The sequence below is a fragment of the Fringilla coelebs genome (genome assembly GCF_963513975.1).
Source record: "Fringilla coelebs genome assembly, chromosome: 21".
Lineage (NCBI taxonomy): Eukaryota > Metazoa > Chordata > Aves > Passeriformes > Fringillidae > Fringilla > Fringilla coelebs.
In genome coordinates, this window is record NC_140047.1 from 9918565 (window position 1) to 10036299 (window position 117735).

At 49.8% G+C, this 117735-nt stretch overlaps 4 protein-coding genes across 5 annotated transcripts; 3 read left to right on the plus strand and 1 right to left on the minus strand.

The window, feature by feature from the left end:
• Positions 1–264: 264 nt before the first annotated feature.
• CARD9 (caspase recruitment domain family member 9) lies at positions 265–6322 on the plus strand. Its single transcript, XM_084219959.1, has 12 exons — positions 265–723; positions 1077–1214; positions 1558–1883; positions 2282–2461; positions 2630–2779; positions 3054–3179; positions 3270–3461; positions 3990–4031; positions 4463–4508; positions 5157–5227; positions 5725–5801; positions 6082–6322. The coding sequence occupies exons 1-12, from the start codon at positions 540–542 to the stop codon at positions 6176–6178; spliced, it is 1629 nt and encodes a 542-aa protein (XP_084076085.1). The 5' UTR covers positions 265–539; the 3' UTR covers positions 6179–6322.
• Positions 6323–6532: 210 nt separating this feature from the next.
• On the plus strand, positions 6533–8244 carry DNLZ (DNL-type zinc finger; the record flags this gene model as incomplete). Its single annotated transcript, XM_084219725.1, has 3 exons — positions 6533–6769; positions 7179–7318; positions 7910–8244. The coding sequence occupies 3 exons, from the start codon at positions 6533–6535 to the stop codon at positions 8079–8081; spliced, it is 549 nt and encodes a 182-aa protein (XP_084075851.1). The 3' UTR covers positions 8082–8244.
• A 3175-nt stretch (positions 8245–11419) lies between these two features.
• Positions 11420–74624, minus strand: GPSM1 (G protein signaling modulator 1). 2 transcript variants are annotated; one of them, XM_084219528.1, is made up of 14 exons: positions 74518–74624; positions 53996–54217; positions 53418–53553; positions 52975–53117; positions 51759–51882; positions 50575–50690; positions 50234–50389; positions 48526–48634; positions 45991–46117; positions 34443–34513; positions 32264–32428; positions 15719–15878; positions 13387–13595; positions 11420–13293 (listed from the first exon to the last, which is right to left on the minus strand). In XM_084219528.1, exons 1-14 carry the CDS (start codon positions 74574–74576, stop codon positions 13105–13107), a joined length of 1986 nt encoding a protein of 661 aa, XP_084075654.1. In that variant the 5' UTR covers positions 74577–74624; the 3' UTR covers positions 11420–13104. The 2 variants fall into 2 exon arrangements, with proteins under 2 accessions (XP_084075654.1, XP_084075653.1); XM_084219527.1 differs by having other exon boundaries at positions 32264–32434.
• CCDC187 (coiled-coil domain containing 187) lies at positions 74575–116596 on the plus strand (the record flags this gene model as incomplete). The annotated part of the gene is made up of 28 exons (XM_084219857.1): positions 74575–74900; positions 76286–76364; positions 86271–86451; positions 87080–87149; positions 87678–88180; positions 89952–90050; positions 92498–92626; positions 93217–93626; positions 93961–94052; positions 94139–94818; positions 95243–95342; positions 95516–95700; positions 96196–96489; positions 105368–105465; positions 105816–105959; positions 106225–106337; positions 106831–106991; positions 107447–107571; positions 107694–107881; positions 108560–108647; positions 109387–109601; positions 110743–110926; positions 111107–111269; positions 111998–114342; positions 114724–115065; positions 115426–115569; positions 116002–116127; positions 116411–116596. 28 exons carry the CDS (start codon positions 74575–74577, stop codon positions 116594–116596), a joined length of 7770 nt encoding a protein of 2589 aa, XP_084075983.1.
• Positions 116597–117735: the final 1139 nt, after the last annotated feature.

A 117735-nucleotide genomic window follows, 5' to 3' on the forward strand; every position in this document is an offset into this window, starting at 1 on the left:
TGCTTTTTTTATTTATCTCTCTTTTTCTTTTCCTTCCCTTTCCTGTCTCAGGGTATAGCTGAGTAGTTTCCCCTTTTTTCTCAAACCAGTTTTGTTCCTGGAGTTATCTTTTCTCTAGTCAGAATACAGAGGGAGGCTGCATCCAAGACAGGTTTTCTCAGAGCCAGGACACAGGAGGAGAATCAAGGAAGCTTTTGTGACTGCAGAGGTGAAGGTTGGTGATACAGAATGGCTGATATTAACAGGAAATAAAAGTTTATTTCACAGCTCTGAGGTAAAGTGTCAGCTCCTGTGGGTGTTAGATTTGGTGTCTGTGTGGTCAGACAAAACACAGGGATCTGACATGCTGGGGGGTGGAGAAGGGAGAGTGAGCTGCTCGTACAGCTAATTAGGACACTTCTGCATTCTCAGTCTTGACGTCCTTGGTTTCACCACCACTGCCACACTGCTCCGAGAGCCTCAGGGGCTGCTTGTTTGGTTTTTTGGTGTTTTATTTCCAGACAGGACAACGCTGCTCTGTGATTCCCCTCACTGCTGCCATGCTGGAAGAGGATAAGGATGAGATCTGTTGGAATAACCTGGAGAACTTCCGCGTGAAGCTGATCTCAGTGATTGAGCCCTCCCGGATCACCCCGTACCTGCGGCAGTGCAAGGTGCTCAGCCCTGATGATGAGGAGCAGGTGCTCAACGACCCCAGCCTGGTCATGCGCAAGCGGAAGGCAGGTGGGAGCACTCCCAATCCTTCTGGGGAGTTTCCAGGACATTGGTTTGGGATTGTCTGGGGAATCAGACACTGTAGGGGCTGCCCAGGGAGGTGCTGGTGTCACGCACCTTGGAGGTATTTAAACAAAGCCTGGATGTGGCACTTGGTGCCATGGTCTGGCTGACAAGGTGGTTCAGTCATAGGATGGACTTAATGATCCCAGAGGTCTTTTCCAACCTCATTTATTCTGTGATTGGATCCCAGGGACTTTTGTATGTGGAGAAAGAGAAGTTTTCGTTTTGTTTTTTTTTAATGTTACAAACAGGTAAAGAGAGAAATAATGGAATAGAATATCCTGTTGCCATGATTTCAGGTGTTCTCCTGGACATTCTTCAGCGAACGGGGCACAAGGGCTTTGAGGCATTTATGGAGAGTCTTGAGCTTTATTATCCCCAGCTGTATAAGAAAATAACTGGCAAAGAGCCCAGCAGGGTTTTCTCCATGATTATAGGTAATGTTTGTGTTCTCAACAACAGCTCTTCCTTTGGTGCTGCTGAGCAGAGTCAGGGGCATTCCCTGCCTTGCTCCACGTGTGCTGTGGAAGGGTTCTGGGAAGAACAGCCCTGGTGTCATGGGCTGGACTGGGGAGGAGGAAGCAGAATGATGACTTCTTCCTTCTGCCTGTTGTGTCAGTGACTCTGTGGTGCAGGAAGGCACAGAGCAGAGAGGCACAGTGGGGATAATTTGGTCACACACCGTCAGGGCTGGCTGCAGTGACGCGGAGGGGAAGCTGAGCTCTGTGTGTGCCTTGGCAGCAGCCAGGAGAGCAGAGAGTGACCCCTGCCCCCCCACAGACACGGCTGGCGAGTCTGGCCTGAGCCAGGTGCTGATGAACGAGATCATGAAGCTGCAGAGCGCGGTGCAGGAGGAGCGGCGCAAGGCGCAGGAGCTGGCGGTGTGGCTGCACTCCAAGGAGGACACGCTCAGGGAGATGTGGGTCAGGGACAGCCTGCTCCGCAAGCACCAGGAGCGCGCCCAGAGGATGAAGGAGGAGAGGGACAGCCTGAGCAAGGAGCTGCGCAAGTGCAAGGACGAGAACTACAGCCTGGCCCTGAGCTACGCCAAGCAGAGCGAGGAGAAGAGCGCGGCCCTCATGAAGAACAGGGACCTGCTGCTAGAGGTCAGGCACAGTTTCCCCTTCTTTCCTGGCTCTGGAAGGCTGGACTGAGCACCTTGTCTTTGCCAAGGCTGCTCCAGTCCAGCATGAAGCACTGACCATCTTCTCTAGAACATGTCTTTGTGGTCCCCAGCTCAGCCCCCTAGGCCCAAATTTCACAAGTTGTGCTGTGAATGATGACCAATCTTGCCCTCACTCAAGGCTGCTCTCATAAAGGCAGCACAGGAACATGTGCCCGTTAGCACACAGGCAGGACTCTGGCCCTAGGGCACAAAACTTTGAGGAAAACAGCTGGGGAGAAACTTGCTTTGTATTCAACTGGGGAACAGAGAACTGGTTTTGCAGGCCAGAGCTGTCTCCTTTCTCCTGCTGAGCTCTGAACCCTCTCTGAACCCTCGTAGATCGATCAGCTGAAGCACAGCCTCATGAAGGCTGAGGATGACTGCAAGCTGGAGAGGAAGCACACCTTGAAGCTGAAACACGCCATAGAGCAGCGCCCCAGCCACGAGGTGGTGTGGGAGATCCAGCAGGAGAAGGAGCTGCTCTTGGCCAAGAACCAGGAGCTGGAAAACACTCTCCAGGTTGGTGGGGTGGTTGAGTATGGACTCAAGGGATTATTTGTAGCAGCCAGGGCAGCACTGCTGCAGTGAAGATTGTGGGGATCAGCTGTTGCCCAAGAGCCCTGAGGGGAGAGAACTTAACAGGGATTTAGATAGTGGCCCTGTCTCACGCCTTCCTTTGTCCTGCAGGTTGCCAGGGAGCAGAGCCTGGAGAAGAGCCTCTCCAAGGAAACTCTGGAGAATGACTGCAGCCAGACTGTGGAAGAACGCCGGGAGCTGGTGAACACCATTTACAGCCTGCGCAAGGAGCTGCACCGAGCCAAGGTGCTCCAGGACAAAGTAGGTGCTGCTGTTCCAGTCCCTGCTGAGGCTCTGGGTCAGACAGGCAGGTGAGGCACCTGCAGAGTCCTGCCTGTGGAGCAGAGCAGCGCTCAGGAGCAATCCCTGCTGCTCCTGCTGTAGTACCTGTATTTCAGCACTCCGTGTGTGGCAGGTGACAGCTCAGACACCCCACGGAGCTCTGTCCAGAGCGATCTGTGGCACAGAGCAGGAGTGGGGGCAGTCTGGCTCAGCCTCTGCCCACAGGCAGGTGCTTTTGGCCTTGTCTCAGCAGTTTGCAGAGGAGAAAGAGGTGCTGGAGCTACAGTGCACATCTCTGAGGAAGGACTCCCAGATGTACAAAAAACGGATTGAGGCTGTCCTCCAGCAGATGGAGGAAGTGGCTTCGGAGAGAGACCAGGTGATAAAATATTCCTCACTGCTTTTTGGGCAGACAGTGCCAGCCTGTGTGTGCTGTTGTGTGACTGCCCCGTGTTGTCCCCTCGCACAGGCTCTCCTGACCCGAGAGCAGTTCCACATGCAGTACTGCAAGAACCTGGTGGAGAGAGACGCCTACCGCAAGCAGATCCGGGAGCTGGGGGAGAGATGTGACGAGATGCAGCTGCAGCTCTTCCAGAAGGAGAGCCAGCTCCTGGCCACAGAGGCCAAGCTGAAAAGGCTGCAGCTGGAGCTGCCCACTCTGGTATAGCTCTCCTCTCCTGGATGGATTGGGAAGCTGAGGATGGGGACAGACTGTGGCTGTTCCCAGGCCTTGGTGCCCGAGCAGCTCCAGCTCATCGGGCAGTGAACACCTGCCTGAGCCACCACCAAAACTAATCAAAACCATTGCCATGCAACTGCTGAGTGTAGAAAATGAAAGATGTGATGGTGTCTATCACCCCACCCTGGTTTCAGGCATGGAAAAGCTGGACAGATGCAAGCTCAGGCCACCTGTGTTTGTGTTTGGAGCATTTCCAAAGGTGGTGAGGGGTTCCTCAACCACCAAAGAGTGACTCTATTTAGAGACTGGGCATGAGCCATTTGGATGAAATGGGGAGCCAAGTTTTCTGGAACTAAATTAGATGTATTTTAATTAATATGGCATCTTGTGTACTTTCTTGAGTGGCCAGACAGGAGTGTAGGAGTTCTGTGTTTTCTGGAGCTCTAAGTCTCCAGTATGTTCCCTCCCTTGCTTATGAGGAATGATCAATCTATTCTGGTTTTCTTACAGACCTCTGACCTGGATGACTCCTCCTCCAGAGATTCCCAGGAAGTGAGTAAGGTTCCTTGTTTACCTTTCCCTTTCTTCTGGGATGGTTTCATGTTCCTCACCTGTGCTCAGCTCCCCAAGTATGAGCAGTTTTCAATGGCTCAGGCTCATTTCAGTCAAAAAGTCCAGAGGCAGCAAGACAGTGACAGAATCTCCCCCATGTCTTGAAGTTCTAAGTGTAGGACACAGTTATGGCATTAGTCAGCAAGACTTGCTGAGTCTAAGCAAATCAAGGGAATTTAACATTGTCTGGAGGCCAAAAGGAAGCTGGATCTATTCATGGAGGAGAAATCCATGAGTAAACCTGTAACTCCTGGCTGTCTGCTGTTTGCTGGGAGCAACAGGGAGAGTGAGGTTGGTTCTAGCATGTCCTGGGGTTTATATTCCTTTATCTAGGGACAGTTCTGATGTTCTTGCTGTTTTCTGCCCCACAGCTTGTTCTTCACAGTCAGCTGGATGAAGACACACAGACAGCTAAAAGTAAGGGCAAAACACTGAGTAGAGCTCTGGAGAGGATAGTCCATTCTGTTTTGCTCTCCTGGAAGATCTAAATTATCCTTTCATTCATTGAGATGGGAGAATTTTCACTAAAACTAAACAACACTCATCAAAAAAGGCTTTTATTATTATTCTACCTTGCTCAGTTCAAACATATATATTGTAACACCTGGTGACTACAGAAAGTTTCACCAAAATAGGGTCTGGTGTGAAGTGCCATGATATTCCCAACTTGGGGAGCAGGGACAAATGATGGATAAAATAAAGATTAACACGTTTCTCACAGTGGCCTCTGACACAAATATTATTTTTATGCAATGAGCAGAGTTGCTGCTCGACAAAGGTTTGTTTTGCTCCTGCTGAAGCTGGAAGTGGAAAGCTCTGTCTCTTTCTGAGGGTGGTGGGGAACCCCGCCATCCTGGGCAAGATTCAGGACTCAGTTAAAATGAGAAGTGACTTGTGATTGATGACAGGATGGAGTTCTGAGTGCTTTGGGCTTGGTTGCAGTTCTGCTGTGCACTCTGGGCAGTTACATCACAGCCCTTCAGTTGGAAGAACTCCTGGAGGGAGAAGTTACTTTGCAATGGCAAGATACTCTGACAAAAGCTGTGATTTTTTCCTATCTTTCAGAAGATTGCCTGGAAGTACAAAACCAGGAACTCAGCCCTCAAGAGAGCCATCTGCCCCCAAAATCGCCAAGTGTAAGAGAATCTTTGTGGACTCTTCTTTGCTATGACTGGGGTTTGTGGTCTTTAACATTCTCATTAATGATGGATTTACCAGCTTGGAGAAGCATGTCAGCAGCTCCTGCTTTTCCAAACTCTGAGCACCTAGTGCAGAAGCCACCCTCCAAAAAGGGTGAGCTCTGAACAGCAAAACATTTACAACAGACATTTCTCCATCTGTGTATAAAAACTTTTTCTAATTACTTTCTGCCCTTCATCTCTGGGTGGGGATGTTTTCCAGTGTAATTGTCTGCAGAATTATTGTTGGTGCAGAGACTCCCAGAATTACAGATGTTGAAGGAATTGATGTAGTAAAACTGTGTGAAACAGCAGCATTACCATCCTGCACACACAGTAGAGAACCTGCTGGTACTTGACTCTGCAGATGCAAGAAGCAACCTGGTGTTAACACTGATCTGATCAAGAATAAATTCGTATGTTTTTAGTTTTTTTTTATTTTTTTCCATTTCAAGGAGTGTGGCTTGGCCAACGAGGAACTGGCAGAAAAGGAGAGGAGGAGGATGAAGGACTGCTTTGAGCGTTACCGAAGGTCTGGGCTGCAGTAAATATCCATTATATTTGTATATCCATGTATTTATATTTGTATTTCCCCTTTCCTGCCCCCAAGCTCGATCCATGGAGGGCATAAAATTAACCACAAAGGGGGCTGATACATACTAACAGGATGAAATGCTGCTTGTTTGCAGAAAATACCTTCTCAAAGTTGTATGTGTGGTGCTGTTTGCAGAAAACACCTTCTGAAAGTTGTATGTGTGGTGCTGTTTGCAAAAAACACCTTCTGAAAGTTGTATGTGTGGTGTTTTTTGCAGAAAAAGAGCAATGAGAAGGGCACCCAAAGGCCGGCACCATGAGGCGGACTGGGAGAACACCTCTGGCAGCGACAACACCGACACCGAGGGCTCCTGAGAGAGGGACGGCTCCAAAATCCCTTGGAAAGGGACACAGGGCCACCACAGGCTCCTCAGGAGCCAGTCTCTGAGGGAAACACCAGCTTCTGCAGGGTGCCTGTGCCTCTCACTTTCACTCACAACCGACTGTTTAGATTCTAAAACCATCCAAACACCCATTGATGAAAAGTGCTGCAGTGGCACTGCTGTGTGGCTCTGACGGCCCCTCGGTCAATAAACAGGTTTCACTGCCTGCGTGTGGCACAGGGCCGGGCTGGGCTGGTTCATTACGGGTTAATTATTGCCCGACACCACCATGGCGGCTGCCCGCACCCAACATGGCCGCCGGGCCCTCAGGGCGCGCCCCGCGCGCATGCGCGGTACCATGCAGCGCGCGCTGAGGGCGCTGCTCCGGGAGGCGCCGTCATGGCGGCCCCGCCGCCCCCCGCCCGGCCTGAGGGGCCCGGCCCGCACCGCCCCGGGGCTTCTCTGCGGGCCTGCCCGCCTGCTCTGCACCGCCCCGGGACAGCGCTGGGGCCCGGCCCGCCCGCTCTGCACCGCCCCCGGGCCGCCGGCGGCCACGCACTATCGCCTGGTGTACACCTGCAAGGTGGGCGTGGGGCCGGGGCGCTCTGGGGGCACCGTCCCTGGGGTTGGCGGTGTAGCTGTTTTCTTTGTTTTAAACTTGCAAAGACTAATTCAGAGTGGAAGAGCCCTCTGGAGGTTTCCAGTCCAAGCTCCGTGTTGGAGGAGGATGTTTGGGGTCTTGTGAGTATCTCTGAGGGTGGAGATCCCGCAGCCTCTTTGGATCCTCCTCATTAGGGAGCCACAGAAAGCAGTGAAACCTCTCTCAGCCTTTGTGTCCCGGGCTGAACTCACGACATCCTAACATGATGGAGCTGACTTGGGGATAGTTAGAGGTGAGGGAGGGAGGACTCTTTTAATGTCAAAAGCATTTTTGTCTGAAAAGTCCCAGGAGCTGTAGTTACAGTACTCATAAAACTCACTTTGTTTTTCAGGTTTGCCAGACCCGCTCAGCCAAATCCATCTCTAAGGCCGCCTACCACCGAGGGGTGGTGATCGTGACCTGTCCCGGCTGCGGGAACCACCACATCATCGCCGACAACCTGGGCTGGTTCTCCGACCTGCAGGGAAAAAGGTGAGTGTGCCAGCAGCATCCTCCTCACACCCTGCTCCCAGGGGTGCCAGCAGCATCCTCCTCACACCCTGCTCCTGCCTGCAGCTTCCTGAGATGATGCCTTGTTTCAGTGATTTTTTTTTTCAAATGTGGCTCATACTAAAAACAAAGTTTTATGCAGTTCATTAAAACACACAGACTGTTTTCAGTCATTATAATTTGACTGTTGCTGTCTAAGATCCAAATAAATTGGTGTGAAGCTGCAGTAGACACTTCACAGGCCTCCTTAATGGTGCCAGCGGGTGATTTGCTGTTCCCCTCAGGCTTTATCACTTCACTGCTGGGTTTTCTTGGATGTTTCAAGTGTGTAGATTGATCTGCTGTGGAACTCCAGTGATTTCTAATTTCCCAATATACCTTTAAAAGCTTCTCTTTAGCTCTAATTGCTAAATCATTGATTCCAGTGGATGAGAGTATTCCCAGAAGGTTTGGTGTGGTTAATTTTGGGTGGTTTTCCTGCTGATGTGATTCCCTGCATGGTGTCAGTGCTGAGGGCAGAGTGCAGTGGGCCTTTGCTGTGGTGTCACTGCTGGTTCTCAAATCCCTGTCCAGGAATATCGAGGAGATCCTGGCAGCCAGAGGGGAGGAGGTGAGACGTGTGGCTGGGGCGGAAGCGCTGGAGCTGCTGCTGGAGAGCCCAGCAGAGCCTGAGCCCCAAGGTCAGCTGGCACAGGGGGACAACGGGGAAGCCCCCCCAGATCCTGGCAGCAAGGGACACACCTGACACGAGGGATTGTGGCCTGTGGGACAGATGTGACAGGTGAGATTGTGGCCTGTTGGACAGACCTGCCATGTGGGATTTGGGACATTCTGCTTGTGGCAAGAGACTCTTCACCTTCATTCCCTGATTTCATCGGTTTCTAAAATAAACTCGGTGTTGGGTTTTCTCTGTTGTGTGTCTTTACCTTGTGTAGTTTTGCCTTTGATCAAGCTGATGTCTTTAGAGATATGTTGGTATCTTTCCTGGTACTTATTTTGATGACTTTCAGGCAATTTTCAGTGCCTCAGCAACATCCCATGCTCAGCTTTGTTCCCTGCTCAGAAATTCTCTATCTATGTGTGTTTGACCTAGCTAGGTGCAGCTGGAGTTGGAGGTTTTAGGAATGCTCAGGTGTGGCAAATCAGGAGTAAGGGCAATTGATACCACCTGAGGAGATGGGTCCCAGAATTCTAAAGCCAAAATAACCCTGCAGGAGGGTCAGATCACCTGCTCTTAATGCAGTCAAGTGCTGCTTTTATCTGCTCTTTTGACCTCTTCCAGAGTTTTTTTTCTGTGCCCCTCACGTCAGGACTGAAAGTTTTGTATTTTGATCCCACTTGAGCTCCAGCATGGGGGTTTTACCACTCCTTGTTAGTGAGGGGGAGTGTGGGTGTGAAGGCAAAATTAATAGTGGTGGAGCATGGTGGAGAGAAGAAGAGTACACAGAAAGTTGTCTTGGCAGATATTGAAGGGCTTATTAGTGCTACTGCAGTAGGTTAAGATTAGTTAGAAATTTAAAAAGAAATAAATGACAGATGTGGGAGTTTGTCAGCATGCAGCTCTGGGGTAGTGGTGGATCAGGCACTGAGATGATGATGTTGTGCTTTGTTAGGGCTTGTTCCCTCTGCACAGTGGAATACCTGCTTTCTTAGGGTTTTGAGCTTGCAATCAAAGACTAATTGAGTCTGGAAGAGCCTTCTGGAGGATTCCAGTCCAGTCTGCTTGTCAGAGGAGGATATTCAGGATCTTGAATCACAACTTCTATGGATCCCCCTCATCATTGAGCCACAGAAATCAGTAAAACCTCTCTCAGCCTTTGTGTCTTGAGCTGAGCAAACCCAGTTCTCTCAGCCAGGCATCTCCAGCTGCTGGTGGTGCTTCATCAGCCACGGATTCCATGAGGGTATTGCAGGCATTCATGGGTTTCCTTCATCTGGAGTGTTCATAACAATTTTATTTGTTGCATTGTAAGCTTTGGGTCAGAGTACCAGGAAAGTTGTCGTGTTCCTGTGGGTGTGTCAGTGCAGAGTGATGAAACAGGGGCAGGAACTTCATCAGCCAGCTTGTGTGTGCTCAGGGTCTGGTGAGATGCAGCTCTCCCTGACACAGCCAGCTGCTGGAGTGACCCAGGACTGACAAACAGGAATTTGCATCTCAGAGCACTGCTGTGTTCTCCCCCTGAGCTGGGCTGCTGGCACCTATTAACACTGCTGGAAAAGTATTTGTTTTATTAGCTTTAATCTGAAAATCAGCATTCTGCTTCCATGGTGCTGATGCCTTTGATGGGGTGGAACAGAGCAGCTGTTGCAGGATCTGTGTTGCCTTGGAAACAACTCATTTACAATCTGGCTTTTTTATACTCTTTTCCTTACCTTTCTTACCTGTTACTAGGTTCCAGCTACAGGAAGATGGTACAAATTTTTGCTGTGTTATAGTAAAAAATGTAGCAAAATCTGTGTTGGCTGCTCCTAGATTTTAGTGTTTCCTTGTTCCAGTGCACTCTGTCACCAGGTGCTCTTTGGGGGCAGGACAGAGACAGAGGCCCTCTGAGCATGGTGGGTGGCAGTTCTTGCTGCTGGTCTGAACATTCAGGCCAACATAAGGGGAGGGAATTTACACATATTACAAAAAGATTTGCTGCTAAGAGATTGCAACTAAAAACCCGATTTTTTTTCTCCCTTTTGAAGCTGTTTTTCTGAAAAATGTTGTGTCATGGGGCAGTGGGTTTGCTCTGGAAAGGGGACACAGGTAAGCACATGGGCTTGCTCTAGCCAAAGGCAGGGAGTGAGGAGAAGCAGTTTTTCTCCTGAGTGCCTTTCTCCAGGCCTGACATCAGCCCTGTCCTGCGAGTGCCTCTGGTGCTTGTGTACAGCTGGGTAGGAGAGGGCAGGAGCTCCTGTTTCTGCTGGATTTTTAGGGTTCTTCATGAAGAGGACTTGCCCTGCACTGGGGACAGCCCTGCTCCCAGCAGCTCACACTGCACAGCTGCAGCAGCTGCTCACGGGCCGGCAGTCCCGCGCCTCTCCAGAGGATGTCAGCATCAGAGAGCTCTTCCCGACGTGGGAACGAGCCTGGCAGCGTGGGAGAGAGGAGGATTCAGCACAGCAGCCACGGCTGCAGGCTGCTCTGGAGACTCAATGGTAGCCAGTGCCCTCTGCTCACAGGAGCTCAGAAGGAGCCTGTGCTGCTCAGGATGCGGAGACAGCAGGTGAGACACCATCACTCTCTCCCAGGGATCACCTCCTCCTAGGAACCTGAGCCTCTGCACATCTGAGGGCACAGTTCTGGCCCCAGGTCACATGCAGAGCTGCTGTGCCCAGGCACCCAGAGGTGTGAGAACACCTGATGAGAACAAGCTGGTGGCTCTTTATTAATCTTTGATCAGGGCTGGCAGTGGCCAGCACAAATGAGCCAGGCATGGGAAGCCCAGCTGTGACTTGGCTTTATCCTCACAGGGCTCAGGATCCAACTGCTGCTCCCAGGCTGCCTTCCAGCCCAGTCCAACAGCCTGCTGTGCTGGAAGGAGCTGGTGCTGCTGCTTTGTGCCTACTCCAAGGGCCGGTGCCAGGGCTGTGCCCAGCACTCCCTGCCCTTGTCCCCTGGCTTTGGGGAACAACCCAGCTTTGGGCCAGGCGCCGGGATGGCACCGAGACCGGGCAGGGCCTGAAAAGAACAGCTCAGCCTCTCCTCGCCCTTTTCCAGTGGTCTTTTCTCAGCCATGCAGGGCTGCTCTGTCTGCCCTGTCGTCCTGGAAACTTCTGGGCAGGGAAGTCTCAGGGCTTTGTGCCTTCCCTCCACAGCCACATCCATGGTGGCAGGCAGGCAGAGCTGAGAGGGTGGTGGCTGCCACGAGACCTGTGTGCTCACAGTGCAAAGCGATGTGGAGGTGGGTGCACAACGCTTTCCTTAGCACATGTGTTGGTGTCTGTTACTACAGACCCCCTCCATTCATCCCCATCTCTATTCCAGAGGGCCAGGATTAGCCCTGCTCTCAGCCAGGAAATAATGGAAATGCGTATTTGCACTGAAGCTTAGACACAAATATTTATTAAGCACAATTCCCCCCCACCCCTTCCCCTTGAGCTGTATTCATTTCTAATATATTAATCCATTTGGCAGATTATTTTTTAGAAAAAAAAACAAGTACCTGTGGGTTGGAAATTCCCCATTAAAATGACATTAGCAAATGCACATGTAAAAAATAAATAAGCTCATACATTCAAGTATATGGCAAATAATACCTCAATAATACCTCTGAAAGCTTAATGGTCAGGTTCCAGTTCACAACCTGGCTGAGAGCTGCACAGGCCTGAGCCTGCAGCTGGTCAGGTCATCATCATCATCAATGTTTTTCTCTTTTACAAATGCCAGCTTGGCTGGTAGGTTGGGGGTGGGCAGCTCCTCCTCTCCAGAGCTCAGCCCAGCCCCAGGAAGGAGGCCCAGCCTTGGCCAAGCAGCAGGTGAGTGCTCCCAGGTAGCAGGTAAACTGCAGCTACCACTCCACATGGTCAGTGCAGGCAGGCTCAATGCCCCATGAGCAGCATCACTGGTCTAAAAATACCTCCCTGCTGGCTGGGAATGTTTCGAATCCAAAGTGCTGATTTAGTCTCTGCAGGAGCGGCGCTGGAGCTGCTGAAGGCCAGCATCGTCTCTGGTCAAGCACAGGAAAAATACTGCACCTCCTCAAGTCAGGTCCCTGCTCCCCTCCTCCAGCTTTTCCAGCTGGTCCAAAAGGGACAAATCCCAGTTAATGTGAGTTCCCAGCCAACCCCCCAGGCTGGGGCTCTCCTGAGGCTCCAGGGGCTGGAGACAGGTAGATAGAACCGGAGAGCCTCACTGGGAGCACATCAGTGCTGGTTTGGGGAGAAACAAGAGGAGGGAAGGGCCATTGGCCTGAGCTGCTGTTGGACACAGAAGAAAGGAGGGATGAGCCATGGGCAGAAAGCTTTGCTGGCTGTTGAAGCAGGGCCCTGTCATACACAGGTTCTGTCTTGGATGCCCCCACATTGGCTCAGTGGCACCAGGAGCTGTCCCTGTTTGCCATGGGCTGAGCACCTGGGCAGAGACCTCTTTCCTCCTTCCCTCTGCCCAGGAACAGCCCCTACCATGGGGCTGCAGAGGGCTCCAGAGGTAACAAATCCCACTAAAGCTTAGGGTCAGCAAGGCTTTTCCCCTGCTCAGGAGGTCCTGCAGGGCTGCAGCTGGAAGCAGAGAATGTCCAGGGCTCTCCAGAGAGTCCTCAGCAAACCTAAAATACACTCAGGTGTGTGGGACCACGATGCAGCTGGGGTGGATAAGGTTTAAAGGACTTGGGCTTTCTTTCTCCTGTAGAAGAACAAAGCTGAACAAGATGTTCCAGAGAAGAATCCAGAACCATTTGTGTCAGGGAAGACGGGAGGACTTCAAAATGGAAAAGGTGTTCTTTCCTTTCCCTGTTTAAATAAAAGTGTTGTGGAAATAAAAGAAATCAAGGATGGAGTTAGCTACTCCCCGTGGGCTCCTCCAAGTTCCTGGGGTTTTAGGTGATCAGCAAGGGGCTGCTAAAGTCTTCTAGGTGCTGTGCCCAGAGTTACAGTGGCCGAGTGTCCTAAAAAAAACCCCTTATTTAAAAACTGTCCCCCATCCGTTGGGCTCTCCCATAGGAACACCATGGAGGTGTAAGACTGGGAGCACAGGAGCACTCGGGCTTTAAACCACCTACTCTTGTTCTTCCTTTTTAAAAAACAAAATAAAGCTGAAACAACCCCCCCAGACCAAAGCCCAGTTCTTAGCTGGAACCAGGCCTCTGCTGCTCCTCCTCGGCCTCCTCCTGGGCTGAGGCCAAATCCACACGCTGCTCGTCCATGCGTTTGGCCTGGACACGCTGGATGAGGCTGAAAAAGTCTTCATCAGGCATGGTGGGGCCGCGGGGGATGGAGTCTGGGGGGGCACAGCGCTGGTCATCGATCCTGGAGGACTGCAGGGGACAGAGGGGCCTCAGCATTAGCACAGGGCGGGGAGGAAGGGGCTGCAGCAGAGGTGTCAGAGCTCCCCAGCCCTGTGCCCGTACCTGACACTTCATGAGCATGTTGAAGAACTCGTCCCCGGGCTCCTGGGCGTCCCCCTCCACGCGCAGGTGGCCCAGGTTGTTGTGGGTTATCCGCAGGCCGGGCAGGTTGCCCACGTTGGCACGTTGGTCATCCAGGCGCCGGCTCTGGGAGCTGGCAATGAGGTCGAAGAACTCCTCTGTCTGCGGAGATGCCATCAGGGTGGACTGTGCTGGGGGAGAGGAGTACAGGGCAGGGTCACCGCTCTGCCTGCCCTGCCTGAGCTCCAGAGCCCAAATCCCCTCCCCAAACTCCTCTCCAACCCCCATAAACGCAGCAGGCAGCAGCAGGAGCATCAGGTGCCTTGATAAAGCAGAACCTCACACACCCACCTTGCACGGCCGGGTCCCCTGCGGGGCTCCCTGCCTGTGCTTAGCCAGCTCCTGGAGACCACCAAAGGTGCCACCTCAGCCCAGGAGATCCAGTGCTCCCGGGCTGAGCCACGGCCTGCCTGTGATCCCTGCAGTTTCCAGCACTGCCGCTTCCACTCTGGCTTCCACCTGGACCACAAGGCACAGGCAGAGCTGGGCAATGCAGGTGAGCACAGAGTTCCTGGTGGCCACTGTAGCTGTGACAGGCACCCACACAGTCCCAACAGCTGGGAATAATTGCCAACAGGCCATCAGCAAAGCCCAGGCCTGGCTGAGCCTCTCACCTAGCAGCACCTTCCCAGGCCCCCAGAAATCCGGGCTGTTTGCCCAAGGAGAGGCACTGCCGAGGTGAGTCCGGCTGTCGTGGGCTGCAGGACCTGCGTCAGCCCCAGCAAAACGCTCCTGGGCTCTGCTGCTTCTCATCCCACAGAGCAGAGCCTGGGCTGTGCTGGTGCTGGGGGTCCCAGTACATTCATCTATCTACTACTGACCCTTTGGAAACACCTCTGGGCCGTGCTCCCTGGAAAAAGCCTGTTGGCTCCTGCAGCTGCTGGGTAGGAAGAGGCTCCCAAACAACAGACCAGCAAGGGAAAACAGAAATCAAGCCCAAGTGGTGTTACTTTCCCTGAGCAGAAAGCACTGGAGCAGAGCTCCAAGCCTCCCGACACAAGTCCTTAGAGCCCCAGCTCATGGAGCTGCAGAAACACAAGAAAATCTCAGTGCTGACGCAGGGATGAGTTTCCTCCCCTTTGGCTCACAAAGAATCCTCAAAAATAACACGTCCAAAAGGCTCAGAGCCCAAAAGAGCCGAACAGAACGTGGGGCCGCTCGTGCATTCTTTATAAAGCTCCATATTTTCAACCCCATCTCCTAAATTACACAGCTGTTACAGCCAAATGCACTTGTGTGTCAGAAATGCATCTCTTGACAAAACAATGCTCATTTCCACCTTATTTTTAGACAATAAATACCCCGTCACCTCCGAGCCAACCTGCCTTCCTACCACAGCCTGACCTCTGCTTCAGCCCCTGCCCTGGCACACACTCCTTGTGCTGCGGCTCTGGGAGCAGTGTCAGGGGGCTCCTCTCCTATTTGCATTTCATACTCATTTGAAAACTGATGATGAACAAATCCATCAGGTTAAATAACTGGTTTGAGCCCTCTGTGCTGGTGATTAAGCATGTGAGGGTGATCCGTGCATTTTAGAGCTTCTCCCCAGCTTGGGTTAAACAAAGGCCCTGTACACTGAAAAAGCCACAAAACCCAAGTGCAAACACAGCCCTGCCTTTCCTGCCCTATTTGTCAGGCAGGAATTTATCCCTGTCCTTCCTAGGGCTGAGCAGCTTCTCACTGTTTATCCATCCTCCTGGCTCCTCTGTCCTCACACAGCACCTATCACCACCGTATCCAAGAACAGTACAAAATCCAGAAGTTTTTCCTCCATGGCAACGCTATTACAAAAACTGGCAATGTTTTAACTTGCCTGAGAAAGCCTGACCTGGCCCCTGCACGTCCCAGACCCCAGGTTCTCACAAAGCTCCCTCAGCAATGACCATCATCATCTTCCTCCTGGAGGTGCTGGAAGTGGCACAAGTCCTTGTGCCAACATCCTTGTTCAGAATCCAAGACCTAAAGACCCACACTGAAAAAATCCAAGCGCATTCTGCATTTCTCGCACTAATTTACTCCCCAAACCTTAGCTCACATTCTCCAGCCTTTCCCTCGGCAACCATTTACATGAGAATGTTTTTTCCTTAAATAATGACAGAGATTGCCAAGGAACTGCTAAAGTTCAGAGAGCTGAGCGAGGCTCGGGGAAAACATCACGGGATGCGCGGCAAACCACAACAGCTGGGCACGCCGCGGGAGCAGCGACACTCCCACAGGAGCAGGAGCAGGGATTTGGGAACGCTTGGGTGCTCACACAGCCGCTCTCCCAGGGCAGGGACCCGCGTGGCCGCTGCCTCCGCAGCCTCGGCTGGGCACTCCTCCAGCGGGCAGCGCTGATCATCCATCCGGTTGCTCTGGAACTTGCTCAACAGGTCAAAGAAGCATTCCTCGTCCGAAGGGGTCCGGTTGATTTTCTGCGAAGAGAGAGAAGAGTCAGAGTCAGGAGAGTCTCGGGAACAGCCGTGCCCTCTCCTGGTCTGTGCAGGGGCTGGCTCCTGGCTGTGCCCCGGGCGTGCCAAGCCCCACAGTCTGGAGCCTGCTGGGGTCTCTGCTCCTCGCTCCCTCTGATCCCAGAGGCCCCAGGCACTGCCACAGCCCAGACCCGTGCACGGATGAGCCTCGTGCAGCCGCTGTCACTGCACAACAGCCAGAGGAACCCGGAGGCTGAATGGGAAAGAGGGAAAAGGAGACAGAATTTACCCTGGCACTGCTCCAAGGGGAGCTTCTGGGCTGGACAGGGCTGGGCTCAGAGCAGGATGAGGGGAGCCGTGCAGCCACCCTGGCTGAAGTGCTGCTCTGTGCCCAGCCAGGGCTCAGCCCAAGCTCAAGGTTTGCTTTTTCCACCAGCTAAATCCAACCTTTCCAGGCCACTGCCCCTCACACCCCAACACTTCCCCTCGGCGCCTGTCTCCTCAGCACAGCACTCGTAGCAGCTACCCAGCTGAAAATGCCACAAAATTACAGATTTTCAGGACAACAGCTCTTGCACAAGAGCCCCAAATGAGCACCTTGCACTAGACAGGGATATATTTAAGTTGTGTTGCAGGAGGCTCGCGTTGGAGGCAGCCTCTCCAAGCCACTTCCAGCAGGGAGAGGGGCTGTGTGTCCTGATCTGGAACAGATAGAACAGCAGGATCCTGCCAAGAGTCACTTGGAATGGGAAATTACATTAGCCAGTGATAAGAGGGGCATCTGCCAGGCTTGGGGATACTCCCCTACACACCGAGCTGGTCCCACCAGTTGCTGGGAAAAAAGCCACAACAGAAAGCAACCAAAACCTCTTAGAACCGGGTCTATCTGAGCTATTTTCTAGCCAGAGGCCAATCAGAAAATGGGCACTGGGTCCCTCCTGAGGGGCTGCACATTCCATCAGAGAGAGGGCACAGCCAGACTTTACAGCAGAGCCAGGGATTCCCTGGGCTGCTGGTGAATCCAAGTCCCTCTCCCAGCTCGGCTGGTGGCCACTCTGGGCAGCCTGGGAGCTCTCCCAATCCCACCACAAATGGTGCCACTCCCACCAGAGCTCTTCCCCTCGGCAGGGGCAAGCAAAGCCCTTCAGGGGAGCTCTGCAGTGGGGAGAGACTTGTGCTGACAGGGTTAAAGCCACAAGTTGGATTGGGTAGATGAAGGAAAACAATTTTCCTGTATGCTAAGCGAAGCAGATGAGATGCACTCAGCTTCTATTTAGGGCAGCGTCAAAATTAGCAGCAGGCCAGAGAGGAACATTGGCAATGTGGGAGCTGATCAGGGAGGGGAAAAACCCCTCTCACCTCCTGCCTGCCATGTGCTGATCCACTAATGGAGCCACAGCCCCAGCGGACCCTCTGAACCACCAACAGTTGCACCTCAGAAATCAAAGCTGGCTCGGGCTTGAACTGAGGGTGAACTTCATCTCTCACAGCTCTGCTATGCTGGGTTGTGTGACCCAAATTTCAGGGTAGAGGAGGAAACCGGTTCATTCACACCGAGCCTCCCTCCCGCTGTTCCACGACTGCATGGAGTAAAGCAGAGCAGTCCTGATCCGGGGGGAAGCTCCAGCTTGCAGGAGCAGCCTGGCAGTGCATGCCAGAGCCCCCAGCTCAGAGCTCCCCTCCACAGATCCCCCCCACAGCGCATCCTGCAGAGACCCTGCAGTTTGGGGCGACAGACAGGGCTGTGCCAGCCCATGGGCAGCCCCAGGGCAGCACCTGCGGGCACCAGGCTCCCTCCAGCCAAACCCTGCCCCAGGCCTGAACCTCTCTAATTAAAATGCCCAAATATGACAAGGCAGGGAGCTCTCAGCTCCTTCCCTGCCAGGCTGATCCCAGCCCTGAGGCAGGAGCTTCGAGGGCAGATGGAGGTGTGATCATTCCCTGGGGCTCTCCATCTGCTCCGAGCTGTGCTCACCCGGGGCTTGGCACAGCCAGGGTCAGGAGGCTTCCCGAGAGCCAGGGCATCCCCTCGTGGGGCTGAGCAATGCCCTGCCACAGCACAGACACACAGCCACATCTCCAAACGGCTCCTGGGCACCAGCTTCAGTGTCCAGCCCTGAGACCACTTCTCACCTCATGGCCAGTGTCCCTGCCTGGCCTCATCCCCCATCCTCTGCCTCCAGCACTGCAACTGCCCAAATTCTGCCAACCGTCACCTTCCTGTGGCAGCCAGACGCTGTCACAAGGAGTAAAACCAACGGGGCAGAGGGACCCGGGGGCTGCTGGCACTGCAGAGATCACCCCAGGGCAGATTTGGCTGCAAACACACTTGTCCTTGGCACGGGCACAGAGACACTCCCACCTCTGCCCACACAGGGACAAGGACAAGTGTGGAACCTCTGCTCCTGCTCCCTGACCTTGGGCAGGACAGGGATGGCACCATCCCAAGCAGGTGGAGGTCCCACTCATGGGGGTCAGAGCTTTGTTCACATTTTGTGAGAGTGGCAGGGAGCAGGACTCCCTCTCCTCACACAGGCCACTGGAAAGCATCCAGGCTTTTGCACACATTCCCTTGCTGGAGGAACAGGCTGTTTAACCTACCTGGGTGGATTCAGGATGTGTAAAACCACAGCCGAGGTGTTGGAAAGGCAGCAAAAAGCAGCTGCATAGTGTGACAGGCGCCTGCTCTGCCACTGTCCCCTCTCCCTGCAGACTGGGACCACCAGCTCCCTCAGGAGCCCCAAGCCAAGGTCATTACACCCCATGGAGAAGCACAAATCCCCCATTTTCCTCTCCGATAAATTCTCACATCAAATAAAACCTGCCACAGTTTTGGGATGAGAGAGTCCTGGGCAGCCCAGCTCTGCCCCAGGGGTGCAGGACACGGAGCAGCATCTCCTGTGGAAATCCCTCACTCTGACCCCTCCAGATGTGCAGGTGGGGCCAAGGCTGGAGCGATCCCAGGCGAGGCACAACAAAGAACTGACTCCTGAGCCTCACCTCCCTTGGCCACTTTCACTGGGATCAGGAAAGCCAGTAAACAAAGGCAGAAAGCCTCACTGCAAGAATTAAACCACCTCCCAGCTCCCAACACCTGAAGGCACAGCCCACAAATGCCCTGCAGGGCTTCCACCTTGGACCCACTGCCCACCTGGGGCTCTGCAGAGAACATTCCCACTGCCAAGCCCCGTTCTGGGATCAGCACCCTCTCTCAATCTCTCTGTGGTGTCTGAGGAACCCAGACCCCCAGCCAGCCCCAGCTGTGCCCCCACTACACCAACATCTGCTGCCAGAGATCCCTCAGAGGTGGCTTCTCCCACAGCTTCCCGCTGCCCCCACAGCAGCTCGGGATGCAGCTCTTCCCACAGCGCTGCTCAGCCCCACCAAAGCCTGTCAGATCTGCTCTGGGACAGCGGCCCAGAGGTCCCTGAGGACCACAGAAGTATTTCTGTGCTGGCCAAGTCATGGCACATCCCTCAGGGATTCCATGGTCACCCAAACATGGGGGGGACATCCCCTTCAAAGGGAGCTTCGCCCACCGAACCAAACCACGGGCACCCAAGAGCCACCCAAAGGGCCAAACCTTGTCGCTCTCTCAGACCAGTTTCTCTCACAGCTGGTGTCCCCAGGGCACTGACCTGCCTTTGGTTCCCCTCCTCTCCTCCAGGCTCAGCTTCTTGCAGCCCCGACCCAAAGCAGGATGGAGCTGTCAGGTTCAAGGGCTGCTCGCTCCGGCTTTGTCCAGCCCTCCCAGGGACAGCTGGTTGGGACCTGTGGGCAGCACCCAGGGGTGGATGGACCCTGGTGGGTCTGGTACAGCAGATCCAGCTCAGGAGCTGCTGCCTGAAGGTGCCTGGTGAGTGCCCAGGTCAGGGACGAGCGAGGAGGGTGGCGGGTTCCGCATTTGTCACTGTCACATCCTCAGAGCGCGCTGCCTCGGCATTCAAACGCGTCCACCACAATTCCACCTTATTTCAGGAAGGACACAACCTGGATATGAAGCGACCCGACCACATCCCACAGTAACAGAGCCAGCAGCAGTCCCCAGGACCAAGTTCTCCCCTGTGGACAGTCCTTGGAGATCCGTGCCCTTGCCCAAGCAGGCACTTACCTGCCCTGGCAGTTATCCATTCCCACACCTCAGTGCCCACGTGCCCTGCCCTATCTGCCTCTCCCCTGTGAGCCACACATGTCACCGCTCCTTACCTCTGCTCTTTTCAAGGCAGCCGACCTCAAAATCTCCAGGCAGGAGCAGGGCTGGTGCTGCTGGTGACCACCAGTGCCAGGAGCACCTCATCCAGGGCTGTCTGTCAGTCCCCTGCACTCCCCAGCTTTTCTTTATCCTGCACCACCCCACACCTCACCCTGGAGAATTCACCGTGGGGGCTGCACCAATGGCACAGCCACAACCTCAAACCCCAAAACCATCAGGCACTGAACTTCCCAGCCTCACCTGGAGAAAGGCTCTGAGGGGGAGGTTTGCAGAGAGGCGAGCGGGGGCTGGAGGAGAGGAGTGGAAGGAAATCCCTGGCTGAAATCCACAGCCTGTTTTACCAGGAGCTGAAATGCCTAGAGAAGCATCCCTGTGCTCTGGAGCGGGGCTGCTCCTGTCCCCAGCCACCAGCTCCTGGGCTGGAGTCCCCACTCCTCTCAGCTTCAGAGGCAGCAGAGCTGTAAAACGCTCCCGGTCTTTGCTCAGGACAGCGCTTCCCTTTCCGTGCCAATCCCCCCGCGGGCGACAGACTGACAGACACCCCGTGCCCCCCCGAGCACGGCCGGGCTCAGGGACCCACCGCCCCCCCTGTGCTGTGACACGCAGCCCACCGAGCAGCCCGAGCCCCGCCGCAGCAATATTAACAATAAAAAGTTCACACCGGAGCTACCTGAAAACTTTAAACCCCCGAGCGCACACACGGCACATCCCGGCCTGAGCGAATCCCCCGTGTCTCCGTATCCACCTCTTCCTCCCCACGCTCTCATTTCAGAGGAAGAAGGACACACGGACGGACAAACCCCCGTTTCGCTCACTGACCTCAGCAGGCGGCTCCGGCTCTCACATGTCCGCGGGCACAGCGCTGGATGCTCCGGCCGCCCGAGGCTCCGCCGGCCCCGCCGGGCGCGGTTTGTGCCGAGCGATGTGAATGAAGAACGCCGCCGGCTCCGGTGACCCGCTGGGTGCGAGCCGAGGTTTAAAGCGACAGCCCCGCTGCCACCTCCTCCCGGAGCCGCTCCGTGCCCCGGCACGATGGGGGGGCTCCAGAGAACGCTCCTGTCTCCCTCACCTCGCTGCCACGATCCTCCCGTTATTAGATGATGCTCTTAAACACACAGTGCAGCTACGTGAATATTTAGCTTCCCTTCCACCTCCTCACCTCCCACCCGCCACACTCACTTCACCTTAAAAATAGATTGGGATCGATTCTCCCAAACTACATCTGCAAACACGCTCGGCTCGCAGGCACAGGCAGCACACGCTCTGTGCACACACAGACACACTCTGATCGCTTGGATTTAAAGCACCAAAATACTGAAGGACCATTTTTAGCTCCTGATAGTCCTCCTGCTCCTCATATTATTAGATATGTGTGGTTTTTTTGTCTTATTGCAAGAGCCTAGGCTGCTCAGCCATAAGCATCTCTTGATTTAAATGTAACGCTGCTCGACAGAGGGAAATTTCTAATTGCAACAGGGTTTTAAAGAGGGAAAGATGGAAATGCCACGCAGCAGCCAAAGAGCTGCTCTTACCTCACGTTTGTGAGATGGGAATTACTGACAGTGAAACGGGGCACTGGGAAGAAAAGCACTTTTCCAAAGGGGCAAAAGGGGGGCAGAGCCCCACTGGCACTCTCGGCTCTCTGTCCACACTTGTCCTTCATTCTCATTTTTCACTGCAAAAGTAGGAAATCACTTTAACCTGAACGGCTTTGGGGAACTGCCCATGCTGTTCCACACCAGTAAATTCATTTCCAGGAGCCACCCAGTATTTTCCAGAGAAAGATGGAAACTGTGTGGGACCTGAGATCAGGACTCTCAGCTCAGTACCTGGCCCTGACTGAGGAGGAAGAAAAGGGTTGAGGGAGGTCAGGGCACAGCCACAGCTCCTGTGAGCTCAGTGCTGGTGCTGCAGCCCCATTCCCACTGGGGCTGAAATCAGGGATCCATGGACAGAGAGGGCAACAGGGAAATGAACCAGACAGGGACTCTGCCCTGATCTGAAGAGCTGAGCTGCCTTTGGAGAGCTGTGAAAGGGGGAATCTGCAGCTGGAACAGGGGGAAAGGCAGAAAAGGGGTATAACGGAGGGGGAGAGGTGCTTGGAACAACATGAGGAAATGACATTTTCCCTCTGAGTTTAGGATGCAGCAAAGAATAACGAGCGAGACATCTGTGATCTGCAGAGACACCACCTACCACGTCAGGCTGGAGCTCAGGGAGCTGAGCGTGCCCTGGGCACACGTGTGCCCTGCACTGTGCCCAGCCCCTGGCACAGCCCATCCACACCCTGCCCAGGCCCAGGACGTGCACACGCTTCCCTTGGAGCATGAAATTATCACCCTCACTTGGACACTTTTCAAAGATTTTTTTCCCTTTAAACAACTCGCCCACTCATCCCTATAAACGCCGGTGCTAAAAGCTGGTTCTGTTGTTAAGATTTCAAATAACTCGGGTTTTATTGTTCCAAACAAAATCAAAATAACTCACCCACGCTCCCTCCTTCCGAAATGCAGTCAGTGCTGACCTGTTGGGACCGTGCCCTGCTGCCACACAGGGCTCAAGCACGGGGCTGTGCCTCACAGCAGGGCACAATATCATTGCTGACTGCATTTGGAGGGAGCCCTGGGGTGTCTGCCTCAGGTGTTACTGACACCTCTGCTGCTTGCAGGGCTGCTCTGGCTGTCTGGAAGCCGCTGCCACCGTGACCAGATCAGGCCACTTTGTGCCACAGCCACATTAACACGGGATTTACCCTTTTTCCTCAGCTACACAACAACCTGTCCTGAGATCGCAGGTCAGTCCAGCCCTCACTGCTGAGAGCAGGGGGAATTACTCCTGGTTTCTATTCTGTGTATTCACACAATCCTCTGCAGTTAATGTAGCAACTTTTCCACGTAGATTTTGACAGCATTTACCATGCCAGGCTGGGTTTCCTTGGCACAATTTAACAGAAACACACCAGCCTGGATTTAGTACCTGGAGCTTGTTTTACTAACCAAGGACACAAGGTAGGAGCATTCTCACTCCAGGTCAGTCTCTGGAGAAGATGAGTGGCTACAGAGGTCAGAAAGGCCCATCAAAAACCTGGGGGATCCCTTAAACACCAAAACTGGGAGTGAACCTGAGCTACTGCTTGGAACAGCTCAGGCTGGAGGTGGATGACAACAAGCAATGAGTTTTTGGGGTGTAGCTCTCACCCAGGGCTGTGGTACCTGGCTGTGCACACCAGCACACACCCACAGCAGTAAAACACAGAGTTTTGGCTACAGCTCACTGCAGGGACTGACCCTGCACTTGGAGAGGGGGGAACCAGGACCATGCTCAGCCGTGGAGTCTCAGCTGAGCAGCACTAATTTGCTAAACTGAAATAACTCCGTTGCTTGAAAGGGTATAACCCATATTCCTGGTTAATTAGCACAAGGTTAATATATAGAGCACTTTCTCTATCCACCTCCCCACTCCAAGCCCCACGGAGCAGGGCAGGGGAGCTCCTCTTCGGTGATGGAGACAATCCAATGCTCCAGCTGCAGAGGTGCCCTGCTCTCCCCATCCCTTGCATTCCCTGCACCTCACATTGGAACCTCCTGACAGTTTGCTTTGAAAATGCTTTGCAAAAAAATCCTGCTTGTCTCTGGATTGCCAAAACTGTGCTGCTTCCTTGAATCAGACTTATTTAGACACCTACTTGCTCTGAGCACAGCGAGGTTTTAAGAAGGAGCTGAGCAGATGCAGCACCTTCCTCAGGGGTGGTGGGGATGGGGGAAGTGGAGCTGTGCACACCCATCCACATCAGCACCCATAACACATCCAGCCTGCACATAAACACCCCCTGCTCAGCACACACCCAGATCTTAATTATTATTTACTCCCAGCCCAGAAATGCCTGAAGGCTGCGCTCCAGATCAAGGCTTTGTTGTGCAAGGCACCCCACAAAACACGAAATCCTGGCCCTGCTGGGGCTGCTACCTGTGGGCTTGCCACTGCAGCCATGGTCTGTCTGACCTGCTCAGGAGAGTTGAAACAGGCAAGACAAAAATCACATGCAAAGGCAGGAGCAGCTTCTCCTATCATCCAAAAGCATCTCCTGCTCTGGTACCTGCTGCTGCAAAGGGCAGGATGGAACTACACCCAGTTTGGGGTTTGCTCCACGTGACAGTGCCCACAGAACACTGGGATTCAAGTGGCTTTAGACACAGGCAAAAAATCCTGCTGGGACTTCCCTGCAGGTCCCAGGGAGGGGCACATCCTGCACCCAGGCACACAGAGTGCCTGGCTCTGCTGGCTCCAGGACAGGGCTGCATTGACTGCCCTGCAATGAGCACTGCAGGGAGCTGGAACTTCCCCTGTGGCACAAACAGCACGATCCAGGCTGGAAAAGTTGGATCCATGGGATGGTTTGGGGCCCTGCTCTCATTGCACTTCTCCCCAGGGGAGCCTCTCCAGCCAGCCCTGCACTCAGAGCCCTCACTGGGCTCAGCTCTGCCAGGGCTTCTGGGGCCACACGGGGAAGGGGAAGGAGCCAGGGGCTCTGAAAAAACATTATTTGGGCTTTTTTGGATTAATTGGTGTTAACTGCCTAGGGAGGCTTAAAAATAGCACAGCTAATGGAACATGTGGATGCTGAAGGTGAGCTGTGAGCAGAGGCCACGTTAACCTGACACAGGCTGTGCCCAGCCTGCAGCCTGTGCCCAAACCAGGGACACCTTCTGTCCACCTGTCCAGGGACACCTTCTGTCCACCTGTCCAGGGACACCTTCTGTCCACCTGGGAATTGCTGCCTGCACTTCTAATTCTGCCCTTCTCAGCTGCCTTCACGCCCATCTGGGGACAGGGGAACCTCCCTGCTGCCAGGGCAGGTTTTATCAGGAGAGCTCCAAGAAACAGCCCCTAAACCCTCCTGGGATTCATGGATTCCCATCCTTCTCCCTCAGCCAGCTCCCAGGCAGCCTCAGTCCCTGCACCCTGCCCAAGTACAGAGGCAAGGACAGCTCAGAGACCCCAAAGCCTCTGCTCAGCCCAAGGCCACCCTAAATCCAGAGGAGAGGACTGCATTGATGGGACAGTGTTTATCCTAAAGCAGTGACTTAAGGAACAGCCTGTCCCCTGAGGAGGTCACTGCCTCCTCGAGCCCTCCTCCCTGCCCACACCCTGCAGGGATGGAGCTGCCTGGGGCCACTGAAGGCAGCAGGGTGGCCTCTGGGCAGGATGCCCCAGGGGCTGCTCTCTGGGGGTGATCTGGCCTCCCCAAAACTGGGCAATAACAGACAAAACCCAAACCTGCCCCAAGGCTGTGCTGTGTTTGTGTCCTCTGGGGGAGCCTCCACAGCTCAGCAGCTGAAAACAGCCACAATCAAAGATAGGGTTCAGACAGGGCTGGTCTGGTTGTACAGCTCTGTCCTTCAGTGAAACCCAGAAAACATCACAGCAGCAGCATTCCCTGGGTTCCAACAGAATTTACAGAAAGAGAAACACAAGCTATTGGTACAGAAAGGATTCTTTAGGTAGCCCCAGCAAGCACAGCCAGACCATGAGCCCTTCCCAGCACAGGGACTTGCTGGATGCATCCATGCCAGAGCCCACCAGCCACAGCTGGGAGCTCAGGGATGGTTGTGCAAGGAAATCAAACACAGCCCCGAGTCACCAGAGGCCCCCTTCTCATCTGGTGTCACCCCAGCTCCAGGGATTTAAGCCCAATTAGGCTGATTTACATCCAAAGAGAACCTGGGCTATGATATTTTTTAAGCTCTTCTGCCATGTAAAGTTTAATAAATGCCAGAGGCCAGAACTGTGAAGGTACAAGATGCCCCAGGCACAGCAGAGACCCAAGAAAGGAATTAAAGGTTCCAGATTTTGAGAGAAATCAAACATTTGGAGGCTTATCACTCTGGGTTTGGCTTCAATTCATCCTTTTTGTTTCTGTGCTGTTCCCTTTAAAGTGACAGTTTCTAGAAAATGGTGAGTGTAACATCTCTTTTACTGTCTCATCCCACTTGATGGCTGACAGTTTGCCGGGAGAAAAGGTTGTGCAGGGAGGAAAGCAGACCTCAATTAGGGTTTCAAAGTGCCAATAACTGCAAACTCAGTTACAGTGAGTCAAGAATGGATGTGGGGAGCTTGGTTTGTCACCTCCAGCCTGGCTCATCGACCTCCAGACCTCCAACACGAGTCTGCTGGGTGGCCTTGGACAATCAGCTCAGCTTTTTCCTCCCTCCTGGAGCAGACTCCTCTGGTAAGAGGCTTTTCCTCCCCGTTTTCTAGCCCCAGAGCTGGTCTCCACATGGAGCCAGTTGAGGATGGACTATGAAGCCCCTGATCCTCAACCAGAGAAGCACCCAGACCCTGGGTGTCCTTGGTGTCACCTCTGCAGATGCCAGGGCTTGGACACCCTCCTGCACGTGGCACAGCCCTGGGCTCTGTGCCCTGTGTGTGGCTGAGGCACAGGCACAGGCTTGTGCAAATCCTGCCTCCCATCTCCCTCCACGAGGCTCAGCTCTGATCCACAGCCTGGGAGGAGGGAAAACACAGAAAGAGGGTGTGCAAGCAACAGAAATATCCCAAAGACAGGGGGAGCAGGGACACTGATCCCTGCAGCCCAGACAGACACTGCCCTGCCAACACCAGCCCTGAGCCAGGGAGCACGTGGAAGTTTCCTGCCTTCTCAGGAAGGGCCATTGCCAAGTTCAATCCCTTGGATCTGCCCCTCAGGAAGGGCCATTCCCAAGTTCAATCCCTTGGATCTGCCCCTCAGGAAGGGCCATTCCCAAGTTCAATCCCCAGGCACGACACTCGCCTGCAGCAGAGCCAGCTCTGCCCTGCCTCCCTCTCACTCACACAGGCTCATTGGATAATTACAGAGAAAACTAAGGCAAATCCCAATTTTAATGCCATTATAAAACAGAGAGGGGGAATTCATTACCTGGCAGCTGTTCATATTCAAGGAAGAAACTGATAATTTGCCTCTGAGGCAACAAATGCAGCAGAGGCAGCACAAGCCAGAAAATGCTGCTGCCTCCCCCCACCTTCTCCTGCAGCCACTTTTTGCAGAGCTTTTCTATCCCCACGTTTATTTCCCTGCCTCCCATGACCAAAGTCCCACAGAAGAATTACTGTCAGGGCTCTGCAGAGCTCCTGAGAGCCTTGGCTCTGCTGCACCTCCAGCTTTGGGGGAGCAGTTCTTACACCTCTGCTGGCTTGTGCAGCGTCTGTGCAAGGAGCCCACCTGAGCCAGAGAACAGGAGATGAGAGAACCCTACAGCTTAACAGAGAGACTCAGAGAGAAAGACAGGTCAGACAATCTAAGATGACTCTGGGGAGACGCCCCTGACTGCTTCTCCCAAGAGCCCAAATCCCTGGCAGAGCCTCCCCATACCTGTCAGGCTGGAGCTCTCCAGGTTTTCCTGCCTCCAGCCAGGAACCAGCACAGCTTCCCTGCCCCGAGCACTTTGGAAGGTCCCACCAGCTGAACAGGGAGACAAAGCACTCCAAGAGCAAGGCTCTGTGTTTACCTGCTCACTTCCAAGAGGACTGACACCACCACAGCAGCCTCCAGGTGTCATAGGAACAGTCTTAAATTTAGCAGCAGCTGCCTTTCCTCTCTCCCTGGCTCTGGCTTCTCCCTTCCTCTCAGAGCACGTTCACAGAGAAAGTCTGACCAGCACTAATGGCATAATTACAGCCCTGCAGCTGAGCAAACTGAGGCTGTGGGATGAGGGAGGGTGTGATCTGCACTGCCCCTCTGTTGTGGCATTCTCACACAGGGAGGTGAAGCAGGGACCAAGCTGATGTTCAAACAGGGAAGGTGCACAGGCACCACAGAGCAGCAAAGGCTGCCTGGTGTGAGCCCCACACCCCAGCTCCAGAGGGAATTGGGGAAGTGCCAATCTCCCCTCAAACAACACAAGACAACCAGGGAAAGGAGGCTGTGGGGCCAGCAGCCCCCAAGGCTGACACATCCCTGCACCCCAACACCCATCCTGCAGCTCCCAGGGAGGTCACAGGGGAGGGATGGGGACACCTGCCAGCCAAGAGCTGCCTGGACAAGCCCTGATTCAGCAGGGACAGGCTGGATCCTCCAGATCTGCTCCCTGACACTGCCCCCAGGGCTGACCCTCAGCGGGTCAACCACGAGCATCCTACAACCAACAATCCCCCAATAAATCCTGAGACAGAAAACCACCACAACAACTCTGGCAGCCTGCCTCTGGGGTGGGGATGTATGACCTACAAAAAATTCCTTTCTTTTATGGCTGCTTCTCACTGTCATCATAAAAAAGGCCTTATAAAAACATTTGTCCCAGGGAATGTTTGGTGATGCAGAGTGCTTGAAAATCGTTCAGTGTCTAAATACATCAGCAAGCCATCCCTGCAAGTCATCACAGCAGTCACACACAGCTCCTCTTCCCCTTGCCTATAAATGGGCCTGGCTGAGGACAGGCTGGGGGACAGCTCTGCAGAGTGAGGAGTCACTCCTGGGACGGGGAGAGTCCTGAGGAGCAGGACATTTCCAGAGCACAGATCCAGAGAGAGATGGGTTTGATCCTTACCTTGCTCCATGGGTTTTGCTCCAGCTCTTGGACCTTGACACAATAAATTGGTTTAGCCCTTGAGCTCTGGCTGATGCTCAGTCCCATTGACCTCAAACACAGGCCCAGAAGTGGGGCAGGTCCCCAGGAAGTCTTTTCCAGAATACACAGCCCCTTTCCCCCATGGGCCCTCTCCTTCTGCACAGAGCAGGGTGAGGGACACAAGCTCTGATATTTCTGAAATGTTAGAAAAATCCCATCCTTCCTGTAACCTTCTAATAACCCCCTCAAACACATCTGCTACCAAGTCAAACCCAAGCTGGAGCATTCTGACCTTCAGCACGGTGGAGAGAGGGGTTAAATTTATGAGCAAGTCTTTGATGTCTGCAAGTTTCATGTAGTACAAAACCCCTGCTTTGATGTTCCTTTTAAAAGAGAGGAAACTCAGAAAGGTGTGCACTGCACGAGTCCCAGGGAGGGATTTGGAGGGACTTGGATCTGGCTGCCCACGGCTGCAGGCACAGGGACAGAGCTTTAATGCAGCCACTCTTGCTCAGGGCTCTGACCAAAAGCACCTCACCTTCATCAGCTTCCCCCACACCAAATCGTCTCAGGGCACTCACAGCCCTGAGCACCCCCAGGGAGCTGCACACCTGGGCTCCCAGGTGAACAGGACCTGTCCTGCTCATCCCCACACCCTGCCAGGGCTGCTCCTTCTCCTCCATGGCTGGGAAATCTCCCTCTTCAGGGGGCCCTGGGAAGGGTAAGGAAGCCCCTGTCAGCCCCAGCAGGGTCAGGAGCCTCCTGCATGAGCAGCACATCCAGCAGCAGCCTCTTGCAGAGCAGTGGCAGGCAGGTGTGAGCACGGGGCCCTGCCACGCTCTCCTACCTTCTGCAGCAGCTGGGCCATGGCTGCTCCCATCCATGCCAGCATCCCCACGGCTTCTCCTGCAGGCTGAGCCCTCCTCTCAGGGCCCACAGAGCTGCCAGGAGGGACAGGCTCCTCTCCATCCCCTGCTCCCTTCCTCCGCCTCCTCCCAAGGGGAGTTTCCCAGCAGCTCGGTAATTAGCAGCATCATCACCAGCGCTAATGACAACCACCAGGGCTGCTGCCATGCCAAGCTCCAACAACTTCACAGCCATCATCACGCCCCTGGAACCTCCCCGGGGGAGGCAGGAGAGCAGCATTACCCCAGCACACCAGGGGAGGAGGGAGGAAAACAGGCAGGGGATGGGTGGGGGGTGAGTGCAGGAGCTCTGAGTCAGGCACCTCGCCCCCAGCACCTCCCCAGGCTGGATGTGCCCCTGGGATGGAGCTCAGGGCAGGGCTGGCAGCAGGGCTGACCCAGAGGTCACACTGCTGGACCTGGGATGATTTTTTTCCCTGCTCACACTCTGCCATGGACAGCAGGGATTGTGGCACCCCAGAAAAGCACCTCGGATCAACCTTCAGAGATCATCTCTAAGTAAGGGCTCACAGTTTACCAACAGATTAAAGAGAATTTTTGCTTTTTTCCTTGCAAAATAAGGAATCTGAGGGAGTTGTTGTCTGCCCAGGAAAAGTTTCTCTCCCACTGGGGTGGGGTTTGCTCCCTTTGACTGCAAAGGCTCTCCTGGATGGAACTGCAGCTTTCCAACTCCCCAGTGACAGCAGAACACAGAGGGGTTGCTTTGCTCATGGCAAAACCCACAGGACAACACTGACTTTGAACATCCTGAGGTCTGGCCCGTGCTGCAGAGTCAGCCTGGCCAAGCTGGGAGCTCCAACACAGCAAAGCTGCCCTGAAGTGACCCCCAGAGCCACCCCAGAGCCCCCTCCCCAAACTCCACATGTGCTGCCAAGGGGTCACCAGTGGCTGGCCAAGCCCCACAGGGCCATTTTTCAGCCCCAGCCCATGGACCCACAGCTCCACTCCTCAGGAATGCCTTCCCCAGCTCTTGATGGAGCGTGGCTCTTGTTTGGTCTCTGGCTGAATGTCTGAGTTAAAAATACAAGGCTATTTCTGGCAGAAGTGGTTTTTTCCTCTCTTTGTATTGCCTTGTGTGCCCCCATGCTGCTGGCTCCTCTCTGGCTCAGATGAGCTTTGTTTTCCTTCTCACTGATCATGTTTGCACCTGTGAGCTGTAGGAAATGTTTTTCCCAGCAGACCATTTCCATGAGCACTGTTGGGAACGAAGAATGAGCTCAGAGAAGTCTAAAAAAATTTTTAAAAACCCAGTTGGTGTAAAAATTCAGTCTCCAGTGGCCAGAGAACTGAAAATCAGGAATGTCTGTGGTAAAAAAGGATGTGTCCACACACTCATGCACACAGGTACAGCAGGATGTATTCTCCCCACGATCCACAGCTGAGGAACAAAGGACTCAGAGCCAGAATTCCCTTCAAGCATCCCCACTCCACAGTCAGGCTTCATCCCAAGCTCTGCAGCTCTGACTCTTTCTTAGCCAGCACGAAAATATTTAATTTTTCTTTTTTCTTAAATGCCAAGGAAAAAAAAAAATAGGCCTATCTTTTCTGGCTTGGATTTCTTCCATCTGGAATCTCTGCATGATCACAGAGCTGTGATAGTGTGTTAGAGACCCAGTGTAAAGCAAAAACCTAAACACTTCCAGCACCCATGAGATCACTGATCATTCATGCTTCGTCTCTCCTGGCAACAAGGAGGGTTTGGGGCTTTCTCACCTGAGAGCACTGAGTTCAAACACCTCCAAGCCCCCTCCCACCATGCAGGAGTGTGCCATCACTGTGGGTGTGAGCCCTGCTTCCAGGGCTGGGAACAAACCCAGCACAGCTGCAGGAAAGCTCCCCAGTCTTTGTGTTTGCCACGTGTCACCACAAACACCAACACCAGAGAAGGGAAGGGCCCAAAGCCAGCAGATCTGTCAGGTTAAAACCAGCAAAAAGGCACCTGGGGAGCCCCCAGGGCATGGATCCTCACCATCCTCCAGGGAGCTGAGCACAGACTGATCAGAGCTCCCCACCTGGAAACCACCAACAGCAGGGCCAGCTCTTGAGGAAATGAGCTCCACCTGTGCTGCTGCCAAAGAAAAGCTCCTGGGTGATGATTTCGACCATCTCTGATGAATTCTAAGAGACCACCCTGCACACTGACCATCAGTGTGGTCAGAACTTCTACAGTCCCACATTTGGCAAAGGCAACCAGCAAACCAGCACTGCTGGTTGTTTGCCAGAGACCTGGGAAGGGATCTGCCTTTTGGAGGCACCAATCCCACTCAGGAGCCCCAGGAGCTGATCAATCCAAGCTCCACAAAGCACCCACACTGCTGTGCTTCCCTGGAATTCAAGGCATCACATCCTGACAATTCTAAACTCAGATAAGCCCAGCTCCAGGCTCCTGTCCCTCGAGAGAAGGTCATAAATGTCACCACAGAGACACAGCTTGTGATGGAGACTGGTTCCACTGCTCTGCTGAAAGGACAGTGATGCTGAGGCTCAAAAAGATGAAAGCATTTGCCCACAGCTGCCCCCAGAGCCAACAAACAGAGCACAGCCACAGAATGTCCTTTCCAGCCCAAAGTCCCCCCTGCCACCCCCACACCCGGCTGGAAATGAGGCAAAAACAAAGACGAGGAAGTCCCAGATCAGCACTGGAGATTAAAATCATCCCACTGGAGATTAAAATCATCTTCCTACCGACTGTGGCACCTGGACCCTGAGCTCCCCAGCATCCAGAGGGGATCCCTGGGGTTTCCTCTCCGAGCTGCCCTGGTGCTCCCGGTGCCTCCTCGTTCTCGCAGGTAACGACAGGAACTCCTTCCCTGAGATCTTCAGCTCTCCCACGTGGTGGCTGTCCCCATTCTGCTCCTTGGGAGAGCAAGAAACAGTCACTGCAGCAACTGCCTGCCTCAGGTTTTGGTGGAGATCTGTTGGCTCCAGAGGCACAGGAGCACAGGCAACGTGGGGCTGGTGCTCAGTGCTCCCACAGACACAGAAACACAGGATGGGAAACACAGGATGGGAAACACAGGATTGACACCTCAGGTGTGGGGAAACACAGGTGACACACACCCCAAACAGGAATAGTGAGAAGGAAGGAGAGATTCATTGCCATGTTGATGGCACCAGCACAGCCAGGCCAGTGCCCACATCTTAAAAAGCAGCCACAGGAATAAAAATCAGAAGTGGAGAGTGCCTTGCAGTGCCTTGGTTGGAGCCCTCACAGCGCTCAGTGCATGACAACAGGAGAGATGACTCAATTTCAGCACGTGGGCACCTTCAGGGTGAAACCCAGAGTGTGAGATTTTAGTCTGGTACACAAAGGAATAAACAAGAGGCTGGGAGACAAAACCAGAGGAGATGAAATGCAGGAGTGAGAGACTCTGGAGGGAGCAGGGTGAGCAGGGAGCAGTGTTCCTGCAGGGTGCTGGAGCTCCAGAGCCAAGGTGGGTGTTCCTGTGCCCCAGCTCTGTGAGAGGCACTGGACAGGAGCTCCTGGCAGTGGGGCAGCAGGGGGCTGAGCTGGCTTTGGAGGCAGAGAAGAAAGAGAAGGCATTTCTGGCAGAGACACCACTGAGAGGGTGCTGCAGAGGTCAGGGTTCACCCCATGGGTTCACTCCTTATTTCTCCTCACTCCCACCATGGCACAAAGCACAGGAGCTTCTCCCAGGGCTGGAACCCTGGGCAGAGCAGAGGAACTGCATCCAGAGCACTCTGAAGGAGAGGTGACCCCACACCCTGCCAAGAACTGCAGGGGAACAGGAGCTGACCCCACAGCTGACCCCACAGCTCCTGCTTGCTCCATCCTCCCACAGAAGCCCCAAATCCCTGGCCCTGCCTGAGCTATTGAGCGCTGCTCAGCTCTAACAGCAAAGAGCAGGAGGCAGCAGCAGCATGAACAGGCAGCCCTGGCCAGCCCCCAGGGCTGTGCTGCTCCGTGGGGACAGCCAATGTCCCCTGACCTTGGCCCTTCTGTCCCTGCCATCGACACCCCGAGATGGAGTCACGTTGGTGAGAGTGGGAAAAGCCACAATAGCCAAGGGGCACTGGGAGAATTGATCAAAACACATCAGGACGTTTGGGATTTATTTTCCAAAGAGAGTTAATTCAAGGAGAAGCTTTTGCCTGGCCTTTCCAGCGTTGGCTGGGATTTTTAGGTACCTAAATGGTTTCTCAAGCCTGAGGTTGTGTCCCATTGACCATCTGCACCCACCTGCAGCTTGGGTGAGCTTTTTCTCTCTCTGACAGCTCTGGAAAGCACTGGGTGAATGGGGATGATTTGTGCCAGAAACATTCCAAAAAGGCAGCATGGCTGCAGGCCTGACCAGCCCCCCTGGAAGGGGCAGGGCTGACCCTGGGCAGCAGGAGAATTTTCTGAGAGGCTGAAATGATCCCTGTGGCTGGAAGGGCTCAGAGCCTCCAGCTGCTGCAGGAGCAGCCCTGGGGACACAGAGGAAACTCTGATCTGCTCAGATCTGACATTCCCAGGAGCAAAGCAACCCCTGGAACAAACCCTCTGCCTCCTGCAGTGCTCCATCTCCCGTGTGTGCCCTCTGTGTCACTCCACTGGGGTGACAGGCACTGGCAGCCACTCAGGGGCTAAGCTGCTCACCATGATCCTTCCAATCAAGGGCTGCTTTTTCAAAAAAAGCCCAGAAGTGACTTTCCAGCTTTGAGTGTTAAGTGCCTTTTTAGTCAGACCAGCTGTTCCTCTCCTCCAAGCTCTCTAGAAACCCTCTTTGGTTAATCCCATTGACTCCAGTCATATCTGCTAATTGCATATTTCCCTGCAAATGAAGCCAGGCAACAACAAACCAACTGGAATCTGTGCACACATCCCCACTGACAATCTTGGAGGCCAGACATCTTTGCTTACCTTTTCAGAAGGGAACTTGAGGAGGTCTAAGCTGTCCATGCTGTTCCTCTGGAGTCTCTTTGGCCTGGCTCCTGCAAAACAACACTCTCACATCAGGGAGGTGTCACCAGCACACAAACGTCACACAGAGAACCCAAACCACACAGATCCTCTGCTCTGCTTAACCAAAAGTCCAAGGGCTGGGATGATGCAGCTGTGCTGGCCCTGAAATTCAAATGTGGGATTTTTTTCCTTTTGTTTTGGGTGTTTTTGAAGCACTGTCACAGGGCAGTGTGAGGCTTTGGCTATCGAGCTGCAGCCAGGTCACACCACGACCCCGATCTCAGACAAGGTCTCTGGAATTCAGGAGTTACAAACCTCACCCTAAACCACAAAAGCCAGGGGACTGGCATTGAGAAAAATCATAACAAAGAGACAATTTAATAAATCTGTGGATTTTCTGCTTTATCATCATGTTTATAGCTGAAAGAATGCTTCTGGGACTCAACTTTGAGCTTTTCTCTACAGTCACAGAGGCTGGAAAACAAAGTGAAGGAGCAAATGTGTTCTAACTATCACAGGCTCAGCCTGAACCTGAAAGAGAAATCAAAACTTGGCAGGATTTATGATATTTATTTGAGATTTCTTAAGATTTTGATGTTTGATTCCAACAACAACAGAGTGGGTGAAACACAGTTCACTCCTGGTTTCCAAACTCTCTTTACCTCCGGTCTCCCTTCAAGCTCCTTCCAGCTGCTCCTGCCCTGCTGACAAACAGCCAGGATGTCCCAAATGGCCCTGGGATGCTTCCACCACACCTGGGAAAGCTTCTGCCCTGCCCTGATTGCTCCTGAAGGCTCAGCTGAGCTGATGCCCATGTCACACCCCACTCCAGCAGCCCCACGCAGGGCAGAGCCCAAACCTCTGCACTCAGGGTGCTGGGACACCTTCCAGGCTCGAGGGGAAATCCTGGGGAGGGATGATCCCTGTGCTGAGCCCTGAGAATGGAAACCACAGAGCTTTGGGAGGTCCCTGCAGCAGCCACCTCCCCAAACCCCACCACAGAGCTGCTCACTGGGCAAACATAACAGAGAAAAGGCACAAAATTCACAGATCAAGGCTGGCTGGAAGCAGAGCACGGGGATTAAATGGAAAAAGGCTCCAGGGAATCCTGCACCAGCACACCCAGCTCAGCCAGGGCTCCAGATGTCACCACAGCTGGATCCAAACTGCACCAACTCCAAGGACAGCACTGCTTTGAGGAGCTCAGCTTCACAAGATACAAGCTCAGAGCAGCTGGGTCTTTTATTTGCAAATCACCCTTGGTTAGAGAAAAGCTAATGCCTGTTTCACATTTGGGGGAAACCTGAAATCATGGGTATGCCCAACAACCACAGCAATTACCCAAGAGTTGTAAGGCTACAAATAAGATCCCCTTGTATTCCAAGACTGCAGCTTTCCTACATTGAGTTTGCTCCTTCTGGGGGAATTAAATAACAAATTGATTTGTTATTTAAATAACAAATAAAGGGTCACAAACTCACATTGCAGCTCAGCAAAAGTGACCTGAAGTTGATGTCTGTGCCCCTCACCACCCTGAAGGGATTTGCTGCTTGCAGCCATAAAGACTCCAATCAGCAAAACATTGCTGCACATTTCTGCCTCTCTCCTCCAAAAAGCACACCAGCACCAGCTTTGTTTTAAGGTGATTCATTACCAGGCTTTGAGTTCAGGGGGACTGACATCAGGGCTGGAGGTGGAGAACAGGCACTGAACACACGTCACGAGGAGCAGTCAGTGCTCCCACCAAACTCATCCCCTCCACACAAAGCCAGGGGCCCACCTGTCAGCAGCTCAGAACATTTGTGTGGAAAAGGCCTCAAAGACCTCAAATCCAACCAATTCCCACCCTGTCACCCAGATCAGAGCACTGAGTGCCACATCCAGTCACTCCTTGAACACCTCCAGGGGTGCTGACTGCCTGGGCAGCCCCTTCTGATGCCCAACAACTCCATCCATGGAGAAAACTCCCTGTGCTCCAGCACATCCCCACCACCCTCAGCAGGGAGGAGATGGCTGAGATGGCTGAAGGAGCTTTGGGTGCTGCCAGCCCTGGCTGAAGGACCTTTGGCTGCTGCCACGTCGCTCAGGCAGGAGGGGACAGCAGGGCTGGGCTGTTCCCAGTCACACCCTCTGGACACTGCTACAGCTGCTCGTGGCTTCCCTCAGAGCACCCTACAGCAGCAAGGTGGATCTGGAGGAAAAGTCACCTCCAAACACCTGAGCAGAGGCACATCTGGGCTCCAGAGGCTCCAGCCCTGGAAGGGAGCGTGCGTCACGGCTCCCTTTAACAGCCGCTTCCAGGAAAGCAAGAAAGCAGCAAAGTGTGCCCAGTTAGATAAACACACCTCATTTCCAGCTGTCTAAAGAGTCATTAATTACACACCTCCATCCCCAGGTGCTTTTGTGTGTTCCCAGAGCACCGAACTGCTGGCCAGCAGCCATTCATCTCCGAGCAGAGAAAACCTGCCTGCTGTTAATTGAATAGACACAGGCAGCTGAGTCTACCCCAGCACAACAACTCATCTTTTCCTCTTGCTCTGATGCTGGTGGCTGTCTGTGACTGTGTGGGGTTTGCACACACTTGAGGTGAGAGAAGAAGAAGTTCAGAATTACAAGGAAACTTCATCCAGCCGGTGCTGGGGGCACTGTCCCCACTCACCACCACTGAAACAAGCAGCATTAAGAGGGTCCCTATTACCCAGGGCTACAAGAAACTGCATCCACACCAGCAGCAGCTCCCACCAGACATGTGGGAGCTTCCCCCTTCTCATCCCACACATCCTCATCCACCTTCCAGGAGAGCAGAGCTTTCCATACTCACAAGCATCCCAGGGCAGGAGGAGTCCTGCTAACTCTCTGTTTCCATTCCCTCAGATGGCTCCAGATGGAACTTTCAGCCTCTCCCAACTTATTTTGCCCAGAAAAACCTGCAGCACCACTTAATGCCCAGCCAAAGCTGAGCTCTGCCTCCTTCTCCCCAGGGCTGATCCACAGCAGCAGCGGGGATGTGAAGGATTGAGCAGCTCAAAACTCAGGTCTGCTCCTCTGGAAGGTTTTTTCCCCTCTCTCTCTCTCTCCAGCATTTATTGGCATGTTTACCAAGCCTGCTGCAGAGAACTGGAAAACCTCAGGGGCCTTTCTAAATGCTCTCTCTGTCTTGGAGGTTTACTGAGGTCTCAAAGAGAGCAAGTTGAAACCTTCTTGTGAACATCAGCTGAGCAATGCTCCTGACTGGCTGCATTCATGCCCTGTTTTCCTGGAGCTCCTGGGATGTTGCTCTTTTCAGGGGTGTTGCTCCTTTTTTAAATATTTTTTTTCAAAATCTCTTCCTCCTCCTCCCCATCTATGATCTCAACAGCACCATGAACCAAGGAGATTTTAAAAAAAATTTTTTTTTCAACTTTTTGCTTGTGCAATTTGGCTGCTGAGGTGAGTTTAACGGTTTTCACATTCTTGTCTTTAATCTGCAGCCACAGAGAACTCAAGGAAGGTTTATCAAGCACAGTGATGGGATCACCTCATGGAAAGGAGCACTAGGGCAAGCTGGGCAGACAGAGTTTTGCTCCTGCATGGACAGGCTCCATCTCCCAGAGATTGCAGCTGACAAGATGGAGATGAACATGTGTAGAGATTGCAGCTGACAAGATGGAGATGAACATGTGTAGCAGCGACTCAGGGAGCCCTGGCAGGAGCTCTCATCAGGCTGACATGTGCTTTGATAAGCCCCAGCTCTGCCCCCTCTCCTGCAGCTCCCTCCCAGAGCAGGGTCCCCTCAGCCCAGTTCTGTACCTGCAGCTGGAACAGGCTGGATCCCTCTGGGGGGCTGTGCCAGAGCAGGCACAATTCAACCTGGCAGGGGACTCCAAGGAAAAGCAGCAGGGAAAGGTTGTGGAGCCAGCATCAGCCCCCACTGCCTGCAGCACTCCTGGCTGAGCACCCCAAACACAACAAATCCCACATCAGGATTTGCTGTGTTCTCATGAAAAGGTCATTTCCCCCTGTACCTGCACTAACCAAGAGAGGGACTTGGCTTTTGGGTGAGTTCTGTCAGCCCTGTACAGTGCCTCCCCCCCTCTGTACAGACCCAAACCTTGATCCTGGCAGACAACTCTAAATATTGCTCAGGATAATTACATCAGAGCAGCCAAGCCAGTTGTCTGGGGTGGAATGCTGGTCTGGAAGCCCTCCCAGCCCCAGGTGACAGTGGAGATAGGGTCCAGTGCTCCCAGAGCATCTCCAATCATACTCTGCTGACATCTCATCAGGGGAGCTTTGTCAGCCTCGTGCTCCTTTATTACAGCAAAGCTCTGACAGAGGCAAGGGGGAGGGGAAGAACAAGCACAGCAGCAGGAAAAGAAAGAAGGGAAAAAAAAAAAAGCATCCTCCAGTAGGACAAGCATCTCATTTAAGGCTTTAATTAGTCTTCAAACACATAATGGGTTCTGGCACTATAAATCCACTTGACCTCTATTATTGTCAGCACTCGCCTGATAAATGGTGGCATTTGTTTTCCCAGTTGCTACTGGGGTAGAACAATACTTTTCTCTAAATAGAGAAAGCAAATAATATCAGTTATTTACAATGACTGGGCCATAAAATGCTGGTGCCAAGCTGCTGTGTGCCCATCCATGGAAGGGCCATCTGCTCACCCTGCTCCTGCAGGCAGGGAAGGACCAGGGAATCCCAACAGCTCTGGGTCCTTCTGTGGCTGAGGAGGCAGAGCCACAAGGACAGGATTGATCCCTGTGGGCAGATCTCAGCCTCCCAACAGGCCCTGAGCACAACAAAGCCCTGCTCCAGAACAAGAATCCTGCAGTTTTCTCCTCTGTGGCAAAACTGTTCCATTCCAAAAGCTGCACACAATATTGTGGCACTACAGAGAAGTTCCCTTTGCATCAAGATGCTTGTCTGACTGATCTGGCAGAAGATGCTCTGTGTTTGTGTCACCTCAGTTCTGCATCTCCACAATCCAGTCTGACAGCTGAGCAATGGGCTGAAAAGAACAGAAATAACAGAAATAACAGCAGTGCTGCCCAGGCACACAGCACCCAGAGCCCTGGGTGAGCAGCTGGCAGGAGTGGATGGGGAGAGGGAATGAGGAGATGCTCTGGATCACTGGCCAAAGAGCCCTGACAGTCACATGGGAGAGGTAAAGCCTGGAAAAAGAATCCTCCTTGTAGGCAGGAATGGCACAAGGGAGCAACATTTTTTTCTTATTTGTTATTTATTTACTCTCCCAGTAGGAGCAAACCCAATGTAGGAAAGCTGCAGTCTTGGAATAGAAGAGGATCTTATTTGCAGCCTTACAACTCTTGAGTAATTACTGTGGGCACATCCTGATTTCAGTTTTCCCCCAAGTGTGCAATAGGCATTAGCTTTTCTCTAACCAAGGGTGATTTGCAAATAAAACATTGGCAATTTGGGTCAAAGAATGAAATATTTAGGAGGGGAATTGGCAGAAAACACCGAGCACCCAGCTCTGAAACACTTGAGAAAGACAAGCCCGGAGGCTGTGGGAAGGTTGGGCCGTGTCAGGCACAGCCTCCTGTAACCAAAACCCCCCAGGCAACCTCTGCTGCAGAGAGGAACACTCGTGGGACAGAGGCATCTCTGGGGAGATCAGCTGAGCTGGGTGGAGCAGGCTGGGAGGAGGCTCAGAGCCCCAGGGCTCACCCAACAGAGGTGAGATGGACTTGGCAGCAGCACCTGGCTTGTTTCTGAGGGCAGGATTTTCCCTCCAGGATGCAGCAGAGTCTCATGACCTCCCACCATCCATTATCAGCGGGTGTTGAGCAAGCAGAGATCAAAACCAGGGTTTAGCTAAAAGTGACACACAATAATTAACAGGGGCAGCATCTCCAGCAGCCAGACAAGCCCAAGGACACGATTTTGTCCTCCAGACTGACTCAGGGAGGGCAGAGAAGGAGCAGCCACGTGCCAGCTTAGCAGCCACCAAACACCCACAGTAAAATCCTCTAAAAAAGAGGGGGGATGGACTTGATGCCTCCTCCTGTGAGGAGCCAGCAGCTCCCAGCACACACTGCCCACGCTGGACTGGGCTCCTGAGCTCTTCCAGGGGGTTTTGCTAAGCCAAGGTTGGCTGTCCCAGGGCTTGTCCCTGCCAGGGAATGGTCCTGAGGTCACCCCAGGGATGACAGGGACTCTGCTGAGGGTCTGGCCTTGCCCTGCTCAGAGGAATGCCAAAGCACACTGTGGCCACCCATACAGGAAGTTTTAAGAGAGAAAAAGAGATTCTAGCTGGCAAGAAAGAGAACTTCCTTCTTCTGTTTCCTTGCTCTGTGCTGCATCAAAGGTCCAGCAAGCAGAGCAATCTTGTTCCTAAGGGCAGTGCTGTGCTCTTGGCCAGAGCAGCATCACAGCCTGGGCACCTCCTACCCAGAAGCTACCAAGGAAAACTGTCTGGGAAGGTGCACTCAGGAACCAGACAGCACAGCAGAGCTGGGAGTGCTGCTGGAGTCTGGAACTGCAGCCAAAGGGAACTTCAGCCTTCCCAGAACCAATGATTTCCAAGAAGTTCTCCGTCCCCACAATAAGAGATTTAATCTTGATTGGATGGATGGCTTTGCCACAAGCCACGTTGTGCCTTCTCTGCCACAGACTTCAAGAACTGGCCTGTTCCTCACCCTCCTTTCCAGCACTTGCCATCTCCCCTGGCATCGAGATAAAACAAATTTCAGTAGCACAACATCATCTTCTCCAGTCCTGGAGCATTTCCTCTGCTGTGAGCCAAGAACTGCTGCTGTATTACACACCAGTGCTGGGAAGGAGGCTCATGTACCCAGCAGGATGAAGAGGAACGTTAAATACTCAGGAACAGTATTTTAAAACTTCCTAAAGCCAATACTGGGGCAGTCTGAAGTGAGTGCTAAATTACTGAGTTTAAAATCCAAATGACTCAGAGGTTCATCCCCCCCACCAGCGCTGCTGGAATGACTTCACAGCTGTAACAGCAGAGGATTTAGAAAAAACTCATTATAAAGAGGAGGCATCCTCGAGAATCCTGAATCTTCACTGCAGAGCCCCCTGTGGGAGCAGCTCTCCTGCCCTGCTCCCTGAAGGGCCACACAGACAGCTCTTTTGGGCACCTTCCTGCATGGGAATCTCTGCCCCAGCTCTCCCTGGGAGCCCCTGCTGGAGCACAGCACAGCCAGCAGCCCACCAATCCTTCCTTCCCCCTGGCCAAAAGGCACTCTGCTCCTGCAGCACCTCACCCATCACCCCCTGCCTCAGCAGGTACAATTAACCAGCACAGCCTCAGGCTTTCCCTTTCACAAGGAAAAAAAGGCTGAGCTGCAGCCCAGCAGCTCCTGGGAACAATCAAATCCAGCTGAGGAGATTTCACATTAAGCACTTTCAATTGCTGCCCTTGCTCGGTGTGACTGGTGGGGACTGGGCAGGTTCCACGCTGGGGATGTGACCCCAGCTCTGCCCCAGGGAATGCAAATGCTTCCCAGACAGTGAAATCACAGCCTGAGGGAGCAGGGCTGGCCCACTGTCAGCAAGATGCTGCTCTCACACAGCCACAGCTCTCAGCTGACAGTTTTCTGCAGGAAGATTGAGCAAACTACAGGGAAGGAACATCCCTGTGGCTGGGCAGCATCCCAGCCCCAGGCACAGGCTGGCAGCATCACCTCCTCCCTGCTTGCATCAGCAGAGGGATGGTCAATCCTGCCTGCTTTATCAGCCCTAAACACTTTTTAGGTACTTCAAAGATATTTAAAGCGAGCAAACAAACAAAAACAAACAGGCTGGAAAACATAAAAGCAGATTTTTTTCCTATTCCAGTCTGATTGATCCAAGGGTTCAAAGATTCCTGTGAAGAGATGAGCTCAAAACTGCACTGAGGATGCAGAGCCCCACAATCAAAGCCCCACAGAGCTGAGCAGTGCTCAGGAAGGAGTGGGGTGCTGTGCCCACAGCCTGGAGCAGGGCTGCCTCACACAGGGATGAGCAATCCCAGCATGGAGCCCCTGAACACCAGACAGGCAGGGCAGCCTCGTGCCGGCCCCTTCTCAGCAGCAGATCAGCAGAGGGGGACTCAGGCTCATTCCTTGACCCAAACTGACAAGGTTTTACCTGTAAATAAACCTTATTCCAGCCTTGCCCAGGAAAGGTCAGCTCAGTGCTCCCAGTCCATGCTGGGGACAGGCAGCTCCTCACAGAGCACATCTGCAGCTTCAACTCATCTGCACAGGGCACCAGTGCTGTCTGTCTGTCTGCACCCAAGGACATCCCCCAGTGCTGATGCTCACCCTGGTTACCTTCATCCCTAAAACCAGAAAAGCTGATGCCCATTGCCTGTGTGTGGGGAAACCAAAATCAAAACCAAAGATGTGCCCAACAGCCCAGCAATCCCTCAGAGCTCTGAGACCACCTTGCACTCCAGCACTGCGCTGGGTTTGCTCCCAGCCAGGCTCAGGGCTGAGTCCTGCCCTGCCTCAGAGCAAGCCCAGCAGGGCAGTGGTGCCTGTGCTCTGCAAACAGCACAGGAACCCTGCCAGCAGCCAGCATCCCCATGCCAACGCCTCCTCAACACCTGCAGCCCTCCCCACCCACTGCCAGCTGCCAGCAGAGGTTGTTTCTTGTCTCCTGCCTCTGCTGCTGCCAGCAGGGATGGCTGAGGCTGAGGAGAGCAGAAGAAAAGCAGCCAGAGCCATTTTTCACTCTGGAGAGGTACAGAGGGGGCAGGGCTCCTGTCTGCCTCCAGCCCGTGGGGGATCCCTGTCCCTGTGCCCCCTCCCAGCTGGCAGGGTCCCCCAGAGGATCAGGGCAGCATCCCCAGCCCTGATTCCCCACCCAGGCAGGGACCAGGAAGGGTCAGCTCAGTCCATGCTGGGAGCTCTGCTCCTCACAGAGCAGATCTGCAGCTTCAGCTCATCTGCAGAAGGGCACCAGTGCTGTCTGTCTGCACCCAAGGACGTTCCCCAGTGCTGATTCTCACCCTGGTTTCCTTCACCCCTAAAAACAACCCCCCTGGAGCCACAGCAAAGTCCTTCATTCTCTCCAAAGGCAAAGCCTACCAGTACTCAACTCTCAGCTTGCAGAGTGTGAAAGAGAAGGAGATTTATTCAGGGCCACATTTTTGGTTGTTTGGAGAAGCAAACCCAGCCCCTGTTTATTTACTTCATGTTCCAGCTCCTCTCCAGCTTCCCTCAGTTTGTTGCTTTAAGCTCTCTGTGTTTGCCTTTCTCAACAAGGTCGCTGCTTTCACAAGACTTCTGCAGCCACTTCCCCAGCCTCCAGCTTTGTCTTCTGACATCCAAATACTCTCAGAATATTAATTAAAATCATCAAGAGCTCAGCAAGGGGAGCCAGAACAGCAGAGAGAAACATCAGGCACTCCTTCCACCCCCAGAGCCCAGAGAAGGGCAGTGACCAAGAAGGAACCTGTGAAGGACACCACAGTGAAAACCTGGCCCAACCTTTGGTAGGAAGCTTTATTGTACCTGCTTGATGAAACTGATGTGTTTGATCACATTTGCCTAATCAGAGGGTTTTAGCATCCTCAGGAATATGCAGCCATTTTGTAACCTTAAGCAGGAAAAAGAATCTGAATGGAAAAAAAAAAAGGAAAGCTCTCCTCACCATGAGATTTGTCAACATCAAAAGGCACGGCTGGTTCAGGAGCCAACTCCAATTTCAACTCTCTCACCTGCTTCCTATCACAGACACAGATGCTTCTCTGGCTGGAAATTGCTGCTATTAATAATATAAATAATTATGCTCTTCTAATCATTTAATAGATGCACAGGAGGGGTACCAAAATTTCTGGCAGTCATAAAATACATCTCCCTCCCCTCAAGGGCTCAGGGACACATTGGTGGCCTCTGAAGTTTGGAATAAGAGAGCTGAAAAGGATGAAAGCTAAGGAGAAATCAAGGAGCCAGGCTCCTCTCCACATCCCCCTGTGACAGGGCCAGCCCCCTCCCCACCTGCAGAGCACTGAGAGCTCAGCCAGGTGTGACCTCACACTCCCTCTCTGTGGCCCAAGCCCACCAACACAGAGCTCATTTTACCTCCCCAGCAGATTCCCAGGACCTGGAGAGGGGAAATCAGCTCTCAAGATCCTTCTCTCCCTGCACTGCAATCCCAGTTGTTTGCTGGTGTTCCTCCCAAGAACACTTTGTCCTTCTCTCAACAAACAGCCCCAGCCTTGGGAATGTGCGCGAGAGCACCACGGATTAACGGGGTCACTGCAACCTCCAGAGCTCTGCCTGCAGCTGCTCAGCCCCTTCCCATCCTCCAGGGATCCCACACACACAGACCTGCACGGCTCTGCCTCTGCCAGAAACATCACTGCCGGCTCCAGATGTTAACACAGCACATCTGGATCCCCAGAGGGCACTGAGCAGCCACATCCACACCTCCTGTCACCCAGACACAGCACCAACACTGAGGCTCCTTTCCTCTCCCCCTTTCACAGCCTGCCAGAAGGAAGCCCCTGAGGAGATGCCAGGCCTGAGTTCTTCAGGGGTTACAAGAGGAGAGGAGGTGCACAGGGAGCCTGGGGGAGCTGCTGTGGCTCTCCAGCCTTTGAGGCAACAGCTCAGCTCCAGTGGGGCACGGCAGGACACGCTGGCTCCCTCCCCACACCTCCACGTGCCAGGAGAAGCTCCAGCAGCGAGGTAGCAGGTTATCAATGTGAGATCAATACAGGGCACACACACACAGCCAGCCCCTCCTGCCCCTCCAGGGCACAGTGCCTCAGCCCCAGCATCATCCCCTCCACGTCAGTGCTACCCACAGGGCAATGTGCCACAAGGTCATATTTAATCAGTGACACCTCCTGGGATGCAGGGTGTGTGCATTAATAACTCTGCCCCAGCACGGAGCTGCCAGCTGGCAGTGCCAGGCACCCACCCGTGGGCAGTGGCAGCCCAGGACAGTCCTGGCAGCGCTGTGCTGACCTGTCTGTGCTACCCAGCTCCCTGGCAGCACAGCCAGAGCGACCCAGAGCCCAGGAAAGCCGCTCTGGCTGCTGTGACCAAGTGTTGCCACATCTTGTTTCCACATTCAGCACTGCTGCAGGTGTTCCAACGGTGAGATGTCACCCAGTGTGTGCTGATGGTCCCAGCCTGCCTCCAGCCCCTGCCCTGGGCCTGTTACTGGGTGCTAATCAGAACAAGAGCAGCCAAAAATCCTTGCCAGTCACTTCTGAAAGCCTCAGGTATCAGTCAAATCAGAGAAAAGAGCCCTGCAGAGCTTTAAAAGATACAAAAGCTGGTTTGCTGCATGGCACGTGGAATTTCATTCCCAATGCAGATTAATTCCATTAACTCCTTCTGTGCCCTTTTTGGGGGACCATTTCCTGCCTTTGCAGCTTGTGGAAAGCACAGAGCAAACATCCCTTTGTGGTGAAGGCACTCACTCCACAGCTTATTCTGCTCTAGCATTTCTATTTCCTGCCCACTCGCAAACGCCTTCCTCTCCCCGCACCACCTAACCCCTGAGACTTCCCAACGCCACCAAAACGCCAGGAACTCACCTTGTGCCTCGTAGCCAGAGTAGGGATGAGCTGCAGGCAGGTCCTCCTCCCCAGGGCCCAAGCCCAGGGCTGCCCTGAGCTGGGCCATGTTCAGCTGGGCCGTCAGCTCCCCGCTCCTGTCCCCGATCTGCAGCAGCAAAACCAACAGGGCGCTGGTTAAAGGCATGGGCTGCTCCAAGCACACGGCCCCCAGCCCAGGGTCTGCCAGTGCCACCCCAAAATCAAACACAGAGACACCTGAGAGAGCACACAGCGCTCCAGAACTATTCCCCAGGGATAACCTGGGACAGGGTCTGCGCTCGCCGCGCTGCAGCTCAACCAGCGCAGTGCGAGGACTGAGAGGGCTCAGCTCGCCCACTGCCGCAGGACTGAGCCTAAACGGGCTCATCTGGGCTGTCCTGTAGGCACACAGAGCTTGGCAGAGAGCCCTGCAGCTCCCAGCCCCCTTCCTCAAGGATTTCCATAGTGACTGAGCACCAGACACCACGCTGCCATCAGCCACGTGGGCACACGCCAGGGCCCTGGAAGCCCTTCTCTGCTGGCTCACAGCCATACAACTTCGAGTTGTTCCTAGTGATCCACCCACACAATGCTCCTAAAATTCTTTCAGAAGTCCACATTTTCCCCAATTCCCACCTCTCGCTGGCCTGAGGCCAAGGAAGCTGATGTTACACGTTTGGACAGAGATCTTAAAATGAGGAGCTGTGGGACACATCACTGGATCCTCCTCAAAGTTTAACCCCAGCAGAGAATGGCTGTGCTGCACACCACAGGTCAGCCAGAAACAGCCTCTAATCTTCAGAGGAAGAGCAGCCTGTGTGACAGAGGAAGACCTTGGCTGTTCCCCTGGAGAGGCCAACTCCTGTTAAATGCCTGGCAACAGCTCTTTTGTGTCCCCTGCCATAGTCTGCAGCATGGAACAAACCCATAAATCCCCACATTATTTATGACAAAGCCCCAAGCTCCAGTAAAGGGAGGCAGATCAAAGGGCTTATCACCAGGCATAAATCCCCCTGCCAATTACAGGAGATTTGCTGTTGACATCATCTCCAGAGAAATGACTATGTCCATGTTAGGTCTTACAGTCCTTGATGCTCATTTATTAAGTGCTTCCCTGACTTCCACTCATTTCAGATCATCTCCAAAGCCCCATTAGCAACCAGGAACAGACAGGCAGGACAATGACCCCGGGCAGGACCTGCCCCACACACCACAGCAGAGCCCTGATTCCTGCCCCCAGCCTCCCAGGAGCTGCACTCTGAGATGACAAAAGTACTCCAGAGCAGGGGCAGCTCCCAGGGTTTTTAGGTAAATATCCTTTATTCCAGTGGGATTTTCTGAGTAACCTCTGATCAACCTGCAGCAGCTTCCAGTGTGGTTACCCTGAGCTGGTTTCACTGGGATTCAAATGCCACCATTAGATTTTTGTTGGGAAGAAGGTGATGGGAAGTGAGTTATGAACATCAGCATGAAAAGGTTGAATTCCACAAGGTTTCTCCTGGCCAAAATCCTGGTGCCTGTCAAAGGGACAGTCTCTGCACTGCTCCATAATTCATGATGGGGGGACTTCATCAGCCACCTGCCATGAGGAACCCACTGCTGACACAGCTGGAGCCACAGCCAGCACCCTGCAATGACAACACCAGGACCCCCCCACCCTGCTGGGTCTCCCCTCCACCCCCAAAGACCCAGGACCACCAGGGCTGACCCTCCCAGGGCCCCTCAGCTGATGTCTGGCTCTGAGGACTCAGCCCCAGCCTGAGCAGAGCTGGGAAAGTCCTAAAATGTACAAGGCCAAATAACAGTATTTCTTCTGTGTGCCTGATAAGTATAATTAAATCTGTAATTAGGCTGCTGTGTCAGCCCTACTCGGAGATTTAGCCAACCTAAGAGACAGGCAGGAGAACACCCAGCACACTTACAGATGGTGATTTCAATTAGTGCTTCAAGAGGGCAATTTCTTCATCTGGGGAAGACTAAAGAGGCCACAGCAGATTTCCTCAACACACTGAAAAGAGCAAACAGTGGAATTCTGGCTTTCTGCACTTCTGAGCCACCAGGAAAGCTGCAGAGAGCTGGGCAAGGCCAAGGTGACACCAGAGCAGCTGCACATGCAGAGGGGTGGCAGTGGCACAGGGCTGGCTGCAGGCTGTGTGCACCCAGGGACAGCATCCACTGCCCAGGACACTGCAGCTCCAGCTCAGCTGGAACCTCCCTGGGCTCAAAGTGGGATCTCACACACTGGACACTGCACAACACCTTGGCCAGCCAGTGGACGAGTCCCCAGGTCCTTTCTCACCCAGAGCTTTGGTTAAGAGCAAAGTACAGCTCACACACTTGCTGCAATTAAGAGCAAGGCTGGGAGCCTCCCATCAAGACTTTCCAGCCAAGCTCTGCAGTTCCTAAGAACTGAACCAGCACAGAGAGGAGGGCTTTCCAGAGCAGTGAGAGCATCAATACAATCTATTGGTATAAAACAGTCTTGCTCTCACCAGGGGTCACAGGTTCCCTCTGGTTTGCACCAGCTTCTCTTACCTCTTGGGAGATTTCAAGGTGTTTCCTTGCAAAGTGCAAAGCCTGCTCGTGGCTCCCCAGGGACACGTAGGCATTTCCCAGGCTCCAGCAGGCTCTTCCTTCTCCCACCCTGCAGGACAGGAAAGTGTCAAAGCACAGAAACGCTGGGCAAACCCAGCAGGGCCTTTTGGAGAGCACTGACAGCCAGGGTCCTTGCTGTGCTTCCAGCTCCACACAGGTTCTACACTGAAAATGAAGTGTGCTGGACATCTCCAACTCTCCTTACACTGGGGATGACCAACAGCCTGGAAGCAGGACTGCACCCACAGGGACAAACTGCAAACACTGCAGCAAACCCAGCATGCTTTGGCTTCTCTGGTGAGCCCCAGCCTGACAGGAGAAGCCAGAGCTCCTGCCCAGCTTCCACCTCACACACCCAGGGCTCCTCTCAGAGCTGCACAGGGAGAATGCAACACCCAGCTCTGCTTCATCAGCAGCCCAGAGCTGAAGCAGCAGGGAGAGAACACTGCAGGCAGGCAGCAGCTCCAGCTGAGCCCCACACTGCATCACCAGGGTGAACACAGCATCAAACTGCACCTGGCAGAGCACAGGCACAGGTTTCCACGAGGCACCCAGGGCACTGCTGCTGGTTTCCAGGAGCCAGGGAGAGCAGGGGAATGTGGAGCCTGCCCTGGGCACCCCAGACACCCAGCCTGGCTCCCAGAGCTCCAGCAGCTGTTTGCAGGAGCAGGCAGAGCCTCCTGAGCTCTGCAAACGAGCAGATGTGGGGGGAGAAGGGATAAAAAAAGCACCTGGGGGCGCAGGGGGAGGTTCAGCATGACTGCAACTCCCTTTTCAGAGGTTTGGGCGGGTTGATCAGCATTTCACCGTTTTTCTTGTCACCCTGTTCAATACCTTCTGCTCACAGGGTGTGTTCCCAGAAATGCAGGAGCCCACAGGCCTGCACCCCCACAGCATGATTCACCCTTGGGTGGGATCGTGCCTGCCCTGAGCAGAGCTGCCCGGGTGCTGGCACAGCTCTCCCATCCTGATGTCCCTGCTCCATCTAGTGGAGGACACCCAGGCTCCGAGGGAATTCAGCACCACGCTCAAGGAGCTGGCTGCAAAGTCACTGCAGCTGCAAGAGGGCTCGGGAGCAGAATATCCAGGAAAAAGGAACCAACCTCTCAAAAAAAAAAATTAAAATTTAGGAAAAATTAGAAAGCCAAGCCTTCTAAATCCTGAGGAGCAAGACCAAGATACATCACCTGCATGCTCTCTATGCAACATCATCTGTACAGGGAGGTTTCCAGCATCAGCCCAGAGCAACAGGGCAAAGTGGCACACCTTGGGTGCCCTAAACACACAGCTTTTAAGGGAAATACAACTTTTGGGAACATAAGGGAGCTCTCTAGAGGCCCTCCTGGGACAGCACAGCAGCAGCACGGGCAAGGCACTGAGCACAGTGCATCCTCTTGAAGCACCTCTCGTTAGAAATGTCACTCAGCCCACGCAGACACTGCACTGGGGGCACAATCTCCAGGTTTGAGTGACATGAGAAAAGTGAATCAAGTCAAGTTTTTGGACAGATGATTGGACCAAGGACTGGCTGCCCAGAGATTTCTAATGCCTTCCAAGCACACACATCACTGGTGCTTAACCCAGCAAGAGAGAACAGAAGTCAGAGAAGGGTCAGGGCTCTCCACCCTCACCTGAGGCCCTCCCTTACCTGTCTCCCAGCTCCTGTGCTATCACCAGGTGCTTCAGGTGGTACTCAATGGCTTTCTCATAGTCTTGAAGCAGTGTGCACGTGTTTCCCAGGCTGTAGCAGGCCTGGGCTTCTACTGCTTGGTCCTTGAGCTGTCTGGAGAGCTGGAGCGTTTTCCTGCAGGGAACAGGGAAATCATGCCTTGGAGCAACAACCTGCAACACCCACCACAGCAGGTCCCTTGTCACAGCCCCTGGAGCTGAGGGCTGGCTGTGACAGCCCAGGATCCCCAGGAGCAGCCCCTGGAGCTGAGGGCTGGCTGTGACAGCCCAGGATCCCCAGGAGCAGCCCCTGGCACTCACCTGTAGTAGTCAGCAGAGATGTCAAACCTGCCCAGGAAGATGTGGGCGTTGCCCAGGTTGCTGTAGGCGCGGCGCTCGGCAGCCTTGTCCCCAAACTCCTTGGCGATGGCCAGGCGCTGCAGCAGACACAGACACAGTGACACAGCCCAGTCAGCACTGACTGACCCCTCTGGCACACAGCAGCTGACACTGAGTGCTATTTGTGAGGTCCCCAGGAGGAATTAACAATCTGACTCCTCAGAGTCCAACACAGCTGATTGGTCATTAAGTTAAAACAATTCCGGTGAAACCAATCAAACATGCACCTGTTGGTAAACAAGCTCCAGACCACATTCCAAAGCAGCAAACACAAGAGAAGCCAATCAAATAATTTTCTTATTTCATTTGCTTCTCTTCTGTTTTGCTCATGTAGAATGTGTTTGGAGATTGTTTCATTGCTTTTTGGTGTGAGTGTTTTCACTCACTGACCAATTATGGCCAAGCTGTGTCAAGGCCCTGGAAAGAGTCACAAGTTTTCATTAGTATCTTTTTAACCTTCTGTAAATATCTTTTCTGTTTTCTTTAGTATAGTTTAGTACAGTATTTTTTAATATATTATAGTATCATAAAATAATAAATTAGCCTTCTAAGAACATGGAGTCAAATTCATGATTCCTTCCTGCCATGAGGCACCCAGCAAATACAATACCCCAGTGCTGTGCCCCCAGCATTTGAAAACCAGAGGAGCAGTGAATGTCCACACTCTGCAACAGAAGCTAAATTGCATTTGAATTGGGGCAAGGACTTTGTCACCTCACCTCCCTGTAAAGCTTTGCAGAAAGTTATTATGTTCTACAAGCAGCATTTATTCTTGATCAACAGCTCTTTCAGCAGCTTAATTAAATTCATGGCTTGCATTTATTAAAATCTAGACTGAGACAAATTAAGAGCAGAAAAAAACCTCCTTGCTAGACCCAGCTGCAATTTGCCCTTGGATACCTCCTTTGGTTTCCAAGCCAACAGCACCCTTCCCTCAGCCTGCTCACGAGGTGCTGATGGGGCTGGAGTAAGATTTGCTCAGAGTGAGTTGGTACAACAGGGCAGACCCCAGGGCTCCCAGAGGAGGAGGAAAACAGCTGGGGGAAACATTTCCCTGTGCTTGCTGGGCTGGGCTGAGAAGGAAAGGGAACAGGGGTGTCTCCTACCTCCTTGTGGAAGGCAATGGCCTCGCTGAAGTTGCCCAGGAGGTACTGGGTGTTGCCAAGGTTGCCATAAGCACGGCCCTGGGCAGCTCTGTCCCCCAGCTCCTTCACCAGGGACAGGTTCCTCCTGAAAGAAAGCAGGCAGAGCATGCATGAGGCACAGCCCTGCAGGGGACTGGCACAGAAAGGAAGGAGAGGCAGCCCTGGAGAAGGCATTGCCCCCCCAGGCACAGGTGACCTGTGCTGGACCCCCCTGGCAGCTCAAGCCAAGCCAGGGGTGCAGGTGCTGCTGCTCTGTCCCCACAGGCAGTGGGTGGCTCTGTGCAGAATCACCCCTGTGCTCACACACCTGCTCTGACCATCCCACAGTAAACCAGAAATGGCCTCACTGCAGCACCAGGGCCACAGGAAGAAGATTTCCCTGTCCTGATGCAGGGAGAGAGGCCAGATCCACTGTGCTGTGCCAGGGCTCTGCTCTGGGAGCCTCCTGGCATTTCTTTATCTTGTTTTCACCCTTTACACAGCACACAGAATGGTGGAGCACTCACCACTGGCACAAATTCACCCCTTGGCTATGCACCACTCCTCAGAGAAAGGGTGGTGAGCTGCTCATAGGCACTGTCACATCTCAGATATCAGGGAAGGGATAAAAGATCTTATCAGTCTCCTCACTTAAGAAGCCTATTTAAAAAACTGCATCACAAAAGCACAACTCTGAAGCACAAGGAGAAAAACACAAGCCCCAGATTCTGGTGCTGACCTTCCTGTGTGGCACATGACTGATCTTTGAAACGATTTGGGAAAAGGAAGGTTGTGACAAGTGAGACAAAGTGCAGATCCCCAGGACTTCCAAGTGCCTCTTCCCCTGGGTGACAGGGATGGAGACACCCAGGGATCCATCCTCACAGAGGCCAGCAGAGAGCAGCAGGGGCCACAGGAGCCGGGAGTTCAGCTTCCCAACCCAGCTCTGGCAAGCAGCAGACTGCTGCACTTCATTGCATGATCACAATTCGACCCACAGAGAGTTCCACAAAGCCAATGCCAGCACGAATTTCAGCTCAGATTTTAGAAAATACCTTTCCTCACCTTCCTTGAGATTAATTTGCCAACACAGCTTGGCATCTCAGGGAAATATTCCTAATCTATTACGACCTGCAAATTCTCAGCCAGCAGCCCTGTTCCCTGCAGGAGAAGGGGCTGGCCAAGCTTGGATACTCACTCATAATATTCTGAAGCTTTCTGTAGTGTGTCCTTGACTTCCTGAGGCAGGTAGCCCGGGTCCTGGGCCATGTTCCAGGATAAATGCTTTCCCTTTGCATGGTAAACATTCCCTATATTATAGAGAGCTCTGGCCTCACCTACCTAAAGGGAGGAAGAACAGCAAACAGCAAAGTGTCACACTTCACATCCCAGCATGGACCTCTCCACTGCTGTGTAGAGATGGCCAGAGCCACGAGCCCACATTGTCCTTCCCCACCTTTCAAAACCAGGAGCCCACATTGTCCTTCCCCACCTGCAGCAGCAGGAGATGTGTGATGGCAGCCAGAAGGGAGAGCTTCACCCTGCAGCTCCTCCCAAAGCCCACCTTCACCAGATCACATTGATTGACCTGCAGACTGGTTGTTTTTAAAAGCAGGAAATATTTCCTGCTGGAGCCATTACCTTGTCCCCCTGCTCCCGAGAAATGTCCAGGTGTCTCTGGCAGCAAACCACAGCTTCATCAAACTGCCCCAGGATTTTCAGGGTATTCCCAAGGTTGCCACTTGCCTTGGCTTCTCCAATTCGGTCCCCAATGGTCCTACAAGATGAAGATGTTAAAGAGCTCAGAGACTTTAATTCACAAAATAAAAAAAATATCTGCTGGAGGCAGATTGAAGCTGCAGCTTAGCACAGACATCTGTCTGGAGAGCTTCCCACAGGCTCCCACAATTGTGAAGGCAGATCCTCGTTCCCAATTTGCTGTTTCAGAACTGCTCTAATGACTGCAGGTCATTGCAGGGAGTGCTGGGGACAGAAGTGGACCCTGCTCTTGCTCCAGGCACCCTCCCCACATCCACATCCCTTCCTCCCCCTCCCTGCTCTGAAGGGAGCTGTCCCACCCTTGGTGAGTGCCAGGTTCTCCACAGTTCAATCCCCCTCAGGACCAGTTTTGGATGTGCATTTCTGGGTTCAGACCCCACAGAACCTGCCCTCACTCAGGGCTGTGCCTGATGAGGATGAAGCAGCGCTGACACACTCACCTGGCCAGGGTCAGGTCGTGCTTGTGGTACAGCAGGGCCTTGGAATACTCCTTCAGGTAGAAATAGGCATTGCCCAGCTGGCTGTAGATGGCACTCAGGGTCTTCAGGTCCTCTGTCCCCACCTGCACTGCTGCTTCAAAGAAGGCTGCCCCAGCTTTGAAGTCCCCAGCCTTGCACAAGCGCTCTCCTTCCAGGGCCAGCTCCAGGCAGGATGCCTCCATCCTGCCAAAACCAAGGAATTGTTTCTAGAGGAGTGGCTGCAGTGCTCCCACTCTGCTCTGCAGCACTTACAGAGTTTGCTTCATTGCACACCTTTGATTTTTCCCCTGGACTCAGAAGACAGGAGCACCCAGACTCCACCTGCAAGTGGAAGTGTCCCTGCCCATGGCAGGGTTTGGGATGAGATGATCTTTAAGGTCCTTTTCAACCCAAACCATTTTAAGATTCTCTGATTTACAGACCACATCTGCAAGCAGCCAAAGGCAGCCCCTGGGTTCCCAGCAGGAATCTGGACAAGAAGCTCAGGGCTCCAAGGCATGAAATCATCAAGCACTAACACCTGCTCTCCCTCCAGGTGCTGCAGAAGCCACATATCCAGGAATTATACCTGCACCATTTTCCCTGGGGTAACAGACAGGGAAGCCAAATGGTAACAGGTTTTTCCTGGATACCAGAGAAAAGCCTGGGCTGTGCAGATTTTCTTGGCTGAGCAGCTCCCAGCTCAGTGTCTGCTTTCCATTAACTCTGCTGCTGTCAGGTTTTCCACAGGCACTCAGCACACTGGCTCCAGGGCAGCTTTCCTCCCGTGCCTTTTCTGACACCTTTGGCACTGGCACACTCCGTGCTGTCAGAGGGAGCACTGTGAGCAGTGACACTGCTTCAAGAGAGAGAAAACACTCCCCTCTGAGTGCCCCAAGCCCTCCCTAAGTCACAGCTGTCCCTGTTAGACCATGCCTATCCCAAGCTTTCTCTGGAAATGTCCTGCCTGCTGCAAAGCCAGCCCCTTCCCAAGGGGGATGCACACAGCATGTTGTTCCTGCTCCTCTATCCTGATGCTTCTCTTTGCTCTTTTTCTGCTCAATTTATTTTTAAAAGTCAAAACTATCTAGGTCAAAGGTGGACATCTGCTGAGAAAAATGCAGAGCTCCCTTGTCCAGAGGCAGAACAGCAAGGGTCTGTCAGAAGATAATGAATGCCCACAGGTGGTTTCAGAAGATAATGAAACCACAGGTAGTTTCCAGTCTGCTCTGAGCACTTGGAGAAGTTTGTGGTACCCAGCCCAAGAGCACAACTTGCCCAGCTGACTCCTCCTGCAGCAGTTTCCTGCTGAGCCCTGGGAGATGCTCCCCAGATCCACCCAGGAGCCCCAGCCCAGCAACCAGGGGCTCTGAGAGCAAGGACAACCTTGCACACAGCAGCTCCTGCTGCTCCAGGCCTTGCTCCCCATCTCCTGCCACCCCACAGCAGCTCTGCCTCCCCTTCCACCACGGGGCACAGGAGTGCAGTAGGACACAGGCAGCACAGTGCTTCCTCAGCTGCCAGCAAACAAAGCCAGCCCCTCCAGGAGCAGCTCAGGAACTGCCTGAAATGCAAACCCATTTCCCTGGCAATCTCCCTGCTCCCCGTGCCTCCAAACACACAACACCTGGCATTCCCCAAAGCAGGACAACCACAAGGACTGGCCAAACAAAAGAAAAATAGCACAAGACCTGGTTTGAAACTCTCCCTCCAAACACACCTGTGACCTCTTCTGTTCGCTGTTCATCTGTCCCAGGAGGGAGAAGGGGGTTGTGGAGCAGCTCCTGTGAGCTCCCACCTCAAACTCCGCACAAACATTTCATTCCAAAGCAAAGCCCACATCTGAGTGGCTATTTTACTTACACAAGAAAGCTGCTTGTGCTGCATTTGTCCCTGCCTCAGCTTCTGTTCAGTAGCAGGAATAAAAATATTAGGATTAAAAACATTTAACTTCTCTCTGCTGATCCTTTTGCCAGACCACACAAAAATTAGTAAAAATGAGTTTCTACCCAGGGATCCCACCAAAATTTCATCAGTCCCAAGGTACATCCATGGTTTGTAGATCCTGCATCATTTTCAGGTATTGACAAGTCTCTGCTGATCCATCCCAAACAAAAGGAGCTTTGGGACTGAAGGCAGACAAGAAACAGCTTGTACTCAAACCAGCAGGATTAACTTCAGGCAGCTTAGTGGGGATGAATCTTGAGAGGACCTGAAATGCAGGAATGAGCCACTACCACTGGAGTTAATGTTGGATTCCAGTTCCAAAGTGGCAGAGACAGAAGCAAACTAACTTGACCTTGAATTTCAACCTAAACTGAGCTTGAATTTCAACCCAAACAAAACTCTTTCCAACATCCAGGTTGTCTGTGAGAAATTGAGTTCACCAGCTGTAAACAGTCCAAAAAACTGGGGTGGAGACCAATTTCCCAAATCCATGGCATTGCTGTACAGCTTGTGTGGAATTTTTGGGGTGATTTTAAGAGCTTGAACTGAAGGCTCCCATTCCCACAGCAACAAAACCCAAGTATACATTGCAGGGGTGGCACCAAAGTCAATTTTGTGCCCCAGAGCCCACTTTGGGACACTCTCACACTCTGTGGGTGCTGTCCTGGTGTTCCCATAGCAACTGTCCAGGCACAAGGCAGTGACATGACCTTCAGTGCACACAGCCCTTAATTAAAATCTGTTTGTCCTTGAACAGGCTGCTCTGCAGAGTATCTGACTTATCTAATTAACATCACTGCTCAGCCTGGGACCTGAGCAAACAAGGGGAAGGCACAGGAGGCTTTTCCCTGCCTCCTGCTCTGCCAAGCCTTCACTGCCTTGGACAACAAACAGGGATTGAAATTGTTAACAGGAACACAACCCACTTGTAAAACCCACCTGCTTTTGGGAAGCACCTCTGCTTGCAGTTCAATCACTTCAGCCTCAAAAGCACACAGGAAAACAATGCCAAGGGCAGAGGAATCAACTACAGGTCAAGGAACAAACTCAAGCACACTAAAATTCCACTTTAAAAAGCTTCCAACCAGCCATAAAACACAGCTGAAAGGACAACCCTGAACCAGGCAGTGAAGGGAAAACAGTCAATGACAGCAAGGTGCAAGCCCTGCCCTACCCCTTCTGCTGTCTGCATTCTCTGAACATTCACCCACAGCTCCAAAGCCAGTGGCAGGAGGAAGCAGTGAGGCTGAGCCACACATAAATGCAGGGTTTGGCCATGAATGCACTCGGCAATCTGCCCAGAAATCTGCCAGGGGAGTGAGTGGGTGGCACGGTGCTGGCAGGTGGCTTGGTGCCCATCAGTGTGACACCTGCCAGTCTCCAGGCCAGGAAGGGATGTCACTGCTCACACTGTGCAATGACAGGCAGGAGGAAACCTCTGCCCAATGCAACATGGGCAGGGCCTCCCTCCCTCCTCCTTAAGTCTTTCTTTAAAGGATAATTGATGTGAAGGCAGAAAGAGCTGAGGAAAACGGGAGGAGCAGCCTGGAACAAGAATTCCCAGGGTCACCCATCACGGTCAGGCAGCAGCTAATGAGGAGCTGGAGCACAGATTGCCTTTTGCCTGCTGCAAGCTTGTTCAAAGAACTCCACAGCAAAAACGTGCCTCTGGAAAAGGTGACATACAAAGAGTCTCACTTATCAAATGTTTTCAGCAATTTGGAGAAGGCAGAGACAGTCCCAGGAGTGCTGGGGAAGCCAAGGACACTGTGAGGAATAAAGGGAACAGCACAAGGTGCCACCAGTGCCATTATCAGCGATCACCACGACTGCTGTCAGACACCAAAATCAGGATATTATAACTGGGGGATGATAGAGGTCCCCAGAGTGGGAACACCACACACTCAGACCTCCCAACACCCTGCTCAGGGCTGCCTTGCTCACAGCAACCTGTCACTGCTGACAACTCCATCAGGGCACACAGAAAATGATCGGGGCACCAGACAGAGCCCGGGGTCACCTGTCTGCTGCCTTAAATATTGCAAATATCACAGGGCAAGAGAAACTCTTCCTGCCTGCTAGGTGAAAGTGCCTTTTAAAAAAGGAGAGAAGGGAAAAGGAAAGGTATTTATAGATATTTGATTCATGTTAGTGGGGGCGATTGCAGAGCTCATTCCCAATCAGACCTTGTGTAGTTCAAAACTCCAGGCTTTTAGACAGAAGGTAAGGCAGAAAAAAACCCATCAAAACCAGCAAGAGTAGCAAAAAAATCCCCCTTAGTATTTCTATTGATTTGAGTTAGTGAAGCAACAGATTTTAGCATCTTACTTGCAATCTGATTAGGTTTTGCACAAAAATAAATCTAATTCCAGAGCGCTGGTGACGGGCAATTAAACATTTCTTCTGAACCAAAAAAGGATCAGATTTACCAGGTGCTCAGTGTAAATGCATATTCACTGCCTTAACAAACTAAATATGCATTGAAATGATGACTTTCTTTAATGGTGTGCTGCCAATCAATCAAGCTGGGAATTATTCCCCTTCAGCAATTTCCTCTGCCAGCCCTGCACGGCTCCTGCACCTGAGGGGGAGCTGATGGCTCTGAACCACCAGCTCCAGGTGGCCTCAGACCCTTAGGGATGTGTCCCCTCCACTGATGAGGAGTGGTCTGAATATTTTCCTTTGCTTCCCTACCTGAGGAAAGCTCTTCCAGACCCTCCTGAGGCACAGGCTGAGTTATTCACATGAATTTCTATCCATTCAGCCTCAGGCACTGCTCTGCTCTGCCTGGGGCACTCTCCCAAGGGTTTGGGGCAGTTTTCCCTGTTTACTCTGCCCCAGGCAGGGTCCAGCACATCCACACCTGCCTCTCTCTCTCACTTGCTCCCAATGAGCTCCAATCTTTAAGAAAATCCCATTCCTTGCTCCTAAATACAGGTGATTTCAGCTTCCTCCCCCCAAATACCATCTCCTTGCCACAGCACTGCACCCATCCATCACTCAGTCCCTCTTATCCACACTGCTCCTCTCCATCACCAGCACACCCAGCAGCAACCTGGCAGGAGAATAATGAAAATACTCAATTATCTCACTCCCAACTCCAGATCTGGCCAGCACAGCCCCTCACTCCCCACCCACATCACATCCCCAGCACTAATCCCCTCCTGACAAGCAGGTTTCTGTCTCAAACACAGGCTGGCAGGGAGGGTGACAAACAAACCAAGATTTACATGAAATGAGCCTGATCCAAAGCACTTTTGGAAGCTGGAAACAGCACACAGGAGCTGCTTCCCCTGCAGCCAAAGGACAGAACCCCTGGGACACCCTGACCCTCACCTCACCTCATCAGTGAGGGGAAGGAAACAAAACCTCCTGTTGAGTTGGGAGAGGAAAAGGTCAGAGATGAAACCAGGAATGCTGCACCCAACTTCTGAACTGGTTCCAAGCATCTGGGCCAGAGCCCTGCACATCTGGAGGGGAGGAGGTTCCCACTGCACACATTTGCACTGCTAGGAACATTGCAGGGAGTCCTTTCAGTGACCCCTGAGCTGACAATAACAATATCCACACTCTCCCTGCTGCTGGGGAAGTGTTTGCTCAAGCTGGAGCTCCAGGGATTACCCAGACCCAGCGATTTGCACTGCAGGCTTTTGCTAAAGGCACAGAACAGAAAATCCAGAGGGAAAAACTCCAGGGAGCTCTGGAAGCTGCTGGGTCTGTACTGGCTCCAGATTTCCTGTCCCCTCACTGATGCAGCATCAGTGCTCCACAGTAGTCATTTCAGCTAATTGCTATCTCCCATTAGCTGCAGAGTACTTACAAGGGATTCAATTCCACTGCATATTTGCTAATAAATCCCAAATGACACTGAGGAAGACAGCTGTATTTAGCTGCCTTTACCCTCTCATTAGCAGTGCTGAATGAGACCCCATTTCAATGGGGAATGGCTCCAAGAAGCTGTGTCATTGTCAGAAATCCAAATCCAAACTCCCCACTGCCTGCTGGAAAGCAAAAGTCATCCAGCATTCCCCTGCTTGCACAACCTCTGTGGCTTTGATCCCTGGGGATGGGGGAGCAGAGGACAGATGGAGTTATTTGCTGTTTTCACAGTTATTTGCTGGTTTTTTATGTCTCTGAGTCAGTAGGTGCAGAAACTTCAACCTAAGGACTCCAAAATATTTTGCAGAGGTGCGAGGGCAGCAATTACCCCATTTTTCAAAAATGGCAGCTGAGGCTCTGGGGAAAATGATGCCTTGTTGTGAATCAGCTGTAGGGAAGGGAAGGGAGCCCTGGCTCCCAGAGCCTCTGCCAGGCCCTCCCTCCCAAGGGGAATGAGGTGCAGCACCTTCCATCCAGGCAGGGATGCTCCCAGCTCAGCACCATGCTAAAAAAACCAAAGAAAAGCCCCCAACCCCAGGAGCTGAAGAGATCCCTGAGCTGCAGAAACCTGACCCACACCTGGGAAGTTTGGCTGTCAGTAAATGGTACACTGGCAACAATTATCCTGCATGCATGACCCAAATGCTGCCCACAAATCCAGCTGGACCCACAGCAAGAACAGAGAGCAAAAAGGAAATTTTTCTGTGTCAGCTGAGGAGTGAAATTTCTAACAGGCAATAAGCAGAAATTTAAGTCATTGTATTCCAAAATTAGTCAAGTATCAAAGGACTACCATGGATGTAATTAACTTCCAGCACTTGAAAATGCTCAGACAAGATTAAGGTGCAAATGTGAATTTCATCTCAGCCTGGTTAACAGTTTCACTTGATAGCCAGTTTCAAAGCACTTAAATTATAAGATGCAAATACTTTGCAGGGTCTGAGGAAGTGATGATTAAGGAGATATCAATTTGAAAATTAATTCATTAAAACATGTTCTGACTCCAAAATGGGAAAAAAAAATTATTATGAATCCACCAAGTGTATGAACTGATCGAATTCTCTGAAGGAGAACTGTGCAGGAGAACTGACTTTCAAGAAGAGTGAGAATGAAATGAGCCTGGAACACAATTTCTTTGCACAGCTCATCAGCAGGGCATAAACCCAACCACCAGCAGCCATGTGAGAAAAACAGAAATAAATGTAGAGGCCAGGAGCACCAGCTTGCCAAACACAAGTGGAGTCACGATGCTGATGCCTGAGGATGCTCTTTCCTTCCCAGAAACACAAACCCCAGCAGTTTGGGCTGTTCCTGCAGCACCTGACCCCTGAAACGTGCCCTGAGGAGCCCCAGGCAAACCAGCACCTGCCACAGGAAGGGGTTTTAGACATTTCTGTGTGGTCACAGAGGAATGAACTCAGCACAACAAGGGGAGCATCCTGAGTTTTCCAAGAATGTTTTGCTTTCTTGAACAACACTAGCACCTTTAATGAGGTTAATCCATCACACTGCCATTAAACAGCACTCTGGGGATGGTTTCACCAGCAGTGAAGTGCTGCTTCCTTCAGTCACTTCCAGAAGCCAGGGAGCAGGAGAGGACATGCAGGCTGAGAGGCTTTTCATGACAAACTTACTTTGGCAACTGGGTCAACACATCTCTCTCTAAAATATATGCTGTGATTTAAACAAACATACTGCAGAATCCAGCAGGTTACAATTACCATATCCATTAGAAAAAATAAGTCATTGCTTTATCCACATCCAAACAATGAAAATAATTTATTTGTTACCTATTTTATTTATGCCATTCAGCTTCTACTACCCACCAGTATAGAGGAGCTCATTCAGGTCAAACTTAATACTGAAAATGGGCAAGTCCTGGTTTGGGGGATTCTTTCCAAGTTCAGAAGAACCATAAATGAGAGATTTACAGATGTCACCTCTCTAAAACTGCCCCAGACACACAGTGGGGGCTCAGCCAGTTCCCATGGGAGCAGCCTGGATGCTGTCCTGGGATGGGAGCAGAGGCTGCCCGAGCCAGGATAAGTCCCCATGGATCCCAGAGGATCCAACAGGGCAGGGGAGCAGCTCAGCACCAGACTGAGACCACCCCAGCCTCCCCCAATTCCTGCCCCAGCTGCTGGCAGGGTCAAGCTCAGCCCCACAAGTGCCACCAGCACAATGGTCCCAGTTGTTCTGGGCAGCTGCACAGGCTGTGTGAGGTTTCCTCTCCTGCTCAACCTTGAGTGAAAGCAAGGCTTGTTTTCTCCCAGGCCCCAGTCTATTCTCCATTCAAGCTGCCTGGAAACCCCTCCAGCTGCAGCTCCCACTTCTCATTCCTCTCCCAGCCTGCCAGTTGCTCCTGCCTGCAGCAGGAAAACAACTGTGTGTGGAAAAGGTGCTGCCAAGCCCCAGAAACACCAGGGCCTGCCTTACAGCCAGAGGAGCCACCTCTGCCTGTCCCGAGTCCCACCTCATCCCAAAGCTCCTGCAGCAGCTGGAGGCTGCACACAGTCCCCACACGGTGCCTCCTTCCTGCCACAGCCCCTGCAAACCACAGCCAGGCTGGGGCACGGCCCTGGGATCGTCACTGTGATGCAGCAGAAAAGGAAACCATGGCAGAGTTCACACCACAGCTTTTTCCACTGACTCCACAGCAGCCTACAGCCAATCTGGTTCTGCTCCCTTCCTGTCTCATCTGCTTCCACCAGCCCCAAGCCAAGGGTTCCAGGCCAAGAGAGAGAGGAGCCTTTGGGATCCAGCAGAGAACTCCCACCACACCCTGAGCCTGGGAGCCACCCCAGCTCACCAGAGAATGCTAAGGATGCTCTGCAGCACCTGAAAGGGGTTTGGATGGGACCTCAGTGACAAAGCCAGCACAAACCTGGCCCTTGCACTCCCTGCAGAGCAAACAGCAGGAACCAGACAAATCCAGTGAATCCAAACACGCAGCAACTTCTTTTTCAAATGGTATCTGGTAAAGCCTGTGTGGAGGGTGAAATCCAGCAAGGGAGAGCCTGTGCTAGTCCCTCCCTCAGTGATCAGAGCCCTGAGTGCCCAGGGCAGAGGGATTCTCAAAGGTGGCTCTCCCAGGTCACACAGGGCACGTGGGCAGAGCTGAAGCACTGCCAGCCACCAGGACAGATTGCTGTTGGCAAAGCTGCAGCACAGCAGATTGCACCAATTTGACATTGTTTTTCTGCAGCTGTCTCCTGCTCAGAGGGCTGTTTAAAGCATTGTCGTGCTCTCCCTGAAAACTCCAGGGGTGCCAAAAATCAGGCATCAGCCAGAGACACTCATGGGTTTAAAAGGCCAAGAGAACAAGAGCTCCCACTGGACACTGCCCTTCCCCCTGGCTGTTACACACCCACAGGGCATCCCTCCAGATTTTATAAATATAATTCCACATCTGTCTGTAAAACAAGGGAAGAGGCTCCCCAGGAGCTCAAATATCAGCCAGGTGTCCACTGCAACCCTTGCCAGCATCTCTACAACCGCTCCTCCAGCTCCTCAGTGCAAACCCAAACCCAGCAGACCAGCACCAAAAGTACTTCAGAGCACACTGCAGAAAAATCTGTGTATCCTACCAGGTGGGAAGCCCCCAAAATCCAAGCATGGCAGGAGTCCCAGAAAGGCACATGGTCCCTCACAAGGTGAGAATTCCACTCAGCCTCACTCCTCAGAGAGCAGCCCTGCTGTCTGGCACTGTGCTGGGTGTCTGCTGCCTCTCAGGGATCCCTCCAGCCCCCTGCCAGCTGCTCTCACTGCTTCCACAGCACCCTCAGTCCTCCACCACAACCCCCCAGTTTCAGCACTTCTGTCCCAGCATGGAAAACATCTACCCTGGAAATGTTTCTGTGCAAATCAAGGCAGCTCCTGCTCCTCCCCACACGCCCCATCAGTCTGGCTCTGACACTGGCACAGTGCAGTCCAGTCACAGGTGTAAAAGCAGCAAACATATTTTGAGGAGAGTTTGTCCTCTATGTGTGAAGTGGGTCCTGTTCTTCCACAGGAGGGGTTTGTACCAACATCATGCTTCTTGAAAAGTCTTCCCAAATCCAGCCAGAATGCTCCTCTCCACAGGCCTATTTTGGGTTTAATTTAGATCCTTCTTGCAATCTCACAGGTACTGCAATGAGTTTACAGACCACAGGCTGCTGCTCTGGAGCTCTGGGAGAATTCCCTGCTCCCCTCCTGCCTCACACTGGTGAGAGAAGGGAGGATCCAGCCTCAGGCTCACACACATGCCCAAATCCAGGGAGCCCATTTATCCTGACAACTGAATTATGCATGTCTGCAGAAAAAGAAAATCTCTGCTCCAGCACAGAGACATCATCATCATCCAGCAGTGAAAAAAACACATGGCACAGCACCAGGCTGCATGGCAAATGTGCTTCAGGAGCAGGGACAGGGAGGAGGAGACAGCTGACAAGACAGCTCTTACCTTAACCCCTGAGGGTGGCGGGCTGGGGGAGCTGCTGCCAGGCAGGAGCAGCTCTGCTTCCACAGGGATTTCGTGTGCTGGCGGAGCCTGCCTGTTCTGATCCAGGGCATTCCTCAGCTGCTGCATTTGTGCTGCACAAACAGCCTCCACGGACCTTCCAGGAGCAGTCCCATCCACCAACACACATGGCTTTAATTGGGGATGGTTTTTTTGTCACTTCCATTGCAGTCACATGTTGGGAGCTGTTACTTTTCTCTCCTCTGTGTGTATGTGGATGGCTGCATCCTCATTCTCCTGCCTGAGCCATGCCAGCCTCAGGCAAGCAGCTCTGAGAGTGTCAGCCTCGACAAATGACTCAGTTCTGTCTGCAGCCAGGGCTGCAAAGCATCTCCTGCCTTCCCTTCCCCTCCAGAGCTGCTGCTCACACAGCTGCCCTGGGCAGCTGAGCTCTGCCCTCAGCACGAGGGCTTGCAGCTCCACAGAGCAGAGCTGGAGCCCCCAGAAAACCTGAGGGGAATTCCTGAGTAACCCAGGGCCATTCAGGAAGGGATCCCCACCACCACAGGAGAATCACTTTGCTCAGGGCAGGGAACACAACACAACATTTTTCTCTGCTCACTCCTCATCCTTAGGTGACAGATCTGCTGCTGGTCCCCTCTGCAGAGTGGTCACTCACTGCACAGCTGGTGACAACCTTCTGCCAAAACCACTGGTGCCAAAGGATGGTTTTATTGAAGAGAACATCTAGCAGAGTGAGTTTTTCTTTTCTCCAGAACAGCAGAGGAAAATGTGGGTATTTTCAATCATTTCATTATTAACTCCCCAGACACCTGAGCACGCTGCAGAAGATCCCTGTGGACCAGCCTCTCCTCAGAGCCTGTGGTACCTGCTGGAACTCCCCATGCCTGCCCTGCCAGCAGGGCACACCAGAGGGATGGACAGACAGAAAACAGCAGCTTTCCTTTCTCCCCTGGCTTTACCCAGGAAGGCACCAAACCACAGACTTCCATCAGCCAAGCAGTTCATGCTCGGGGTTTCCTGGATCACTGCCCTGATGGAAGCAATTCATACCAGAGCTGGCCAAGGGCTGCAGCCTTAAAATTCTGGGCACATGGCAGTGAACTCATATGTTTTATTATTTAGACCCATGCAGGAGCTCAGACACTGGGCTGAACTCGGAGGCCAGGAAATTCCTGGAGGCACACGTGGAGGATCACGATTCCAGGACACTCAGCTGCTTTTATGGGTGTAAGTCTCCACTCAAGCACCATGAGATGCTGGCCCATGGGCTTCCCAAGCTGGAAATCACAAGGGCTTTTTTGTCAGGGGAAAAAGAGAAGCACCCATGGCTTAGGAAGCTTGGTATTTCCATGTGCTGGTCGCTGGTGGTTTGTATTCCTGCCTTCATGCTGCAGCAGGCTTGGCTGATAAACAAGCTCAATCTGATGGCCTCTGTGCTTTGCAGCAAGATCCAATCCCCAGAGCATTTCCTCCATACAAATCTCTGCAGACAGCTGCTAAAAAAAGGGGCTGTTGCTGCTGCAGCACCAGCTGGGATATGGTGAGTGCACAAGGACAGTAAGGACAGGACCCTCCTCAAAGCCCTGGCAGCTCTAGCCCATCCCAAATCCTTCCTGCCCAACTGGAACTGCAGATGTGTGCTTTTCTCCCTCCATCTTTCACCATACCCCAAAAGACAACCACCCCCAAGGCAGGGCAGCTCCACTCACCCCCACAATTGAACATGCTGGATTTTCTGACAGGGAACAGTGCCCTGTGTCCCTCTGTCCTTTTTAAATTAACTGCTCTTTTCTCAAAACCTCAGAGACAGGGAACTCATGGAGTCACAGGTGCCTGAGCACTCAGGGCTGTTCTGCTTCCTTCAGTGACCAGAGCCCAGGGCCACCCAGGCTGCTCCTTCTCCTGTGGTCTGCAGTGTTCCCCTTGCAAGGGACACCTTGTAAACAGGCAGAGGCTGGCATTTAATTCACCAGCTGGTAACTTCCTCCTAAACAACTTTCTGCTCCCTGCTAGAACAGCAGAGCCACTGTAATCCTGTGTGACACCAGTGCTGCAGTGCCCAGCAGGGCTCAGTGAAGGACACAGCCAAGGTCTCCAATTCACAATTAGCACAATTACCCTCACTCTGACGTGGGCAAGGAAGTGCTGAAGGAAAGGAGTGGGAGTCAGGACATTCAGCTCCCAGTTTTACCACCTCTGTTCTCTTTCACCCTGATGGCTATACAATTTCCCACCCTTGAAAACAGGAACAATATTTCCCAGAAAAGCTGCAATAAAACACTGGTGTTTACCATGCACTCTGGAGCCCTGGAACGGATGCAACCCTGCCAGGATCCACTCAGCACCATCACACAAACCATGAATAACAGTAATTAACAAATAGCCCCAGAGAGATGAGTATTAATCAGCACTTCCCAGCTCTCCTCAGGCATGAACGGATATTCCACAGATGGAGTGCACAAAGAGCCACCTCAGCTCTGCAGTGTGGATCACAGAAACTTCTCCCACAGCTAACTAGTTTGGGCTGAAGCTGCTCCAGAGCACGGGAAAAAGCAGCAATTCACACCAAATCACCCAAGGAGGTACCACCAGGTACAGGTGAACACTCAAATGGAACCTGCTGTGACACCCCCCAGAGCAAACACAGCCCAGTGATCTGCAAAACCACAGGAGTGTCAGGAAAGCCCTGGAAACAGAACTGGGAAGGCTCTTGGTGCAGCAAAACCCTCTGTTCTGCCTGGAAATACACATTGGTGCAGCAAACCCCTCTGTTCTACCTGGAAATACACACTGGTGCAGCAAACCCCTCTGTTCTACCTGGAAATACACATTGGTGCAGCTCTGTTCATCAAGGCTGCAGAGACCCCACCACACACAGGGACCACTGTCCCAGCAGTGGGGTGGGGCTTCCCCTGAGGAGCTCAGCACAACTCTTCATTATTTGTGTTCCCCATGGCAAAGCTGATCTCCTCTGCTGCAATCCTATAAGGGAAGCCAATCCTCCCAGGGAGAGGCTGCAGATCAGGCAATCTGTCCCAAAGCCCATCACAGATCAGCAGCTGGACCTGCAGCCACAGCACCCAGGAAAGGGCTCCCCTTCTCTGCTCTCTGGCAGCCAGAAAGGGTGAGGGGAGCAGAGCAGGGTGCCCAGGGCAGGAAGGGAGCCCTGTCAGCCCCTGGGTGCTCAGAGCAGCCTCCAGCAGTCACCCTGTGCAGCTCAGAGGCAGCTGCAGACAGAACTGACAGCTCTCAGCCCTGCCCATGCATTTTTAAAAGCAGCTTCCAAGACAAAACATCTGCTCCCAGGTGGAGCACGAAGCAGCTCTTACACTGAGCTGTGTTTTATTAGTGTTTCCCCATTTAAGTCCTTTTTCTTGGCCTTTCCCTTGCATTAGCCCCCAATTCCCAGTGAGGAGCCCCTCTGGCTGCTCCAGAGGGTGGAAGAGCAAAGGGTAACAGAAAAGCTTGAGGGGAGCCAAGACAATCCAATATTCCTCTTCCAAAAATCTCTCCAGGGGTAGCAGCTGCACAGAGCTATGGTTCAGAGCAGAAGGTGAAGCTTTGGATGGATCCTGTCTCATCTCAGAGTCAGAAAGGAAACACCTGTGGTTCCAGTGCCTGCCATCCTCAGGCAAAATCCTTTTGCTAAAGCAAACTGGGAATAGATTTTTAAGCTATTCACTCCTACCCTGAAGGTACTGAACAAACAGGAGCTTTCCAAATCATCAATTCAGGGGTTTGTTGCTGCTCCAGTGTCCAGGGCCTTGCAGAAGGTCTTATCCCTTCCACTGAAATAAGGAAGAGCAGATATCAATGAGGTGCTTCAGCAGATGCTTGTCCCCCCTTTTCCAGGCTTCAGTGGGACAGGGATCCCTCAGGCACATCCAGGGTCAGGCCTTGACATTGGTTTGGGTTTGGCTGCCCACTTTGAAGGCTCTCAGTCCCATGCCTCAGATTCAGTTCTAAACAGAGCCCGTCTCTGCCCCTCTCCTAAGGGAACAGAGGTCATGGCTATTGTCCTCCACCAGCCCTGTTAATTTTATCTCAGGAGAAGTGAGTTAAGTGACTTAAGTACAGAGCAGTGCTGCAAATTGCTCATTTAATATTGCCCTTGAAACTGCACTGTAATGATAATTTTGCACTTCCTTCCCTAGGCAGTTGCATAACACTGCTGGGCATTGTTTAGAGAGCTCCAAAGCTGAGGCAGCCTGTCCCTTTCACCCTCTCCTCACCAAGCACTGGCAGGGATGTTGACTTTCAGGTTGTGGGGGGGTTTTGGCTTTTTTTATTTTTTTCCCATTCTATTAGCTTATTACATTAAACAACAGATGGACGTGACTCTGAATGCAAATAGCCTTCCAACAAAATGATTCCTACTTTTTTCAGCTTTCAGTGGGAAAAAAAATCCCATTTATACCAGTTAAATCTAAGGCAATTAGAAAGTCAGATCTGTCAAATACCATTTAATTAAATGTAACTTTAGGGAGGGAGTAGCCCAGTCAAGGAAAAGCTTTCCCACTGACAATATAAATAGCCCAGGCCCAGAATTCAACAGCCCTACTTTGTGGCTGGGATACTCAGCCTGTGTGCCCAGGCCAGCAGGAATTTGGGTTTCATGGCTTTGGTTGGCAAAGGATTTTATAAGAGGGAAGTGGAATTTGGGAAGCTGGGCTGGCTGATCAAAGGGGCACAGAGAGCAGGACTGGGATGGGAGGGATGGGACACAGCACCAGATACACTGAGAGCAATTTGGAGATAAAATTGCTCTTCAAGCAGAAGAGCATCAAGAGTTAAGTAAAATCCCTCTCTCCACTTTCAGAAACTTGCTGCTTGTGGCTTCTTGCAGTGTAAGACCCGACAGAGCTCAAACCTGTTCTTCAGGCAAGTCTGGACACCACCTCGAGTGCAAAATCATGAGACAGCAAGAAATCCACATACCACAACAAAAATGCAGTTTGTGCTCTCCAGCACCAAAATCTGATCTGCTGGAGAGGAGGCAAGAGAGCACAGAGGGGAGAACAGGAGCTGGGGAGATGGGGCTTGAGACAGAGCAGCACCTGCTCTGTGGGGAGCTCCAAGCAAAGAGAGCAGTGACAAAGCTGTGTCCTGGGGATGTGCTAAAGCAGCACAGGTGAAGGGAGCCACATCCAGAAGTGCCTGGATGCAGGACACAGGCCAGGCTCAGGGCAGGTGGCAGCAGGGTGGTCCTGCAGGGACCCTCTGTCCCACCCCAGCACTGCCACCCCCTGTGCAGCTCTAGCTCCAAGCACAGAGAAGCAGAGGTGGGAATGTCACCTCTCAGGGCACACTGAGCCCTCCTGCTCTAACAGGAACACACAGACACACTCCAAAGGTCTGAACCCCGGCAGGATCTTCCATCCTGATGAACTTCCTTAAACTAAGCCATTCTATCACTACCAGCCCCTAAAAACATCCTCTCCTATCTGCCTCCCACAGATGCTCCCTCCAAGCCTGAGGCCTGGATCAGTGAGAAGTTGATTCCCAAAACTTTTACCAGCATTTCCAATTGTAAGCCTTTCTGCTTCTGGCTATGGCTTTGCTCATTCTCAAGGCACCACCAAGGCAAGGCTTTCCCCTGTGGTTTATGTAATAGATCAGGAAAAAATCCAGGGTCTGGGACACTCCTCCCTGAGCTGGAGGAGGGGAATGCCAAGGGAGCTGTGCAGCCTGCTCCTGTCCCCAGTCACCACAGTGGGCATGGTCCAGCTGCATTCAGATCAAGAGAGGAAGAGCCAAAAAGGATTTCAAAAATCATTCTTCTATAACAAATCAATTTCTCAGCTTTCATAACACATTTTCATCCTTTGGTGTAAAAGGCACTGCTTCCCCTAACTTTGAAAATAAGGGGCAGCAGATCCCTAATTGGCCACATCCTCCAGGAAAACAGGAATTAATCACACACAGGATTTTCCAGTGGCATAAGCAGCTTATGCTGTGGTATCAGCCAGAGCTCTGACAGGACCTGGAACCAGAACAGGACCCACCACTCATGGAGTGAACAAAATTGCTGCACCAGTCACCATGACCCAAACACTAATGTCCTGCTTCCAGGAACTCTTTCCAGTGCCCCTCCTCTCCTGCTGGCCATGAGCTCCTGGAGGCAGTTTCCCAGGGGAGAAGCAGCCAGTGACCAATGCAATAGGCAGCAAAGGCATGGAGCTCTGGGCAGCACAGCTCCCTCCTGCCCCACAGCCCACATTCCAGGTGGGAAGGGTCACAGCTGCTTCCAGACCCAGCTCTGGTGTGATTATTAATGTTTATCTCACAGAAAACTGGCTTTGAGGGGTGTCCTCAGGCCACAGCCAAGTCACAAACTGATTTGACTTCAGCTGACTCAGAGGCAAACTTGGAATAACCACAAACACGTGGCCAAGGCACAACATTCTCTTTCTGGACTGCCTGGCACAAACATCACATACAGGGCACAGGATTTGGGGACAAAGCATCCTGAGAGACTGCAGTCACCCAGGAGAGGCACAACAAGCACAGCACCTGGATCAGTGAAGTGCAAGGCAGCACAGGAGAGGGCAGAGCAGCAGCTCAGCTCCATTTAATGTGCACACAGTCCAACCAACAAGGAGGACAAGAAGGGTTTGTATGGCAGCAGCACCTACAGAGGCAGAGGCAAAGCAGGATCACTCTGTGCCAGGCACAAAGCACAGCCCTGCCCCACAGCAGACCAGGGGCAGAGCTGCTCTCCCCACACCCCACGAGGTGAAACACAGAAGAACCAAAAAGAACACCCAAAATCCCAGGGAAACCTGCAAAGCAACAAATCCCAGGTGTGCCCAGCAGGATCCCTCTCCGTGCTGAGTGGACACTCAATGTCCTGCCTGGCTCCACTTTGGGATGCCCACATGACTCACCAGTGCTGCAAGTACAAGTGAGAAGTTCAGAACATCCCAAAACAGATAACAACAAAGCCAACACTGCCTGCTAAGCTATCATGTAATTTTTGCTCAGGCCAGCTATTATGCAGCACAGCTATTTTAGAAATGCTTGTCCTGTTTTACACATCCTTCTGCCTGGTGGAGACTGCCAACAGAAGAAAAATCAGAATCTTTCAGAAACCTCTGAACCAGCATTCAGAAATGTAATAAGCAATTTCAAGTTTAATCTACAGAGTAAACAGAGACCAAATGGCCATTCCCAGCTTTCTGGGAGTGCACCTGAGCCCTTCCCCAATCCCACAGAGGGAGCTGACTGTACTTTGCCAAACCCAGCACTGCTGCTGGTGCTAATTTTCACCTCAGGCAGATACAATTAAACACCACCTATTGGAAAGAAAATAGCTGTTAGCCTTATATAAAGTCCAGATTCAAAAGTTGTGTGAGTTTACTTTACAAGAACTGGGGAAAATACCAAGTATTTCATGGTATTGTTATCCCCTACACAAAAAACCAAAGAACAAATCCACCCCAGAAGTGGATTTTCTCCCCAGTTTGCTTTGCAAACCCCAGTTTACTCTGCCTCAACCACCAGACTGAGTTGTGCCCTCTCTCACTGCCTTCCATGTCAGAAGGCCAGCAATATTTGCATCCCAGTTTTCCCATCAGAAGAGGAGGAAGGAGCCTCCTCTCCCCCAGCTCTGTGGTGCTCAGAGCACTCTCTAATTGCCCGATGCACATTCAGGTCAGGTCTTCACCCTGGTGACACTAATGAGTGAGATGGGGACTGTTTGTGACACAATCAAGGAAAGTTTGTAAACATCACAAAAGCCAGGAGTGTTTTGGAAAACAGAAACTGCAGGAGAGCAGAGAGCAAGGGAAGGGAAATGCGTGCTTTTATCTGAGTTCTCAGGGCAGATTAATGCATTTCTGGACTGATTGCAGCATTATCAATGTTCTTTCTGTGTGGGATCAATAACATCTCCATGATGTCAGTGCAGGACAAGGAGGGTTTCCCCAGGACATGTCCATGTCTCCCTCCCACATCCAGAAATCTCCAGAGTGGCCTTTTAAAACAAGGAGCCAAATCCAGGGGAGCTCTCTGAGCAATGGTGGATGTGTCCCCAGGATGAGCTTGTCACTGTCCACAGTCCAAGGGAACCATCAGATGGATTTGGTGCTTCCTACACTTTCAAAATCAGCCAGCCAGCACAGAAGGGCAGGTTAGAGCACCTGCAGCAGTGGAGAAGAGCAGGACACTTGCTGCCAGCAGCTATTTCACAGCTCCTGCAAGCCCTATTCTGCCCAACAAGTTCTCAGAGGTTACACACAGCTGAATTAATGCACTTGAATTAATACCAGCCCAAAACCCCATGGAAGGTAAAGCACTAACTCAGGCTCCCACAGAACTTGGCCAGCTCAAATTTGAGGGGTCCAATCACAGAACTGGACAATTCCAACAAGCCCCAGCAGTGACCCCACAGATACACCAGCCCTGCAGAGTCACAACTTCCAAAGCCCTGGACTTCCAACAAGTCCTGCCTGAAACTTCACAGCTCTGTGTAGCAAATGGCATCAGAAAGGTGAGCAAATGTAGACACAGAGCTGCACAGGGGCACAAACACCCTGGGTTGTGGTGTATCACTGCTGTTGCAAAAGTTTTGACTCCAGTCTCTGTAAATAGAGATGTTTGGCCCAGTCAGCACTGGGATTATTTGCTGTCAGCACAACAGAGCACATGCCTTTGTTTAGGAGGGGTTGAATTTAGGGAACCACTTAAGGATGTCATAAAATGAATAAACACTTTTTTTTTTGTATGTTTCTCTCTACCTCACCCTGTTTCCTAGAAGGAAAATACCTTCCCCAGCTCTCCTGCCTGCACAGGTACCTTCTGCAGTTCTTGCAGCTCAATGAATGCTCCGAGGCAAAAAGAAAACCCCACAGATTAATATTTTAGCATGAGTTACTGCATTTTTAGTCCCAGTCACCTGAGGTTCCACCCATCACACCAGACAGAGCCACTGAATTCACCCTCAAGTTTCCACAGTGCATTAACAGTGAAATTAAGGAAGAAACTAAGTTACCACTTATTTTGCAAAGCAGTAGGGACAGAGGCTCCAACAGCGCTTACTTTCAAGGCCTAGAAGGCAGAGCAGAGACTTGTAAAACCACATGCCCTGCCAGAGCCACCCAGATAAGCCACAGGAAAATGCTTCCCATTTCTCTTCCCCAGCAGGCAGGAGCAGAGCTCATGTGCAGGCACACATTTGTGATAAGCAGTCTCCTGCTATAATTTCCTTTACAAAGGTGACCAAAATCAACTCCCCAAAAAGTTTCCACGAAAAACAAAGAGAAAGAAAGAAGAAGCCCAAGTCTGGTTAAAATCCAGCAGGTTTCTCTCCAGCTCTAGCTCCCCCAGACTAGGCAGAGCAATGATATTAACTGTGCTGCCTCCTTTTCCCTGGAGTTGCTCTACAACACAACATAACCAAGAAACACCTGCTGCCCACCCTAATGAACCAATGCTCATTAAAGCAGACAACCCATTAGCTGCTGTGCTAATTACTGCAGAACCTGCAAAGAGAATTGGTGAGAAGCTACTGTATCCTGTACACTTGAAGCATTCTTGGGCTTTTTTAGCCCTCTAGTCCAGCCACTACATCATCTCCACTTCAGGCTACTAGAGGAGAAATAAAACACAATGGTGAACAGCATGAACAACATTGTAAGGCCTCAAAGTCACTCATTTAGTCTTCTTTGGGTTTAGCGTTTTTCACTTTTGATCTAAATGAAGAGAATGAGCCTTGCCACGAACGCCAAACAGCCTGGAGCTATTTTTCTTCCCCCCAGTGTAAATTTCTGTAGCGCCCAGTTTTAAAGCTGAGACTCGAAGTCTCTGCAGTGCGATCAGGAGCCTCCCATGCGAATGCCCAGCACCGAGGAGCTTCGAGCATCACCCTCCCCAGCCGAGGAGCCGCTCTCCTCCCCGGCAGGCCAGTGCCACGGATCCCCCCGGAGCTGCCCCACGGAGGGAGCGCCGCGTCCTTCCCGGCTCCGCTCCGGCCGCATCCCCACCCGTGCAACAGCTCCGGGCTCCCGCTGCAGGAGCGCTCCCTCCTCCTCCTCCTCCTCCTCCTCCTCCCGTCCCTCCGCCGCGCTCCGGGGCTCGGGGCTGGGCACGGCTGCGGGGCCGGCTGTCCCCGGGGAGCGGGCTGTCCCCGGGGCTGGGCGGGCTCGCCGCTCGGGGCCGGGCTGTCCCCAAGGACCGGGCTGTCCCCGCTCCGGGCTGTCCCGGCCCCGCTCACCTGCAGTGGAAGCGCCGTGCGGCGGAGCCGGGGCTGTCCCCGCCGGGCGGGCTCGCCATGGGCGCCGGCCCCGCGGCGGGGAGCGGGCAGCGGAGTATGGCAGCGCCGGGAAGTGATGCACCGAGCAAAGAAACTCGCGGGCAGGCCCCTCCTCCGGCTGATGTCACCCGGCCTGCCTCCCTCCCTCCCTGCCGCCCGCCCGGCGCGGCGGGTCCCGCCGCGGGACGGGGAGCGCAGCCCCGGGCACGGCACACCCCGGGCTGGCAGAGCCCCTGTGCCCCCCGGACATCCCTATGGGGACATCCCTATGGGGACATCTCCATGGGGACACCCCCGGCAGTGCCTCGGCGCTCACCTGGGAGCGGCCCCGGACACGCAGCGAGGTGCGGACACCTCACCTGCCCGTTATCGCCGCGGAGCAGCATCGCTGATTCCTGCCCAGCTGGAGCTCTGGAAAGCCATAATCAGTCTCGGTTTTGGCTTGGCCACAGCCCTTTTGTCTTCGAAAGTGTCTGCACCTGGAGGCAGGCAGGATGAGCAGCTGGGACCAGGAAGGACCTGGCAGGGCTGTGCCACAGCCACAGAACTAAGTCTGGCTGCTCTCTTTGGTAGTGAGGAATCCCCCAGGAAAAGGGACTTTCCCTCCAGCCCAGCAGTTTCTTTCAGTTAACTCTGCCCTGTTGGAATTTGGGGCCTTAAGTATTACTTTCCACCCAGACACCTAGAGAGGGATGCAGGTCATCTTCAAACACTGTATCCAAGCTCCCTCTGTTCTCCAAGGCTTGAAATGCTCCTGGAAAAGTTAGGGAGTTGGTCACTCAGCAGAAACCTGGCTGAAAGTTAGGGCCACTTACTCAGCAACAGCAAATTAAACATCATTATCATCACAGACCCACCCCCAATAAGCACAGCTCTAAACTGTGACTTTCTCTGTGTTCCAGCAGCTGTTCTGCACACACAGGACCCTCTGGTCAGTGGGAATCCAGAGCCATGCCTGTTTGCTGCCTGTTTCACCCTGGGGACCTGCTCAAAACCCCTCTCAGGAATAAACCCAGATCCTGCTCAGGAAAGAACATCATCAATAACGCCCCACTAGCAAACCACAAAAGCCTCTTTCCCAAGAGCTAATTGATTGGGCATTTAAATTTGAAACAAAACCCCATAAACAAACCTATGTTTGTGTCTCAGCTCAGGAATAGTCTCAATTCTGTAGATAAACCACAGCAGAGAAAGCAGAAAGCATCCTGCTGAGAGCTGTCTCCTTACCCATGGAGGTGTGGTGCTGTCCTGGGTGCCTTATTATCCCAAAAAAAGGAACCCACTGAGTAACCAGCCCCAGAACCCCCACTGGAAGGAGCAGGTTGGGACACTGTTCCTCACACCAGCCAGTTTTTACCCAGGTTTGTGGTTTCACTGACAGCAGCAAACATCCTGGTCCAAAGCAGCCTTTCACAAGCCATGGAAACGTGGGACTGCTCAGCCTAGGGCACTTTGGAGGGGGTGTTTGTTCTTGCCTCTCCCTCTTCCAGGCAAGGGCATGAGTGCAAAAGATGAAACCCAGCCTGTGCTGCTGCTGCTGCCCTTGCTCAGCCCCAGGCACTGAGGATGCCAAGCTGAGCTGGGCCCAGCACTGGGCTGGCATTCAGCGAGTGTGGGAAGACAGAGGAATTGCCCTTTGGAGAAACAATGCTGGAAAGGAGAGCAGGGGAAAGGAGGGAGGAGGCCAGCTTCCATTTTGGGCTCCAGCCAGTTCTCTGGTGTTCCACAGAGCCCTGGGCAAGCAGGTCACCCCCGTTAATGGCGCAGGAATGGCTCAGGCACATTCCAGGGCCTGGGTTGTGCAGGAGGTCAGGCTGAGATGAGCCTAATGGTCCCCTCTGGCCTTCCAACTCATGAATTTGCAATGGATCATTTATCATCTGACAAACTCGGCTTCTCTTCCTTCTCCTACGAGTGGCAAATAGGTCACAATAGATTTGAATTCATTAGATGAAATAATTCAATTACTTTGCTGTGGGTTGGGTTTGGTTAACCCTACGTGTTCATGCCAAGAAGCTCCCTGCAAGCACTTGGACCTTAGCCACAACTCAGATCCATTGCTCAGCTGCAATGAAACAGGAAAATGATAAGAGTACAGAGAGAAAGAAACCCCAGTACTTCAGAGATGCCACTAATTCCTCTGGTGAACTGTGTGCACATGTGCTGGGAAGGACCCAGAGCAATTAGAGAGGCTCCAGATGAACGTGACAAGTGTGACCTACCAGAGAAAGGCATGAGAATTGATTTGTTCAGTGCAGATAAGATCAAGAAGTGGAGCTGGAATCTTTAGCTGTTAAAAGGGCTGCTGCAGAATGGAAGAAAGGAGGAGTGGATCCTGAAGAACAGGGCAGGGTACAACACAGCTGGGCCAGAATCCAGCAAAGGCAATGCAGGGTTCCTTTGACCTTACACACCCCTCCACCTCCAACATCTTTTGTTTCTGCAATCCTAAAGCTCAAAATCTTGTTCCTCCCGGTTCCTGAGTGTCTCTACACCTTCATTTACAAACAGGCAGAATCCCAGCTCTAAGCAACAGGATTGCAGGATCCTTAAGACTTCTTGGGCAATTTTTAACATTTCTTTTATAAATTGATACTCAAAGCTATCACAACACAAGATGAAAGAGCTCCAGGTACTGCCATATTTCCTTCCACTTGGAAGAGACAGCCTTGAGAGCAGGAAGGCACAGAAAGGTCAAGGGAAGACAGAGAGACAGAAGACAACAGTAAATTTTGCCCATCAGTTAAGAATTGCCAGGACACAGGAACATCCCTCCACTGCCTCCATGTCTTCATCATCCAGACACACCAGAGCCAGGCACTCCCTCCAAAACACAAAGATTTATCTTAATTAGCATGGCAGCTCTCCTGCAGCTCATGGAATGGATTGCTGGGGGCCTCTGCTGGGGTTTGTGTGCAAAAAGAGCTCTGCAATTCAGGCTCTGAAGCTGACAGACCCAGCTGAAATCACTACAGAACTGGCACTCTAATTGTCTTCTCTTTCTGGCAACAGCTGTGATTAATCACCAGACTTTGCACTGTCTTTTTGTTTTCAAGCTGGCAGGTTCCAAAAGCACCTTGTTATTGTCCTGCATTCCATTTTCTAAATCCCTCTAAACATAGCCTGCAAGGAAGTTCCGGGTTTGAACCAGTCTAAAAAAGAACCACATAACAAAACTGAAGAAACTTTGTCTTGGCTTATATCAGTTTCACAGCTGTGAATTTACATGGAAATAAACTTATCTTGGAGGAAGTTTGCACCTTTTTTAAAAACAAACTATCCCAGTGGATGTAGCTTCCTTTGTGTGCAGGACATGAGAGCTCACACTGGGTATTTTTCAGCTGGATCCAGCTCTTCCCCAGCACACAGAGCTGGAGGGGAGGGGATGATGTGCAGCCTTGGCCAGGGCTGCTTTCCTGTGGAACATCACTGTTGAGGCTGCCTCATGCCAGTTTGTAAAGTGGAGATAACAAAATAACTTCTACGCATCCCTCCTGGGGAAAGAACAGTGGCTGGAGATCTCTAATGTGTCACTGAGCTGTGAGCACAGGAGCTTGAATCAGCCTGACAGCAGTGTGAAGATGGGTAAGAGAGGAGTTGGCTTTGTGAAAGGAAAAAAGGAATAATAAAAATGGCCCTGGAGGGTCTGAGGGCTGGTGTGCAAATCGGGGCCACACACGGCCTGTCTGAGCCAGGAACATTTGCCTTGGCTTTGGGGTTTTCATAAAGCATAATAATTACATGGCTTGCAACAACATCCTCCCCAGAACAACCCAGAGTGGGGAGGGAGCAGGGATGGGTTTCAGCAGGAGTGCTTAGCTATTCCTTTAGTTAAAACAACAAATTAAGAACAAGGTTCAGTGTCTGTGCTTGGGGAACAGAAGCCTCCATGCTGCTGGAAGATTGAACAGGTCTAAATAAAACTGCTGTGCCACACAGCTGCTTTTTCAGGAGCTGGAAAGAAATTACAGTTTTCAAGGGCTTTTACAATCTTTCCTTGCACTGAGTCTGATCCTAAGGCAACAAAACTCCTCTGATCAGAGGGAAGGACTCAGTGAGGAACCATTATTTTATCTCCGAAGTAGAAGCACAAAAGGTTATTACAATCTGCAGATAACCTGTAATAGAGACTCACAGCCAGGAATATTATTCATACCTGCAATAAAGAGGATCATCTGAGAGTGAAGAGTTGTTTTGCTGACTGTGATTGTCTCTTTTAAAAACCTCTTGGAGCACAGACATTCAGGAAAAGCTCTGAGTAACAAGCTCCTCTGAATAACTCAGCTGTGTGCAGGTACTCCTGAACCAGCCCCAAGTGCTGAGCACAGAGGGGCTCAGGAGAGCTCAGGTGCCCAGTTTGGGGATGGGTGAGCTGGATCCAAGCCCTTCCCAGAACCTGGTCAGGAACACAGCCAGTGGGCTCTTCCTTTCCTTCCCCACCCTCCTGCCCACCCCTCTCTGCTGGTCCCGCATGGCAAACACATCAAGACCTCAGTGATTCTCACAAGTTCCATCCCCTCGTGTTTGGGTGCACCTGAGGATCTGGCCTTTGCTTTGTGTATATTTATACATCCTGTGTCTCTGATGTCCCTGAATTTCCTTTTCATTAAAGCTCCTCTGGGCCTCAGAGGAGACAAACAAAGCAACAGAGCTCATCCGCTTCCTCCAGCCTTCGAGCTTGACTGCAAATGCTTCATTGAATAAATAGCAAGAGACCCTCAAAATGCCCTTGCTCCCAACCTCGTGGAGAGTTTGATGAGCTGGAGCCCTGTGGGCTGGCACTGGCCTGCTGGGGAGATGGGGATGTTTTAGGCAGGGCCAGAAGGGACTGTCCTGATGCCTTTGTGCTAATGTCACGTATCCCTTGGATCCACCAGCCAGCAGCTCCTCCTCCACTGAAATCCTGCTCTTTGCCTCGGAGCAGAATCGCTCTGCAGAGCGCCTGGGAAGGCTTTTGAACTCAGCAAGGTTCAAGCAGAGGAGCTGATGTTGGGCAGAGTTCTGCTGCATGCCAACCTCCTCTGTGCCCCAGCATCTCCTCTCTGGTGCAGTTTCCTAAGGGGCACTGGGGCAGCTCACCCTGGCACCCAGTGATGCCTGCAGCAAGCTGAACATGCTCGAGGAACATTTCTGCTTCTTTCTCATCCCGTGGTGAATTCCCATCCTTTCTCACTGCCTGGGAGCAGCTCTTCTGTTCCTGCAGGAGAACTCAACAGCCTGGTGGCGCCTGTTCCAAGAGAGCTCCAACCAAGAACCCAGCAGGGTGGTGGGAGGCTCTTTGGGGCTCACCAGAAACATGCTGGATTTTTCTGGCCTTGGAAGCCTTGATGGCAGTACCAGGGAGCTCTTCTTGGAGGCACCTTATCAAAGCTCTATTGCTCAGACAAATATGCCAGAGCTCAGTCATGATCAGTTTCTATGTACAATGTTGGCAGTGGATTTGTTTAACCAACTTCAATTTCCAAGAGTCAACAGACAAAACCCCAATTTCTTCTGCTGGAAGTCTGGGAAAACCTCCTGTTGGCATTGACTGAAACGAAGAGGAATATTGTGTTAAGAATTGAAAGCCCAGAGGGGGAAATAAGCATTTTCACCTTTGAAGGGGGCTTTATTTCCTTTTAAGTTGTAACTGTTGGTACTGACATTAATTACAAGCATGTTTGGATTTGTTTTTAAACAGACTGTCAATATTTGCAATGTAATTGCATTATTTAGTCAAGCTTCTGCAAGTGCTTTCCAAACACTCAGGGTGGAACTTGTTTCTGTGTAGCTCCCAACAATTCAGTGAACCAGAGGCAGGCAGAGCAGAAGTTGCTGCTGAAGTGACTCTGTCACCAACCACAAGGTCACTGAGGCTTCTGCAGCAGAGCCCCTCCAGTCCCCAAACCAGCACGTGGTGACAGGAAGCACATTCTGGTTATCACCAAAACTGCATCAAACCACAGGCTCAGGTCTGAACCCATTGAGTTTCTCTAATCAGCAATGAAAGGCAGTGCAAAACTATCACCCTCAGCTCAGCTCTGCTCAGTTTATCCACATTTTTCTACATTTCTTCCATTTGAAGCTAAGGCTGTTCTAGGCATTCTAGTCAAATATTAGGATAATATTTTAGCAACATTAAGCAGCATGAAAGTAATAATTCTCATTTATATTTATCAGTTATAAATGTAATAATTCTCATTTTAGGGCGAGTAACTGGCAGACACCATTAATGCTGATTTTTGAGCAAATAACAGAATAAAGGAAAGTTTCAAAGGCCCAAAAAAATCCTTCCCTGTGAGGGTGGGCAGGCCCTGGCACAGGGTGCCCAGAGAAGCTCTGGCTACCCCATTCCTGGAAGTGTCCAAGGCCAGACTGGACAGGGCTTGGAGCAACCTGGGATAGTGGAAGGTGTCCCTGGATGAGCTTTAAGGTTCCTTCCAACCCAAACCCATCTGTGATTTGGGATTTTATTAAATATCTTAGAATAAAAGGAAGTGGGATTACCCAAGTACCTCGTTAATCCAAGACTGCTGCAATGCTAATAGGGGAGGCAGTCAAAAGGGCTGAGGAATGTCAATCCCTTGCTCCAGAAAACTCTTCATCAAAGAAGCAATCTTTCATATCATTTCAGTTAATAAAGATAATTCTGCTGACATAATATATTTAGACTTCTGCAAAGCAATTGACTTAATCTTGCATGACATTCTGTTAAAAATAGTACTCAAAAAAAGAAAAAAATTAATGTAGCTTATTTTAAATGGATGGAAAAATTAGTAACATGCATCAAAAAGCAATTATCTGATGAAGGAATTTCTAGTGTGTCCAAAAGGATTTACTCTTGCTACAGTGTTATCCAACACTTTTATCAAGCCAACATTTTATCAAAGCACCATTGCAGCCAAAACTATGAATATCACCTACAGGAGTGATGCAAAATTCGCAGGTGAATTGGTTCTGTTTGCTTAAGTGACGTTTAAAGTTTGACTTAATCTTAGGTGAGAGTTATTGACAAGAAATTTTCTGGGCATAGAAAGTGTTTTAGTCCAGGAGAAAGTGACACACCCAGAATTTGTAGCAAGGCAGATTCAGCCTGGAAATAAGAGGTGATTTTTAAATGTAGGTAATTAAAGAGTGGCACAATTAACTTTTCAGGAGCAGAGTGCAGCCTGCATTAGGTGGGGTCTGGAAGAACAGTGCCTAAAAATGCTGCAGTTCAAACACAAATTCTGGGGCTGCTGCAGCGTTCACCCAGTGTTTGTGTTAACCCAGATCTTTAATTAGACAATCTGCCCTGTTAGCTGTGAAAACACTATTCTGGTTTTACCCATTGATCAGGGTTCTCCACGGATATTTGAGATTTTCCCTGGCCGTGTTTGCGGTGCATCGATCCCGCGGGTGATGAACAGCCCGCACGGCCCGGGGGAACGGATGGCAGCGTTTGCTCCAAGTGCCCACTGCCATCCAACATTGGTGCCCTTCGCAGGGAAAGAACAGCCCTCGTGCTCAGGGAGAGGTTCAGGCTGCCAAAGCAGCATTTGTCTGTCCATCTCCATCCCCTCTCTTTTCCCTGGAAAAGCAAAAGCAGCAGTGTCACTGTCATATTTTCTGAAAAATCCCTTCGCCAGGATTTTTTTCTCCTGGGAAGCTGAGAAGGGATTGCGCCTGCTGCTCTGGTTTGGGGCACAGGGAACACGGGGCTGCTGCCCCCACCAAGATCCACAAGAGTCTTTGCATCAGCTCCTGAGTGTTTTAGGTCAGGCTTTAAGACACCTCATCACTCTGTACTGTAATTCTCACCACCCACGTACCCTTCCTTTCTCACTTGGCAGTGCAGGGAGACAAGGTGGAAGGAAATGTGCCATATTACCTGTAGATTGGTGGTTTAAATTGCCCACTCACAGCCTGGCACTATAAATCCTCTCCTGCAGCTGGAGAGCCCCGTTTACTACAGCGGGTTTCCATGGCAATGCTGTGCTCTCTCACATTCCACTGCACCGTGCAGGCAGCCCTCCCCTTCTCACTTCAGATTCCATTCACACAGTCTCCTATTGATAGGAAAAAAACCCAAATGGGCCATGGATAGCTATTTGCTATCCTAACACACTTTCCCCCAATAACTGGGTGATGGATCTGTATTTTAGCACATCAAGAGAACACTTGCCCTTTGCCAGACACCACTTGGCAGGCAGCATAAAATCTAGATATTCTGAAGGTCTAGTTCTATCCTGACACACATTACTCCTGTTATTTTAGGACATCAGCAGGAAAATACGAGCTTGATATTCCCTTGTGTTTCTGGCTGCCAGCCAAGCAAAGGCAGCATGTCTCTGTTGCAGCAAATCCTTCCCTGAGCTTGGGCAGCCTCGTGGCAGCCTCCCACCTGCATCCAAGCTGTTCTCAGCACTCAGTGCAACTCAGCCACTGAGGGGATGGCACAGCCCATGGAAAAGGATCTGCTGCTTCCCAGCAACATGGGAAGGAATTAGGAATTTCGTCTGCTAGGACTGAAAACATAAAAGACAAAATGTTATCAGTGGTACCAGCAAAAAATCAGACTCCTCCCCTGTCTCTGGGTGTTTTACATGAACACTGATATCTCACAACATTACCTGTGGAGGAAGAAATTTGTGTCTTATCTCAGCAACTGTGACATAGCACCATTAATGGGGCAGCCCATTTGTCTCAGTCTTATTATGCAGCTGATTTGAGAGATGATAAGTACTGCTAAGAATGGCTTCAAAGCTTAGTGGTCTCCTAAGCTCCTTGTGGGTTCAAATCAAATCCCAATTTATTAAGTGTCTTTATCTTTGTCCCTTTTAACTTCAGGGAGTGTTTTGTCACAGATTCCAGGGGGTGCAGGACTGGGGCCTTGGCTGTCAGACTTCAGAGCAGTGCACTTGGTTATTTTATCAGCTGCTTCTTCCCTCCATTTGCTCACTCCAAAATTCATGTCACATCCAGCTTGCAATCGAAGTCCACATCTGGGCTTCGATTGTTTGCTAACTGAGAATTGCTGTGAAGATGGTTTACCATGAAAATTGCTTAGTCAGGCACTGTAAAAAATCAACAAAGAAATACCATTTTCTTTCCTTTTAGCTGGACATGTTTCTCAGAAGTGAGGGAACTCACAGTACTCCCACAAAGCCAGGCACGAGGAGCAAACCAGCAAGAGAATAAAGGGGTGTGGTTGCCAGAGCTGTAGGCTGTTTGTAGGATTCTTGGAGCATGTCTGGAGCATGTGCAAAAATTTCAAAACACTGAGACTTGGGAGGAATTTCTGGTTTTGGTTCACATACATCTGCACTTCCTGAATTTTGCTAGACCTTGTGGGTTACTGGGTGAAATATTTCCTAAACAGTGACAGTGCACAACAGCAGAAACTGAAGCCTCTGGGAGGTGAGTCTGGATCATACAAACCTTCAGAGTCCAAACAGCCTCCTACAGGGTTGAATAAATACCAAAGCCACATTTGCCTTGCAAAACCACCAGAAACCCACACTGGAGCTCTGAGTGCCACAGTGTGGCAGAGCTGGGCACTTCTTGCCCCATTCTGCATTTGTGTGCAAGGGGGAAGTGTTGGTAGGGAAAAAGAAGACTCAAACCCAGACCATGTGCTCCTCATGGGATAACCCCATGTGGGGGGTCAGCAGCACCTCTCTCAGCAGGTTCTTAGATGAGAAACTCTGCAGTATCCTTGCCAGAAAAAAGCTAAAATTCCTTTGTAAAACATGGTCTGAATAGGCCATAGCCTGTTGTCTGATTTGCTAAGATGAGTTGGTGGTACTTGGAGTATCTCATTTGGGGAAATTCAATGTTTTGGGGGCTGGTGCCTCAAAATGCCTTAGGAGTGAAAACCCAGGGCCTCTTCCTGCTTTGGTTCCATGAGATAGGAGCTGTGGACTCAGCAGGACAGAACTATACATGCCTGGCTCATGTTGCTCCTGCAGATCTAAAATGCAAATCCTAATGGATTTGCTCTTCTTTGCCTCAGCTCACCCTTGGCTCCCTCACTTGGGAGTTTCACACTCTGCAGAAGTGGAATTTGGCCCAGTGATAGGTTTCACTTCATCTCTCAGCAGATTTGTGGTCTAACACTCCAAGATGTGCAGCATAACACAGTGGCAATCTGTCACTCTCCTGGCTCTTGTCAGCTCCAACAGCTTGCTGAGAAAATATGGAGCCAAAATAGGCACCAGTCCGACCTGAGGGACCCAGAATCGCTGCCTGCAGAGAGCTCTGCCTGTCACAGCACAGACATTCCTGCTCCACTTGGCTCTCCCACCATCCCAGCAGGCTGGGACCAGCCCTGGGCTTTCCTGGCAGCTCTCACAGCACCCCATCTTCCCAAATCTTCCCTGAGCGTTGTCCTCCCACTGCTGAGGCTGCACATTGTGTTCTCTCCCCTCTTGGAGTTTCCACCCCTGAGCCCTGAGACTGCAATTAGGGCTCTTATCACTGTGCACCCGGAATAGCTGTGGCTCCCTGCTGGGCAGGCTCTGCATTCCCAGCACTGAAACCCCTAATCAGGCCAGAACACTGGCTTGGAACTGCTTGAAAAGGGAACTTTGTGACTCCAGTCTGGAATTCCTTGTTTGGTTAGGCTTGAAAAGCTGAAATTCTGGGATGTCTGAGCACGGGCTCTGAGCAGGGACATTTATTAGATTAGGCTGAGTCTGTTTCTTCAGGAGGAATTCTCAGAGACCACAGGGATCCGTGGGCATGGAAGGAGGTGGTGCCAGTGTCTCACCTCAGCCTCTGAGTGCTTTCCAGGAATAACCAACACTCACAATCCTGGCATTGCTGCTAGAAGCAAATCTACCTTCTAGAGTTATAAAGACTTACAAAGAGTGAACAAATAATGGGAGATATAAACCAGAAAAAGGAGTCAGATTCAATATAAACCGAAATGCTGATGGAACAGCACACAGTTGGCTCTGCTCTGCAGTGGGGTGGGAGAAGAGGATACAGAGCCTTTTCTTGGGGTACTCACTGAAATTCAACCCACAGCAGCAGTAAGTGGGGTAAGAAGAAATGTGTTTTATGGCTTTGCAGAGGTAATTTTCAGGGGTTGTAAGAAATGCAAGAAATGCAAGAAATGCAAGAAATGTAAGAATGTCGGGACTCAGTCCGGGACGTCACAGCCCACTGAAGTCCATCAGATGCTCCATAAAAAGAATGAAAACGAAAAGGAAAGTGAATTGTTGCTGTTGTGAGAGTTTTGCTGCTGCTTCCCAGTCCAGGCTGTCTTTTTCCAAGGTGGCATCTGCCCCTCCTCTGGTTGGTCCCGGCAGAAATTGGGGCCGGGAGGCTCCAAACGCCGAGTGCTGCAGCTCCAGTGCGCAGGCTGCGTTTGCCCTCTGCTGTTGGCTTATCAGACTGTTCCCTCCGGATAACCCAAAACCTGGAGAACCTGAATGGTTACAGCCCCGATTTCAAATGCTTATACTTAAAAAATCGTGATGTTTAAAATAAGTGATACCCACAAAGAGGGAAAAGCTTCACCTGAGAAGTTGCTCCTGGCTGGGGTCACCTCCAGCCTAAGCTGTTTTTAAAAACATCAGCAAAAATCTGAGGCACACACATATTCGAAGTGTAAATAAAGGAGAGAGGTGATTTCACCTCTTATCTTCCCAGTCAATTGCATTCCTTCCAACTGTAGGAAATAGCACATGGAACATGCTCAGACAAGCCAGTATTTACACAGTGTAACTAGGAGCTGCAAAACTAATCAGAGAAGCAGCGGATGCCAGCAAAAAGCGTCTCCAGAAAAAACCCTAAACATATGTCTCCCTTCAAAAGAAAAATCTGCTTTTTCACAGCTACAAAGGATCGAAAACAAATTTTGTCATCAAATGTGGAGCTGTGCCAAATCACAGGCAGCCAGAAGAAAGCTTTGGCACGGAAAGAGCTTTGGTGAGTTCTGAGTTACTGGGAAACTGCTGAGATGGGACTGCTTTGGTGCTGGAGGGAAGGGAAGGTGACAGGAGATAGTGAAAAACCCTCTTTATTGAGACAAGTGTGTATTTTCATCAGCTTTCTGTGTGTTCCCAGCAAAAGATCACAATGCACAGGAAGTCACACCTTGCTGGGGAGAACTCAGGCAAAAGCTGCAGCATCAACACCCACTAGCTACAGCACAGAAAAGCTTCTCCTCTGAGGGTTCCTTCCCTAGAGATAAACTGATGTAAATGCAACGTTTTGTTTGCTAACTTTGGCAGGAAATACATAATGTGTTTAAAATAGTTTCTGAAAGATGAAGTGGGAAAAGGAAAAAGCAGGAAATTTAACCCAATTCCAGAACATTCTTACAAATTAATGACAAGAACAGACTTCACTTGTTATTTTTGCATCTGTTAAATATTTGTTTCTGAGATGGCTTATTGGCTGGGAACAGTTTCAGCTGCCAGCCTTTCATATTTATTTAATATTTATGGGCCAGGTTTTTTGGGGGGATAGTCCCCAGTCAAAGTTGCTCTTTGAACTTAATGGTTAAGGAATATTTTTGACATTTTGTCATTGACATCGTTTTGATGTGCTGTAGATGGCGAGAGGAACAAAGATGAAACAGCTTTGAGTGAGAAAAAGAGCAATGAGATTCTTCCAGCCCAAAGGTAAATAATAACCTGAGTGTACAGCACTTGGGGGGTGAGCTAGTGAAGGGATTTAAAATTTGGGATGCAGAACTTCAGAAAAAGTTTAGCACCTTACTGTTTATTATAGAAAAAAAGGAACAAAAGAGTCACCAAACAATTCCTCCTCCAGCTGTGACCACCAAGACAGTGGAGGAAGGCAGTGCTTGGTATCAGTTCTCTGGCCATGCTCATAATTTCTCATATCAGATCACAATTTGCACTGCACTTCCCTAACACTACCTTCATTTGCCAGACTGCTGGTGGCTGGCAAAGTGCTGATTCTGTGGAGATGCTGAGGTCACACCAGAACATGAACAAACTCAGCAGTCATTCATATCAGTGTATTGACCAATTTAATAATTTTAACCCTACATACTGACCCTTGTTTCTCTTTTTCCAAAGAGAGAGAAGCTCTGCTGTTCTCTCCCCTGCTCACTCACAGACCTGTTTGCCTGGGAGCCCTGCAGTGATCTCTGGTCCATCCAGAATGTCCCCTCTGTCCCCCAGGGCAGCCTCAGGACGGTGCAGTCCTGCCAGGAATTGGGCTGTGCATGGAAAAGGCTCAGCTGGGACATGGGCACCTGCAAAGAGCCTGGACAGCCCAAGAAGGGACAATTTCAGGGAGCTGGGAGATTCAAGAGAATTCCTAGCCCAGAAGGAGAAATCTCCCTGCTGCTTGCATGGCCCACCTGGCTGCCCTGCAGGGAGCAGCTCCTGCTCTGTCCCATGTGGCAGCAGCACTCCCGTGCCCATGGCTCTCCTGCTTCCCACATCCCACCTGTCAGCAGCCAGCAAGGCCAGAGATCAGAGGCTGGAAGAGCTGTGGGGAAAATCCCCCCAAAATAAGTTAGAGCAACTCAAGAAGAGGATCCAGGAGCAGAAGAGAAAGCAGCAAGCAGCACGCTGGGAGCAGGACCGCCTGGCTTTTGCTAAGGACCCCCTGCCAAAGGGAGCCCTGAAAAGAAAGGTTTGCAGAATGGCCTCTGCTCCTCCTGCTCCAGCTCACAGAGGTCAGTGGTGGTCTGGAATCTCTGGAGAAACGCTGGAACTGGGTATTCCCTAGCAGTGCTTTGGCACAGCTAAATAACTTAGCAGAGATTCCACCCCTCCCTGTGGTATCTGGGGGACATCGCCCATGTTCTTGTGATTAATCCATTTATTTCTGCAGGTCCAAAGCTCCCTGTGCTGTACATCCCACCCTGCTCACTGAGTCCACTGGATTTACTCCCCATCACACACAAATTCATAAATTTCCTCAAAATAGCAAAGAATTTTCTGCAAATCTCCCCTTTCCTCCCACATCCTTCCTTTTGCCACATATAAAACATGGAATAGGAGGCAGTACAGTAGTGAGGAGAGGCACCACAGGTATTTAAATCAGGAATTGTGTAGTTCAGAGGCTTTACAAGGGATTTAACAGTTCATTCAGTGGAACTAGTGTGGATCTGAAAGCAAATATTATTAGACCTTCTTATCCTGCTTTGCTGCTAAATTTGGGGCTGAAGAGCCATCCATCTCCAGCTGTCACTTCAGTTTAGTGAGGTTCAGGATCTGGGATTGCTGGGAGCAAGGCGTGGGGTCGGGAGTGCCCGGGGCGGCCCCAGCCGCGGGGGATTACTGAGGGAACACGGCACGGGAGGAGCCGGGCTGAAAGGCTGCACCTAATAAATCTCATTGCTGTAATAGCATTAGCGTTAATTCACTGGGCACTGGCATCCCTGGCACACCCTGCCAGCTTCCAGGGGCGCTTCCCTTGCATTTGCTCTCTGCCACATTTTGCAGGGATGCTGTGGTGCTGCCCTCAGGTCTGTGGCAGCCACGTGTCCCTTCCCGGCTGGATCAGGCAGCACTTTCTGTCACCCATGCCTGATGTTACCCCTCCTAAAGCCAGCAGCCAGAGCCACAGTCCAGGCTGAGCCTCCTTGGGACATTCCCAAGGGAGGATTTGTTCAGTTTGTTTCTAACCCAGATCATTTTCTGTAACTGAGTGAGGGAACTGCCAGGCAAACTGTTCCACTTGTAGGACACACACAGACTGAGGCTCCAGACACTCAGTTCAGCTGCATCTTGTTCACTTTGCCTGTCCCCTACTACTGACAGAAGTGTGTCACAGCTGCTTTGTCAAGTGTTCCCTCTGCAGACACCTGGGAGCCTTGTGCTGCTCTCCACACATGCAGGAGCTCAGCTGTTGAATCCCAGCATCTGCACAGCTCCTTGTAGCCTAATGGCTCTCAAATACTCATTTTTCTGGGTTTCAGTGCTCTGAGCCCAGCTCTGTTCTCTCCTTGCCTGATGAAGAGCATAGACTACCAGGCAGAGAAGGATTTACCATCCCTGGACAAGGAAGGGATTTTTAAAAAGCCCAGGAGATCCCAGGTTAGCTATGAGATATCATAATTGGGAACTTCCCCAAGTATTCAGTGTTTGCTGTGCATGGAAAGGTTGGCCTGGATCTCCAAGGCACCAAGGAGAGGTGTCCCACTGCTCCCACAGGATGCAGCCGTTAGGGCAGGGCTGTTTCTTGCGCTGTATGGATGGACAGGGTCATGGATAGAGCCTCAGGGATGGATCCAGGCCATTGCTTCCTTTGCTGGGACATCTAGACAACAAAAATTAAATAAAGAAGGAGTCCTGCATGTTTGGTGACCAGTTTCAATTAAAAGACTTCTGTTTTTGCATTCCAAGGGAATGGGGCTGGGATTGAAGTGTTGGGTTCAGCAACACTTTGCTTTTAGCTACAGTAATTCTTTTCTTTGTTTTATTTTCACCTCCTGATTAAAGACCAAAGAGAGAGAAGCTCAGCGTGGAGAATTCAAACAGAACACCAGAGGCAGCTTTCATCCAAGTCCTGTGTTCTGGAGAGAGCAGTGGCAGGGAAAGGTAAGGCTGAAAACCATGAGAAAGTACAAGGACTGATGGACAGAACTGCCTGCAGCAGTTGAATTCCACACCTGCCAGGATTAAAATTCATCAGAAATTAAAAATAAGTCATACATCCTTAGTGGGAAGAGCTGTCTGTCACCTATTCAGTTCTGTTTCCCTAATGAATTAAGGGTGCCACCAAAGGCAGGGATTTCCTGGCCTGCCAAGCAGGGACTGAATGCAGTCAGTGAAAAGTCAGATGAATTATCCAAGTCTCAATTGCTGCTTCTCAGTTTTATTTGACAGGTGTTTCTAAGGGCAGGTTGGAATTCCTGGTGTCATTTTACCCATTTAATGCTATAGCTTTGCATAGAAATGGTTGCATTCAAATGTTGTGGGGAAGAAGTGGAAGTGCTGTGGGTTGAACTTTATACCAGCCAAGTTCCCAAGACACTTGTGTGAAGCAGAAATAAAAAATCTAAGCTCTCTAATCCAGATAGAATTATCAAGCTAGTGTGCTGTAGTTCCTAAGTATGATTTAAAATGCATGAAATATGTAATAATTTCCTTCTCCCTCCTTTTTTTTTTTTTTTGTTTTAATGGATTGTTTGAAAAATGGCTTGCTCTTCCTCTGAGAGTGGGTCATAATAAGACCATGCCATGTGAAGCATTCATCATTGTAACTGCCAGTGTCATGGTGTCTTTATTGGCTATTAGTTTCTGTCACTGAAAGAGCCAAGGCAGGGCTACAAAGAGATGAATGAGGGGCAGAGGTCAGAGCCAGAGTACTCAGGAATTTGATGAATTATAAATTTGCTGTAGTTAACAAAAAATTAAGTCACCACAGCTATAAAATATTCATCTGTTCGTAGGTAGGGAAAAAACCCAGGAGAATATTTAAATCAAAAGAGTTTCTTCTATCAACTGTTTTCATCAGGAATGCAGGTTGCTCATGAACTTTAGCATCATAGTTGCTGTAGTTAATGAACACAGTACAGATAAAAAGAAGATTTAATTGAAATAAACAACATGGTGAGGCAAAGATTGTTAGATCCACAAAATAATTTGTCTGGTGCATTCAGAGGAGATAAGGCACGGTATAAAATAAATGCATTTTCAGTACTGCTAAAAACAAAACAAAGTGACACAGCAAGGTGTTTCCTTAAAGACATGGATGGATCCCAGCTCTCCTGAGCCCAGCAGATTCTGGCAGTTCCCTCTGTGCTCCTGCTGTGAACACCATGCACAGATCTGGTGATAATTCCTTCCAAAGGAAGTCCATGGGATTATAGGAAGTGACTTCAGCCCCACAGGGAGTGCAGCTCTTCCTCATCATTCTCCCTGTGACACGATTCACAGGAGCTGCAGAGCACCTCAGAGGCTGCTGCTAATGAAGAATAAAAGCTGTTGGCTGTGAGCCCTTCAATGGCCATGGCACAGAGGAGAAGAGGCTGCCTTACACTGTTCCCAAAGCACAGGGGGATCTCAGGGCAGTCCCACTGGCCTGTGAGTCTTTTGAAAGTCCTCTTTGTCCAGCAGCTCCACTGACCCTGAGGTGCAGCACCATTGACTGAGCACTGAACCACATAAGCTAAGGCTGATTTCAGAGTAAAATCTTTCCTATTAAGAAAAACCTTGAGTATTTTAATTGGGGGAGATTTTGGGGGGGTAGAATTTCCATGCAAAACCCAACTAAGTACCTGTTCAGCCACCTTGTGCTAGAGAAGTGTTTGCAATAAATACATAATTGTGCCAGTATTGGCATGCTGTGAATGCAATCTGAAATTATGAAGTAAAACAGTGATAAATGTTGTCTATTATGTGACACCACCTATTAAGCAAGAGTAATTTGTTTGTGTTGCATTCTGCACAGCTTATTTCTGCATTAGACATTGTCCCTCATCCTGTATTCTCCATTGATTCTTCCACACCACATCCTGCTGATTCTCACCAGTTTAAAAATGAATTAATTTCCTCTGGTGAGTTTGAAGTAATCACTTCAAAGGAAGGAAAATAATAATTCTGTTATCCCCTTCCCTTCAGTTCTCAAATGTGCTGGTACCCAGGAAGTCCTGACCTTTTCTCAGTGTTCTTTAGGCCTCTGGGAGTCAGTGATTTCTGAGTAAAACTTGTAAGACTGTGTGAACACACTACAAGTGTTAAATGATATATTTGCTGATGGTAAAGCCTTAGGAAAGCACTGAACCTTCACATTTTACACTCATGAACTCATGTGATTCATGGCCCTGGCAGCCTCCAAAGTTTGGGTGCTTTAAAAACTTTTTGTTATCAAAGTAGCACCAGTTTTTTATTTTAAACCTGCTTTGACTGAAACTTTTTAGATCTCCTCACACCTTGAGTGTGATTCCTGGAAATCACCATTAAATAGACTTGAATAAGAGAGTTAAAATAGTCTTTCAAAGAACATGTGGGGCTTTAATAATTAAATACAAACTCGGTTTCAGGTGTGAATCTACCCGGTGTTTCTGCATGGAGAGAAGGTCAGAAGTTGGCTAGAAGACTGCTGGGTCCACCCCCTCCACTTCCACATTTGAGGGGCAGAACTGGAGAGCAGAGCACGGCAAAGGCCTTTGGTACAGCTGTCCTTCTACAGCACTGGCTGTTTTGGCACACCCCCCCCAAAAAAAAGGCTTATTAAACCTAATTGAAACAAATTAAACCTAATTTAAACAAAAGCTTTGCAGGCCCTTCTGAGCACCTTTCTTTACCGGCTCTTGTAATAACAATTGGCTGCTGCAACTTCAAATTTCACCTTTACAGGTTTATCTTCTCCCTTGAATATCACAGATTTTACAACAGACAATGCAAATAATCCTCAGAGCTGCATTAGGAAGCAGGTTGGGACATGCACACCATAGATACAGGAATTGTTACTCTCTGAAACAATTACATCACTGCTGTTTCCAAATCTTTCCCACAGAACCTTTGGAAGGAGGTCAAGGATTTGGGGCAATGCCAGCGGTGGAAAACAGCTCCAGAGTGAAGGGAAAGGAACCTGGAGCCCAAAGCTCTGTGGTGGCTCCCAGCAAGGCTGAAAGGGGCAGCAGTGCACCCACAGAGGGTACAAACCAAGCCCTCAGGAGCCTTCTCTTGCAAAGGCAGTCCTGTGAGGAGCACAGACATATCAGGCTCCCCAGAGATGCTGTGATACACCAACCCCAAGGGATCCATTCTCCTATCCCTGGGCTTTCATTAAGGAAAGATGGAGCCAAGCCCAGCACCTCAGGAAGCTGCAGCAGAGGAAGAAGTGCATCTCCTCAGAGACAGAAAGAGTCTGAGAAAGAAAACCTTAAGCAACCTTCAAAGAGGAGGGCAAACCTTAGAAAACCTCACCCCTACAGCCCTGAAAGTGTTCGGGAATTTATGTATCGAAAAAAAGCAGAAAGAAAGAGAAAACTCCTCAAAGAGAAAAAGTCTTTGGCACAGGCTGCAGAGATGAAGAAGAAAAGGTTGCAAGAATTGTACAGGAGACAAAAAGAAGCTATTGGGAAGAAATCGTGTCCTGATGAGATGCACAAACCCCTTGGGAAAACAGGTTCTGCCAAAGGAAATCCTCAGTGTGAGTTGGAGCAAGTAAGTCCTAAGGAGTGGCAGATTGAAACCCCTCCAATCTCAGTGCAGCATGTGTAGGACATGAAACACTTCATACAAATGTTTTGAGAGAGAGAAAAAGTTTCATTTAGAAAAGCAGAGCAATTAGCTCATAATTAAGGCATAAACTGCTGGGCTCATTGGTAGGGCTGGAACCCTCAACTTCAGGCCAAAAACCTGGAAATCTCCAGTGCCTGAGCTAAAAGAACAGGTTTGCTGTGTTACATGAGCAAATTATTAGGTGGAATAAAAGCCAAACATTACCCTTCTGCTGCCAGCTACTGAGTGCTTACACTGCTGGGCTCTTCTCTTTCAGGAGCAAACCAATGGGGGAGTACTGGAAAGGAGTTTCATGGCCTGGGTGGATGAAACATCCTCTCCTCTATCACCAGAAGATCACAGAGGCAGGTACTGAGACATAAAAGGCATCCTAGAAAGCCACTTTCTCAGCTCACACTGCAGACATCTCTCTCTTGTTTGGTTTTTTAAAACAGGAATCAACTCCTAGAAACAGCTCAATCACCTAAAAAAGGAGAAGCATCAGGTCCTCCAGCACCACTGGAATCTGAACGCTGGTTTCTCAGTCCTCTGAAATGTGAAGACTTGAGGGACGGCTCTCCCCCAGCTCTGCATTCACCTCCTCTGAGCTTTTCTGTTCCTCAGAAAGATGCAAAACCTTCCTCCAAGGACTCATCTTTTGGACTTTCTCCACAGAGAAGCAAACAGGATCAAGTGAGAGCCATTCACAGTCTGTCCAGGGAACTTGCAGAAAAGATTGACGTGGCGAGGAAGAGGCTGAGTGCAGCCAGCTGGGCTAAAGCCTCTGCTGACAAACAATCAACAGAGACAGCTCTGGACCTGCACAGTGATCCTCCCTCTGCCCCAGAACCTGAGACTTCCAGGGATAGGCAAGAGAGGACAATGACTGCACAAATGCCTCTGGACACCCCAGATCCTGAAGGGCTCTGTGTGACATCCAGCAGGGAATGCCATGGACTGGGCAGGATTGACCTGCTGGGCAGCACTGAGGGAGCAGCAGCCCTGGGCACACAGAGGGAAATGCCAACTCCTCTGCCTGGTGGGAATGCCGAGAGGGAAGAATTGCCCTGGGTCACTCATAGTACAGGACAGAGTCACCTCAGCTCCGCAGAAGAGCTGAGCAACAACTTGAGAGGTAAATCCTTTCCACATGGCACAACAGGGATGCTCAGGTGCCACTGCCCAGGTCTTTCAAAGCTACAAGCAGGGGTTAAGCTTCATTTCCCCTTGGCTATTTATTGGAAATATTGTGCCTTGGAAAATCCCTGAGCAGTGGCTCTCCTAGGTTTTACTTTCCTCCCCCCTCCTTGCACCTGTAAAACTATGTCTCATAATTTTATCTGTGGCTTTGCCACTAATTTTGGACATTTCACTTTCTGGTACCTTTATAAAAGAATTATAAACCTAAGCCCATCTAGTTAAAAACCTGTGGATAAGAAGTGCTGTATTAAAATGAAGTGCTCACAGGTAAGTAGGCAGTGAATAGATGCCAAAGCTTGGGCCATTTCATTTCTATGAAGAGCATATTTATTAAATGTCTTCATTTGTCTTTTTAAAAGGTTTCCCTGTGAATAAAGACTCCAAGAAGGACATAAGTCTGTGCCATGAAAAGCCAATAACCAGCCCAGCCTCTCCAGCTCACAGATTCCTCACTAGAAGGTAAACAAAGCTGGGTATTTTATTCTCTGCTTAATGTGCCTTGCACGTATCTAAAATAAGGAGCACCAATACAGCATGGAGCCATACTCCGGGCAGTGGGTCTCCTAGACCTCACCTTCTTCTCATTGCCTCTGTGAAATGACATTTCACATTCTGTGAAATGTCCCGGGCAGCTCCAGTCGGTGGATCCCGAGTGGCTCTGGCGGATCTCGGGTGGCTCTGGCCGCTGGATCCCGGGTGGCTCTGGTCGGTGGATCCCGGGTGGCTCTGGCCGGTGGATCCCAGCTCCGGTCGGTGGATCCCGGGTGGCTCCGGTCGGTGGATCCCGAATTGCTCCGGTCGGTGGATCCCGGGCCCGGTGGGTTCCCGGCCGCGCTGCCATGACGCTCTCTCGCCACCGGAGGGCGCCGCAGCCGCGGGCGCGGAGCGGGACGGAGGGAGCCCCTGGCTAAAGCTGTCGCGGCCTCCTTCGGGCGGGGATTAATTTAAAAATTAATTTCTAGTGATTGTTTTCACTCGCTTTGCTACAAAGGTGGGTGAAAGATTCCCAGAAATGCAGCTCTGTAGGTTGTAGGCATGCGGAGCAAGACCTGCTCACACACAGCACCTTTCCTTGGACAGCACATGTGTGATTATCGTGAAAATTGGTTTGATAGCAGGAAGTGTAGAAAAAAGGGTTACATTAATGTAGGTTGTTGGCAGCCTACGTTCATTAAATATTTAATGTAGAGAGAAACCCCTTTGAATTTGGCTTGTCTTAGAGAGCAAACTGCCCCATTGGGTGCTCTCTGGTGACCGGGGAGACCATGAAGGGACAATCATTAACTGCCGGCCAGAGCGTGTCCCTGCCCAGCCACAGAGAGGGACAAAGCCAGAGTTCCCACAGAGGCCACACGACTCTGTAGAGAAGAGAATAAATCCCCTGACTGGAAGATTAAATATGACTTGGACACGCATTACCAAAGAAAGGACAAAGTGCACCAAACTGGCCACCGTGTCCCCAGAGTCCTGTTCAGAGACAAGGACAGGGAGTTGGTGCTGTGGGATCCTGCCCAGGCAGGAATGGCCTGGATCTGCTTCATGGGCACTGTGATGGTGCTTGGGAATGAGCTGGCTGGGCCAAACTACCTGCAGCTAAACTTCTCTAGTGGGAAAAAGAGTATTTTTTTCTCTTTTTAATTGAAGGTGGGATATTAGGCCCAGCATTCTTTTCAAGAAGATTGTTTACAGCTTTACAGTGTGAAGTAACCCGGAGGAAAATGAAAATTGGAGAGATAAGTCCAGACAGATGAGCTTACCAAAGTTATGAGGAGTAATTACTGGAATTTCCCAGAGTTAAACCCCTGTTCTTTGTGCACAACCACCACACTCACAAAGGCTGGGCTGATCTCTGCTCCGAGAGATCGGTTGCAAGGATTATAGAGCTGCTCTGTCACAGAAGACAGCAAATGTATAAAACATGAGCAGCAGGCACTCTGAGTGTGCAGTGGAGACAGTCAGAGCTGTGTCTGCACTGCACCTTGGGGAGCACAGCCCAGCAGCTGTGGGCTCCATCACTCTTGTCCTGACACCACCCAAACTCACAGGAATGATGGTAGGTGCAGGACCCCCATGGCCCATTGGGAACAGCCCCCAGCTGTAAGGGACAAGCATCAAACCAAGGAGAAATAAGACAGATTGCAATGATCTGCTGAACAATGCAATTACTGAGAAAGCAAAGCAGCCAGAGTCAAAAAGTCCTCAGAGCATCACTGAAAAAAACACCAATAAAACCTCTCAGACAATAAATCACAACCCTCTTGCAAGTGCTGCTTCAAAAGATGAGGAGAGCTACTTGCAGATAAAATATCACTGTGTTTAGAGATTAGAAGTGGAAAGTGTGGCTATATTGTGAATGACTCCAGACTCATCTCCTGGTGGGCTGAGGGCTCCCTGTGATGCAACAGCAGTGACAGATGGGAGACAATCTGAAGGAAGGAGCACCCCATGCTTAACCCTTCCTTAGCTACTCGTAAAGCACATAATTAATACAAAGGCACAGAGTAGAAGCCTGTCTTTTGCCCTCAGATTTTATTTTAGTAGAATCTAGAGTCTAATTTTGCACCTCTCCTGAAGTCTGCACACTCACAGGAAGCAAAAGTGGATGAGTCCTTTGGCACACAGAGTGAGGCTCCTGTAATCAAGTTTTCCTGAAGTTGGTCTGGTATCACACTGATTCACAGCAGATCAAATCAGATAGAAAGCCACCAGATAAAGGAGCACCAGTGTGCTCTAAAGAGGTGACTGAGGAACTTTGCAGGGCTGTAGTTTCTCCTTCTCCAGGAACATTTGCGCTTTGAGTGCATGAACTCTCTGTGGGGAGTGTCAGCAGGCAGTGAGGGGAGCCTGTCTCTTGCACACAAACTTCACAGGCTGTGCTAACAGGAGGGGTCCATGCTGTGTTCTTGGCCTTGTAAACCTGTTTCTATAGAGCTCTCATTGATGTAGCTAGAGCTGGGTTAGAAAATGTGATGGTAAAAGCAGCTGAGTTGGGTTTGTGCTTTGACTTCCACTGCTAAGGAGTTAGGAGTCCACATTTGGCTACAACAGCCCAAGTTCTGACTCTCCAATAGCTCATCTGAACAAAGCCACCTGTTAAAACTGACTGTGTGCCGGCCTCATTCACAAACACAAAACATGCAGCGCTCCAAACCCAGCGCTCTTGAGCATGACCTTCTCCACAGCCAGTTTCACCAGCACAGTTTGCTGTTTGCATGTTTAATTATAGCTCTGAAAACAGCAGCTCGTGTTCATGCAGGAAATCCTGCAGGTGCCTGTTTCCATAAGCAATGTTCCCATTTCATGCCTGGCTGCTCCCCCGTCCGCAGGGGCGGCTGGTGGAGGTTTGTTGCTGATGCAAATGACTCATTGATGGGAATTCTCCAAACTGCCAGAAAATGTGTGGGCAATTCCATCTTATTTTGTTTCAGTTGCCTCTGTAAGTGGCTACACTCTCGAGAGTCAAAAAAATCATCCCGTTTTTGCTGTAAGTTCAGATTTGAAAGTGCTCTGGGTGGCTTCGGGGGCTGGGACAGAGGGTGGTGGCTGGAGAGTCACCAGATCACAGCTCTGCCTCCTCCCATGGGCTCAGCAATGCACTCTTCAGTGCAAACCCAAAGAGCCTCATCTGGGAGTTGTGGTGGTTTATGCAGAGCTGGCTGTGTCTGGAGGACAGGCATTGCTAGCCCGTCCTGTGGAAACCCAGTGTTTTCTGTAGGATCTGCACTGATTTCTACTGATGCCCTTCCCAGGACACAAATCTTGGCATCAGTATCCTCAGACAAAGGAAGTATTTCCCAAGAGCCAAAGAAAACAGTGCCTAAAAAACCATCACAACACAATTGCAGAGAAAAAACTCAGCACATTTAACCAATGAATATTAGAACTGCTTTGTAAGAAATCCCTGTTTCCTCTGTTCTTTCTCTCTCATGCACCTTTGCTCCCACTTTCTGAAGACTATATCCAAGATGCGTTAGTGGAAGCTGTACTAATCGTTTTAGCAGTTTCTGGGTCATGAAAAACAAAGAAAAGCTTATTAACGAGAAAAATGAAATAAGATTTCCCTAAGCTGATTGCCGATAAAAAAAAAATTCCACGTTCATTTTTCTGTGTAAAAAAGAAAACATCTGTCACCACTTCAGTGTCTCAGTGTCCCTGCATGTGGTTTGGCTGAGGCTTGATCAATAAATGCCCATTTTCACACCTTCTTTCTTAGTTAAGCTCAAATAGTTGCAGACCAAAATAAAGTAAAATCAGTTTGTTGAATCTTTGTCTGCAGGACTTGGTGCTGACAATGTTTTGAAATATTAAAGTATATGTATCACTCCCAGATCTTAGTTGGGCCACAGCCATGCTCAGCACAAGTCCCAGAAACACTAGAACAGAGTTCAGGACTTTGTGTTTCTAAACAGATTTCTTTGCCAAGGTTCAGAGCTGGATTGTGCAACCAAGTCCCAACAATGGCATGGATTGTACAATGCAGCCCCCTTAAATTAAGCTTCCACACTGCAAGGTTGTTGTTTGTATTTGCCACCAGGTTGAAAAATACCCAGCTCTTTCAGAGCAGCAATTAGAGTAGGTAAAAATGAGTGTTGTTAGCTTTCCTGACAGCATCAAGGTACAAGACAGGAGATTTTGTTTGTTGCCAGGTATGACTTCTCAAGGAGCCTTTTGTTTCCATTTGACAAAATGTAATAGTTCTGTTTAAATTAAATAACCTTTTTTTTTTTTAAGTTCAAAAGATTGCTTTATACACATCTCAAAACCGTAGTAATTGTTGTTGTTACCTTGATGCAGCCCGCAGGGAGAACTCACGGCACGGAGGGATCAATGTGGATGTGAGACTGTTTTGAAAGTTCAGAACCAAGAGGAAATGGCCAACCCATCTCCTGGAGAGAGCCTGAGGATCTGGGACAGCCTGAGCTTCCAGCCCTCTGCCACTCTGAGCACTGGCAGATTTGAGCAGGACTTGGGTAAGGTGGCATCTCCCAGAGGGTCACTTGGTGCCCTCCCAAAGTATTTCTTGTGCTGTGGCAATTGAATGAACAGTTCTTCATTGTAATGGAATTCTTGCTGATGGCTCTGGCTAGGGCTGAAAAATCTTCTGAGGTGAGGGGGAATTTCAAATAGATGGTTCTTTTCCAGATTTCGAAGGTGAAAAAGGGGTGCATGAAAAATTGTCGTCTCCAAATCCGTGCACAATCTAAGAGATTATATGGAATTGTTATTAAAATTGCATAAAATGCATAGAAGCTCTTTGCCTTTTCCATGCTGTGCTGTCACAGGTGTGAATTCAGCTCACAGTGACAGCTACAGGTGGAACAAACCCCATTTAGCTCAGAGACATTTCCAGCACCTCGTAGCTTTATCTGAAGGTCTCTGGGAGCCTTACAATTAGCTCTTCATAATTACCCCATCCGAGCAGTGTGGGATATTGTCCTGCTTGGACAGCAAGGGACAGGCACAGGACATGGGCAGGGTGCAGGGGAAATGGAGGGATGTGCTGCAGGATGCTGGGGGCTGGCCAGGGTGCAGGGCTTGGCCACTTCTACTGGTAGCAGAGGTTTGGACAGAAACAAGGGAAAGTTTGTGGCTGAAAGGGTTAAAAGCCGCCCAGTAGCGTGCAGACCGCTCTGTCTGAAGAGATCTCTGCCTGCTCCCACCAAACAGGAGCAGATGGTGCATTGTTTTAAGGGCTTTTCCGAGACAAAAGAACAAGATCAGATAACCTTTCCTCAAAGAGGGTACTTACAAAAAGCCTTTGCTCTTATTAAGGATTCTTCATTGTTTTCCTCACAACATTTTATACATCATATTGGATTTTGGGGTGGTGGAGAAGCCAGTATTGTTTACTGTGCTTCTCCCTCCCCCCCAGGGACCAGGAGGGCATCTTAGACGATTGGGCAGCAAGGCCGTTGTCTGAAGTGTTTTACCCTATGCAAAAGACAACCTATTTATTTACTATTAATAACTGAGGGCCCCAGTTCTGCAAGGCCCAGCCACGCACTATTCACCACAGAAACAATAGGAGCTGCTGCCTCGTGTCTGTGCCAGGAGAAACCTTTCCCTTCCCTGAGCGTTTGCAGGAGCTGCCAGCCCAAGGCTGGACTGGAAGCAGCACTCCCACCATGGCCACGCTGCTGCACAGGAGGCACAGAACTGTCGTGCTCAGCACAAAGTGGGTTTGAAATATGGGTCACAAGTGGCTCTGTCACCACCCAGAGCAGGGACAGGGCATTCTGGCTGCATTGTCTGCTCAAGGCATCACCCGGCAGTTGCTCTGTCCTTTCATGGGACACAGGAGTCACCGTGCACACGCAACATAATGAGGTGTAATTCTACAACTGCTGCCAAATGCACATATTTACCTTTCAGAGGGACACACGGCACCTGACCAGCCACTGCTGTGCCAAAGAAAGATTTTCTGTAGCAAACACACTTGGCAAAATAACAAATTTCATTTAAAACATCTTAGCAGAGAGAAAAATATACTCACAAAATATTTGTTTACTACCTGGGGTAAGACAGTGAACTCGTCCTGAATTGTTGAATTTGCTTTTTAAACACAGCCAGTATAAAACCCAGAATTGCAAATCTGATAAGCTCATGCTGTGGTGAGCAAAAATTGACTCCACAGGTAGTGTTGGGAAGTATTTCACATTGCACTTGCATGAATTTCTTATCAGTTTAGGCACAAAACTTGGTATAAGCAATGAGCTGATAAGGAAGGGCTTTGCACATTGCACTACTATGTAAAATCTTTCTGTCATTCCTGCCCAGCCACCAGTGCTCTCCCACAGGGGGCTGAGGAGATGATCTGTACTCTCCTTGCTACTCCAGCATGTTCTCTGAATACAGCCCACAGTAACCAAATTTCTGTATTATATAAGAGAATGATTTTTTTTAAACCCCAGCATTTTGCCCATGCCCCTTCCTACAGTCTATAGAATGGCCTTTGAGCTGGATGGGACTGAATGAACCAGAAATCTCACTTCATCAGAGTAGACTTTTTGTTTCCTTTTTTTTTTGTATTTGAGAGATATCAACATTTAAGCTGAAACTAATTGCTTATAAAGTATTTTCTAAATGCTGAAGATTATCATGGCTAGTGCTTTAAAATAATTTGCAGTAGGAAAGCAAATGGAATGTTTTCCATTGTTCTTGAAATGCAGAATTTTAACCTGAACTACAAGGAAAATGTATTTATACGTATCATCTTTCCCCTAAACTGCTGATTGGCATATTTTCTTGTATCACTAGAGGGAGCTGCCTTCTTGCTTCTAGAAGAGGGAGAAATTATTAAATTAGTGGAATAAGCACAGAAATGTATCAGCATGGCTTCAGCTAATTGTGCTCTGATGGAGAGTGTTGAACTAAGGCAGCTCTGTGTTCCCTCCCAAATTGTGGCTGTGTTTTGTATTTCCCACAGCTCCAGCGAGCTCCAGCTCTGCCTTCAGCACCTCTGGAGTTGTCTGCAATGATGTTGTCACTGACTGAGAGAGTTTAGAATAACTGATGAGGAACAGAAGAATTTCCACAGAAGTTCAGGATTCTGGTTAGGTCTGGGTTCAGGCCCAGCTCTGTTGCTATCCTGAGCCAAGAGCTGCCTGCAGCTCTGTGTGACAAGGGGCAGCAGCAGGGGGAGGCACTGCCATGTGCTGCAACATCTGGCTGGGAGCTGAACTCAGGCCAGCCCTCCGCACCAGAGGATTTAGACATAAATACAAAATATGCAGAGCACAGGAGCAGCAAAGGCCACATTAATCCCCTTGTTTGGTAAGCAGCCACTCCTCAGTGCCAAGCAGGATGCCAGACATGTTTAGAGAGGAGAGAAGGACCTGATCCAGCAGCTGTGGAAGTACAGATTCTCCAAGGTACTCCAGAGTGCAGCTCAGCCTGTGGATTCCCTGAGGGAACAGGCAGAGCCTTCACATTGAGAGTCTCTTGCCTGGGGATTGCTCATGGCTCCCAGGTCTTGTGAAGGGCCAAACTGCCCTTTGTGATCAGATTTTACCAAACCTCTTTTCTTCTTCCCCTTTTACCTGTCATCACTGCGGGTCCTTTCCTGCAGAAAGTGCTGAAGAGTGGGTGGTATTTCCCCTTACCTGGAGAGCACCCTGAAATAATAAAGCAATTGAGCTAACATGGTAATTTTGGAGAGGGGAAGGACTGCCCAAATGAGGGCTAATGGGGAAATTCCTTCTGGATCTGCTGCTCCACTCCACAGCAGCATTTCAGGACACTTTACACCCCATATTTCTACACCTCCAGGCAATTATGCAGACAAAGTCGTGCTTACAGTTAAAGTTGCAACTATGTCTTTTTATAATAACTGGGTTGGTCTGATTGCTGACATGGGCAGAAAGAGAAAAAGCTGTCCTTGAGTAAAGCAGCAGTAAATGCTTCTGCCTTGCTTCAAGTGATTAGAAAAATGAGACTTTTAGCCGGGCTTTTTTAATTATATGTCAGGGAGATTCTACAGGGCTTTGCTGAGATTCTGCAGGTGCAGCGGAAAGTGATTTAATAAATGGCATTTTTTTCACAAGGCTGAGTGTATGCACATTGAAGCTATCTGGGTAGGCAGTAAATGCCATTCATCATCACCTAAAAGGACGTGAAGTTTAGCCAGATGGTATTTTCTTTAATGCAGGATGTTGCAACACAAGAAATGCATCTGGAAATAGCCACAATTAGGGAAATTACGTTCAAAAGAAGGAAAAAGAGATCAGAGCAAACTTTTTTATCACTTTCAGGTCAATACCATTGGTTGGGCTTCGGTCAGAATAACAAGAGAATTGTTCAGTTTGAGGCACAAATTGAAAATATTTGTCAGGTTTTAAGTTATATCCTAATAGATGATCATATTTCTGACTGGCCCAGATATTAGTATTAAAAGCTACCCAGACAACTTAGCATCAATAAATATAGCTTGTAACTTTTTTTGTAGAATGACCTTATTTTTTAATATTGAAGGAGCTTTTGAAAGTGCTGTCTGTAGACCCACTGACAAATTGTTCACTCGTCTTTTTTTCTATTGCATTGCTTGAAACCGCGAATAAAACTTCCCTGTACAAAACCCAGCTTTTTCATCCACTCCATTTTCCTAAATAGGTCATTGAACAAAATCATCTCTAGTTGACTATCAGCATTAAAGAGTCTGACTCAGTCCTCAAAATTAGAAAGACTAGCTAAAATGAACATTCTTTCTAAAAACATGAACTCTTAATTTGGCATGTCTAGATAATTTAGTATGATTTTGCCTTTCCAAACCGCCCTCCAAAACCAGGAAAGACCCATTATCAAAAGAAAGGATGAGATTTCCATCCAGTCTGCTGGCACTGAAATGGAGGGTGTTAAGAGAAGCTTCGTAGGAGAAGCCTCCTCCTCCACTGTAGGAGGAAAGTGAAATCTGCAATCAAGCTGTTTATAAAAACAGAGCAGCATTCTAATAGAAAATCTGCACCAGGCTCCAAGATTTAATATTTTATTTCACTCACACCCACATAAACACAAAACCCCTCCTGGCATGCAAACAAGCCCCCATCTCTGCTCCTTCTGTGTTACAGACCCTTCAGTCTGTAAAACAGAAACAAACTCTGCATGTCATGGGCTTATCCTGCACCATGGCATAATTTGGATTCAGGTGACCTGGATAGAGACAGAGATTTTATCTCAAGTTTCCAAATCAAACCTATTTCTATTTATGACCCACACTTCATTCTTTTATGACTCTGGTTGCTGTGACAGTGGCACAGCACAGAATAAACACAGAACCTGTTTGCATAAGCTCAGCAATTCATCTGAGAAGCTCAAGCAGCCAAGAACATTTCACTGGTAAACATAATATCAGCTACACTGTCACACACAGGCACGGGAGGTGCAGTAAGGAAGTAGCAGTGGAAAAGATGCCCCTGGAGCAAGAGAGGGGAAACTTCCCCACTTTAAAATGAAAGCTTTTTTCCAGAGGTTTGTATCCCCCTGTGACAAAAGAGAGAGGAAGCAGCCTGCATCCCAATGCAGATGGAGGGGATAGGCAGGATGCTGCTCAAGTTCCCAAAAAAGTGAGAACCTTTTTTCACTTGGGAAACCTTGTCACAAGGTTGGGAAGATTTTCTTTTGTGCCCAGTGGCTCTGATCCTGTTGGTGCAGCAAAGGAGCAGCAGGACCAAGAGTGACAGTAACCCACACTCTGAAATTCAGGCTTAGAACGGGAATTGTTCCTCATTCCTCTCTTCTTAAGTCCTGACGGTTCCCAATACTTGCAGGACTTTATGCTCACACATTTCTTGACAGGATGTAGGTACTGACATTTTCCATCTCCAGTTATGGTGGAAGAAGTTAATGTATGCAGAGAAGTTATTTCAGCAATAAAGGCAGATGTCACATTTGGGAGGCTTCCAAATATAGGCCCAGGGAGGATTCAATAGGAAAATGCAGTTGGAACAATGGACACATTCCCCTTGTGATGATCCCCTAAACTTCTGCAGGTGAGGGAGATTTTGGTGGCACAGAGCTGGAAGACAAACACAGGAGACACCTGGACATTTTAAGGCAAACCTCCTTACTACTGGCTCACAAACTGAAGGTCAGTGGGAAAGCTGTGTAATGAGAAAAGGGAATTCCAGTTCTGCTATCCCAGGGAAAAGGGGCTCCATATCCCCACATTCAGGTGTGCTTAGGCCATAATCAGTTGGCATCAGCTGCTCTGAGTCAGGTTTATAAACCTATGGACTATAAAGGTGAGGTGCCAGCCCTTATTTGCTGTTTGGAGACCTTGGTGTAGCTCTTGTGGGTAACATTAAAGTTGCTGTACTGCAGCCAAAGCACCATTTGTGCTGCCTGCCTGGGGTAGCAGGATGTGGCAGGAGCTGGCTGTGCAGCTCCTGCCCCGCCCTTTGCCCCCTAGCTCTCAGGTGTTGTGTCACCTGGTTGAAGATGCCATTTGAAATGTGTCACTTCCTAACACAGCTCCAGCAGCAGCAGCAGAGACATCGGCTTTTGGTGCTGAGGGAGAAGGCAAAGCAAGAGGTTGAGGAAAGCCACAGGTTTTTGAGGGGCCTGCTGCAGCTCAGTTCTGAGGTAAGTTATGATTTCAGACCCTGGGTTACACCTCTAGGCCCCAGCTCTCATGAGAGCAGTTCTAAACACACAGCAATTTGTGTGTACTACCTTACCCTTGCGTGCCCACAGAGTTTTCTCCCAGCCCATTAATTATCAACTCTTTAGGAATTGTTGGCATAGAAAAAGCAACCAGGAGCTTCCCAAAGAAGATGAGGAAAAAAGGTTTAAATGTTTTGCTTTTCAACTAGATCACTGAGGTGTGTGACAATTTGTGTGTGTACAGGACAGCAGGAATTCCAAAGGCAGTGATCTGCCTGTGACAAGACCTTACTGCACAGAGCAGACACAGAGAGGACACTGGCTGGAAGGTGACCTTGCTGCTGGCAGCTACAGGAGGTAGGATACAGTGAGGCACTCCAAGAATTTGGCCTGTGGTTTGACTATATTAATATTTTGGGGCACTAAAGTAATTGCTATATAGTGTTTTTAACTCTGATTTATGCCCAAACTACAGCATTAACAGCTTTCCAATGTCATGGGAGACCTTGCACTTTTAAAAAAGTAGAAACCCCTCTGAAACTTGTGTGAAAAGTATAATTTTCTTAATTTTGCTTTATTATCATACTGTGGACATAAATTAGAACATTGTATGTGTATTTTTTAAGTTCACTTAAAGTGCATAAAGACTTGAGAATTGCTTCCAGGGTCTTATGGATGCAATTACCGGAAAGGCACCTTTGCACAGGTGAAACTTGCAGTACCACATAAAAATGAGCAGCATTCTGGTTTGAGAAGATTCAATCTCCATGAAGGATTTGGCTGTGAAGGTAAGGAGTTGAAATAATATTTCTGACTGCAGTAAGAAATGTTTCCTTTTTCTTACCTTCAGTAATCAAGAGATGGGTTCACTGAGACACTCAGCATTGAAGAAAGAAAGAGATCCTGATCCAGTGGATCCCAAAATACTGGGAGAAAGAAAACCTTTAGGAGGAGGAGGTTCATATTGCCCGGTGCTTCAAGGAGGTGAACATGACATTAAAGGATTTAGTGGTATTGGGAAAATGCCTCATTCAACCTGGCCTGGAACACACTTTTCTAACTAATTTAAAATTTTTGGTCCTAAATATTTATGTTCACTATGCATATTTAAACTATGGCTATGTTCCTTTGTACTGCTGGCCCTTCTAAGACAGTTGTGTTGGGAGCTGAGAGTTATTTACCCTGTTGATGGGCCCCTTTTTAAATTTTTACCTCTTTGCCACGATTTCACTTGTAAGGGAGGTTGATGTCCATACCTTGCTCCTGGAAGTGAACAGCTGAGGGATGACTCCTCCAGCTCCTGCTGAGGGCAGTGCACGGGCTCAGTGGACAAGTATTTGCCAAAGCACCTTCAGTTCAGAAATGGATGTTAACTTGTACTGGGGGAGTTGTGGTTTGTGTCTTTTCCTTTCAGATATTTTATTTTTGGTGACGTTAACTCTTTGCCTTGGGGTCTCTGCCAGCAGATCACAGGCGGTCACAGCACAGCCATCACACCTTGAATATGTTGTCACCTCGGGTGAATCAGCCTCATGGGGAGACCTGGGACAGCTCTGGGGACAGCAGTGACCAGGCCAGCTCCAACAGCCAGGTAGCACCAGCTCTTGAAGCAGTCTGAGGAGTGTTTCTCTCTCTGGGTTGGTTGGTTTTTTGGTTTTAGTCCCTCTATCAAACCATTCACCTGATGACACCAATACTCTGCTCTGTCCCCAGCGGACCGCAGCCATTCCACACTTCGGAGGCTCCAGCACCTTCCATGGTTCCAGCCTGGCCGTGGTGGAGCAGTGCCTGAGGGCAGAGGAGCTGCGGGCTCGGCACCAGGCAGTGCTCCTGCAGCTCCGGAGGAAGGCTCTGCGGGAGAGGGCCAGGGCCGAGCTGGCCTGGCTGGGCCACCGGAGACGGTGAGGGCCACAGGGGCACTGCCGCTGGAGGCCTGCTAGGCCACGACCGCTTTACCTCCTTTCAGGGGAACACAATAAATGTAAAATCTTCTTAGAAAGCAAGTAAAAAATTGAAAGGAAAGGAGCTTGCGTGGTTTTAGTGTCTCCAGAGCAGAGTTGAGCTTCTATGGCAGCCTCCTCTGTGGTGGTGTGACGCACCAACTGCGCTGAGGAGCCCTCAGGGATGGACGGTGAGGGTGTCCCTCAGCGCTAATGAGGATAACGAGCCCTCAGGGACAGTGCGGGGTGTCCCTCAGCACTGACTGGGCTGAGGAGCCCTCAGGGATGGACGGTGAGGATGTCCCTCAGCACTGATGAGGCTAAGGAGCCCTCAGGGATGGATGGTGAGGATGTCCCTCAGCACTAATGAGGCTAAGGAGCCCTTAGGGATGGATGGTGATGATGTCTCTCAGGACTTACCGGGCTGAGACACTGTAAGGAACCCCCAGTGCTCAGGAGACTCCGTTTGCTTCAGGAGAGGTCCAGGCACCACAGCCCCATGGTTATGTCTTCCAAGTCCATCAGAACTTTCTGCAGAGCCTTCCACACCTACAGCTGTTTTGAGAGGAGCTTTGCTCCCATGCATAAATTCAAGGCATTTAATGATCTGACTCTGATTCTCATCCTTATGATCTCCAGTGTTCTGGAAAACCTGCAGGATAGTACAGAAGCCTCTGCCATGGCAGCAAAGCAGAACAAACTCCTGATGGAGCTGAAATGGGAGCAGGTAATGCTGCAGTGAGAGGAGCTAGCATTCATCTCATATCCACAGGGAGGTGTCTGGAGTTGCTGGAGCAAGTGGGGTTTGTGTTTAAAAAAAAAAAATCACTTTGCATCCATTTTTCTGCATGTTTTCTACGTACCCACAGTGAGGTGGCTTTTGTGTCAAAGTCAGCAGTCTGTAAACCTTGGATAAAAGAAAACATGTTTTTTTTTCCTCTTCTGCTACCTCACTGTTATTGTGGATTTTTCTATTTATGCCATAACAAACAGGTCATACAATGTAGGTTTCCACTGATTTATGCTTGTGCTGTTGAAATATATTAAATTAATCTGACAGCTAATTTTATAGTCTTGGTTATTCCACTATGCTAGGTTCATAATTACACTTGGTAGTCAGAAAATTTCTGTCCTGCTCCTTATGTAGTGTGAGCCTCTCACTTAAGTAAAGGAATTCCTAGTGCAAACCACAAGCACCCTGTAGTTTTGAATGATCTGAAGACAATTTTTAAAGGTCTCACCACTTGACACACGATCAAAACATGGCTTTACCTGTCATCAGTTTTCACAGGTGAAATCCCTGTTGAAAAATAAAACTGCAATTTTTTTATAAAAAAGGAAACTATTGTATTTTCAGGGTATTTTGGGATTAATAGTGCCCTATATGAAGAAACATTGTACATATTTTTAAGTATAGCTCTTCATTATCTTCACTCTGTTCTGCTTCTTTTTTTCTCTTTGTGTAGGCAGAAATCCAGCACCTGAAAAACATCCACAGGGCAGCCCATCAAGAAAGGAAGCTTTTATTAAAGCAGCAGAGAGAAATCTTAATGATGCAGCATTCAACAGCACAACTCCAGGAGAAGCTGCACAGTTTGGCTGGGAAGCAGGAGATTGAGAAGTCAGGGAGTAAAGACAATTGTGTCCAGCTAAAGCATAAAAGGAGCAAGAAATATGAGGGGTAAGTAAAACCTTTCTCAATGATTGCTGAAGGTAAGACTGAATCCAGTGAAGATGGAGACAGGGATGTCCTAGATAATTGTGTGAGCTGTAGATACTCCAAAGAGGAAGTGTATAATGACAAATTTTTCCAACTTCTGTGTTCAAGCAGTTGATAAATCAAGATCACTGCTTATCATTCTGTCCCAAATGGTGAGTTCCTCAGGGCACCTTTAATGATGCCATGCAACTGCTAATGACAGTTCATGCTTTCATGGTGGCTTTTAACTACAAACCCAAACACTTTGCAACTATATATTAATTAGGCTTCACAATACCCATATGGAATGAGTAGAAATGTATTGATTTAATTGGGGAAATTCACTCCTTTGTCACCCTCTGGCTCTGAGCCTCTGTATCACTCAGCCCCTCAGAGCTGGTCTGTGCTTCACTGAGGATTTAACCAGAGAAAGACTTTGTAATACACAGGGCTAAATTTTAGGTTTAAACTGAAGCACAGAGGTGTCATGTAAAATCCTACAGTGAGCTATAATTCAGGAGTTTAGTCAGACTGAGAAATCCCCATCCTGCTGTCCCCCAGGAGCATCCCTGTCTGCTTCCTGCTGGGCTGCAGGAGCTGAGCAGTGTGAATGAGAACCCCACAGCATCCACACTGCTCAGAACAAAAATCTAGTTTGCTTCAGGAAGAGAAAAAGCAGCTAAAGACATATATTTATCAATGTGAATTAAAACCCCCTTTCATTCAGTGTTACCCAGAGCTTTAGCAGGGTGGTGAGTCAGGTTTGTGCATTTACTTAAGTCCCCACAGGGGAAGGCTTTCAAATAAATCCCTGCATGGAACTGATCTATAATTCATGGTGTTATTGATTACAAGTCAGAGAAATCTTTAAAAGGTTTCTTGGCTGTGCTTTCACTTCTTATTACTGACAAGGCTGCTCGTAGGAGAACAGTGAATATTGGTGTCAGTCTGGAGCAGCCAGGGGCTGTGGAATCAAATGCACCCAAATTCTGGCTGATTGTCCATAGATCTCTGTCCTGTGTAAGAGTACAGAGTGGTGATTACGCTATTTATCCACCTGCATGGGTATGTTCATATTTTATACTGATCAGGAACAAAGCATTCTATGTCTAACTCTTTACAGCTTTTCTATTGAGAACAAGGAATCACTGGTACAATCCCAGAAGCAGGTGGAGGAGTTGCCAGGTTTGGAGCAGTCCCTTAATGCTCAGGATGATGTTTTCTTACCTCTGGAACCTACAAATTCAGCTGGAATAGAACCTATAGCCACACTTGTTGCAAGAAAAGACCAAAAGTGTGTATTTCTGGTAAGGACCACCTCTGGAATTCCGTTAATGCCTAAAGAAAGGCTGGCCCAGGTTATATTTGCCTTAAAATAGCACAGGACTAATTTAGCACTTAGGAACATGAAGTCAAAATAGGTGTGTTGGTTACATGCACTTTTTCCTTAAAACATTAACTCTGTCTCCTAAATGTTTACATTCTAGGAATCTGTGCTGGAGGAAAAGGCACTTCTTTCAAACCCTGATCCAAAAGATAATGAAGATATTAATCCATGTGGCAGAAAAAACCCAGTGAAAGGCTTGGGGATGCTTCCTACTTGGTGTAACTTATGCCTGGTTCAGGAGGAAAGAACTCCTGAAGGAACAGGTCAATCATATTTAATGCTATTATGTCCAATCTGTTTCAACTACTTCAATCAAATTTTAATCCAGACAGAAAGAAAGACAATCTTCTCATTTATTACCAAAGTGTCTTGCTCACTATAGCCAATGTATAAATCACTGCTGGGCAAGATGTGGGGATCTCTCAGAGGTTTATTAAGAGATATGATTATACTGCTTCCCCAGAACAAAATCATAACTTACTCTGATTGTGTCATTAACAATTTGCTCTCTTTTGATACAGTTTTTCAAGAATTTAAGGCTGTTCTTTTAAAAAGAACATAGATCAGTTGAAGATAGACTTGGACAGGACATGCTGGAGTTATTTTTGTTTCCAGGTTTTATCCTCAGGTCATATATCTTACACTCAGTATAACAGGTGAAAAATAAAACTGTCTGTTTATATATGAGTCAGTTATATCATTTACATAGTTCTGGGTATGCATAATTTCTGTAATATAAACATTTACATATTGTGGCAGTATTTCCTATTTCTGTCATTTTTCTAATGAACCATCTTTCTGTGTTTCATAGAATATCCTGAATTGGAAGGGACCCACAAGGATCATAAAGTCCAACTCCTAATTTACCCCTAGATATCATAGTGAGGAGCATGATAGATTTGAGTGTCCTAAGTGATCTATCAGCAAGCTCTTCAATAAAATATTTTTCTTTAAATTGATGATTTAAAAAAAAATATTTTAAATGTTCCAGTTAAAGAAGAGGAAGTGCCTGCTCCCTCTGAGATCCATCAAGTGGATGCCAGTCAGTGTTTGAAGCATTTGGACCATATTTCTCATGAAGCTTCTGATGAACGAAATTTAAAAGCATTTTCTGAGGGATTGACTTCCGTGGAATCATTGTCCAAGTCAAATAACTTCTTTTTGCAATGTGAAAGTGCCAAATCAGACTCTTCTCACTCAGAATTTCAGAAAGTGTCTGCAGTTTGGATCAGCTTCTCAAAAAATTCCATTTCAGACCCAGAATTAGAGCTGAAACATGGAGAGGACACAGATGTCAGTGTTCCAGAAGAGTTTGTCTGTGACAGTGGTGATGTGTTTGCTAATATCTCAAAAGAGATGCCAATAGCAATAAGCAATGGAAAGGAAACATCAGCTAGTGACAAACACAATGAACGTGAGCTGCCTAAAGATGACAGAGCTGAGACTTCATCTCTCTCCCAGAAGTACCCTGGAGATGTGTTGGGTCACGGCTGCACTGATCACCTGCTTTCCTTCACCCCAGCAGACAAAGCCATTGTTTCCAGAACCGAGTCAGCACATTGCTCCCGGTCTGAAAACCCTTCAGAGGGAGTGGATGAGCCATACCCAGGTGCCTCACAAAGCTGCAGCAGAAACAAGCCCTGTTCTCAGGAGATCTCGACAGTGGGAAATGATGCAGCTGCCAGCCCTTCATGCACTGATGCAGCCCCCAGTAGTGATAAGGGTCTCCCTCCAACTGACGAGGATACCTCGTCGGAAATGCTGTGTTCTGTGGGTGAAGTATTGTCCTCTGGAAGTGCTGACTTGCCATCCTCTAACAAAAAGGATTTGTCATTTCCAAGTGAAAATCTTCCTCCTCCCCCTTTAGGTGCAGATGCAATGAAAAATGGTGATCCTGCCTCCAGCATGGATGATTTCACATCTCCACTGGAACAAATGACAGGCTCGGAGTCTAGCCAGGGCATGGATGAAGATCTATCACTGGAAATGGATGCATTACCCCCATTACCTGATAGCACTGTGCCTGAAGGATCTCCCCTGCTCAGTGCAGAGACAAGTGGTGCTTTTTCAACTCAGGATGGTTGTCTCTCAGAACAATCTATTACAGCTCTTTCCTGCTGTTTATCAGAAAACCAGCATGGAGAACAGGAGATGCCTTTGCAGCATTTGGAGTTTCTGCCTGTGTCAAATACAGATTCTTCTGGTGGAAGTAAAAGTCCTGAATTCCCAATGAAACAATGCAGAACGTGTGAAAAGCTGCCCAGTGCTGAGGTGGACAGTGATGACCCATTATCATCCTTTGAAATTGGGGACAGAGTGTTGGTAAAGCAGAGCCAGCCTGGAACGCTGATGTTCAAAGGCCGGACTCATTTTGGCAGTGGTCACTGGGCTGGTGTTGCACTGGACAAAGCTGTAGGTGACAATGCTGGAGCTTATGAAGGGGTGAAGTATTTTGAGTGTGCTCAGCACTGTGGGGTCTTTGTCAGACCTGATGAGATTTCACACCTATTTGGGGTTAACAAAAATAGTTCCAGTTACATGGGGAATGAAGATTCTGACTCCTTCCATGATGATGATGACTCCTTCAAAGGAGACTGCAGATGTTCTGAAGATGATGAGCAGAGAGTGGGGTTTGCAGAGGAGAAAGCAGAAGACACAAGCAGTGCAGGAGGATCAGAAGTAAGAGAAAACCAGTCTGGGTTATACAGTGCCTTGCTGTGTGGAAAAGGGCAAAAGCCTCCCCATTCCAACCAGTGTAACTGTAATGAATTCCTCTGTCAAAAGAACTTAATGTGCTTGGGATCAGATAAAGAAAAACCAGAACTGGCACAAATAAAACAAACTATATTTGCAGATGCTCTTCCAAAGAAAAGCAAGACAGATGAGGTAAACACAAGCAAAAATATTTGTTGCTTGGTAGAGGATCAGAAAAAAATTAAACTTGCTGATGATATTGCAAGTGAACTCAGTAAAAAACTTCTGTTTGACATTTTAATTGCATTTTCTGAAACAGCTCAACACAAATATAAAAGTGCCTTTGAAAAAGACATGATGAATTATGGCAAAGGCCTGAGGCAAGAAGACAATCAGAAACCATTTCCCCTCAAAGAAAATTCAGTTGCTGCCTTATCTGAACCATCAGCAAAGATTTCTGATGTTTTACTGGGTGATTTTGATACGCTTTGCATTCATGGTTGTCACACAGTAACAGACAGAATTGTAACTAAATTTATAGATGATGCAGTTAAAGAATATAAGAAGATTAAAAGAAAACACAGATCAAAAGCAGACAAGATACTTCATTTATCTCCAGAGACTTCTCCAACCACTTTGCCTGTAAGTAGAGTGAGAAAGTTTTTATTTCAAGTGCTGGCCCTGAAGCTGGGTCTATAGAGGCAAGAATTTGTGTGGCCCAGTTTTGCATCATCCATAGAAATTATATCAATGTTAGGAACCAGACTGCTCACTTCATGTGACCCATTCCTTATTTAAGGAATTATTCTGTATCCATTAGATAATACATGTATGGTTCAAACAAAGATAATGAGAGTTCTTTATTGGAATTATTAATAATACACCAGTAAATCTTTCTTTGAGCCCATGAATAAAATGTTTTTAAGTGTAACGTTGATCAGTTGCTAATAATCTCAATACCTCTATGGAGGCATTAGGAAAAAAATATGGAATGTATTAGTCTTTTCTTTTTTTCTCTTGAAGCTCCTTTTAAAAATCCTTGATGCTGGTGTTTTTGGAAGCTCTGAAGATTTTGATCAGCCTAATTCTGACCAAAACATGCTGGTGAGACAGATCCAAAAGCAACACTTGTACAAATTAGACCAGTGGCACTCAGCTCCTTGGAAGAAAACTGTGGAAGTTCCTCTTGTGATACCACATAACAGTTCTTATGTTAAAAATTTGTCTGCATATGCTGTGGAAGAATTATGGACCCCAGAGAATGTAAAATCAAATTTCAGGAACATCAACGTGCCAAAGTACTTGGAATACAGTGATCTCCCAGGGAATGATTTGGAAGCAGAAAGCAAGAGGATGTATAATCAGGTATTTTTAAAGCACTAACTGTTAATTAACTTTTGTAGTGTTCTGGAGGCTGAATCATATTAGCTAATATTAATGTTATTCCAGTTGCTAACTAAATATAGCTAATTCCAGTTGCTAAATATAACTAAAGGAACACTGAAAGGTACTACCAGGAGTATTTTGCAATTTGCTGCAGAATAATTACAGTAGAATAAATGTCCTTGCAGAGAATCCAGAGTTTTGCCAGAGTTCCACCATAAGCCCTTGGACACCTGCCCCGGTGTCTGGTTTGAGTCTGTTCAGGGAAAGCCAAGTTCCATGGAAAGCTGGGGACTGGAATCCAGTTTTCCTGACTTCAGTGTCCTGCTGAGTTTGTTATAGGTTATATTTGATTTGAGCTGTGAGTTGCTGTGTGCAGAATATCAAGTGACTGCAAAGCCAAATATGTTCCCATGGATGGAAAAAAATGTGGGATCTCCCTGTTCCAGGCATCTCTACAGAAGGACAGATGTCAGTGATGTCAAGGTATGTTCTGGCAATGTAAAGCACAGAAACAAGAGTGGAAAGAGCAGAGATTTCAATGACAAAAAGAAATGAGAAATTGGGGAGGATTATAGCAATGTAACTGAGGTGATGGGAAAAGAAACAGTATTACCCTGAAATGCCTGAATAAATACAGACTGAGCTGATTCATTGAAATATTCCATATGTAGGGCATTAAGAATGGGAATGGGCCTTTAAACTCTCCTAATTATGACTATTTTGTGTGTAATATTATGATTAAAATGTGTTGGTTGGCCAGTATTACTCAGCTACCTCTAGATCAGTCCCCTAAACTTTGGGATGTTTCTGGACTTAAAGCTGGATCTTCACACTGGCACCTGTCACTCATCTGGAACTTTCACAGCACCAGAATTCTTATGAGGAGAGTTCCTTTCAGCCTTCTTTATTTTGTAGACATTTGTCCAGGGTGAAATTATTAAAATAATGAACCTGGAAAAGAATGACTTAAAAATGAAAAGAAAATTCCTAAATATGACCAAGTATGGAAACTGTAAGAGAGACAGAGTGGACCTTATTCTGGTAAGCAGAATTTCCAATGGGGATTTGTTTATTTCCTCCAGATTTAAACTAGAAATTTTCATCCTTTTGTGAGAATCACATTTATTTAGATTAACTTCAGAACTTCAAATCACTGCCTTTTAAAAAATTGAATTAATAATCCATTATTTCCAGTTCTTGTGAGGGGTTTAAATTAAATAAATTAATGATGCAGATATAAAATTGTTGGATTAGATGCAGTGAATCAGTACTTCTGAAAACTCTTCTTTTTGAAGTAAAAATTTGTTTCCATGTTATATTTTAGATCCAGGAACTCCGCAAAGAAGAATCTCAGTGGACTTCCTATGGTGATGATGAATTAACAGTGAAGATGAGGATGACTGAAGCCATATTTGATGGCTTGATCCTTGATACAATCAGAGTTCTGAATAAGATTTATCTGAAAAAAGCCTGTTTGAAAGGTGACTGTGTGCCATCTTTTTTCTTTTAATGCACTGTGGAGCTGGTTAAAAGGAGCCTGGAGATGGCTTCAGAGAGCTGGCACAGGGAATGGCAGGACCTGGAGCCAGACAATCAGGTTAAATATCTATAGTTTTATGCAAATATGGCAAATACTGATGTGATGCACTTTAAATTGGAGATTTTTCTATCAGCACCTTCAATGCCTAACAATTAGATGTGTGCCTGTAATTGGGTTATTTATCATACAATTCACAGGAGCCCACTGAATTTTTACAATATCCAAATGTGGGGTGCTGAGAATGTACTTTAATAGACAAAAGAGAGGAAATCAATGTAATGGCAAAACTGGGAAAAAAAATCAAGATTTTGACAAGGAAATAGAAGCATTTCCTCAGCATAGTAATTGTTCGCTATGCTAATTGCTGTGGTCCCGCCTGTTTTATACTGAGAAAATCAAATTGTTGTTAGTTCTAAAATAAATATTCTGCAAATATTTCTTACTGCAATTCAGAAACTGTTCATTATTGAATAATTGATTGTAAAGAGATCTGATTTTTCCAATCCTATTCATTCAGAGTGTCTTTCAAATAAAATTAAAATCAGACTCAATAAAGATAAATTATAGATAAACTTAAGATTTAAAAATACAACACTTAAAATCTGCTTGGAGGAATAGAAAGACATTTAAATACTGTTGGCTTAATTGTTTTTTTACTTGTTTTCCAAATAAAATATTATACACATGGCTTATTTGGTGAATTTATTTTCACTGAAATCAGTTAGAATTACAGATTATCTTGTACACACTGTTTTCCTCAGCAGTGAATGGGTGCATTTTTGTTTTGTTTTGCTGGGCACATTAAACCCTCCCCTGCTTGTTGCCATATGAACAGAAATAAAAAGGCAACTTCTGCCCCCAGCGCCTTAACTGGTGATCTTATCCTATAAACTATTGTCATGTCTTTAGTGGTACGTTTCCTTGTCTCTGACTTTATCCTCATTGATTAGTTAATCCACATAAGTTACTTGTTTTCTTGTTGTCAGTTTATAGCAGAATTTAACTCCATTTTTTTTTCTCCTGGACTTAGCATGTTGGATACAATGACAAATCTATAAATTGCAGCACTCTGGCTTTTCAGTTTATTCTCAGTCTGGTTTTGCAGCAGC

Bases quoted from the DNA above. Each gene is read 5' to 3' on its own strand.
- GPSM1 (XM_084219527.1), bottom strand. From the start codon at position 74,576: ATGGCGAGCCCGCCCGGCGGGGACAGCCCCGGCTCCGCCGCACGGCGC. The intron at 54,218-74,517 runs GTGAGCGGGGCC...TGGTTTTGGCAG, and splicing joins GCACGGCGCTTCCACTGCAG to GATGGAGGCATCCTGCCTGG. The intron at 32,435-34,442 runs GTAAGCAAAGAT...TGCTCTCCCAAG, and splicing joins TCAAGTTCCCTTCTGAAAAG to GAGCAGAATGGGGACAGCCA.
- CARD9 (XM_084219959.1), top strand. From the start codon at position 540: ATGCTGGAAGAGGATAAGGATGAGATCTGTTGGAATAACCTGGAGAAC. The intron at 1,215-1,557 runs GTAATGTTTGTG...GCCCCCCCACAG, and splicing joins GGTTTTCTCCATGATTATAG to ACACGGCTGGCGAGTCTGGC. The intron at 5,228-5,724 runs GTAAGAGAATCT...TTCCATTTCAAG, and splicing joins TGCCCCCAAAATCGCCAAGT to GAGTGTGGCTTGGCCAACGA.